General features: G+C 39.8%; 1 protein-coding gene across 2 annotated transcripts; it reads left to right on the top strand.

Moving 5' to 3' along the window:
• Positions 1-31623: 31623 nt before the first annotated feature.
• MBD2 (methyl-CpG binding domain protein 2) lies at positions 31624-95593 on the top strand. 2 transcript variants are annotated; one of them, XM_081252574.1, is made up of 7 exons: positions 31624-32221; positions 45453-45612; positions 59956-60093; positions 85378-85468; positions 86779-86956; positions 91288-91426; positions 95348-95593. In XM_081252574.1, exons 1-6 carry the CDS (start codon positions 31686-31688, stop codon positions 91412-91414), a joined length of 1230 nt encoding a protein of 409 aa, XP_081108700.1. In that variant the 5' UTR covers positions 31624-31685; the 3' UTR covers positions 91415-91426; positions 95348-95593. The 2 variants fall into 2 exon arrangements, with proteins under 2 accessions (XP_081108700.1, XP_081108699.1); XM_081252573.1 differs by having other exon boundaries at positions 31626-32221; positions 95118-95593.
• The last annotated feature ends 6739 nt before the right edge of the window (positions 95594-102332 follow it).

The raw sequence follows: 102332 nt of genomic DNA, 5'->3' as shown, positions 1-102332 counted from the left end.
GTTGTGAAAACTTTGAGAAACCCATTAAAGGACATGCTGATGCATCCATAAAGAAGGAATAACAGGCAGAGCTGGGGCTCTGTGGTTTGGAGACCAGGTCTTCCTCTTTGGGTATTTTACTCTTAGACATCTGGACCAGTTCCTTCAAACTCTCCAGTATGGGATCTAAGACACCAATTTAAAGCTATCCTGCTTTCTTTGCGATTGCTATTTGATAAGTCTAGATAAAGTACTTTTGAATTAAGTGCCTCTTTGGCTATCATCAAGGGTCCAATTACTTGTAGACAACTAAGGTATTTTGTTTCAATTCCTCCACGTTGAAAATGATACAAACCAGGGAAAAACTATGGCAGATTAAAACAGTTCCTTTATAAGAGCCCTAGGGTCACTAACACTCAACAGCTTGACTAAAAGTGAACCAGCATTGAAAAACAGCACACATAAGCCCTCGTTAGTTGAATTTATTTCCCTGTCAATTGTCAAACTGAAGAGTGACTTTAAATTTAGTAGAAGAATAAACAAATGGGGCTTCCCTGGTGGTGCAGTGGTTGAGAGTCCGCCTGCCGATGCAGGGGACACGGGTTCGTGCCCCGGTCCGGGAAGATCCCACATGCCGCGGAGCAGCTGGGCCGGTGAGCCATGGCCGCTGAGCCTGCGCGTCCGGACCCTGTGCTCTGCAACGGGAGAGAGCACAACAGTGAGAGGCCTGCATACCGCTAAAAAAAAAAAAAAAAAAGAATAGACAAATGGAAACTTGCAACCTTAGGGGAGCGAGCCAGGCTGGCTTTGTGAGTGTACAACCTATGAAATAACACAGAGCTCTGCACTTAGAAGGACCCCTCACTTGATTTAATGTTCTCCTGTTGCTGTCTTGAAATTCTTAATAATTTTTGAACAAGGGAGCCCTCATTTCCATGTTGCACTGGACCTCACAAATTATTAGCCAGTGCTGGGAACAGAGGAGGGAAGTGGCATAGAAAGGAACACTTACAAAATACCTGTATGTCAGGCACAGCCCTAAGAGCTTAAAACAGATTATGTCATTCAATATGCCTTAGAGTGTATGTATCATCATTCTTATTTTACCAAAGATGAAACAGGCCAGCAGAGACTAAGACGCTTACTCAAGATTATGAATCTAGTAATGGTAAATCTACTTTCCAGAGTTTTCCATAGGGGAGAATTCATTAAGAATGTTTCTTCCACAAGAAAAGGGAACCCTCCTACACTGTTGGTAGGAATGTAAATTGATACAGCCACTATGGAGAACAATATGGAGGTTCCTTAAAAAACTAAAAATAGAACTACCATACGACCCAGCAATCCCACTACTGGGCATATACCCTGTGAAAACCATAACTCAAAAAGAGTCATGTACCACAATGTTCATTGCAGCACTATTTACAATAGCCAGGACGTGGAAACAACCTAAGTGTCCATCAAAAGATGAATGGATAAAGAAGATGTGGTACATATATACAATGGAATATTACTCAGCTATAAAAAGAAACAAAATTAAATTATTTGTAGTGAGGTGGATGGACCTAGAATCTATCATACAGAGTGAAGTAAGTCAGAAATAGAAAAACAAATACCGTATGCTAACACATATATATATGGAATCTAAAAAAAAAACGGTTCTGAAGAACCTAGGGGCAGGACAGGAATAAAGACAGAGACATAGAGAATGGACTTAAGGACACGGGGAGGGGGAAGGGTAAGCTGGGAGGAAGTGAGAGAGTGGAGTTGACATATATACACTATCAAATGTAAAGTAGATAGCTAGTGGGAAGCAGCCGCATTGCACAGGGAGATCAGCTCGGTGCTTTATGACCACCTAGAGGGGTGGGATGGGGTGGGATAGGGAGGGCAGGAGGGAGACGCAAGACGGAGAGGATATGGGGATATAAGTATACATATAGCTGATTCACTTTGTTATACAGCAATTAAAAGCGATTATACTCCAATAAAGATGTTAAAAAAAAAAAGAATGTTTCTTCCACAGAGGAAACCACTCCCTCTGCCCATTTTCCTTGGTGCTTCCTTGCCCCGTTTGTATTATCTCTCTTCCAACCCTACCCAACTTGCCATCTTCAGGTAGACATTGTAGTTTGCATTTTCTAGAATTTCATATAAAGGGAATCCTACAGTTACTCTTGTATGGCTGCTTCCACTAAGTGCGTAAATATATTTTTAGTGTTATTCATGTATGTGCAAAAACGTGGCATCAAGTAAGAATAAGCAAGGCCCTGTTATGTATTAGAGCTGCGTTGTTTACAGGCAAAGGGGCTTTTTATGTACTGACAATCACTGAGAAAGAGTTGTTTAAAGTGAGAAGTGAAGTTGCAACTAAGTAAATTCAAATTCAGTTTCATATCAATTCATTATCAGTAAAAGAATTTTGAATCATCTGCCTGATTTAAAAAAAAAACACGACAACTTGGATATATTCGGAGGCATAAAAATAAAATTTATTTGTGCAAATATGTGTTGCTTTGTAGTGGGATGAATTAGGGAAAGTGTTTTTTTTTAATCTATAAATCCCATCCCTCAGTTTTAATTAATTGGCTCCAAATCTAGGATAATTAAAGGAAATAAATATTTTGAGCCTGGATCATAATTGCGTATTTAAGTTCCAAATGAGAAGAACAATTGCAAGGCAGAATAAACATTTAATGAAAGGAAATTATGGTTGAAACAATATTCATGGGGGAGCATGGGTTTGCAGTGTGGGTAATGGATAAAGAAACTGGGGGCATTCATGAGCTTCAGAAGTCAAGACATTATGAACTTACATACCTGAAAAGTGACAAACAGGACTTCCCTGGTGGTGCAGTGGTTAAGAATCCACCTGCCAATGCAGGGGACATGGGTTCGAGCCCTGGTCTGGGAAGATCCCACATGCCACGGAGCAACTAAGCCCGTGTGCCACAACTACTGAGCCTGAGCTCTAGAGCCCACAAGCCACAACTACTGAGCCTGTGTGCCACAACTACCGAAGCCCGCATGCCTAGAGCCTGTGCTCCCCAACAAGAGAAGCCACCGCGATGAGAAGCCCGCACACTGCAACTAAGAGTAGCTCCTGCTCACCACAACTAGAGAAAGCCCGCCCGCAGCAACGAAGACCCAACACAGCCAAAAATAAATAAATTAAAAAAAAAAAAAAGTGACAAGCATGACCGGCCATGTCAGGGAAGGCTGGGAAATTTACCAGCGTCTGCTTATCTCCTCCTAGATAAATTGGCCACATATTATTCAGCAGAAGAACTCTAGATGGTGTTCTTCAAGGGCTTTGAGATGAAGAGTGTGAGGGCGTTTATGAGTATCTGTATTTTATGTTGGTGGTGGCTAGGTAAATAGAGGTTGGCCATGGGGTCAAAGGAACAATTTGTATTGGTGAGAACAGAGGGCCTGTTATAGTCTTTCTGTAGTCTTTGATCTAGTACAGTGGTTCTCAATTGCGGACAATGATTTTGTCCCCTAGAAGATATTTGGCAATGTTTTGGAGACACTGTTGGTGTTCACATCTGGGGAGTTGCAGCTCTGATTACTGGCATCTATTGGGTAGAGGCCAGGGATATTGTTGAACATGCTACAATACACAGGACAGCCCTTTACAATAAAGAATTATCAGTCTAAAGTGTCAGTTGGGCCAAGCTTGGGGAGCTCTGGCCTAGTAGTGTTTGTATCATCCTGCTGCCAACTCCCTCCTCAGCTTATGGTCCCCAGCTGTAAACTAATAATGTAGAATTGGTCTTTGGTTATGTGCTTTTAATTATAAATAGGACAGTTTTAGAGAAGGGAAGATATAAGAGAGGGAGACACATATTATTTAGTCGCTTTTCACCATGGGGATTTACATTCGGAGGCTAAAAAGCAAATGAATGCATTGGCTGGAAAAGAGATTTCAGAAAAATATTCACACATTTATGAAGCTTGTGAGTTGCCCCCAGGGTGAAAGGCTAATGAGTCAGAAATAATTTACACGGCTTAGAAGCTGAAACCAGAAAGCACAAGAAAGGCTTCAGGTGGTTGAAAGCTAGAATTATTTTACACAGTTGTACAATGTGCATGTCGTGCAGTATTTACTAAATAATGCTCATCCAAGGATCTCACACCCTTTGCATAAAATTTTCAATTGTCATGAAAAGACCCTCTTCTCTCTCTTTTTTTTTTTTTTTTTTTTTTGCACATTGCACACAAAAGCTGCAGTTTCAAGCTTTCTCAGTGTAACCTAAAAATATTTGCTGCATACCATGTGATTGTGGCTAAGAGAAGGTGTAAGAGGCTGGAGTTTTTCTAACAGTCAGCTTCTCTTTGCTTTGACCTTTCTTTGTGGTTCTGTAGAATTCGATGAAAGGCCTGCATAGTCATTTTAGTAATGACCTTTAAAAAGTTGCTTGTCAAGGTGTGCTCAATAGATATTGCCTTGTCATTTTGGATAGAGAGAGGTAGGGACCAATGTGATCACGATAAAAGTCATTTGGTCCCAGTTTGTAAATAAGGTCTGCAAACTTCCGTCTTTGAGAAAAAGAGAACTACTTGATGCCATATAGAAAGTGCAAGCAGATTGACCTTGATCAGATACACTGTTACATTTATAGACACCTAACTTTAATGAAACAATTTTTTTAATTGCAAAAGTGATTTATGATTATTATGGAGAATTTGGAAAATATAGAAAGGAGGTAAAAAGAAAATGGTAGTCATCCATAATAATCCATAATCTGGTGCTCAGAGATAACAAAGCATTAATAGTCTTTTCATAAAGCACAATTTAAAAAGAAAGCTTTCGTTTTATTTCACAAATAAACTTCTGTTTCTCTTTCTTTACTAAACCACAAAAACCATTGCCTAAATAAATGACATAGGAAAATCTTTGTACACTTATTTATTTTTTTATTTTTTTATTTTTTTTGCGGTAGGCGGGCCTCTCACTGTTGTGGCCTCTCCCCTTGCAGAGCACAGGCTCCGGACGCGCAGGCTCAGCAGCCATGGCTCACGGGCCTAGCCGCTCTGCGGCATGTGGGATCTTCCCAGACCGGGGCACGAACCCGTGTCCCCTGCATCGGCAGGCGGACTCTCAACCACTGCGCCACCAGGGAAGCCCCACTTATTTATTTTTGATGTTACTTGAAGGAAATGAATAACTATGTTTTCAACATCATTTTGGAAATATTAATAATTTCAACTTAATTAATAATATTCTCCATTTTCCTGGTTTGAGTATAATCCATACTCTTTATAAAGGAAAATTATATTTATAGGACTATTTCTTAAAGTTGATTCAAAGACTTCATTAAAGTACCTATTAATCCTAAAAGTACTGCTTGTATCTCTGGTTTAAAAAATTTTTTTCCCCTTTCCCCTCCAAGAGCGTCTGCATCAGAGATGTAACTTGGTCAGAAGGAAGAGGAAAAACTGAGTTTCTAAACAACCGCCTCTCCTGGGTTATTGAAATGGCTGCAGAGCAGACACAGGATGATGTTGAACCTTTGGTCTCATTTGTGAAAACTTGTGCAATTTTTTTTTTTCTGTGCTACACTACATACAAATCACCAAATTACAAATTAACCCTTTGTGATCCTTGGTGTAATGAGCAGTTTCTTTGGGGCTTTTTCTTTCTTTCCAGGAAGTGGGAGGGAAAGGAGCAAGGTATTACCTTGTTCTTCATTTGTATTTTGGTCCCAAAATGTAAATACAATTTTCTATGTTACTTTTTTGTGGTAACTACCAAGATGAATATTTTAATTAGATAAGTTATATGGAAAGGAAGGAAAATTCCACGTCTAAATAAAAAAATTTTTTTTTCTCATCCATTTTTTAAGATATTCTAGTAAGACAGAAAGGTGTAAGGTATAATGTAAAAATCCCTCATAATCTCCACTGCACCGTGACATGACCACTGTCAACAGAGTTAACCACTGTTAACATATATTGATACACTTCATCAGACTTTTTCTTATAATATTTAATATAGAGTAGACATAGTGATAATCACTTCTAATTCACATCAGGGGGATTGTATTATGCAGACTCTTCTGTACCATGCTTTTTCACTTAGTATCTCTTGAACATCATTTCTTTTCCATGCACAAAAATCTACTTTTTTTTTTTTTTTTTTTTTTGCGGTACGTGGGCCTCTCCCGTTGCGGAGCACAGGCTCCGGATGCGCAGGCTCAGCAGCCATGGCTCACGGGCCCACCCGCTCCGTGGCATGTGGGATCTTCCCGGACCAGGGCACGAACCCGTGTCCCCTGCATCGGCAGGCGGACTCTCAACCACTGCGCCACCAGGGAAGCCCTACTGTGTTCTTTTTTAATGGACGTTCTGTTTTACGTATTCCATATTCATGGACACTTCTTTCTGATTTTTTGCTGCAGTGAACATCTTGTAAGTATATCTTTGTGCTCCTCCTCAGGAATTTGATCCCACCCTTCCCTAGGACAAATCTAACCTAAAATTCTGTAAGAATGTTATCTTTATCTTTTAAAAATTAATAAAAACCACTTGAGAGAGCACCGTGATACAGGGGACCTGTCAGTTCTACCTCCAAACATTCTCTGGAACCCCTTCAATTCTCTGCATCCAGGCTGACACAGCGCAGGCCACACACAGACACCTCCAGCTCAGCCTACAGCTCTGGCCTCAGGGCGTCTGCCCTTTACCATCTGTGGGCCCTAGAATGATCTTTAAATAATGTAATATATAATTTAAGTTTCCTGCTGAGAATCTTTGAAAGGCTTCCCACAATCTTTAGAGCAAAATTCAAACCCCTTTCTCACATGGTCCTCAAGACGGCACTGGGGCAGGCTTCATAGAAGTTTATCATTCTTCCTTCTTGTCCCTGCTTCTTCTCATAGCAGTTTATGTTTTTCTCTTGTACTTGGGTCACCCCAGCCCCCTTTCTGTTCTGGGGACATATGTTAGTCTGAAGTCAGCAAGCTGGAGACCCAGGAGAACTGATGATATGGTTCCAGTCTAAACCCCAAGGCCCAAGAACCAGGAGAGCCAATGGTGTAAATTCCAGTTCAAGTCCTCTTCTGAAAACAAGAGAAGACCGATGTCCCAGCTCTAACACAGTCAGGTAGAGAGAGCAAATTCTCCCTTATTCAGCCTTTTGCTTCTGTTCAGGCCTTCAACAGATTGGATAAGGCTCATCCACATCTGCTTTACTCAGTCCACCCATTGGAATGTAAATCCCATGCAGACACATCCTCAAAGGCAGACTCGGAATAGTATTTAACCAAATACCCAGGCACCCTGTGGCCCAATCAAGTTGACACGTGAAATGAAACGTCATAGGACAATATCCTGCCTCCAGACCATTCTGCCATTTGAAAGGTTTTGTAGAATTGGCTTGTTCGCTTTCTCCAGTTCTCAATTCAAATGTCAACACCTCTGACTTTTCCAAACCGCACTCTCTCAGGTGACCTACCTCAGAATTACCACATTCTCTCGCGACATACTGAGTATCATTTATAACACTTATCCCGATGTGTAATTTTTTCATTTGCTGTTTACTTGTTTTTAATCTCTCTCTCCTACTAGGATATATTAGGTTAGGGACCTAGCATGCCTTGTACTTTATTGGTATCTACCCAAAATGTGTGCAATAAATGAATAGCATTATTTCAACATCAATTGGATAATTTAGTAATGTTAGATTTTAGAAGTCCTGTGTAGACAAATCTTCCTTATAGAAGAATTACAAATAATATATAGAGATAAGCCCCCCTCCAGGAGGTGGAATTTATTCTTCTCCCTCTTGCAGGTAGGCTAGACAGTGACTTGCTTCCAAAGAATAGAAGATGGAAAGGGAGGGATAGTAAACTTACAGTGGAGACACCTGGCAGTCACTACTTAACCAAACTATCATGTGGATACCATACATCCCTGATAGGATGGGTTCAGAAAGGCACAGCATCACTTCTGTGGAATTCTTGTCAAAAAATATGTAACCTCAATGTAATCATAAGGAAACCTCAGACAAACCAAAACTGAGGGGTGTTTTACAGAACAGTTAACCAGTTTCTATCAGAAGTGTCAAGGTCACTAAAGACAAGATAAAAGGAAGTGTCACCAGTTGGCAAAGACTAAGAAAACGTGACAACGAAATGCAATGTGGCCCCCTGGATTGGATTCCAGAACAGAAAGAGGATATTAATGGGAAAACTGGGGAAATCTAAATAAAATCTCAAGTTTAAGAAATGTGTCTATGCTGCTTTCTTAGTTTAACCAAAGTACCATGGTAGTGTTAGATGTTAACAATAGCAGAAACTGGCGAGGGTTATGTAAGAACTCTCTTTTTTTTTTGCGGTACGCGGGCCTCTCACTGTTGTGGTTTCTCCCGTTGCGGAGCACAGGCCCCGGACACGCAGGCTCAGTGGCAATGGCCCATGGGCCCAGCCGCTCTGCGGCACGCGGGATCCTCCCGGACCGGGGCACGAACCCGTGTCCCCTGCATCGGCAGGTGGACTCCCAACCACTGCGCCACCAGGGAAGCCCCAGAACTCTCTTGATTATCTTTGCAATGTTTCTGTAAACAAAAATGTATTCTAAAATAAAAAGTTTACTTAAAAAAATAGGTAATCACAAATCAGACTCTAAACAAACCACAATATTTTTTCAAATCTTAGACATAAAAGAACAAAAAACTGAAAACAGAAAGTCCTCCAGACTCATCACACACACACACACACACACACACGCACACACACACACATAACTCTGTGAGGTGATAGATATGTTAATTAACTTTATTGTGGTAATCATTTTACATGTGTGTTTATTAAATTATCACGTTTTACAACCTAAATATATATAGCTTTTACTTGCAATTATACCTCACTAAGGTTGAGGAAAAAAATCTTATATGTTGCTACTGATATTCAAAAGTGCAATGAAAAATCTATCTTATTAGTTAATATATATATAGATCGAAGACTACTATCCTTTGAATTCTGTTTACAAAATTTTTCAACCTCTGAGGTCTCAACCATTATTTTCCATTTCTGTTACCATACTTTAAATTCCCTAAAAGATGCTCTCATGCCCATTTAATGTTTATAACTGAAGGATACTTTTGCATATACTGGCACCAAACAGATAATTACTGCTGTTAAAATGATCACTGCTTAGAAAGTTTCTGCATGAGATGATTCTTACTTATCTATACATTTTACCTCATTTTTCTTTTAAATAAAGTCAGAAAGATTATTTTTAAAATAAATTTATTTATTTTATTTTCATTTATTTTTGGCTGCGTTGGCTCTTTGTTGCTGCGCGCGGTCTTTCTCTAGCTGCAGCCAGCGGCGGTTACTCTTCGTTGCGGTGCACAGGCTTTTCATTGCGGTGGCTTCTCCTGTTGCAGAGAAAGGGCTCTCAGCCGCTCACGGGCTTGGTAGTTGTGGCTTGCGGGCTTAGTTGCTCCAAGGCATGTGGGATCTTCCCAGACCAGGGATCGAACCCATGTCCCCTTCATTGGCAGGCGGATTCTTATCCACTGCACCAGCAGGGAAGCCCCAGAAAGATCATTGAGAAATCAAGCACCTGAAGTCAAAATTGCTGAATCTCCAATCCATCTCAGGGGTTAGACATGGAGAACCATCAACAGATTCTTTCACCAGTGCCTGAAATGGCTCCGACTCTAAAATAGTCACTATTCAAAAGCAAGAAGTTTGTTACTTTTGTTGTCACTCAGGTAGTTATATTCATTCCAGTAAATGGCACCTGGTACATTCACTTGTGTAATGACAAACTGATAAATAATCCTCTGTAGAAAATATCCTGGTTTGGGATTTACACAGGACTTTTTAGCTAAGAAATCGATACCTACTTCAGACATTCTTAAAAATGACTTGATTTACTTTTCTTTATCTTCCTGGAGTCAGATGAAAGTCATGAAAGATAAGAAAAATGAGGAATCGTCACAGTTTGGAGGAGACTAAGAAAATGGAACAAATAAATGAAAGGTAGGAGCCTGGATCAAATTCTGGGACAGAAAAGGGACATTGGAGAAAATGTGGCAAAATTCGAATAAGCTTTGGAGTTTGGTTAAGAGTTTTTTTTTTTTTTTCTTTTTTGCGGTACGCGGGCCTCTCACTGTTGTGGCCTCTCCCATTGGGGAGCACAGGCTCCGGACGCGCAGGCTCAGCGGCCATGGCTCAGGGGCCTAACCGCTCCGCGGCATGTGGGATCTTCCCAGACCGGGTCACGAACCTGTGTCCCCTACATCGGCAGGCAGACTCTCAGCCACTGCGCCACCAGGGAAGCCCTGGTTAAGAGTTTTATACACATGTTTATCTCCTGATTTTTTTTTTCCGCACAAAGTGTAAAGGGTTTTTTTTTTTAATTATGTGTAACATAGACAAAATTAAGTCAATAAGTTTTTAAGGAATTTCACACGTTCTGATTCTTTCCACTGCCAATCACCTTAGTTCCTCCAAACTCTTAATCTTCAAGATAAAATAGCCCTTTCAAAAAAGAAGTTGTCATGTGAGTCAGCCCACAATTCTTTTAGTTGGGCTTCTTTGATCTCCAGTGGAATATGGACACACTTCAAAATTCCCCACCTGTAATCTTTGGGATCCAATTTCCTCGAGCGATTTACTTTAGGACCCTAGATGTTAAATATAGTGAGTACGTTGCTATTTATTCCTTCATCTTTTCTAGTACTGAAAAGCCTTGTTATATCCAATTTTTACTCATGAGCCTAGCCAAAGGAAAAAAAAAAAGTTGCAGGTCTCACTGTCACCACTGCAATAAAATTACAGTGATGGAAGCTAAACCTGTGTTCTCAATGTAGCCACATTAACAATTTATAGACACCATGAACAACAGTGTCCATTTTCAGTAGTATGAGGCTTTTATCTCCTGCTTTTGATAATTAGACTACGGTGATGAAAGTTGTTAACACAGAGAAACTGGCTGAAGGATAGACAATAACTTTCTGAACTATTTTTGTAACTTCTGTGTCTAAAATTATTTCAAAATAAGAGATTTTTGGAAAACTCCTCAGGAAGTTGTTACTTCAAAGAGAGACACAGTATTTCTCAATAGTTCCAATAGAGCCAGTTTTCCCTCCAGCTTTGAAACAGAGAGCATTCTTTCTTCAGTTAGCAGCAGATAAAGTGCAGTTGTTGGCCTGCACTTTAGGAATATTTTGTACAGAAATGTATATGTCAAGATCCTAGAGTTATACTTTGGACAGTGAAGTGTTCATGCTTTGAGAGGCATGAACCAATGGAAGCAAGACCAATGGAGAGAAAGAGTCACATTTATTTATTTATTTATTTATTTATTTTGTGGTACGCGGGCCTCTCACTGTTGTGGCCTCTCCTGTTGTGGAGCACAGGCTCCGGACGTACAGGCTCAGCGGCCATGGCTCATGGGCCTAGCCGCTCCGCGGCATGTGGGATCTTCCCGGACCGGAGCACGAACCCGTGTCCCCTGCACCAGCAGGCGGACTCTCAACCACTGCGCCACCAGGGAAGCCCCACATTTCTCATCTTATATTTACACCAGAATATTTATGCTCATCGAGTGGAATATTGGGCTGAATTGCCTAGACAATTATAAATTGGGGGATTTTTCCCCTCTTTCCATGTTTTCTCTTTCATGTCAAGTGCATGTAGTTGAATTTGAATAAGTAAAATGTAGATATCATGTGACTTCACTGTGATCCAATGGAGGAAGTACATACGCAGGAACTTCGCTAAATGGGTGATGATGGAATTCATTCTCTGAGATTACTATAAAAGTGATAATCAGTAAAAAGAAGTCCTTTCAGCAGTTCAGCAATGATGCCGTTTTATTATTACCATTCATTAATCACCTACCACATGCTTGCACATTCCTCTACCTCTAGTCTAATACATAACCCAGCAAGGAAATGTCCCTATTTTACAGATGAGGAAATGGAGGCTCAGAAAAACTACTTAATTGGCCCAATCTAGGTTTGAAATTCAAGTTGAGTGTCTCCAAATGACTAATATTTATATTGGTTGAACTTCCCTGCAGCAAATTCCACCCTTAGTGAATTGTGTCACAGTGAGATTTCAGTATACAAGTCTTTTTACATATTTGAAATACCCTGTTAATTTTAAAAGGAAATGTGACATTTCATTTGAAAATTGGTCATATATATAATCAGATTTTCTTAAAAATATAGAAATATATAAGAAAATTCAAGGTCTTCCAGTTATTAAGTTATTAGGTTCCATTAATAGCAGAATGTATCAAGCTAATAAATTATATTTAAGTACATTAACTTAACTATACCAAGATGCTAAAGTGCCTTTTAATCACATATAGTATTGCAGTACACTAAGTGTGTTTTTTAAAAGCCAGAAAAGGACTTTCCTTGTGGCACAGTGGTTGAGAGTCCACCTGCCAATGCAGGGGATACGGGTTCGGGCCCCGGTCCAGGAGGATCCCACATGCCGCAGAACGGCTGGGCCCGTGAGCCATGGCCGCTGAGCTTGCGCATCCGGAGCCTGTGCTCCGCAACAGGAGAGGCCACAACAGTGAGAGGCCCGCATACCGCAAAAAAAAAAAAAAAAACCAGAAAAAATATCAGTGATCTAAAAGAAGTAACTCAATGTTTACTTTAAAAAGTCTACTTTGGCCCTTCATTTCCTGTTCAGAGCTATAGTGAAAAACTCATGGGTAATCTCCTTGGTGCAAAGTAAACTTTTCAAAGCAGAGATAAATAACCAACCTTACTTTAATCACATTGAGAGTTTCTACTAAAAAAGTTAATTATGTAGTTTGGACATGGGAAAAATTATTCCGATGAGCTTCTATTCTAGAATACCGATTGTAACTGGATTGGTAGCAAAGATCATTTACCTGGTAAAGAGGGAAAGAAAACTTTGTGGCTGTTGTTGTTTTCACCTTACAATTAAGAGTGACATAATTAGATACTATACTTTAGCACCCTGTTATAAGATACAGGTTTAAACATATCCCTTATGTCATGAAACCGACAAGTTTCATTCCGGTGCCCCAGCAGCCCTTCTCAGTGAAGTTGAAATGCACTAAAGGTTCTGAACAGGTAATGTTCTGCTCAAACTCTCGAATAAAGCTAGAACACCAAAGTTCCTCACTTCAGTTCCAAAACTACAGTATCACCTACGTAATCATTGTTTCCTAAACTTGCCTGGTCACAAGAATCAGCTAAGTACCAGTTTAAAATACCGTTTCCTAGGCACGCCATCTAGCAACTTCAATTTAATAGATTGGGGTGGGGCCTGAGGATCAGAAATTTAGACAAGTGTTACAGGGGACCAGGCATACTTGAGACACAAACTTTTAAAAATAAAATAAAGCATTTGTTGCTCTTACAGGATGCTATTAGAGTACTGGAAAGAATAGGAACTTTGCTATAAGTCAAATTACAGTTTTCTTCATTTATGAATTTTCTAATCTCTCCTTCAATGTCAGCTTTAAAAAAAATAATAATATCTATCCCTCAAATTTAATGTATTAAATATGAAGGATCTAGGCTTTTGCTACACAAACTGTGGTCTGGGGACCAGAAGCTAGTGGTCACTGAGAATTTGTTAAAAATGCAGAATCTCAGGCCCTGCCCCAGACCTGCTGAATCTGAATATATTTGTTAAGAAGATGCCCTGGGTGATTCGTACACACATTAAAGTTGGCCAAGCGCTGACCTTGTCACCAAGTAAGGGTTCAGGAAAGGCTAGATTCTTTCCTTCTCATTATATTTCTTGTACCAATAATTCAACTCAGCTGGGATTCAGTGAGTGTCACCACCATTGCTTACTGTTGGTTTAAGCCCAACAGGTACACTTTCAGCTTCTTACACAGTGGAAAGGCATTCAAAAATAAACAAGTGCATGGGCTGGACATCGGGCTACTGCAAAAAGTAACTGAGGATTTCAGTTTCAGGCCTCTACTCTCACACACTGCTGCACACAAAGCCTACAGCACATTTTCCAGTCTTTTCTAGGGATTATTTCAGAGCATCTCACGTGTGCTTCACTGATAGTTTCTTACACAGCTTTCACCACTATTTAGCAATTGTTGGTAGCAGGAGAAGTCAACTGGTCACTGTTTGAATAAAAATTGAGGGAAGCTTTCATAAAAAGGATTGGGGGGGTTTCCTTTATTTTCCCCTTTTACTTCCAGAGTTTATCCTTGAACTATGAAGAGTCAGAAGAGGAGAATTAGGTACAACTTGTCTTACTGCATCAAAGACATTTTCAGTAATTGCCTGCAGTTAAGGTGTAGAGCACGTGTTAGTACATGACAAATGAAAATGAGGACTATATTTTAAACTTTGGGGGTGCACTCAGGGAACAATGGAAAAGGCTGGCTGCTGCAATGAATATTCTAGCTGAAATGCTTTTATTAAAACAGCAAAAAAAATTTAGTGTAATGGTTAAAAATAAATGAATAGGATAATTCTCAGATTTATAGATATTCTGGCCACACACACACACAAGGCTTCTTCAATGCCTCATGTGTCTTAAAAAGTGTGTTCTCCGACAGAACGTATCGATATCTAGTATTTGTAAGTGTTCTGTCACTGATGTGTTCATTATAAAAATATTTTTTGTACATTCTTGCAGGAAGTAGTAAGGTGGGTTCTCATCTATTATTACTAAATTCTTGGGGAAAGATCTGTATACTGAAAGACTGGAACACCCCATTGGGTATGCCTGGAATACCACCTGGTAGGTCTTTGAATTCACTGCCAATCCTTTGCACTATTGTGGAGGGCAAGCCTATCTCTTCCCCCTCACTTCAATGAGACAGATTCAGCAGTGGAAATGAGACCTGCCTTGAAACTAAGAAAGTAAAGAAGGGAGAACCATCTCTCACTGAACCCATCGGATCATCAAAGAATTCGGTCTTTAAGAAAAGGACCTACATTCACAAAAGGAACCATTCTTCATGTTATGGGTTGAATTGTTTTGCCCCAAAATTCATATGTTGAAGTCCAAACCCCCAGTACCTCAGATGTGGCCTTATTTGGAGAGTAGGTCTTTACAGAAGTGATCAAGTCAAAATGAGGCCACTAGAGTGGACCTTAGTCCAATATGACTGGTGTCCTTATAAGAAGAGGGAATTTGGGCACAGACACTTGTAGAAAAATACTAGGTGAAGAGGCGTAGGAGAAAACAGGCATCCACAAGGCAAGGAGAAAGGCCTAGAACAGATCCTTTCCTCACAGAAGGAACCCTGCTGACACTTTGATTTTGGGCTTCCAAATTTAAGAACTGTGAGACATTACATTTCTGTTGTGTAAGCCACCCACTTTGTGATGCTTTGTTACAGCAACCCTGGCAAACTAATATATTTCATGAGTCATTGGGAAGAGAAAAGAGCAGTGGATTTGTGTCTATCAGGATTAGGGCAACTCAATTGTCTATTATGCGTTTATAGTATCAAAAAAGCAAGTCTACCAATCTGATGATTTTTTTTCCAATGCTAACCTTGGTTTTCTTTTAGGTTAATAGTAACAACTGTGTATACATTACAGTTATATTGCCATAGTTCAGGAACGCTTTCACTTTTATTATTCCATTGTCATTACCAAGTACTTTCTCCTTCGTTAGCTCAGTTGATCTCCAGGGAAACCTTGAGCAAGACAGGAGTTTAGCATATCCCTCTCAAGAATGGGGTCACGTACCAGGACATAAACATCGCTAATACCTCCGTCTATAACCTTTGTCTATCTCCCATATCCTTATGGAACTGGGTGGAGTTTTATTCCACCCACAGGAATAATTGTGTCAGAGAGCAACAGAAGGCAGAAAGTTTTCTGGTTCGATCTACACCCATACATTTTTTTTCTGAACTATTTGGGAGTAGGGTCCATACGTCATTCCCTTTACCCCTTAGTTTTTCAGTGTGCATTTCCTAAATCCTACCACATTTTGGCATATGATTTTGCATTCACAAACATTTTTTTATTGCAATCTAGCCAAGTTTACATCCTTTCCTAGTCTTAGTTCATTCCAACATGATACGTACTTGTGATTTTCGTGTGCCATTGCTTTTCAAATATTTTGAGTCTATGTGTTCTCCTACTTTACCTAGCTAAGTTGTGAGAATTTCCCAGTTCCTTGTGTTTCCTCATGACTTTGTTCCCCTACTGCCTATACCTTATCTCTACATTTCCGGTAAGGAGTGGCCATACTGAATCATAACGTTGCTCCACATTGCAGCCTCAAACTTACCCACCCACAGCTCAGCTGTTATCTTTCAATCCCTCGTAATTACCCCATATTCATATCACAGTAAAGTACTGGTCATTTTGTTACTTTTATTTCTGTTACTTACTTTGAGTTTAGTGTGGTTTAAGTAGCTCAAGGGCGTATCACCAGGAGAAGAAATTCATGCACACAATTAATGATTCCAAACAGTCATGCTTTCTCTTGCATCTTTTTGTGGCCTACACAGGCGTTTGCTGGAGTCAAAAGACCAGAGTTCTTGTTCCAGTTCTGCCATTTATCAGATAGGTAATCTTTGCCAATCACCTACTTTCCCACAATCTTCGTTACCACAGTTAAAATGTTACCCACCTTCTCTATCTGTTCTGCAAAGACCAGCCTTATCGAATTTAATGATTCTTTTGAGGTTGAAATGACATGTACGTGAAAGGGCTTTATGAGAAATGCCAGGGTATTTAAAAACAGTATATATTCAAATATTCTGAATTGGAAAGGATCATAGAGACTAAAATGACTGGGTCATTTTACAGAAGAGGAAATGAACGATCAGAAAGATTAAATAACTTTTCACAGTCATTGAGCCGTTTGGCAGAGCCAGGCTTCTTAATTCCTAAACCAGTGGTTTTTAATCTCAACAAACTATCTTCCTAGACAGAGTCTACCTCTCAGGTTCCTCAAGCTTATGCTTTGAGGTTGTAAAGAACACCATCCCAAGGGCTAAAAAATTGTAAAGTGCTAATTGTGCGGAGTATTAAAAAAAATACAAGTTTAGAAAGAGAGAGACAATTTAAAGAAAATGCACAAGGATTATAGGTGACAGAATTTTATTTGACATTATTTGAAGTATCTGTTAAGAAATCATTCTTGCTCACTGAGGTTCAGGCTTTGTAAAAGCATTAACATATAGGATCTATGTAAAGCTTGAACAGATTAGCCCTCAGTTCAAGGTCAATAAATGTCCAATATGAGCTGTCAATAATCTTCATTTGTCAACTGATTTTATTACAAGCATGCAAACACAGTATAACAGGTTAACAGTGGCATGTTCTGCCTAAAGCTCAATTCAATATTGTTCTAAAAATTGAGACACAATTATTGAAGAGGCTACTAGCGTACTTTTTTTTTTTTTTTTTTTTTTCAGTATGCGGGCCTCTCACTGTTGTGGCCTCTCCCGTTGCGGAGCACAGGCTCCGGACGCTCAGGCCCAGTGGCCATGGCTCACGGGCCCAGCCGCTCCGCGGCACATGGGATCCTCCCAGACTGGGGCACGAACCCGTATCCCCTGCATCGGCAGGCGGACTCTCAACCACTGCGCCACCAGGGAGGCCCTAGCGTACTTTTTAGATAAAACAGGCAACAGATTCATTTGTTTATAGTGCTGAGTGTTGGAAGAATATCCTCCTGGACATTGGGTTGAATCTATTCTGTGTCTGTTCAAACAGAATCCCACTGATAGAATTTTTAATAAGGTACAAAGGGAGACAAAGTTTGAAGCTCACAAATCTGAGAAGATTTTTGAACTGTTTTGATAGCAAGTCTTCACTGTGTACCCTATTTAAATCAAACTTTTTATTCCAGTGAAATATATGAAGAGTTATTCCTAGGTTTCAAGAGAAAAGACTGCAGTCTGCAAAGTTCAGAGCAATTATCTTAGGATGTTAGAGCTGAAAAAGGCCTCCAAAATTTCTGTCAGGGCTCGGGCTTCTAAAATCTCACACATCAGAGTTATTCTACCGTTCTCAGCAAAGGTTTGAGTGCTAAGACCCAAGATTTTACACATATTTTTACAGATAGTACATTTATAATAAGATTGAAAATCACTGAGTTCTCAAATAGCCTCATCCAGATTGTGCCTCTGGCTTACTAATCATGGAAGTTTAAACCTGAGAAGGGTAACGTCAGTTGTAGGTTGATATTGATCTGTTTTTTGAGATCTGAGGGAAATTTCAATAAATAATAGAATTTGAAAGCCCATGATTTTCAACCAGGTCATTTAAGTTTTCTTTTTTTAATTTAATAACTCCCTCCTCTCCCCCAATATAAAAGCAATATGGCAATCCTTTATCAATTATGGAGGTTAAATTCCTAAAAAGTACTGTGGTTGGCAAAACCACTGTGGTTATGATCCTAAACACAAAAAATATACAGTGTGAGGAGAAAAATGCACATCATAAAAATATGATACGTGTTTTTAACTCAGTAAACAAAAGCAGAAGGCATCTGCTTTAGAAAGAAACCAGATTTGTTGGCATTAAATATTTCCTCCAGTAAGTCACCCTTTTCCTGAGTCACCTTTATCCATTATTCAGGAAAAATTGCTGAGGTAGATATACAAGTTAACAGCATGTTATCAGACTTTAACTATTTAATGCTTTCGAATCATCCCTCTCTACCTTAAAATTTACTGTTTTTTTTTTCTTATGCTTTCCTTTGCTTTTTGCAAGTCTCAGCAAATGCTTGGGTAACACCCAGACTTTTTACAAGGTATCTCAATATTCAAGTATTAGGGGAGAGTGGAGGGAGTCTGGTTTTGAAGGCATGTCAGAGAAGGTGGGGCAAAAAACAGAGCTGGCCATGAACCTCTGAACTGGGCCATACTTCCATGAAGGGAACAGAATGGAACCACACATTCACATAAGCCAATGCAAGGTCTTTTTTTGAATCTCAAAGGCCATAGCTCAAATCCCCTCCAGATTCTGCTAACTCAAACACAGCCCCAAGGAGATGGAAGACATTTTGATTCAAAATTTTACTAGCAGTAAATCTAGGTTTGAAGTAAAAAGCTTTTTTCTGAGGCCCCTCCCCTACCTCCCATATTGCCCTACCCACCATGAATTGAAGAAAAACAACCAAATGTGAATAGCCGCGCTGATTTTTCCACCCAGGAACAGGGTAAGAAGCCGGTTCTCAGAGAACAGAGGCCTGTCAGGGCCTGCGGGAAGCTAAACACACCTGCCAACTTACTAATTAGAACCTGGAAGCACAGTGAACCCACAATGCCTCGGGGGAGGCGGTCCAGGAAGGATTCTAAAGGTTGAGCCCACCTGGCTTTAGGATTGTCAGGCTCTCCCCACTAATTAAATAAATAACTGTTCTTGCCTTGGGGAAGACAAAAGAGAGGATGAAGAGAGTAAAAGAGAGAAGGAAAGTAAATACAGCGCCTCTGGGAGAGCACAGCACAAGTCCTCTTCATTATTAAAATGTTCAGAGCAAATCTTTAACAAACCACCCCCAGACACACATCTGCAATAGTGTGAAAAATAGATCGCTGCTCTTAGTTTGGATGGGACTCCATCTTTTTTTTTTTTTTTTTTTTTTTTTTTTTTTGCGGTACGCGGGCCTCTCACTGTTGTGGCCTCTCCCGTTGCGGAGCACAGGCTCCGGACGCGCAGGCTCAGCGACCATGGTTCACGGGCCCAGCCGCTCTGTGGCATGTGGGATCTTCCCAGACCGGGGCATGAACCCGTGTCCCCTGCATCAGTAGGCGGACTCCCAACCACTGCGCCACCAGGGAAGCCCGGGACTCTATCTTTTTTATCTGTATTTTGTTTTATCAGGTAGTACAGATTTCAAAGTCTAAGTATGCACACAGCTCAGCTCAGAGACAGCTATTAAAGATTTAGAGTAAGGAGATATGGCACCGTCTATAGAGTCCAAAGAATCTACCCTGAGCATGGGAGAGAGCAATGAGAGCTTAATTGTTTTTCAATTTGCCTCTCGCGTTTTAAATAGATAATTCTAAGTCTAAGGGTAAAGATGAGTTATTTAAAAAGTATCCCCTAGATTTCTACTGGCAATATCTCATTTACTAACTGATACAGTTAGAGAAAATTTTGTTTAAGTTGACATTCTCTCCCTAGAAGGATAACCATAGAAACAAAACACACACACACAAAAACTTTCTTCCATTCTACATTGATTGCAAGGAGGCTTTCAACAGCCCCTGCACTAATTCTAGTGCTCATGTCTCCAATACTAATATCTACTACAAGGTATGTGAAATAAAGAGGGCACCAAATTGTAACAAGCAGCACATGCCCTGGCAGGAAAGATCTAACTATAGAGATAGGGGACATCTAACATACTAGGTGATCAGATTGAGCAGTCCAGAACAGATTCTTATTATACAGAGAGGAAAGTATAAGTCCCCTCAAGTTTGGTAGAGATCAAAGTGGTTAGCTTATCATTTTCTCAGCCAAAATGTTCAACCTGAGGAAATGGATTATTTGAATGCCAAATCTTTCCCAGACACACTCAAAAACACATTGGACAACCCAGTAAGAAAATGGGCAAAAGATCTGAACACTTTACACAAAAAGATCCTTAACATCATTAGTCATTGGGGAAATGTAACTTAAGACCACTACACACCCATTAGAAAGACTAATCTTCTAAAAACTGTACCAAGTGTGGATGAGGCTGTAGAGCGACTAGAACTCTCATACATTTTTCATGGGAATGCAAAATGGTGCAGTGACTTTGGAAAGCAATGTAGCAGTTTCTTAAAAAGTTAAACATAACACCTACCATATGCCAATTCCATTCCTAGCTATATACCCTAGAAAAATTAAAACATATGTCCACATAAAGACTTGTACATGAAAGTTCATATCAGGTTTATTTGTAATAGTCCAAAATTGGAAACAACCCAAATGTCCATCAATATTGAATGGATATCAGAATGGCCATCATCAAAAAATCTACAAACAATAAATGCTGGAGGGGGTGTGGAGAAAAGGGAACCCTCTTGCATTGTTGGTGGGAATGTAAATTGATACAGCTGCTATGGAGAGCAGTATGGAGGTTCCTTAAAAAACTAAAACTAGAACTACCATACGACCCAGCAATCCCACTACTGGGCATATACCCTGAGAAAACCATAATTCAAAAAGAGTCATGTACCACAATATTCACTGCAGCTCTATTTACAATAGCCAGGAAATGGAAGCAACCTAAGTGTCCATTGACAGATGAATGGATAAAGAAGATGTGGCACATATATACAATGCAATATTACTCATCCATAAAAAGAAATGAAATTGAGTTATTTGTAGTGAGGTGGATGGATCTAGAGTCTGTCATACAGAGTGAAGTAAGTCAGAAATAGAAAAACAAATACTGTATGCTAACACATATATATGGAATCTAGAAAAAAAAGGTTCTGAAAAACCTAGGGGCAGGACAGGAATAAAGACGCAGACATAGAGAATGGACTTGACACAGGGAGGGGGAAGGGTAAGCTGGGACAAAGTGAGAGAGTGGCATGGACATATATACACTACCAAATGTAAAATAGATAGCTAGTGGGAAGCAGCCGCATAGCACAGGGAGATCAGCTCAGTGCTTTGTGACCACCTAGAGGGGTGGGATAGGGAGGATGGGGGGAGATGCAAGAGGGAGGAGATATGGAGATATAAGTATATGTATAGCTGATTCACTTTGTTATAAAGCAGAAACTAACACACCATTGTAAAGCAATTATACTCCAATAAAGATGTTAATATATATATATATATATCCCCTAAAAAATAAAAGAATAAAATAAAATAAAAATTAAAAAAAGAAAAAAGTATTGAATGGATAAACAAATGTGGTATATCCATACACTCAGCAATAAAGAGGAATGGACAGTTGATGGTCACCACAAGGGTGAATGTGAAAATGAGTTAGTTGAGTGAAAGAAGCCAGGCAAAAGGAGAAGACATAGTGGATGATACCATTTAATTTCAGAAAATGTTAATTAATTTGTGATAACAGAACGCAGAGTACTGGTTCTCTGGGGGAGTGGGTGGAGGCAGGGAGGGATTACAAAGAGGCAAAGGAAACTTTTGAAGCTGATGGAAGTGTTCATTATGTTGACTGTGGTGTGCATACGTTAAGATGGATCAAATTGTACTCTCCACATGTGTGTGGTTTGGTACATTTCAATGGTACCTCAATAAGATTCAGGGCGAAACCCCCTGAGAAACCTAACATTTTAGGACATTTAGATTTTGCTCTTTCCTGACCCCAGTCCAGGAGAGGAAGTCTTTGGTCCATAGGAGGCACAGACCAAGGAATCCACTATGTTTGGAAAATTGTATTTTGGATTTTAGGCAGCCTACAGTTAACTAAAACTACAGCTGACAGTTGAAAGAACGGACCTTGTCTGGTAAAATGCGTCTAGTCAGATCTTAATGGTAGGAGACTTACTTATTCAGATTTAAGGCTTACTCAGCGACAGAAGAAAGGCTATTGTATATCTCTGTAGCAGAGAATGAACGGGGTCTTGATCAGGTTCAACAAACCTTAGCTAGAGGAGGTGATGTTAGTAGCCCTGTCATCAGACTGGGTGGATATACAAATGATCAAATTATATAAAAGCTCCATTTGTCCTATTCAAGAAAGAATTGAATTAAATTATTAACTTGATTAAGCTCCTGAATTTCCTAGATTCATTTGCTAGCTGAAGATCCAGTCTTCCCAATACTATCTTGTTCAAACTCTTCTGTGGCTTTCAAATATTTTTAAAGTAATTGACTCCTTAATCAAGCAAAACCTCACACAGAACACCCACCTCAATCACTGCCCCTGCTGTAGATAAAAGCAGAAACTTATGACCATAAGTCATGTTTATTTTGTAAGATTACATTTTAAAATCCTTATCAAGGAGTATAATGTAACTAGAGAATAAAACACAGGCTTGGATGATCGTTGCTGATTTATCTACCTCAGCATCCATTTCTATATCTTGTTGGGATTGCCGAGTTTTCAGAAATTCCAGATTCATACAGATAAGGAATTTCAAGTGGTATTTTGTTATCAGCGCTCCTGGAAAACTCTTCAATTAAACTGTTCCAGAAGCTTAAGAGGATGTTAATAAAAGTTTGCCCCTGAGTGGAATTCCCAATAATACCTAACAACTGATTTCATTCCTTACCAAAAAAAAAAAAAAAAAAGAAAAAAAAAAGAAAAAGGCAGGCAAAAAGCACAAAAGATTTACAATAAGTGTTAAAATCACTTAACAGGAAAGGATCACAACCCCAAGGGCTGTGCATTTACTCTCATTGCACAACTCCATGGTAAGCACACATAAAGCAAACGTACCCGAGCCTCGCCTGATATTTCACAATGGTGCATGCAGGCTGTAACAGTGTCTTTACTTGTACAGTTTTATGTGTTCAGACAGGCAAAAACTTAAATTAAGATTGAGAAAAGAAAAAGCTGAGTCAGAACCGAGTGACAAACTCAGTCGCCAGTGAAGCAGTGCAAGAACCTCAAGCATCTAATCTGGATGGCAAAGGTGAAGAGGTTTTGCAAGGTGTAATAATGGGCCTGATTAGTTTACACTGAGCTGATCAAAAGGGAGATTATCCTTGTAGTCTGACTTAACCAGGTGACCCCTTTCAAAGAGGGTCCTGAGATCAGAAGCAGAAGCCAGAGACCCTTTTGTGAGTCTTGAAGAAATAGGCCACTGTGAGTACTATGGCTACAAGGAATGCATACTGCCAACAAGCACGTGGGCTTGAAAGAAGACTGGGCTTCGGATTGAGACCCTGGCCCCAGTCAACGCCTGGAATATTCTCAAAATCAGAGGACCTGGAAAACCATGCCCAGACTCCTGATCCGTGGAAACTGTGTGATAATAAATATGTGTTGTTTTAAAAGGTGAAATTTGTGGTAATTTGTTATCCTGCAATAGAAAAATGAATACAGATGCTTTATTCCCAGGCAAATAAATACTGTGAGCACTTCAGGGCTGTCATTCAGTGTTAAAAATTCTTTAAGCTCAGAGATATAGCTGAGAGTGATTTCAGATTAGCTCAGAAAACTCAGCTCAGCTAGAGAGAAAACGCTATAAAGAATCACTCAAAATTATATTGTAAGAACCTGAGAAAGATAGTAAGCAACAGGCTAGGCTCTATGCAAACGTAAGTTATTCCAACAACTTGAAATGGCCTCCAAGGTGTTAAAAGTTGATTTATAACATATTCTAGTGTGTTTTACCATAATTAAAACTTTTTTAGCCTATATACTAAAATACATACAAATTACAAAAGTAAAAAATGTAACCTTACAGTCGAGGAGCCTGCTAGACACCACCATCAGGTGATCAAAGTTAACATGACCAGTAATGGGACAAATAGAAATCCTGTGTCTGCTGATAGGATGTAATGAGAACACAGCATCGCTTCTGTGGTGTTCCTGCCAAAGTTGCACATTACCTGCATTTAATCACAAGGAAACATCAGACAAACCCAAACTGAAGGACGTTCTACAAAATAACCAACCTGTAATCTCCAAAAGCTTCAAGGTCATGAAAATCAACGAAAGACTGAAGAATTGTTCCACAATTGAAGGAGACTAAAAAGACATGAAAACCAAATGCACTGTTATGATTCTGGACAAGATTCTTTTGCTATAAAGAATATTGTTAGAGGCTTCCCTGGTGGCGCAGTGGTTGAGAGTCCGCCTGCCGATGCAGAGGACACGGGTTCGTGCCCCGGTCCGGGAGGATCCCACATGCCGTGGAGCGGCTGGGCCCGTGAGCCATGGCCGCTGAGCCTGCACGTCCGGAGCCTGTGCTCCACAACGGGAGAGGCCACAACAGTGAGAGGCCCGCGTACCGCAAAAAAAAAAAAAAAAAAATTTATAAGTTAAATATAAGTAAAATTATCAAATTAACCCAGTTTACTATTGTGGATGATTCCCAAACCCTCCAAAGTCCGTTCCCCCTCCCTGAAGCCAAATTCCTGACTTCAAGTGAACATGGCACCGATTGCCACTAGTCAGATAGTTTGGGTTTTGGCCTATGAACACCACTGTATTCGTCAAGTAACAAGCTTTCCCACCGCTTTTCTCTGATTGAAAGAGAGCAAAACTTTTTATTCGATGTGCCCTGAAGTTATTCGGCTTTCATATGGCACAACCTCATTGTTCACATATTAAGTTGGCATCTGTCCCTCCCTTTGTCATTAGTCAATGTCATTCAAAATAGCACTGTTACCAACTAGATCTTGGGCAGTGAAATAAGGTGGCGTGACTCAGACACCAGGTGTTTATTCTTACGTTAGGGATTTTTTTTTTTTAAACAAAAGATTTTCTTGAAATGGAATTTTCAACTGTAGAAACACTGACTAGGCTCTCCCTCCCCATACTTATTACTCTACTCAGGGCTCAGATGACAGTTGCAATGAAATGATCAAGTTCAAAGACAGCTTGAACTCCAGATACTCTCTGGAGCTGGACTTGTCATTGTGTGAAGCAAGGGGATAAAAATTAGAGCCGAAGTAGTGGGGATCTCTTGGAATGCTTTTCCTTCTATCCGAGTATGAAAGGGAGGCCTTTCTTGGTCTGCTACTGTTAGGGGCAAAGCCTACCATCCATTCTCCTTTGCTTTCTCTCTTCCCTTCTCCCTGACTCTCTCCCTTACCCTTTGCAATCTCTTACCCAGTGATCTTAAGCTTGGGAGCTGCCCAATTTCCAGCAAGATACACACACTTCATTGAAGTAAAGAATGCTTTCTACTTCAGTTATCCAAAAACCCAAAAGTGGTTTAATCCAAACATGGTCTAGTTTCTCAAATAACACAAAGGTCTGGTGATAAAGAGTTTGCAAGATTTGGTTCAGCTGCTCAATAAGGCCATTCAGGCTTCATCCTCTGGCTCCACTGTTCTTAGGATGTCTGCTGTTTATATTTCTGTTCACCGTTGCAAGTGGCTGTCAAGGCTTCAGAAATCATGTCCATGTTTAAGGTAGGGACAAAGGGACAAGGGTGGTGCCCATCAAGTTTTTGTTTTGCTTTAATAGAGAAGTAAAGACTTTCTCAGAACCACTGCCAGTTCTTCCCTGTTCTCATTTAAACTACACTGGGATAGCTAGTACTTAGATTTTTTTCGTCTTTATAATAGAGGCAGGCAAGGGAGATTGGTAGTGGGTATTGAATTAGACCAACCAATGTGTCTGCCACAGATCTTGACAGACAGCTGCTGGATCACTGCTGTTCCCACCTTCCATCTCAGAGGACAGACTTCTAGGCTGTGTAGAAGAATAGGTGACATTAATAATAGATGCTTGGAGATAAGCAATATGAGGATCCAAGATTGTCTGTACAATTGTGATTAACTTGCTGGGGAGTCGAGGTAGTTGAAAGGTTGGGATATAAAATCGGAAAGTATTTCAGAATGGAATCAAAAGGCCAAATCATGGGCTTGCTCTTAGTTTTTTTAAGCTATGCTAAAAAGTACCACAGATTAGGAGTAAGGCAGAAATTAGCAACTCAAAAACAAACAAACAAACAAAAAACACTCTGAGAACTTTGTAAAAGATTCCAAGATAAACAAAAAGACATTGGAATATATGTGTGCATATAATTTCAGACTATTAGGAGGAGTCAAGTTATTCGAAGTCAAAGAGGAGAAACAACTGTACATAAATATACCAATTCCAGAATGGTTGTTTAGAAGTAGACTCTTATTTTGTGATTCTTTTATGATATATATTCCTCAAAATTTTTGAGGAACTGATGAATAGTTACTTTCAATTCATGTAGGCGCGACTACCCTAAAAAAATCTTATAATTGTTTTATAATTAAACATGTTTGTAAAATAAATTTAAGCCTCATTTTTAATTAGGTCAAATTTATTGTTAAGTAACTCTTCGGACATGGAAACCTATTCATATTTTCTGAGATAAGAACAGCTGTTAATACTCTGATTTCACATAATCCATGTGATTTTACACTTCCATTGAGAATAAAATATGCTACTCATTATTTTGAGAGTGCACAGTTTTTACGAAATGCATTAATTTGATTTATTCATCAAGTATCTAATAACCTCTCCCATGTTCCAGGCAAGCCCAGTCATAGGTACTGGGGATGCAATGGTGAACATGAAGAATGGCCTTCTAGGCTGGTAGGGGAAGAAAGACAAATAACAAATTACAATAAAGTACAATAAATGGATGGGGGAAATACCTAAGGATAGTGTGGCATCCAGCACACAACCCAGGGGGGGTGCAGGAGAGGAGGCCTAGGGGAGGTCAGAAAAGGCTCCCTGGGGGAAGTGATGTCTAAGGTGAGACCTAAGGGATAAATAGGAATTAGCCAGAGACAGGTGCTGGGGTGGGGATGGGGGTAGAAGCAAAGGAGCTTTTTCCACTCTGAAGTAGGAACAAGTTCAAGGGTGAGAAAACCAGAGACAATGGGGCAGTTGGAAAGCAGCTAAGTAGACAAAGCTCTAAACTTGGGAGTCAGGAGGATTGGGGTCTAGCCCTAGCTCTGCTACATCTGAGACATGTGAGACATTGGGAAAGCCACTTAACAGCACGAAATCTCCTGGCAAGATGCGTTTTCTGATTTATTCAGTTACTACTCCACTTCTTGTGAACAGCAGCCATTGTCAGCCCTTATTTCTCTGGATCATGTGTCCTAGCATTCTGGTGGGTTTTGTTTTTTTTTTTTTTTTGCTGTACGCGGGCCTCTGGCTGTTGTGGCCTCTCCTGTTGCGGAGCACAGGCTCCGGACGCGCAGGCTCAGCGGCCATGGCTCACGGGCCCAGACACTCTGCGGCATGTGGGATCCTCCCGGACCAGGGCACGAACCCGCGTCCCCCGCATCGGCAGGCGGACTCTCAACCACTGCGCCACCAGGGAAGCCCTGTTTTTATTTTTGACAGATCCTGCCTCAGGTTTATTTGTACAAATAGCACAGGAGGACACCAGTCCCATGCAGCCCAGGGGTCACACCGGTTCTTCTGTCCTCACATTGGCGGAATTCATCAAGACATTCTGGCCTCACAAAGGCCTCTACTCTGGAGCCTTTGTGAGGGCCTGGGCATCTGTGGGAGCCTGAGCCTGAGCTGGAGCCGGAGCTGGAGCCACAGCTGCAGTTGGCTTGGCCTTGGTTTGAGCCTTGGCCTGGGACTTTGGCCGGCAGAGCCTGAGACCCTTGGCGATGTGGGCACGAGCACGTTTCCCGAGCTTGGGGTGAGCAGTGTAGGCAAGTCGCCTGAGGTTTGCGGCTGCCACCCTTTGGGAACTTGGGCTTGAGCATTCTGGTGTTTTGTAGCCAGAATTAAGTTAAAAAAACCCCACTGTTTGGCGTGTTAAGTGGTATCTTAGGACTCTGAAACCTAAATGTGGTTTCCTTTCTACTCCTAGTACTGTGTTTTCTATTTTTTAGGATGTTAAATCAAATAAGCATCTCTCCACCCCTTAATCCTAAACACTTAATACCAGCCACTTACCGATGGCTAATGTAACAACCAGCAGAAAATTTAAAAAATACCAGACACTATCTTCTGAAATAATTTCCCTTGGTACAAAACTTACCTTTCCTTGTTTTCTCTTGCCTTTCAGGTAATTAACTCTTCTCTTTTTAGTTTGAACTATGCAGTGTAAGATTCCTCTGGAGTCATTCCAAGTGGCAGGTAAAAAAAAAAAAAAAAGCAAAAACGGTAGTTGGGCCAACTCAGTGAATCATAAAACCTGCTAACTAGAGCTGGAAAGTGGTTTTCGGCTATGCCCTCACTCTTATTTAATGTCTTGATGAATTCTGACCATACTGCTTGGACTCTGTTAAGAGAGGGAAAGTTATGCCCCTGTTATCACTTGATGCAAATATGCTCGTTAGAAACAAGAAGAATTTCCAGCATTTAAATCCTTCATTTACTTAGTATCTTATCACACTCGAAAATTAAAATGCAGGTTATGTATTTGTTAATTAATATACAGATCTCAAAACCAGCCACTACTTCATGTTCTTTTAAGTTTCATTCCCTGAATTTGTTCTATTTTTCTTAATAAAAATCCAAACTAACACCTATTTTTCTTGAAAACTGCATTTTCTGTAGTGGCTTAAACTCAGCTTTCCCTGGAAATAACAAAGGGAAAATATTTTAAAGAATAGGTAGTCTTCCAGGGGTGACAGTTGGAGTTTCAGCACCTGCTTTTACACCTGGGAGTAAGAGATCAGAGGTGGTTAAATCTCTATTGGTTGTTTAATGGGCCAGATTTCATACATAATTCTCTCTTGTTTTTCACTTTTTCCATTAGGTGAAGCCAGCAAGACCTTTTCCACTGTAAGAGAGAGAAAATTGAAAAGTTTGGTCACAGCTGTCCTGCCTGAGAAAAACAATGTTGCTATTCTTCGAGGAGTGATACAAAATGCATTTTTCCAGAATTAGAAAAGGGTTATTATTTGTCCAGTATTTTAAGGGAAACAAAAGGACCTATCTCTTAGGTATTTAGCATTTATCCTCAATACTTTTAGGTGTCAATCTAATCCCTGTGAGAATTTAATGTTTACTTAATTACACTATTTTCTTCTTTTAGTGGGAGAATAAAATTTTGTTTGTTTGTTTTTGTACTTTGGTTTATGGTATCACAACAGAAAAATTCAAATGTGACCAGAAAAGCTTCTGAAATGCTCTAAATGAGATTTTCTTAACAGAGGGAACATTCCACTATGTCTAGTGGGATTTAGCATATAGAATCTGTTAATAGAAGTCAAAGTAATTACCTTAAAATGATAGTGATTTATTCTTTTAAACATGCTTTTATATCCATTACATCATTTGACCTATAGCCTTGTTAGACACAGCATGGAAAGGTAAAAATTTCCAAAAGTATATCTTTTCCCATCTCTTATCTCAACTACCACTTCTACTGAGATTTTTGCTCACATTTATCCTTTTGTTTTTAATTAGGTGTGAATATCAAAGCCCTTCCTCTTACAGAGGTTTTTTTGTTTGTTTGTTTGTTTTGTTTTTCTTTTTCTTTTCTTTTTTTTTTGCGAACCGTGTGGCCTGTGGGATCTTAGTTCCCGGACCTGGGATTGAACCTGGGCCCTAAGCAGTGGACGCATGGAGTCCTAACCTCTGGACCGTCAGGGAATTCCCTGTTATCCAAACCTTGATCTCATAATTCTCTGACTTTTACTCCTTCACCTGAGCCTTAAACGTAGGTGTTCCTTAAGATTCAGTTCTTGGTTCCTCTTTCTTTTTTTTTATTATTATTTTAAATATTTTAATTAATTAATTGATTATTTTACCATGCATACTCTTCCTTGGCGATCTTATTTACTTTCAGGGTTTCCTTCAATTGTCACTTTCACAAGATGACTTCTAAATGCATGTCTCCAGCACTGACCTCTCTCCTGAGAACTTGACTTTCCAACTCTTTGCTAGACACATTTCTAGACAGATTTCATGGAGGAAGCTATAGCTTAGCGTATCTCAACTCAAGGACATTAAAAGAAGTCTAAGATCAAGCTCAGAGACAGACAAGTTTGTGTGTTTGAGCTGGTGTTTGAATAATCTGTAAAGACAAATCAAATAAATTTAGATTTTCCATTATTGTATATTAATCAATATTTTCTATCCATTAAACTTGGCCCTCAACTTTTAGGTCCTACGTATGCAAAAACTGAAGATAATTGAACACTATTTTCAGTATTCCAAACATTTCATAATATATCATCTTAAATTTCAAAAGGTTAAACAAAGACATAGAAACTGTGCTCCTCCGAAATGGAAATCAGTTTTCTTAATCAATTTGGTATTATTCTTTAAAAATCACTCCTGAACAATGAGTTGGCAGGTCCAGGTGAATTCCATCCAGATTCCTAAAGGCTGGTGACAGTGGGTTAAATTGGTCTTTCAACATAAAGGTGTATTTACCAAGTCAAAGGCCATTGATATTTGTCAAAGGTCATTAGACAAGGAAGTACAACTTAAGAAAAGATCCTGAGAAATTTGGTAAATTCTAGGTGGATTCAGGAATTCTGGTCACTTTATGGGGAATTTAGCGGTAAAACCTGTAGAACAGGAGGGAACTTTCCAAGTTGTCACTTACCTTCCCGTAGCCTTACAAAGTTCTAAGAGAATAATCAATCCAGGGTCCTAAGGCCCGGAAGCCAGACTCTGGAGGATAGTGATACTCCTCTATGGGGACACTTCCACTCAATCCATCAATCTGAGCTCCCTGGCAAGCTAAGATGTCGAGGCAGGAAAGGGGGTATCTTCTATGCCGTTAAATGAATAGTCTCATATGTATATAGTAAACATAAAATATGACATACATTTTGTTTGTTGCTCTTTAATTGGGAAGCAAACGTAGGTAAAATCATACAGTGAGAGAGGTTAACCCAGTTTGAAACAAATAAACCGCAGTCCTGACATTTCTCTACAAGTGACTGTGGGCCCAAATCGCCCGCCTCGTGGGGGTGGGGGCCGGAAGGGCGCGGCCGGGGGCGGAGCGGGTGGGGCTGTGGGGCGTGTCATCGAGGAGGCGGAGACAAGATGGCCGCCCTGACCGCTTGGAGGACCTAAGAGGCGGTGGTTGGGGCCACGCCCCGGGCGGGAGGGCCTCTCTGTGCGCGCCCGCTCTATGATGCTTGCGCGCGTCCCCCGCGCGCCGCGCTGCGGGCGGGGCGGGTCTCCGGGATTCCAAGGGCTCGGTTACGGAAGAAGCGCAGCGCCGGCTGGGGAGGGGGCTGGATGCGCGCGCACCCGGGGGGAGGCCGCTGCTGCCCGGAGCAGGAGGAGGGGGAGAGCGCGGCGGGCGGCAGCGGCGCTGGCGGCGACTCCGCCATAGAGCAGGGGGGCCAGGGCTGCGCGCTCGCCCCGTCCCCGGTGAGCGGCGTGCGCAGGGAAGGCGCTCGGGGCGGCGGCCGTGGCCGGGGGCGGTGGAAGCAGGCGGGCCGGGGCGGCGGCGTCTGTGGCCGTGGCCGGGGCCGGGGCCGTGGCCGGGGACGGGGACGGGGCCGGGGCCGGGGCCGCGGCCGTCCCCAGAGTGGCGGCAGCGGCCTTGGCGGCGACGGCGGCGGCTGCGGCGGCAGCGGTGGCGGCGGCGCCCCCCGGCGGGAGCCGGTCCCTTTCCCGTCGGGGAGCGCGGGACCGGGGCCCAGGGGACCCCGGGCCACGGAGAGCGGGAAGAGGATGGACTGCCCGGCCCTCCCCCCCGGATGGAAGAAGGAGGAAGTGATCCGAAAATCTGGGCTCAGTGCCGGCAAGAGCGATGTCTACTACTTCAGGTACCGCCTTGGGGGCGGGGAGGGGGCGGCAGGGTCAGGCTGGGGTCAAGGGTCGAGAGCTGACCTGGGTAGGGGATGTCAAGAGGAGAGCAGGGGCCAGAGGGGAGTGGCAGAGACAGACCGTCCTGGTAGTAGAAGGTGCCCGAGCCCTTGGGTGAGAGTTGACCCCAGTGCAGTGACAGTCACAGTGTCTGAATGGTGAAAGCCCATAGGAGGGCCTCTTATGGGTAAAGTGTTGGGGAAAATGGTTTGCGGAAAGGGTTACTCTGGCAGGGATGATTATTCCTCTGAAGGGTTAAAAGAAGGTGTAATTCGTCGAAACTGTAAAACCAGTCACTGTTGGCTCCTGTCCCAGATTCATCATCACAAGAGTGTTTAATCATGCACATGTGGAAGAATGAGGTATCTGCAGTAACAAGGTTTCAGTTGCTTTGTGGGATCCACGAAAGTTTCTTATGAAGTAGCCACTTGGAATGCCTGTAGTTTCTTGGTGCTGCAGAATTTACTCCCTTTTGAAACCAAACACTGTAATACGTTGTTAGACTCCTAGACCAAAATTTGTCCTCCGGGGATATTTGGTAATGTCTGGGGACATTTTTGGTTGTCACACCTTGGAAGGGGGTGCTACTGGCATCTAGCGGGTAGAGGCCAGAGATGCTGCTAAACATTCTAACGATACACGGGACAGCCCTCGCAGCAAAGGATTATCTGGCCCCAAGTGTCACAAGTGCTGGATTGAGAAAACTTGGTCTGAATGATAACAGGTTTTCAGCTTGATGGTGAATCCTGTGGTCATGCTGTCCGACCCAGTAAGCTCAGGGAAGTGTCTTTGGCTATTGATACCAATGGAATCTTCTTAACAAATTTACTAACTTTTCTTATACGCAGTCCCATTTCTCAAAGAGAATATAAATATAAACATGTTATACTCAGTGGCTTGGAGGGCCATGTTTGTGCGCTAACTGAATCATTTTCAGGGACGATATATGGGTGTTGGAGTAGTTGTCGTCTGCCATTTAGCCATTGGAGTATTGTAGGAAGGATGTCCTTTTTTCCGTATATTACCCCTAGGTAAAAGTATATATACACACACGCACACACACACACACACACACACACAATACAATGTTTATGAATTGAAAATACTCTTAAATAGATATAAGAGGTTAAAAAAATACGTGTATATGTGTATATGAGTATGTACATATATATACACACAAGAATGCAATCACTACTGGTATAACATGTAAATATGAACATATTCCTGATAGTTGCTCAAATATATGGAAGAGTAGTTTCAGTGAAGTTATTTCACCTATTGAAGTAAAAAAAATAAAATAAAATGAAAGTGGTGTTGCACTAGAACTTATTTTGTCACTTAATCCGAGACGACTCATTTTGAAATCTTAAATGATAATTAGAAAACTTATTTTAAGCATACAAAGGTGATAATCTTGTATTTCCCCATCATTACATATTACATTTATTTCAATAATACTAAGAAAGTTATTGTGGAACAAATGGTTACTCTCAAGTTCACTTGTTTCATTTAGTGCTTTTCACAGTTGTTCATTTTTGCATATTCTTTCGTTAACAGCTTCTGTTTTCTTTTTAAGCAATTAGTATGCATAACCTTTATGTGAACTCTGTATTGATGTCTTTTAGCCAGTTATATGTGACAAGAACATTCTGTGTCTGGGACTGAACTCCTTGAGGAGTAAGTGACTAGTCTATTCTCAGTAGAGCATCTTCAACTTTGAATTTCACTCCCTGTGGCATTTCTCCTGGGATATGGTTTGTTTGGTTTTGGGGTGATGTATTTGTTCGAACTTACTTTTGGTTGCTGCAAAGCTTTTTTGTTGCTGTTCTTCTTGCAGTACCTGGAAAAGTTATTTTAAAAAGGCAGATTGTTGTGGTGCTCATTCTGATGTGTGGTCACCTTTTTTTTTTTTTAATGTGTTGTAAATTTACGATGTTAACTTTTTTATACAAGCTCAATAGATTATTTTATGGTAGAAAAACTGATATAATCAATCTAAAACTTTCTAAACAAATTCATCCTGTGAAGAATCACAAACCAGTATAGTAATAACTACTCTCTAAAATTAGTCTTGGGCTTCCCTGGTGGCCCAGTGGTTAAGAGTCTGCCTGCCAGTGCAGGGGACACAGGGTCAAGCCCTGGTCCAGGAAGATCCCACATGCTGCGGAGCAGCTAAGCCTGTGCGCCACAGCTACTGAGCCTGCCCTCTAGAGCCCATGAGCCACAGGTACTGAGCCCACGTGCCACAACTACTGAAGCCCGCGTGCCTAGAGCCCATGCTCCGCAACAAGAGAAGCCACCGCAATGAGAAGCGCGCGCACTGGGCTTTTAATTTATAAAATTAAAGTCTTTTTAAAAATAAATTTATTTATTTATTTTATTATTGGCTGCACTGGGTCTTCGTTGCTGCACACCAGCTTTCTGTGGTTGCGGCGAGCGGGGGCTACTCTTCATTGCGGTGCACGTGCTTCTCATCGCGGTGGCTTCCCTTGTTGCGGAGCACGGGCTCTAGGCGCTCAGGCTTCAGTAGTTGTGGCATGAGGGCTCAGTAGTTGTGGCTCGCGGGCTCTAGAGTGCAGGCTCAGTATTTGTGGCTCACGGGCTTTCCACGGCGTGTGGAATCTTCCCGGACCAGGGCTCGAACCTTTGTCCCCTGAGTTGGCAGGAAGATTCTTAACCAGTGACCCAGCAGGGAAGTCCCTTAAAGTCTTTTTATGAGACAGTGCAACATGATTTGCTTTTTACTTGTTTATGACAAATGAAAAGACATATTGAACAGAGTTGTGCCACATGTGCTTAGTTCACGGCTGGAGGGAGTGTTGTCTATTGTTTGTTGTCGTACCTACAAAGCTTAGTTACTCTACAAGATTGTAACATCCAGTCTTGATTTCATTCTGAGAGGTTACATTCTGAGACAGGAGGACACAGAGAGTGTGATGTGATACTTGTGATATAGTAGTTACTCTGACTTTGACTTCTGCTTTCAGTGATGAATGCTGGAAGTCACCTACTCATATTCGAGGTGAACACACTATTTTGCAATCCGCACTGTCACTGCTTTGCATATTAGCATCCCCGTATACCTGCCACTCATTAAAAACCAGTAGCTCACAAAATACTAGCCATATCTGTTAATAAGTGGGTTAAGAGTCAGCTCTTCTGTTGGTAATGTGAACACCTGCACACAGTTGTGTGCACACAGATTCTAATAATGCTAACTCCTGATTTAGCTTGCCCATGGGAAGATTAATTTAAACAAATCTGTGCCTGTTAACGCAGGGTGTGTCTTACACTTTTTTTTTTTTTTTTTTTTTTTGTGGTACTCGGGCCTCTCACTGTTGTGGCCTCTCCCGTTGCGGAGCACAGGCTCCGGACGCGCAGGCTCAGCAGCCATGGCTCACGGGCCCAGCCACTCCGTGGCATGTGGGATCTTCCCGGACCGGGGCACGAACCCGTGTCCCCTGCATTGGCAGGCAGACTGTCAACCACTGCGCCACCAGGGAAGCCTTTACACTTATTAATTGGACTTAAATTAAGCTCATTGAGAAAGCCTCAAATTTTGGTAGGATTTTTTTCTTGCTGTTTCCTGAGATTGTCAAGTTCTAATAGGAAGGTATGCCTCTGGTTGCTAGTTAGGCAATATAATTATGCCTTCTGTCAGGGTTACTGATAGTACTCTGACAGTTTATATATGATCATCCAAAGTTTGTTTTTTAAAAGGGTGTGGTTTGATCAAGCGTTGGATCCATTGGTATAGTTTCTGAAAAAGTTCATTGCCATCATATGAGCCCATTATTTGAACAATACTTTTCTTACTGGTCTACTTGACTCCTGTCATTTCTAGTTTTTGGTTCTTGGCACTTGCAGATTGATATTTTTGAAATATTGTTTTCCTCTGCAGAGGAACCTTTAGTAGCTGTCTTATGCCTTTTTAAAAATCAAGTCTATGCTTAACCTTGGTGTGAGCTCTGTATCGATGTCTTGTTGGGTTCTAGACTTCTGGCTATAACTGAGTTAAAGGCCTGGGAGTCATGGTAAACTGCTACAGCTGCTGCCATAAAATATCATCTGGTTGAGTACTGGAAACATAATAGTAACCATTTTTGACTCTTTTATCAAATTATGATGCATTCATACCTGGTCACTTCTCTGAAAAGATAAAATGGAGCCAGAGAACAATTAAAATAATCATTAAGCAGCAGATGCATGATGAGAGACTGAAGAGATTGCACTTTCATCTGGAAAGAAGAGGACTCAGAGGCAATATAATTGAGGACTTTAAAACATGAGTGAGATGATAAAAGTAGGAGTCTCTAGGGAAAGCAGCAGGGCACAGGGGGTTAAGGTCTGGAATTGGTATTCTACCTGTGCACTTACCAATGGTGCAGCCTCGAGCATGTCATTTACACTTCCCACTGCTGTGGTTTCTCTGTTTGTAAAGTGGGTATGATTGTACCTGTACCTCATAGTGCTATAAGGATTCATTTCTAGAACACCAAAATAAATATGTAGATCCCTTAAAGCTTTGGATATGTTTAAGGACTAACTAAGGAAAACAGTTCATTAAATAACTCAAGTTGTATGGACTGAACATATAAATAGGTTTAAAAAAGTCTGTAGGCATATCTCATTTGTTATGAAAGGCTGGTATGGTCTTTGAGGGCATGAATTCTGAATCATTGAGGATGTCAAAGTTCAACTAGGCTCTTTCCCTCTCTTTTTTTTTTTTTTGGGGGGTTTAAAAATAATAGACTCTCCCTTGTAGTCTTGTTGGAAAAAACTAGCTCAGTGGACCAAGGGTCACAGTTCTTTTTTTTTTTAATAATTTTTATTGGAGTATAGTTGCAAGGGTCACAGTTCTTAATTGAAGTCTTGTTGACGTTCAGGAAACTGTCTTTCTCCATAATCTTTTCTTTCTGGTCATCCCTGTGTAGTTAACGTGGTGTCTCCTGTGTTACCCTGTTGTTCGTCCCCCTAGGACCTGGGGCTTTCTCCCCTAGCTGTCTTCCTCCAGCCAGACACAATGCTGAACACACAGATACTAAATTAAGTGTTTGACGTATGGCACGTACAATTTTGTAAAACAGGGCTTAACTGACCTCTTAGCCTTTGCTTTATATTACCTGTGATGTTGTGCTGTACAGTTACCTCCATTTTATAGGTGGGGAGTTAGGACAGGGAAGTTAAGCAATAGGCTTGAGGTTGTACTGCCAGTAGGTGCAGAGTTAGAATCCTGATGCAGGTGGTCTAACCCCACAGCTCTTAGCTACCCTGCTCTGCTGCTGCCCCACATAGAGATCTCTAGTTCTATTCTGAAATTGCAACATCTCTTGCCTAATCTACTTTAGGAAGCTTGGTGTACCACTAAAATAATGTAATTATTTACTATTACGCTTGCATCCTGAAGTTGACAAGGGGTACATTTTAAATCCTATTTCGCAGTGAAGCTATTGTACCAAAAGATGATCTTCCAGTTCTATGTAATATTGAAGGGGGAAAAAAAATGGAAGAATTGTAGTAAATTAACATAATTAAAGCAGTTTTTTTCTGGGTAACAGACGTGACCATTTTGTTCAGAAATATTTCTCTTTCTCTTTTTCTCGTTTATCCTAGGGTTGCCCCTCTTATTTATCAGATATTCAGATAGGCAACACATTCGCCGAGGAGCAAGCTATATAGATCTTCTTCATTTTAAAAGCTTTCACTTAAATTAGAAGAAATCACATTGTAACTTGCAAGCTAAATGCGGCTTATGAGATAGTTTTATATGGTTCCTGGGAAAAGCTTTATATGTTTCTTTCAGAGTTGAGATATAGTTGAAATGTATCCTACAGACCAATTAAAAAAATCCCTTTAGTTGGAGAAAGGAACAAAATACAATATTCATTAAATTCTTATTGCATATTTGAAAGTTTAACTTGCTTTTAGTCTCTTTTCTTGGTAAGGCCTGATTGAAGCCTGAATCCAGAAATAAAAGACAGGTTGTGGTGGAAACTGTGCTCTGCTCATTCTTTTCTCAACTGTACCATCATATCTTTCTGTGATGGACTAGAGGGATTTCTGTTAGGTTGCACCATTGCCATCTGTCCTACATCCGATTTTTAGAGTTTGACATGCAAAGTCTCACCTGCCAGAACACGCATAATACCTGTGTAGTAGAGGAACTACGTAGCTCAAAAGGAACCGATACACGTACATTCTAAAAATAATCTCCAACAGAAACTGATGTATGATTTTTTTCAAATTGCTTTTAAAATTTCATTTGTGAGATATAGTCACAATTTAAGTTTTCGTAATTTAACTTTAATTAGCGGAACAGAAGCAGATGATTTGTGAAGTTGATTTTTTTTTTTTGCTTTGTTTTTGTTTTACACTTTATAGTGGGACTAATAGAGATTCATAATGTTTAGCTTGTATTTGAGATTTCTGAGCCCAGCATGATGAATCAGAAATAAGTCATCAAGGGCTTCCCTGGTGGCGCAGTGGTTGAGAGTCTGCCTACCGATGCAGGGGACACACAGGTTCGTGCCCTGCTCCGGGAGGATCCCACATGCCGTGGGGCGGCTAGGCCCGTGAGCCATGGCCACTGAACCTGCGCGTCCGGAGCCTGTGCTCCACAACGGGAGAGGCCACAACGGTGAGAGGCCCGCGTACTGAAAAAAAAAAAAAAAAAAAAAAAAGTCATCGACTCTTATTTCATGGATTTACTGTTTGACTTGATAGGTATTACTTGCAGCTCTTGTCTGTTGATCTTTTATTGTTGTTTGCCATTTCCACTAAGAAATAACTAGGCAAATTGAAAAATGAAGTTTTACTTAATTTTGTCAGAACTTCTAAAAACTAAAACTTCTCAAGGAAGTAGAAGTATGAAATAGGGTGAAATTTGAATAATATATGTGGATCTTATGATTTTGCCTTATCTTATTAGAGTATAACTTCAAACTCATTTGTTTGGGAACTTGACTACATAGGCAGTGTGTAAATGCAAATGATAGTAAATGTGATTTAAAATTAGATCTTAAAAATTGAACACTTAGCATCTGTCAGGAACAATTATTAGTGATTTACAAATGTGAGGAAGAAGAACATCATCCTCTTGGTGATTTTTGACTACTGTGTCTTGGTGTTCTTTTCCTCTTCTGTTTATACTGAAAGAATACATAGATTAAAGCAAAAATGAATGCCCTTAGAATTCTTTTTAAAATTCTTTTTAACATGTGTGCAGTGATGTATTCATTTCTTTAAAAAGGCCTTTTCCAGAGACCCCTAGCCTTTTTTTAAGAAATATAGTTTGTTTTTTGGGTGTTCTTATCTATCTATGTGTATATTTTTTTATTATGGGAAAGTTCAAACATATGCAAAAACAAAAGTAGTTAGAAAAGTGTAATGAATTCCTCCTGTACTTGTCTACCAGTTTTAACAATTATCGACTCCTGGCCAGTCTCGTTTCATCAATATGCAGTCCCCTTCCCACCTCTCCCATTACATTTTGAAATAATTTCCAGACATGCTTAATTTCTGACATTTCCAGTGTTCAGTCATAGCAGTGTTCAGTCTCCAATTCAACCAAAATAACCAGTGTTTTTGCTTTTTTCAGAAGGTGAGTGCTTGTGGCAGTGGGATGAGATTAGGTAGAATTCTATGTTCATTTATTTTTTAGTGGATCACCCTGAATTTTTAACCATATGCGTAACCATGATATAGAGATAATAGAATTTGCTACCAATAATATACTCTTTGCATATAATTTTTGTTAAATAAATGCTAGTTTATGGAATAAGGATGATTGGTACAGAATTTGAAATCTACTAAAGGTCTTTCATGCCATTTAAAATTATGTGGTGATTCCTTAAACATTTAAGTCGAGGGAAAAGGTGGAATGCTGTCCTATCTTATCAGTAGCCAATTTTGTAAATACACTTTTTTTCTTGTTGATACTTTAAAAATAATTCTCCACCCCAGCCCCCACCCCAGCTGCTAAGGAAATTCTTTCATGCTCCAATTTACTTGCCCAAACTCTTCATATTTTAAAAAAACTAGTTTTTGGTTTTCATGGGGAAATAGCTTGCATACTTTAATGTTTATATTTTCAGAATTTTATTATAGAACATTTCAAACATATATACAAAAGTAGAATTATATAAAGAACTACCAAGTATCCAGTTCAACAGTTGACAGCCTTATTTCATCCATACCCACATCTACTACCCTGACTCAGCCTTCATTATTTTGAAGCACATTTGACGTCCTATCATTTCATTCATTAATAACTATACTTCAGTATGCTATTTGTGAAGATAAGATTTGAACTTGTAGAAGTTTTACAGCCATACAGAACTCAGTATTTCAAACTAGACTACAAGAGATGCCAACAGGCGGTTCATGATTATTTACGTAATTCCTATTACTTTGTTCTGTTAAGGCTTTATGGAAGAGGTATTAGATGGATTAGTGTTTCTGGGCTCTTGGGGATTGGGGGTGGAGACACGCATGCTGGACCAAGTGAAATACATGGTTTGCATAGGGCTGAAGAGGGAAATCATTCAGCCTATTGATTCAGAATAGACTTGAATAAACCAATATGGCAGAAGTCACTGGGTAAGAGGAGTGGAAAATAGAGTTGAAAGGTTAAGAGAAGACTAGATGACAGAGAATCTCAAATGCAGGGCTAAAATGTTTGGCTCCCTTTTGCTAATGGGTTGAAGTCCGTTGAGGGCATTTAAACTGGCACTTTGGTAATAGTGGTGTTTGAGGAAGAGCAGTCTGGCTAGTTTAGGATGCAAAGAGGCTAGCAAATAGAAAATCAGCCTATTGTGGTGATTGAGACTTGAGGTGATAAAGACTTGATTTAGGCAGTGGCAATGGAAATGGAAAGGAAGGATGGATTCAAAGGTGATTATGAAGGAACTGGATTTCATAATTGATCAGAGATGGGAGATAGTAAGATAGATAAGAGTAGATAAATTCTGCCTGGAACAAACTATAGAGGAGGGCTGAGGATGTTCATTTTAGGAAAGGCCTACATTTAAAGTTTGGGAGGAAAGGAGTTAAGGGGGACTGGGAGCTGACATTTAGATGGATTTTCCTGTGTGTATGTCATGTAGTTTTGAAAAAATTGGTATATATTTCTTCGAATTAATTGGTTTGGCAGTTTTCTGATTGTACTAAGGTACAAAAAGATAATGTTAATTTCAGACTTTTAGTCTCAGCTAAAATTTGATTTCTGGAGACAATTGCTATTTAAAGTTAGAGAAATCTTTCTTTCAATACTTAACACTCTTGTAAGTAACAAGTGAACTTTAACACTTAGAGGGATAGAAAAAATAGAAAGTTGATGTTTCTTTATTCTCAAACTTTTCCAATGCTGTAGCTTCTAGAATTTTTATTATTCCCCACAAAGCACTTCCTGATGTAGTTGGAGAGCCATGCGCCTTAGAACTTGCTCTTGAGCCATAGACCTATCCATCTGCCGTCCACGACGCTCCTTCCTGCCGAATAGGCCAGTCCATCTGCTTCCACTCTGGTTGCCGCCACCCCCACAGTTCATCCTGTTAGAAACTGGTTTGAAGGTATACTTGTGTTTGCTCAGACCTCTGGTCTCTTCATAATGGTTTGACTGGACATCATGATTGTCCATTTTACCAAAGTAACATGAAAAAATACGTTTGCTCTACTACTCATTTTCAGAGTGCAGTTTCACATGCAAGCAGCGGTCTTCAGAGAGTTAATTTTCATATCATAGACTGGCAGGGCATATTACAGTTGTCTTGCTCCGGTAATGCCGTTTACAGATGAGTTTGTAGAGTGACATAATGGGAATACTACTAAGTTAAGGTGACCGTTATTTAAGTCTTTCTGGTATCTCAATAAAGTTTTTTTAGATTTGAAAGTCAGATGCCAAATAAAATTTCTTTCCTTTTGATAATCTATAGTTAGAAACCTCTAAGGTAGAGTTAGGTTTAAAAAGTGCTTTAAATCAACTATACTTCAATTAAAAAAAAAGTTGCTTTAAACAGCTTAATCAAAATGAAGGCAAGCAAAGACATAGTTCAAGTGATGAAATGTTCTAATATGAACCAGAAAAATGTAACTCATGCTTTTGATTTTCATTTAATAGTTACTTTTCTTCAGGATATTTAGTGGGGAGGACAAGTTAAAGGTGAGATCACAGGTTAGCTCAGGATAGGCAGATCTAGGGGGCAGTTGGTAGGGAAATTTTTTGTGGTTGAAAGTGAAATATTAGTATTTCATTACCAGGATTAGAAGTAATCGCTTTGGGCAGAGAAAACTGAAAGTGACTAATATCCTTCACTAGTCTACTAGAGTTAAAAAAAAATAATAATTTCCCTGAGTTACAATTTGATGCTTTGAGAATAAAAGCTTAGTCACATTAAGTCCTGGTGTGCCTGAGACTGTTACCTAACAGCAGCCATCTTAGAGGGCAGACAGATGATAACTTAGTCACTTTAGTGACATACAGTCATTTTGTTTATCTAGCACTGACTTCCTCGGCCCCTTCCAGAGTCATTTTGCCGTTGTGCAATAGTCCCTATGGACAGAATTTCTGCTTAACTATTCCCATGGGCCTTGCCTTTCTAATATGCTTGCGTTCATCTCCTGCAGAGGAAGGTCCCTGGTCTTAAAATCCCCTGGGGCAGCCAGGTTGACTTTCCTTAAAGCACCAAACACAAGCTGTAGCAGTTATGGAGAAGAAAATGGCTTGTAGCACGTTCTGAAGGCAACAGTGTGTATGACCAGTACTTGTAGCTGTGCATTACAGTTGCTTGTATCTGTATATCAAGTAGTTTATCAGAATCTTATTTACCAGTAACTGGAATATCTGGTTATAAGGACTATATGCCTATTTTAGCTTAATTAAAATTATTCGTAATTATATAAGTGATATAATAACAGGGTACTCTTTACCAATTTTTCATTAACTTGGGTTTTTTAGTAATACTTCACTTCTTATGTAGTATAAGATTAACCATGAAAATATTTTCCAGTTCAGTTTTTAAATTCCAGACAATGTAAGTTTTATATAAGCATAGACTTTTCTGTTCCATTGTGTCTGCAAATGAAAACCATGTTCTTAACTATTCAACTGAGAGGTTTTTTTTTTTGCTCTCAGAAGTTACTTTGTTCAGTATTAGCCTATATACGTTATGTTTGAGGGTCTTAATAAGGGAATCGTAATTTTTGGTTGTTTACTAATCAAGGGAATGTTTAGAATTGTAATGAAGTAGAATTGAGGGATAGTCAAATTATTTCTAAGTGGGCTTTCAGAATCACAGACAACTTCATAGATGCAGTGACATTTCAGCTGGGCTTGGAGGATTTAATAGTTTTATGATAGACAGGATATTGCTTATGCTCAACCTTCCACCTGGAAGACATGGCTGGAAGTCAAAGGTACATGGCATATTTTGGTGACGTTGAGCTTAGAATATGAGGTGTGTTAAAGGCTGGTAGGAAAAAGTCAGGGAAAAAAAAAAAAACCTGAACAGATGGAAGGTTTTTGATGTTCTGTTAAGGATGCAAAACTATTTTGTCAGCACTGGGGAGTCTCTGAACATTTAGAACTTGGTATTGGATGTGTGGGCTGAGGGATGGAGCACTGAACATTGTGTTTGGCCTTCTAGCTTGAAGATTAGTTGCTAAATACACAATGATGCTACAATAGAGGGCAACACAAGAAGATCAGGTTTGGGGGTGGAAGTTTGCAGTGAGCAGAAATGATTCAAGTTTTAAACAGTATTGAGGGTTATGTGCTATTTTATTTTGTGATACTGAGCATATTTGGAAATCTGGGTTAGAATGGGAGTTGAGGTTTATTTATACATAATTCTATATCCTTTCCTCTGCTGTGTTCTGGTTGTTGTTGGTTCTTTCTATCCTGTTACATTCTGGTCTTAACTGGTTGTTATCTTCATCTGTAGGCTGAATTCTATACCTTGAATTGTGTTTCAGGAATAGCTACGTCATGTGATTGTGGAAAAAGAATGTTGATACGATCTTCAGTTGTGTTGAAGTCTGTGGTGGCAGAATACCATGGAGTTTGTGACAGACTGGGGTGTGTTGATTTGGACTTGACCCAGAGAGAAGTTTCGCTGTTCCAGGGAAATGTAAAATGCTTGGCTTTCCAGCCTTTTCTCTTTTGTCTTCCTGTTGAATTATTTTTCTTTTATTGTAGTCAGTTGGTGCAAGGTTAAGTTCTCAATATGACATGTTGGCTTCTTTGAGAGGTGTTTGAGAATTCTCACAATTCTCTTCTGGTGACATATCCCACTGCAGTTTATTCTGGCACATTTGGTTCAGAAAATTTTTTAGATGAGACTTTGGGGTATTCTTCCTATAAAATTGTTCTTACATTTCAGTGCAATATGGGAAAAACTTTTTTAGGAAAGACTAGTTTAGTTTAGCCCTCTATATAATTCCGGGACTTCTGTCATTTTCCAGCTTTGACAGTTTTTCTTATAGGAGGTAAGTTAGTCTTGATATCCTTCTCTCAGATAAGAGTTAGGCTAACAAAAGTCATGTCAGCATCATACAAACACTTTTGCAAATGTTTGCCTTAGTTTTCTCCTTTCAGTAACGTTAGGGAGCATTTACATATTGTCAGAAATTCAATAATTTATTTTTTCTGTTGTGAACGTTATGAGTTCAAATCGGTAGCGCAAAGATTATATGGGTTCCAAGTGTTGTGTAAATGTGTTGTTAACAAGATTTGTTGACTTCAGAACAATTTATTTTGAAGTTCTTTGTGATTACTGTTGGCATTGTGTATATGTAATACAGAAAAAAAAATTTCAAGAATCAATTTGGAAAATTTGAAAGATTGAAGACGTTTGCAGTGTGCACATTGTGTTGTGCATGCTGTTTGGGTTGGGATTCTGTTAATGGTTGCTGGGTGAGTGACCAGTGGGGTAATCGGTATTCACATCTGTTATGTGCTCCAGGGGTGTACCTAGTGGAGTATTATATTAGGTGGCACATTATCTCTTTTTACAGGAGATAAAAAGTTATAATTAAGTTCCTTTAAAACTTCTAATATTTCTTTGAAAAAAAATATGTAAAATCGTGATGAGATAATAATTGGGAGCAGAAAAGAAGGCATGAAGAAAAGGTTTATGTAGTGATCTAGGGTAAATATTGTTGTCTTTTGTACAATTAATGTTATCTTTCTTCTAGTCCAAGTGGTAAGAAGTTCAGAAGCAAACCTCAGTTGGCAAGGTACCTGGGAAATACTGTTGACCTCAGCAGTTTTGACTTCAGAACTGGAAAGATGATGCCTAGTAAATTACAGAAGAACAAACAGAGACTGCGGAATGATCCTCTCAATCAAAATAAGGTTGGTTAATTTACTTATAGCAAATGAGTGCTATTCCACAGGCTCTCCCCAAAGTATCTTACATTGTACTATGTCACTGGAATTTTGGTTGTCTGAATGTCCCAGTTTTTTTTTCTCCTCCCCCTCCAAAGCATTTTGACTTATATATCTGATTAATTTTCTGGTAGTTGGCTTACAGAGAGATAGCCTAAGTAAAATTGTGCACAGTTGAAAACAACATTTCAGTATCTGTCTAGGCCAACATACATCACACTTTTGGCCCATTGGGACTATTTACAAAAGATTTCTTTGTTGATGTTAATTGTCTCCTTTATTCCCCCCCTTAAAATAGTTCCTGTTGCCCAAAAAGAGGCAAAATTTTATTGTGGTGCAAGTATCCTTACCTACCACATCGTTTACACTTACCTGTTAATTTTCAGGATTAGGATTTGAGAAAGAGCAGTTTTTATTTTGACTTTTTGATGATGTTGAGGATAGTGACCTTTAGGAATAATATTCTCATTCTAATACTGTGATTGGAGATTGTTCCATTAGCTCTTACTTTAACTGAGTTGCTTAGTTGATGGTTTATTGTACAGGAATTTAAATGAGTAGCATTTGAATTCTGATGCTAATTTAATTGTATTAAAGCACCCAGTATCTTTACAGAGAAAGCTCCCCACCTCCTCGTGGCCCCGAAACAACGAATCTTAGATAACCTTTTTTTTTTCCCCCGGTTTTTTTCTCTCTAAATTTCAGAGAAACGCATGTATGTGTGTTGCCACCACCGTTGTGTCACACTGACCATGCAAATGGTGGAGGGAAAAGGAAGGGCTCTTCTTTCTAGGTATTTGGCCGATGTAGCCCTGCGTGCCCCTTGGGAGTGCCGCGTTCATTTGAGGAACCGGGCCGGGCACGGTTTGATGTGCTGGCTCTGCCACTTACCAGCTCATGCAGCCATGGGCCACTTTATTAACCTCTGATGGCCTCCGATTTCTCATGTGTAAAATTTAGGTAATAAAATCTTTCCTTTAGTTGTTGTGAGGAGTAAACAGGAATTTATGTGAAATCACCTAGCAAGTTCCTTTCCTGTTCCCGTTGTAGCTTCCTAAGCAGCGAGCTACCTCAGTGAACAGTGTTGTCTGGTGGCCAGTGTAGGAAACTTTTCTGACCCAAGCTCTCTTCCTCCTCACCTTTTACTTTTCTTGGAGAATATGGGGTCTCTGCTTCATATCCCTCTTTTTTTTTTTTTCAGAATTTAGCTTAACAGTTGTCTTTTTTTTTTTTTTTAAACAATAGTTTGATTTCCAAAAAAATGGTGTGGAGGTGAGAATGCACTGTTTCCTCACATACTGCGTTAGTTACCTGGCATGGTTTCCAAAGGGGCATCGGCAAGTACCATGTTTAGAGGCAGAGCGGGAAGGGAAGGCTGGAATTGCCTCCGTATCGCTTAACTATGGTGTTACCGTGGGTTGATGGTTCTGAAGGTGTTAAGGACGATACGAGGTAGTGGTAGGAGTCAGGGGCGCTCAGGTTGGGACCTTGAGTGTGTAGAGGCGAAGCTGGGTGATTTCAGCTTAAGAAAGTCTTTATTCTGGGCTTATTCTGCTGCTTAAATGTACGGAGGAAAATTACGATTTATTTTTCTGAAACTGCCTTTTTAAAACTCTGAACAGTGCTGGCTGTCTTTTGAAGGGGCTTAAATATTTATGAAATGAATGGAATGCTTTCAAGCTACTCTGTTGTTACCAGAATCACAGTTAAGCTGCGCTAAGTGTAATATGAAGATATACTTCCTGGTAGTTATGATTCACTAAAAACCTAAAACTAATTCGTCTCTTTAGTTTGTATGCACCTTTCCGCTCTAGCTGCGCTGGACCGCTCGTCATCCTGCACCGTGGCATGTGCTTTCAAGATTCTGCTTGCTCATGTGCTGTTTCCTCTGCTTGGAATGTGCTTCCCCCTTCCCCTCCATCTGGTGAACTGCTCCTCATCCAAGGCCCAGCTCCATTGTCTCCGTCTCTGTGAAGCGCGCTCTGCATCCTCCAGGCAGAACCAGTCCTTCCTTCCATAATGCCTCCCTGGTGCTTGGCCATTGTATTTGTGATTGTTTGTCGGTTTCAGCTAGAGTGTGAGCTCCCTGAGGGCAGGGTCCATGTCTTTTGTTTTGTTTTGGTATATTTAGTCCAAAGCCTAGCATACGGTAGGTACTTAATAAATGTTTGCTGAATGTTTGTGTATTATTCACCTCATTCCAGAAGTTTACAGTGGTCATAAATGTTTACTGAATAAATTAATATACCATACATATTTTGGAAATGCCTTTTATTATCATTGTTTTCTAAAGCTCTCTGTCTGAATTTGGGGGGGCCTGATTTATTTTTGTATCTGATTTTATTTTAGTTGAGTAGACAGAAGATGGAGTTTCTCCTTTTTTTTTTTAAGTACACTCTCTTTTGGAGTAACACCAACATTAAATATCTCTATAAAGCAGAAAACATGTTTGTGGGTAATTAATAATAACTATATTAAGTATTTTTTATAATAATACAGTATAAAGAAAATGAGAGATTTAAAGTGATAAACAGGAATCTGAGGTAGTGTTTAGCTATGTAGTTGTGAACCTGGCTGAAGTGCTTTATTAATTGTATTATTATTTCTTAGTATTCACTGGTTTGTCTTATTTTTTAGATTCCACATGTAAATGATAACATAGTGTTTGTCTTTCTCTGTCTGACTTATTTCACTTAGCGTAATACCCTCCAGGTCCATCCATATTGTTGCAAGTGGCAAAATTTCATTCTTTTTTTTATGGCTGAGTAGTATTCAGGGGTGTGTGTGTGTGTGTGTGTATATCTATCTATATGTATATCTTTATATATCACATCTTCTTTATCCATTCATCTGTTGATGGGTGCTTAGATTGCTTCCATATCTTGGCTACTGTAAATAATGCTGCTTGTGAACATTGGGGTGCCTGTATCTTTTCAAATTAGTGCTTTCGTTTTCTTTGGCTGTATACCTAGGAGTGAAATTTTTTTAAAGACTCGTATCTTTAAAGAATTAGAAATGTAATGAACAAAATAAACTTTGAAACAGGCTGAATTGTAGTTTATATTGACTGATTATAAATTGTGATTTTAATGTATCTTTTATATCAAAGGGGAATTTACTGGGTGAATATCTTCAGGTGTGTTTGGAAAAATATCTTTTGAAGATCTTTGCAAAATGGTTTTAAATTCTTTTAGGATTAGTGGGTACAATGGAGTGGAAATTATCTTTCGATTGATACTTACTAAGGTTTTTGCAGTACCTATTCCCATTTGTCTCAAACTCAGTCTTAACCTTACCCTGAAAATCTGTTCCATTCTTGATTACATTGTACCTTATTGATTTTCTTGCCACTGCCTTGATTATTTCCAGCCGCTACTTCCATCTCTTCAAATATCGAGTATGTTACTAAAGATATTCCATTAGATTAATGGAAAAAGACTAGAGAAAGATTTGGAAGTCATCAACCTAGAGCTGATATTTGAAGTCATGAGCAGCTTTCTCAAAGCTTACTCAGAGAGAGAAGTTGTAGAGCAGCACTATCAATAGCAGTTTCTGTGACGATGGAGATGTTTTAGCCACCAGCCACATTTGGCTGCTGAGTACTTGAAATGTGGCTAGTGTGATTGAATAACTGAACTTTTAGTTTTATTTAAAGTTTAAGTAGCCATATGTGCCTAGTGGCTACCATATTGGACTGCACAGTTCTAGAGCTATGCCTCTCAATACAACTTTTGCTTCGAAAGCTGAATATTGTCTAGGTATTTATGCAGGCTTTGCTTTTTCAAAGAGGAGATGTTTCAGTGTTTTATAGATATGATCCTCAACATTTTATGAAGGAAATTCATTTCTTAAAAAGATACATTTCTTTAAAAATTAGAGAACAGTCTTAAGATTGGGTAAAGAAGAGTACGGTGTTTCTCAGTGCAGGATATGTTTAAGGAACTTGAGTAGCTTGGTTTTCTTGCTAGAAATTTATTTTAATGTTTCAGATGTGTAAATATTAAACTGAATTCCTTGTGTTTCCAGCTCTTAACAACACTGAAATGTTTATGAATTAAATCTACAAAACTAATAAAATTCAAGTTCCCTAACATTAATGTGGCATATATTTTACAGCTTGCTCACAATATGAATATGGTATGGAACAAATTAATATTTTAGCCTGACTTGTCAATTCTGCTAATACCTTGGAAAGACTCAGTTCTTTCATCACATTTCACAAATTTGAAACATTTGGAAATAAAGAGCATTATGTTCTCTTGAAGGAATTAATTGTATAAGTCTGCCATTATTTTCTCATGAATTACCTTGGTTTATGGTAGTATGCTATTGTGATTATAAACACAGCATTGGATTCTGTATGGTTGTGTCCTAAGTACTTAATCAAACCATCTAGCAGGTGTTTGCTTTAATTATCTTCAACAAAATAATAACAGATTCTTGTAGAGAGCTAATATATCTTGGGAGCAGTATTTGTGCAAGTTGAGAAACTTAAGTGAGCTGGTGGTAATGGTGGAAGTCAGATTGGGTATTGGATAGGTGAATATCCAGTAGGTGTGATTTGGGAAAAGGGAAGACTGGAAGTAGGGAGAGCAGTTTGAGTTGTTTTAGTCCAGAAAAATAATGATGGCTTGAATTAATGCTGTATTAGGAGGTATGAAAATGTGTGAGACTCAGTCAACAGAAATTAGTAGATATGAGTACCTGATGATTGTAGAGAGAGGGAATTGTTGGTGCTAGCTACAATTCTGGCTTGAGTCACTTGGGGGTGACTTGGGGGTCAGTAGGAAGTAGGACAAGAAGAGCAGGTTTGGGGAGGGGGTTACTTTGAGTTGGTGTAACAACCAAGAGATCACCTGTCTCATCTCTATAACTTATCTGTTGACATCCTATTGACCTTACACTTTGGCCCAAGGTTTTAATCTCCATACCAGTCTCCTTTATCTAGACCACTGCTAAATTTTAGGTTATCTTACTATACAGATGAGAAGTTGTTATGGCCAGTAAGTTATAGTGAGATGATTGAAGTTTTCAGATCCATCATGAAGAACATTTTTCCTAAACCGTGGCTCTCTAGGAGCAATATGGCATGCTTTCTGCCAATGTACATAGTTTGTTTTGATGTCTTAATCTCATGTTGGCAGTCTGCTGAGTTATAAGTTTTTGTTTTGTTTTGTTTTTTTGCGGTACACGGGCTTCTCACTGGTGTGGCCCTCTCCCGTTGCGGAGCACAGGCTCCGACGCGCATGAGCAGCGGCCATGGCTCACGGGCCCAGCCGCTCTGCGGCATGTGGGATCTTCCCGGACCGGGGCACGAACCCGTGTCCCCTGCGTCGGCAGGCGGATTCGCAACCACTGCGCCACCAGGGAAGCCCTGAGTTATAAGTTTTTTGTACTCTTTATTTCCCATTATTTCATGGTGTAACATCTCTATAATTGACAGTGACTTTGCCAAAAACACCATCTGAGGATTTATTTTCCCATGGGATGTTTGTGTAGGACTGGCTGTGTATCTACAAGCATAACTTCATGTTAAATACTAATAAATGAACAAGTCTGGGGATTATTTTACATTGGTAATCTTGAGGTATATAATACAGATGACTATGCTTAATAATTTTGACATGGATATTGTAGACCATGTTGAGTTAGTAATTTCCACTTAACGTAGCATGGGTACGTTTCAGGCTGACAGAGTATTCAGGAGTAAGGGCTGCATAACAAGACCTTACATGTAACAGACACCTTATGCATCATTTATTCGACAAAAAGTTTTTAGCACATTCTGTGTGCTCAGACATTATTCCAGATTCTGGAAATATAGTAGAGGAAGATGATGTGTTTGTGGAGCTTATTATTCTAGTGGTATGACAAACTAATACACAATTTAAGTATTAAATGCTACACAGTAAATTAAGTAAGAATGGTTGAGATTGACTAGGTGGCTATTTTAGGCTGAGTGATCAGGAAAGCTTTTTGGAGGGTGTGATTTTTGGCCAAGATCTGAATGAGAAGGAGCCAGCTTTTTAAAAACCAGAGGGAATAGCCAGTGCAAAATCCTTAAGGCTGGTTACATTTAGCATATAAGGGGAGAAAGTAGGCCATGGTGGCTGGAGGTTAGTGAGTGGGAGGGGGTACTTGGTGAGGTCAAGGAAGAAGACAAACCTAATGACAGGACTTGGGAAGCCACCATAAGGAGTGGTATGGAATGCTTATTTGTGGCCTTTATGTAGGGAGCGATATGCTCTCTGGCTGCTGTGTGGAGAATATACTGTAGAGGTGCAGAAGTGAGAGCTGGGGGCCAGTTATAGCAGGAGGCTATTTACCCAGGCTGGGATGATGATGCCTTGGACAGTGGTCGTTTAATGAATAAAGAAAGAGTAAGATGTAGCAAGAGACACTAGAGGGGCTTCCCTGGTGGCGCAGTGGTTGAGAGTCTGCCTGCCGATGCAGGAGACACGGGTTCGCGCCCCGGTCTGGGAAGATCCCACATGCCGCGGAGCGGCTGGGCCCGTGAGCCATGGCCGCTGAGCCTGCGCGTCCGGAGCCTGTGCTCTGCAACGGGAGAGGCCACGGCAGTGGGAGGCCCGTGTACCGCAAAAAAAAAAAAAAAAAAGAAAAAAAAAGACACTAGAACTACAGTTGACCTTTGAACAACACATTTGAACTGCATGCATCCACTTATATGCAGATTTTTTTCCATAGTAAATACTGCAGTACTACACGATCAGCAGTTGGTTGAATCCATGGATGCAGGACCACGGATCCAGAGGGCTGACTATAAGTTATATGCCGATTTTCATTTGTGCGGAGGGTTGACGCCTAAACTCCCGCGTCGTTCAAAGGTCAACTGTATTTAGTATTCCAGAGAACTTCTGATTTTCTCATATGCAGAAATATCCTTAATAAATAAATAAAGGATATTTATTTATCTTTAGCTGATGAATGAAGATAACAAGTTATTAACAACTAACAACACTGTTCCATTTTTTGGCTGATTTGAGGTAGGTGTTTAGGTATGGATTGTATAAAGATTGCTAGGAAGCAAAAAGTGAACAGAAGAACTTTATCCATGTTAGCAATAGACTTGCTGATGAGAGTATACTGTTCAGTATGAGAGCAGGTTTAGCATGTTATAAGTTAGTACCTCAAAGGTATCAAAGTACAATAGAGCTTTTGGGAGGGTCTGGCTTGGCCTTTGTGCTAATAATGAAGGTGGATTTGGGGACATAGGTGCCCATGGTATGGTTTTGTCAAGATTTATTTTGGATGCCTGGTTTTCTGTCAACAATTGAGTGAATTTCGCCAAGTTTTATAGGTCTTGAAGAGTTAGCTGACTTTGTAGACTGTAGGTCAACGAGAGAATGAAGCCCTACAGAAAACTACTTGGGTGACTGTTTCCATAATTCTAGGGATGTGTACTCAGCTAGTGCCAACATAGATGTAAAGGAGATAATGAATTCCATGCAGTTGATGCCTTAGTTTGAGTAGAGCTGTTCTGGTTGAAACTCATTAATCTTTTGCCATCTGTCCTTTAATGAACCCATATTAACTAAAGCTCCAAGAAGTTATTTTTTCAAACAAAACTCTTCAAAACTTGATTTCAATGATGAATTTCAAACCTCCACTTCTTCAGTTAACTACAAGTATATGTCCTTTTTTAATGAGCTCAAAGTATAGTACACCCATTTCATTATTTTTTTAATATTCCATTGATCTCCTTAAAAAGGTAATATCTTATTCCTCATTTAGGATATTACATGAAGTGGATTTTCGGTACAAAATCATAGATCCCAGGTATATTTTTCTTTACTTTTTGCAGAAACCTGTGAAGCTTGCACAACCTTCTGAATCTACTAAAACCCCACTGAGTTGTATACTTTAAAATGGTGAATTTTATGGTGTGTGAATTATATAAAAAACTGAAGGGTTGTAAAGCACTTTGCATTGTTGGCTTTTGATTTTTGTGGAAACGCATTAGCTGTTGGCTACTGTGCATATTCTGGAGAAAATCCGAAATTACGTTTTGAGGATAATCTTGTTTCGACCTGAAGATACCACTCAGGCTCCTCTCTGTGTGAAGCAGCAGATGGCTTTCCTTATGAGAAAGCTTAATAGGTCAAGTTTCTAAATTTTAGTAGCATGTTCAATAACATGTTAGTGCTGATAATAAAAATAGCTCCTATTTCTTCAGAATTCATGTGCCAACATAACTATAAACTCTACACCTATTTTGTTAATTGTCGTCTTATCCCTACCCTGAGAATGTAAGCTCTGAGGGATTTTGGTGTTTTGTGAGTGATACTGTACCCAGCATACGGTCAGTACCTGGCAGATAGTAGGCACTCAGTGTTCGTTCAGTGACTGAATGAAAGCTGCATGAGCTTTCGTTATCATACATGAATTATCTTGTTTGATCTTTATAAGAATCTTATGAATAGTTATTGTATTTACCCTCATTTACAGATGAGGAAAGTGACCTTAGAAAAATAAAGTCTTTGCTTCTCAAACTGGGGCATGAATATCTCTTGGGGATATGCAGAGCCACAGAATTAAAATGATACTTAAATGATCAGTTTTCTTTTTTTTCCTTTTGTGTTTGTTGTTGTTTTTTTAAATTGAAGTATAATTGCTGTACAATATTATATAAGTTACAGGTGTATAATATATGATTCACAGTTTTTGAAGGTTACTACATTTATAGCCATTATAAAATATTGGCTGTATTCGCCATGTTGTACAGTATATCCTTGTAGCTTATTTTATACCTAATAGTTTGTACCTCTTAGTCCCCTACCCCTATATTGCCCCTCCCCCCTTCCCTCTCCCCACTGGTAACCACTAGTTTGTTCTCTGTATCTGTGAGTCTGCTTCTTTCTTGTTATGTTCACTAGTTTGTTGTATTTTTTAGATTCCACATACAAGTGATATCATACAGTATTTGTCTTTCTCTGTCTGACTTATTTCAGATAGCATAATGCCCTCCAAGTCCATCCATGTTGCTGCAAATGGCAAAATTTCATTCTTTTATGGCTGAGTAGTATTCCATTGGAGGTGTCCAGTTTTGTTGAAGCATTTTGGGTAGGAGAGCAACATTTTTACATTAAAACAAACATGGCTAATTTCTAAAATAAAATGCAAAATGTGCATGCATTTTAAAGATAAAATGAATCCCCTAGGCGCTTTTTATAGACTATGTACAGTTCTGAACTATCATACAGTTTCAAAGCTAGGCTGAGGAAAGTGGTATTTAGAATATATAGTTTAAGTTCCTGCTGTTCAAACTATGCTATGTGGAGGCTTAACATGGTATACACAGCATGGGTGGTTTTAAAGGAATTATTTCTGTATCCTTAGGTTCTGAGAATGTACCTGAGATAGAGGTACAGGTTCTTTTTTCCCCAGTTCCTCTTCCATAGTCAACTCTCTCCCATTTTATAGAAGAGTAATACTCTTCTCGCTTGTGTGCAATTTTACCATGGTATAAAATGTTTGACCTCCAATAAAGGGACAATTTGAGAATATTGGTGTTGATACTGAGAAAATGAATGACTTGGTAATTGTCAAGTCTTCTACTAGTACAGTTCTTTGCCCGCAATAAAATTTACAGAGGACTTAATGTAGATGTCAATTATTGAAATTTTTGATGGTTCGCTATGTGATATTTTGACATATAACTCAAAAGAAGTCCAAAAAATTGACAGACTAAAACTATTCATTTATGCGAACAAGGTTTCTTAGTATTATATCTATCAAAAAATGAAGAATAGGAATAGAATCGATATTAAATCTTATTCTATTCTAGCAATTAGGACTACTCATCTAAGGCTATGGAGTTAAATTTTAAATAAAAAATTTTCATGTATAGTTTTTATCTCTTATGTTTAATAATTATTAAAATGTATAATTTACTGTTTTTGGTCAGTTATATACTAATACTTGTAATAAACCAGAAAAAAAATTTTTTTTATCACTAAGAACTTTAAGGTCACAGAAAGTTAAAAAAATAACTTTATGGGGCCTCCCTGGTGGCGCAGTGGTTGAGAGTCCGCCTGCCGATGCAGGGGATACGGGTTCGTGCCCCGGTCCGGGAGGATCCCATATGCCGCGGAGCGGCTGTGCCCGTGAGCCACAGCCGCTGAGCCTGCGCATCCGGAGCCTGTGCTCCGCAACGGGAGAGGCCACAGCAGTGAGAGGCCCGCGTACCGCAAAAAAAAAAAAAAAAAAAAAAAAAATAACTTTATGATGTATAAATGATTAATTAAAGGTTTTCAAGTTTAAAATAAGAAATAACTCTGGGAATGGAATTGTTCAAAGGGAAAAAGGAGTATAATAAATGTATTGAAGATTTTGTTTATGTGTACATGGCTGATGGTGGGTATATTTAGATTCTGTTAGCTACATTTAACATGATGTAACAGTTTATTATTAAAGTGTCAGTATTTAAAATACCTTAGTAAGCTCATCCTCCCCAACTCTTTTTTTTAATTTAATTTATTTTTTTTATACAGCAGGTTCTTATTAGTCATCTGTTTTATACATATTAGTGTATACATGTCAATCCCAATCTCCCAATTCATTCCCCACCCCCGCTCCCCAACTCTTTACATTAAAATGTGAAATACTTCAAAATGTAGGTGGGGTATATATATTTGCAAAAAATTTTTAAGGGTAGGAATGAAACAGTATTTGAAAACGACCGGTTTATGAAACATGCTCTGCATCACCTCTTTAGTTATCCTCTTTTCTAGCCTTAATCACATTAGATCACTGAAAGTTTACACAGTAATCCGACCACACTGGTTTAGTTCTTTTCAGATTCATCTTCACTGAGTTGTCCTTTAAATATGTTCTTGGCTTTTATGGAAGGTCATTGGAAAAAGAAAAAGCATTTGAAATCTGCTAAATATTTGTTCTGATGTTAAGTGTATTTAATTTTTTTTCTAGGTTTAATACCAGGACAGCTTTTGTTTTCCTCATTAATTGGTATGCTTCCTCCTTTCTGAGTGTGATATCTATGTAATTTAATATTTCTTTTTTCATCCACACCCCTAGAAAGTTCAGATCCACATTTGATGCTCAGCTCTAGTATCAATCACTGTTAACCGTTTCAAAAGGAAATTTGTTTTCTCCTTGATTTTTAAAAATTAATTTATTGCATATTTGTCCTTTGTGAGTTTTAAGAGCCATCTCAGATATTTATTGGAAAGGGATGAAGTAAAAGTTTAAAAATTTTTTTAAAAGATTTATTTTTGTATTCATCCCAGGGGGATAGAATAAACCCTCAACAATTATTTGAGTTATTTGAATACTTCCAGCTTAATATACACATTATTATAAAATACATTAAATTTTGATTTGAGCGCTAGCCTGTATACTGAGAAGATTTATCAAAGGTTGGAAACTTTATTAGAATGTGTGTGTTTGTCAGTTTAGTTTTATGATATAAGGAACTTCTATTTTACTTTTTCTTGTATTGAAAGGGAGGATTTCAAATACATGAATAGCTTTAACTTGTCCCATAAAAAAAGTGTTTGCTTTGTAACAAGTTCATGGCAGATTGGTAGTTATTTAGAAAAACTCAGACAACAACTGGGCGTGAATTAACAGTGACTCTTGGACAGTCCTCATGGGAGAATGGTAATAAAATTTACTGTTTTTGTGACAGTTTCTGGGAAAACCAGTTCGCCCAGCTTCTCAGATTATTCTACACGATACTGCTGTAGAATACAAAATTAATTAGTAAAAAATTATTTCTGTCTTCAGAGCTTTCAGACCAGTTTAAAAGAGAAAAAATAATAAAAACCAAAATAAGATCAACAGAAGAGCAAGGCAGCACACTCTTGAATAATCTCATTCCATGCCACTGGGAAATGAATTGTCTCATTGTCAGACAATGGAAGTTAATGGTATATTTTGAATACTTTTAGCCATAAATAAATTTTTATTAATTGTACCACAAACATAAGTTAATGAAAAAAATATCAATCTAACCATTGTAGCACAGGTCGTTTTACATGTTCCATGCTTCCTTCCAATCTGTGTGCATTCAGGATTTTATTGTTTTGAATAGTTTAGGCTAGTCTGTGCTTCCTCCAGTCATTCTTTGTAACAATGAGAAACTTACAGGCTCGACTGTGTTTGCTCATACAAACAGTTGTTATATACTTCTTTGTCTACTGATGCCATCTTCGTTATAATACCAGCAGAGTTTATTGTTCTTTATTAAAGAACAAAAACATTAAAAACCAAACAAGATATTGTTTAGTGGAAGATACTAATTATAACTAATTAGTGACAGGATAAGTTCTTCATAAGCATTTATGTGTTAAGCTTCTTTAGGATTGAATATTGACTATGTTATAGGTTGGATGGCTTCACTTAGGGCCTCAGAATGCTCTAGATGTCATAAATCAGAGGGATCCAAGCCTGCGCATCACAGAATTACCAGGAGAGCTTTAAAAAATACACATTTCTGGGCCTTACACTTTTCAGAGATGGCATCCTAAGTGGTTATTTTGCAGCCTGTTGGTCAAGTTTCCACACCTCTAAGTTTTTTGGAAAACCATAAAGATAAGAAAGTGAAATGCCTGAGAAATAATATTAGAGTTATTAAAGATGAATATGTCTCTTAAAGGTAAGCACATACATGGGGAGAAAATTGAGTGCAAGAAATGACAAGCATGCCCAGTAGGTACAAAAGATATGTGTGTGTGTGTGTGTGTGTGTGTGTTTGGGGCTGGGGGTAGAGGCATATTTAATAGTCCAAATAATACTGTAATTGTAATAATGATCAGATTAATTTATTGTGATCCTTACCTTTCTAGTCATCCTGATATTCTTTAAGCAGAGATCACAAACTCAGTACCTGTAGGGCTCAGACAGCTTTGCAAATGTGAATTGAAGACTTTTGCAAAAGAACAAACCTTGACACCTCTAGTGGCAGCCATTACTAATCAATAATGGCCTGCTTGGCCACATCAGTCCAGTATTTCTAGATCTTTGAGTTTTTAAGAGAAGCTAGAATTCTGCCTTTTATGTGTATTTTATTTGTAGATGTTGGCTTAATTTACTAAGGAAACTAAAAACTGAACAAAACACATCTATGGGTTAGACCTGGTCTCCCTGCCACCAACTTGCAGTCTTTGTTTTAGAGCAGTAGTTGTCCAAGTGTGGTCCCTGGACCAGCATCAGCATCACCTGGACCTTAATAGAAATGCAGTTTCCCAGGTCCTACCTCAGACCTCCTGAATCAGAATTTCTGGGAGTGAGGCCCAATAATCTGCTTTAATCAGCCCTCTGGGTGACTCTGATGCATGCCCAAGGTTGAGAACTGCTGTTCTGGAGTCTCAAAGTTGATATAATTTTTATTTGGAGATAGTTATAAAAGTTCATTGAATATCTTGTAGATGATTTATCAAGTATACTTCTATACTAAAATTATCTGATGTGTATTGCTTTCAGGTGTATTTGAGCCTTTATGGTTTTTGCCAGACTCAGAATACACAGTGATTAAATCACATTTTGTTCTTTTTCTTCCCCTTTTTCCTCGCCTCTGACCCCACCTGATGTTAGAGTATTTCAAATGAGCTTAATAGCAATTCTGTGCCACATTTGCTTTTCATTATAACATAACTTAATTTTTTTACTGGTTGATTAAAAATATATAAGTATATTGCCTGCCCTTCTGAAACTTCAATTTTAAGTTTTTTTTAAAAAGCATTAAATGTGCTATAAAATATTAAAGATAAAGAATATTTCCTTATTTTATTACATTTTTCTAAATTGAGCTCTTTGGAATTACAACTTTCATTTCTAATTATCTTTTTTTTTAATATAAAAGGGAAGGTTAACCTTTGTGGTTTTATGTAAGCCTGGCCCCCTGACAGCTCATGAGGTTATTTATATTTTAATGGCCAAGTGCGCTATTAGTTTTCTCCATTCTCAGAATGTAGAAAATGACTGCTTTTTGATTATTGTCCTGAAAACCCTCCTTCCTTTTGTGTAACCTAACCTTAAACATATTTGTTCACCTAAAAGTTCCTAGTATCTTGCTAATCAAATTAATTATGAATTTTAATATAGAGAATTTTCTTACATTTAAAAATACAGAAAGCTTTTTATTATGAGAAAACTTTGCATAAGTCTTACATAATAAAGTGATTAAAGTGTACTCCAGAGTATTTAAAATGCTGAGATTGAGAAGTTTGGAATAATCCACGTTAAAGTAATACATATTGAATTAATAAAAATTCATCTAATTGTATTTATATATAATATTTATTAATTAAAACGCACTTATATCCACAGGGTAAGCCAGACTTGAATACAACATTGCCAATTAGACAAACAGCATCAATTTTCAAACAACCGGTAACCAAAGTCACAAATCATCCTAGTAATAAAGTGAAATCAGATCCACAACGAATGAATGAACAGCCACGTCAGGTAAGGATCTAACTGGTTCTCCAATCTTATTTTTCAGAAAATTCTGGTATCTTTACCAGATATAGTTCAAGTAAACTCTGGTTAAAATGGAATATATTTGGAAAGAAAATTGTTTTATATCCTAGGCTGTTACATGAATGCTGGAGAATAACTCTGATAAGACAACATTTAGGTAAAATGTTTTAAGAAAAAAATTAAGTTAATTAAAAAATCTAAAATTAATTATATGGACTCCACTTTTATGCTTTTGTGTGGTAATGTACGTCAGACTTGGTTCTGCTCTTCTTAGTTTTTTAAAGATTATCTTTCCAGGGATAATATTTCCTAAGGGGATGAAGCATGCAGTTTGTGTTGCTTAGTTTAAAAATATTTTCTATTATTTGGAAACTACTTTTTGTTCTGGTTTCTTATGACAAGAAAGCAGTCCCTCCCCTTTGGAAAAACAGAAGTAAATAAACTTTGTCAATATGGTATATTGTCCGGTGACTTCCATTTTTGTATAAATTGCATTTATTTTTCTCTTCCTTTATTGTTTCAAGCTGTATTCCACCAGAATCTTTTCTTAGAAAAAAAAGTATTATCTGAAAGGCCTCCCTGCTGCTTAATAATGCCACTTAGCCAGGGGAGGGAGACTTGACAAAACGCTTAAACTTTCCAAGTAGTCTTGCTCACTCACTCCCTAATTGTGGTCAAAAAGTTTAGGTACTTTGTGAAATTTTAGTAGCAATTGGGGTGAGGGAGCGGAGGGAGAAACATCGGTGCATTTTTTCTCTCCTTTCTCTGCCTCCTCCCACTTAAGGATTAGAAACACTGATTTACCTACGGCCAGTATCTTTTGCTCTCGTATTCCCCTTTTAGATGTCTCACTCCACCTTTTCATTTGAATTTTGTTTTTCGCTAGTCCCTCAAGTGTCTCATCTCCAGACTTCAAAAAGGATTGGGCCAAAACTTTCAGACAGTTGCTCTAGAAGAAACTACATAAAGTAATTCAGTTCCCACATCCTCTGTAGTGTTTTTTCCTCTTCAGGTGAGCCAGGAAAACAGAAGATATTTGGAGCCACATTGGATCAGCATCTTGCTATAGATGTCTCAAGATTTGAAGTTCTAAACTTGCTTTACTGTTGGTCCCCAAGAGATTCAACAGGGGCCATGTAAGTGTATCACATCCAATATAAAAGATGCGTACCTGCATGTGCCTTTAGGCTCTTGTCACCACTTAGGTTTTCTTTGGGCCATTCAGCTTTCTGTGCCAGGCTTTTCCCTTCTGTTTTACTACTGCACCCAGTGATAGCCACCAAACCACCAGCAGTTTTAGTATATTCGTTCCAACAGGGAAGGAATTCTGCCATTCTGAACTTTGCCCACCTTGACAGAGCCATTCCCTGATTGTGTTCTTTCTTAGATACTGTCTAAAGTCTTGAACATCTTGTCCTTTGGCTTTTTGGTGATGTTAAAATCGTTTCCTTGTAAAGATTTTTATTAATCGAAAAATTTGCAAGTATATAATTGGGTAAGAAAGTTTGCTTCAAAAAGCCCAAAAGATAAAGAAAGTGGAATAACTAATAATATTAGTTCCATATTGAAAATCTGAGTTGTCTCATTGAGAACAGATGGTATTTAGTAAATTTTATCCTCATCTTTTCCTTGTCAAATCATTCTCAATATAGTCCGTGAACAAATACTTTGGTTAAAGACAAACCGAGTAGCCAATTATGGTCATTTTAACAGGAATTTAATTGTTTTCTGCACTTAAGTTCAGTCACAGATTTTAAAAACAGTAGTAATTATATTTACTGGGTGTTTATCTGGTTGTAGAGATATTGGCAACCTAGAGTTTTAAAGCTGAAGTAACCAGATTAGTTGCTTCTTATTCTTCGGCATGTTGAGTCGTTGTAAGTTTTCCTTCTTTAATTAACGTTTATGAGATTGTTCTCAAGTGCAAAGAATATGTCAAGAAAGCTAAATCATCTCCCGCCCCCACCAAAAAAAAAACCCCACTTATGTCATTTTAACCCAGATCTTTTGAGGGTTTTTACCTTCCTTCTAGCTTTCAGAGACAGGAAGTGTTAAAATTATTTTGGAGGTTACTTCTCCAAATGTTTACACTGTTTTTCACATTATCCTCTTGTCACCTGACAATTGGTGCTGGACGTTTTTGATGACACTAAGACATTAGTGTCTCTCCCCCTTCGTTATCCTGAACGTAAGAATTGAGAGAATACTTGACCACTGTCTCACTAACAGGATTTCAAAATACAGGACTGTGCATTGAGTAAACGCAGGAAAATAGTAAAGAGACAACTTCGGTATTAATGTGTTTTGAAATCATGATCTGTCATCCTGACCATTCCAGTTTAGATTCAGGTTTTTGGTTTTTTTTTGCGGTACGCGGGCCTCTCACTGTTGTGGCCTCTCCCGTTGCGGAGCACAGGCTCCGGACGCGCAGGCTCAGCGGCCATGGCTCACGGGCCCAGCCGCTCCGCGGCATGTGGGATCTTCCCAGACCGGGGCACGAACCCGTGTCCCCTGCATCTGGAGGCGGACTCTCAACCACTGCGCCACCAGGGAAGCCCCTAGATTCAGGTTTTTAAGTAAAGGAAAGATGTTGATTTAATTATATTTTGACATACATATGGCAGATGACTGCTAGTGAGCTATTATTGTTGAGGAGATAGTTGGCATAAAATACATAGGCAAAAATGATTATTCCAATTTTGCTACCTTTTGCATAGCTTCATTGAACTAGATTAGTAATATAAATTGCCAAATACTTCATTTGGAGAAGTTATTTTGATCACAGAGTAAATAAATTAGACAATGAGGTTTCTATTGTTTTGAGGTTCCTGCAGATAGGTTTTTATCTTAACTGTATCACATTCTTTTAATAAGATATTCAAGCTAGTGGTATTGTAATTCCTTTCGGAGTGTTGAATTTTGAGACCTAGAACTAGGATTTGATTTTTAGATCTTTTACCTTGAATTGGTTTGAAGTGATTAGTTTAGATGTGAAGCAATCATAGAAATTCATAATTCTGTTTTTATATAACAAACATCATATGCCTAGTTCTGTCTAATATGGCAGTCTAATTTGAGTTCTATAAAATGTATAAATTATGAAATTCTAATGTACTGACTCCTTGAAAATGCCTTAGTTTTAAAAGGGCAAATTAGGGTATGTAAACAAAAGTGCATTAAACAGAATTCAGCAGTGATTTTTGCCTACAATTAAAATTATAAGGTAGAGATGGCATTTGTAAAATCTGGTTATGATAGGGTAAGTAGCCAGCCAGTTTTATATATACTATTGGCATATTTAACATGTACTGTCTTGTCATTAGATTAAAAAGAAATCTTGACTGGGGTGGAGGGAATTCTACCAGTTATAAGACTCTTATCCCAAACAGTAAGATCTTTGAAATATCCTTATTTGGCCAGATATGTAAAACATGCCCCCAATTCTTTTTAATCTAATTGAATAGTGATTTTGCTGTTAAGGGTGTCTTTCCTAGCTTCCTTCTTTCAATACATGAAGAACTCACGTGTCTGCTTCTTTCTTATTTCTTTAATGCTGTCATCTTTGACACTTTATGGTCTCTTGCTTTTTCTCTTTTTTTATCCTCAAATCAAAGAAACTTCATCTTTTGAGCCATTCCTTTTTCCTTTTAATTAAAGCCTATAGGCTTTAGGTGTTTCTGATAGTCTTTGAATATTAATTACATTTCTTACAGAATATTCTTTTTTTACCCAAAAGTAAACATTTAAATCACCGAAGAAGTGGATTTAAATCTTCCATTTGATCCTAGATTTTTTTCCGTTTATTTTGTTAGCTAATTCTTTGTTCAAAGGGTATGAAACTTTCCTTTACTCCCTTCCAGAAATGTCTTTTTTTTAAATGATGTTTTTCCAGCTTTATTGAGGTGTAATTGACATATAACATCGTTAAGTTTAAGGTGTACAGCGTGACAATTTCATACATGTATACATTGCAAAATGATTACCAGAAAAAAGTTAGTTAATACATCTATTACCTTACATAATTACCTTTTTTTGTTGTTGTTGTGGTGGTGATTGTGAGAACATTTAAGATCTCTCTTAACAACTTTCAGGTGTATAATACAGTACTGTTAACTGTAGTCACCATGCTGTACATTAGATCCCCAGAACTTATTCATCTTATAACTGGAAGTTCGTACGTTTTGATCAACATCTCCCCATTTTCCCCACCTTCAGCCCCTGGCAATCACCATTCTACTCTGTGTTTCTATGAGTTTAGTTTTTTGAGATTCCACATATAAGCAAGATCACACAGTGTTTGCTTTCTCTGTTTGACTTATTTCACTTAGCATAATGACCTCAAGTTTCATCTATGTTATCACAGATGGCAGGATTTCTTTCTTTTTTATGGATGATAATATTCCATTGTGTGTGTGTATATACATGTATATATATATATATGTATACACACACACACACATTATCCATTCATCCATCAGTGGACACTTAGTTTGTTTCCATAACTTGGTTATTGTGAATAAAGTTGCAGTGAATATGGGGGTGCAGGTATCTCTTTGAGATGTTGATTTCATTTCCTTTGGATATATAGCCAGAAGTGAGATTGCTGGATCATATGGTAGTTCTATTTCTAATTTCTTGAGGAACCTTCAGATGTTTTCCATCATGGCTGTACTGATTTACATTCTTACCAGTAGTGAATGAGGGTTCCCTTTTCTCTACATCCTTGCCAGCACTTACATCTCATCTTTTTGATAATATCCGAGAGTGACTATTTTTACATGTTAGAAGAAACTTTCTAGGTGAAAGATAAATTTAAAAAATGTGCACTTTAAAGACATTGTGTGTGAAAAGTTTATAAAATATTTTAGTATTCAGTTGTTATAACCCTGAAAATTGCTGTTCATTCCAGGCATTTTAACATTTACTTCTTCCTAACCCCTGACTGTTATTTCTAGTTTAGTCTTTAGTAAAAATGCTTTTATGATTAAGAAATAGATATGCTAAAGCACAGAGTTCCATGGAGGATATTATATTCCTTGTCTCTAGACAGATAAATTGGCTGCCTGGGCAGAAGAAATAGATGATATGTTGTCCAGTATTATTTAAAAGCATTATTCTGGGTGATGTTGGAAAGATGCCATATATATATACATACTTTTTTTTTTTTTTTTTGCGGTACGCGGGCCTCTCACTGTTGTGGCCTCTCCCGTTGCGGAGCACAGACTCCGGACGCGCAGGCTCAGCGGCCATGGCTCACGGGCCCAGCCACTCCGCGGCATGTGGGATCTTCCCGGACCGGGGCACGAACCCGTGTCCCCTGCATCGGCAGGCAGACTCTCCACCACTGCGCCACCAGGGAACCCCAGAAGTAGCTTTTTTATTACCCCTCTGGACTGAACTTGACCATATCTTGTGACCTAAAGCTAATACCAATATCTGTGCTTCCCAGATACATTCCCTCTTACCTTCTCAGACAGCTCACTCAATGGATTATGTCAGCTACCTTTCATCTTCAACTTCTTTCTAAACTGGCTTCTTCCCCAAAGCATTTAAATATATTCACATCTTCCCTATCTTAAAAATTTGTTTATTTCACTCTGTGTCTCCTTTAGAATTCATTTTCTTTCTTTTCCCTTTACAACCAAACTTCTTGGAGTTGTGTGTATTTACTATCTACTTTACCTCTTAGTTTTTATATCTCTGAAATACTACTTTTGTTCTCACTATGCCACTTGAACTGTTCTCATCAAGATTATTGATGATCCTAATTAAATTGGTTGAGCAAACTTCAGTCCTTACATTACTTGACCTGTTTTAGTATTAGGCACTCTTGACTACTCCTGCCTTCTGAAATACTGTCTTTTATTCTGTGACACTGTACTCTCTTGGTTTTCCTCCTTCTTTGTTTTTTCTCAGTCCCCATCCTATGTTCTTTCTTTGTCTATCTTTCAAAATGGTGGGGTTTCCTAGGGAATACTGTGCATTCTTCTCTGTATGTAAACCCTCCATGGATGATTTCACTCATTGTCATGGCTTCAGTTATCATCTATATGTTAATGATTTCCAAATTTACATCTTTATCCTGAGCTTCAGTTGTTTGTATCACTCAATCTACTAACATTGTTTGCTTAGAAGTCTCACCAGTATCTCTAATTCATCTTCCCAAACTTCACCATCATCCTTTCAAACCAGCTCTTTCTCCTATATGCTTTATCTCACTGTATGTACCACTGCCCACTTGGCCGCCTAAGCCAGAAACGTGAGCATCATCCTTGACTCTTCCCATCTCTTACCCCCAAATCTAATTAGCCAGCAAGTCCTGTTGACTCTACCTCCTAAATATTCACTTGCTCCATCTCTCTACCAAGTAACTATCATTTCATCTCTCTGCTTCTTGTCTTATTTTCTTCAGTTCTTTCTTCATATTGCATCCTGAAGATCTGTTTGACATAATGGTCTAATAGTGTTATTCTGCTGAAAACGTTTTGATGATTCATGTTAGTTTTTAGGTAAAAAAAAAACTAAACATGACTTTTAAAGTCAAAACACCTAACGTAACTTACAAATCCTTCATGATTTGGCTTTTGTGTATCTCTCTGGCCTCACATTCTTCCCTTGTTCTACAACGGAATCATGTGAAACTGCAGATTTTTGAATGTGCTATTCATCTCCCCCTCTGCACCCTGCCCTTGCATTCCCTGATCATATTTCATGCTGCTTTCTTTCCCACTTTAATTAGCTATTTCCTACTCATCCCTCAAGCCTGAATTTAGATATCACTTCATCTGTTCAAGAAACCTGATTCATGAAGTCTAGGTTTAGAGACCCTCCTTAGTGCTTCTCCTTTCTCGTTTTCTGATCATAACTGTATTAGTTGTTCATTGCTTTATCCATAGTGTCTCCATTACATCAGTGCTTAACACACATTTGTCGAATGAATGAATGAGTGAATTTTTTTAATTCAAAAATCATGAATTGAGCCCTCAACTTGTGCCAGGCACTTTTCTAAGTTGTGGGAATACTGCAGTGAGCAAAACCAAGACCCTGCTCTCATGGAACTTACTTTCTAGAGTGATAGGGAGAGAGACAGATAAATACATATATAATGTGTCATGGTATGGTAAATGCAATGAAAACAAAAAACAGAGGAGTGAGAGAATATATGGTCTTTGAAAGAAGAGAAGCATGGGGAGGACATTCTAGACAGAGGTTTAAATTTATTTATTTTATTTTTGGCTGTGTTGGGTCTTCGTTGCTGCACACGGGCGTTCTCTAGTTGTGGCGAGCGGGGGCTACTCTTGGTTGTGGTGCCCGGGCTTCTCATTGTGGTAGCTTCTCTTGTTGCGGAGCACGGGCTCTAGGAGCGCGGGCTTCAGTAGTTGTGGCACGTGGGCTCTAGAGCGCAGGCTCAGTAGTTGTGCACGGGCTTAGTTGCTCCGTGGCATGTGGGATCTTCCTGAACCAGGGCTCGAACCCATGTCCCCTGCATTGGCAGGCGGATTCTTTTTTTTTTTTTTTTAATTTATTTTATTTATTGATTTTTGGCTGTGTTGGGTCTCCGTTGCTGCGTGCAGGCTTTCTCTAGTTGTGGTGAGCGGGGGCTACTCTTCGTTGTGGTGCGTGGGCTTCTCATTGCAGTGGCTTCTCTTGTTGCAGAGCACGGGCTCTAGGCGCACAGGCTTCAATAGCTGCAGTACGTGAGCTCAGTAGTTGTGGCTCGAGGGCTCTAGAGCACAAGCTCAGTAGTTGTGGCTCATGGGCTTAGTTGCTCTGTGGCATGTGGGATCTTCCCAGACCAGGACTCGAACCCATGTCCCCTGCATTGGCAAATGGATTTTTTTTTTTTTTTTTTTTTGCGGTACGTGGGCCTCTCACCGCTGCGGCCCCTCCCGCTGCGGAGCACAGGCTCCGGACGCGCAGGCCCAGCGGCCATGGCTCACGGGCCCAGCCGCTCCGCGGCATGCGGGATCCTCCCGGACCGGGGCACGAACCCGCGTCCCCCGCATCGGCAGGCGGACTCTGAACCACCGCGCCACCAGGGAAGCCCCGGCAAATGGATTCTTAACTACTGCGCCACCAGGGAAGTCCCTAGACAGAGGTTTTAATCTGGCTCTTGTATGTAATATGATAACTGACTTAAGGCCAGGAGACTGTTGAAGAAAGTATAGGAAGCTGGGGCATAGATGATAAGATTGGTTTCATGCTGGTCATAAAATAATTGACAAAATTTGTCTATGAATCAGCTGTGCCTATGAGGAGAGTTCTAAAATTTAACATAACTGGGAAAACAATGTCATTGACTGGAATGTGGAAATGTTTTTTAAATAATAAAATATGAATATAAGTATTAGAAAATGTATACTCTTAAAGCAGTTGTGGGAAGTAAAAGATCCAGGTAAAGGATGATTGGTTGGAGCCCTATAGAGAAAACCGGTTTGGTGACTTGTCAGTTTTATGGGGGTAAGAGTTGCAGCTGAAAGATTATGTGAATTTTTTTAAAAAAAATTAATGAATCCATAGGTTTTTCATTCATAGTGACCTTTAATCATCATATATTTCTCTAGATCACTTAAAAATATTTCTCCGATATGGGTAGATCCATGGCATTTTTTGAGATTTTTGTATTTCTCTAAGAAACGTAGGAATATAGATGAAAAAAAATATCAATGCTTAAAAACTTGTGTTTCATAACAGTAGTTTCCTACTTTTTGTGTCTTTTAGTTCCATTTCCAGAAGCATTTAATCTCAATTCTGGTCACTTCCCTTTATAATTACCTCTATATTTCTGAATAATAAACTTATAATCCTATTTCTTTATTTATTAATTTTAGACATTACTTCTTGACTTCCCCCAATGGTACATGAGTATATAGTCCTCTCTCTGCTTCATGCTCCCAACATAGTTTTTTTTTTTTTTTTTTTTTTTGCGGTATGTGGGCCTCTCACTGTTGTGGCCTCTCCCGTTGCGGAGCACAGGCTCCGGACGCGCAGGCTCAACGGCCATGGCTCACGGGCCCAGCCGCTCCGCGGCATGTGGGATCTTCCCGGACCGGGGCACGAACCCGTGTCCCCTGCATCGGCAGGCGGACTCTCAACCACTGCGCCACCAGGGAAGCCCCCAACATAGTTATATTACATTTTTAGTTAAATAGGTTAACTAGTCAGTGTTTACATTATTATGACTGAAAGTTATTCATGGTTCTGGCAAGTAATGTCTTTTATCATCAGCATCAGAATTCTTTATTGTTGTCAGTCTTAAGAATTGTATGCTACGTTTTCTTTATAACAGAGTTCATCTTTCCTCATGCTTGTTTCTGCCACATGCCCATCACTAATACTTTCCTTATGCTGAAATCATGGCGTTCCTTCTTGTGTCTTTCCTGGAACCACCTCTCCTCTTCAGTCTGAATGCATTCTCTGGTCTTGCTGTGTAGCTGTAGCTCTGAGGATTTTCTTTACTGTGCTTCTGTGTGGGGAGTTTGTTTTCCGGAACTCTGTCCTCCTCTGTCTCAGTAGATGCCTTCAGTTTGTAACAAATCCTCTAGTAGTTTTCTAATAAAATAAAATGGGAGGTAAAGTTGAGAACCTGCACATTGGAAATAAACTTTATTCCAGCTGGACACAACCAAGTTTGTCTGGGTATGAAATCTTAGATTGAGAATCGTTTCCCCTGAAGTTTTGAAGGCATTGCTTCATTGTTCTCTAGCTTTAGAGTTGCCAGAGAGAAGTTCAGTGCCATGCTCAATCTCTGTTCCTCTTTTATGGTCTTTTTTTTTTCTCTCTTAAAAAGTTTAGTATATTTATGATTTTTAAAAATTCACTGATATGTGCCTGTAGGCCTTTCTTCATTCACCAGGCACTTAGTAGGTGATAGACGTGACTACTATCCTTTGCGTGGGAAATTTTCCTGTGTCATTTTTTCCCATTTTCTCCTGAATCCCCTAACTTTCCATTCTCTCTTTGTATGAGTTGTGTATTAGCCATCTATTTCTACTTTTTCTACTATTTCTACTTTTGTATTTTCCGTCTTATTGTTGTTGTTGTTTTACTTTCTGGGATATTTTCTTGATTTTACTTTTAGTCCTTTTTTTGATTTTTTTTATTTTGGTGATCATATTTTTAATTTCCAGCAGCTGTTTCTTGGCTTTTGTATATAAAATTTTGCTGTTCTTGTTTTATGGATACAACCTCTACTCTTTCCTCTCTGAATCTATTAATTATAGGGAAAATTTTTATTTGTATGATATTTGTTTTTTCTCTGTTCCCTGCATTGACTATTCTGTTGCTGTTATTTTAGTTTCTGTCTTTCTTGTTGGCTATTATGGATATTCTTCAGTGAATATTGTAGTATGTGTTTTTGGTTTTGAGCTTATAGAGGAGTAGAAGTGCTGGGTCATAGAGTATGCATATGTTCAGCTTTGTTAGATGCTACCATATAGTTTTCCAAAGTGATTATGCAAAGTTACCCTTCTACCACCAGTGTGCAGTTGCTTCACATTCTTGTCAGCACTTGGTATTATCAGTCTTTAAAATTTTGAACATTCTGGTATGTGTTTAGGTGTATTTGTTACAGTTTTACCTTGCATTTCCTTGGTATTTAATGATACTGTGCACTGTTTGTATGTCTGTTGGCTGCATAGATATCCTTTCTTTTGAAGTGCCTACTCTTTTATGCATTGTTCTGTTATGTTGTTTATCTTTTTTCCATTGACTTGTGGGAGTTCTTTGTATATTCTCAGTATCAGTACTTTGTCAGATATATCTATCACACGTACCTTCTTCCAGTTTGTGACTTACCTTTTCCACTTCCTTAATGGAGTTTCTTGGTAAATGTAAGTTCATAATTTTAAGAGAGTTGGGAGGTGGGATAGAGACTGGAAGAGTGTGGGGTGGGGGCTTCTGGGGTGCTAGTGATATTCTGTTTCTTGATCTGCATGGTAGTTACATGAGTGTTTACTTTATGAAACTCCAGTGAGCTGTATACTTATGTATTTTTTTACACTTTTCTGTATGTAATACTTCAATGATGATTTACGAAAAGTAAAGGATATACTTTATCAGTCTCTTCCTTTTATTTCTGTGACGTGTTTAAGAAATTTTTGCTTACCCCAAGGTTATCAATATATACCCCATGTCATCTTCTGAAAGCTTTGTTTTACTTTTGAATTTGGGTCTGTGATCCATCTGGAATTGACTTTTGTGTATGATGTGAGGTAGACTTATTTTTTTCCCGTATGGATATCCAATTGATCCAACACCATTTACTGAAAGACCATTCTTTTTCCATTGCTTTGTGTTGTCACCTCTGTCATAAATGAAATGTGTAAGTGTGAAAGTCTTGTGAAAGTCTGTTTTTGGTCTGTTCTGCTCCTTTGCCCTATTTGTACATGTGAATCTGTTTCTACACTCTGTTTTATTTCATTGGTCTGTTTGTTGTTTCTCAATACTGCACTTTTTTAATTACTGTAGTTTTATAAAAAGTCTTGATATCTGGTAGTGTAAGTTTTCCAGCTTTCTTATTCTTCATTTAAGATTATCTTGGTTAGTCTTGGCTGTTGGCGTTTCCACATACATTTTATTTTATTTGTTTATTCATTTATTTAAAGTTTTTTTTTTTGATGTGGACCATTTTTAAAGTCTTTATTGAATTTGTTACAATATTGCTTCTGTTTTATGTTCTGGTTTTTTTGGGCCACGAGGCATGTGGGATCTTAGCTCCTTGACCAGGGATCAAACCCGTACCCCCTGCATTGGAAGGTGAAGTCTTAACCGCTGGACCACCAGGGAAGTCCCCCACATACACTTTAGACTCAGCTTGTCTAGTCTTCTTCAAAACCTGCCAGGATTTAAATCTATAGATCAATTTGGGGGAGAATTAATATTTTTACAATATTAAGTCTTACAATTCACTAACCTTGTATATCCCACCATTAAGATTTTATAGTTTTCAGTCTAGACATCTTACATCTTTAATTGATTTCTAGATATCTGATGTTTTTTAATGCTATTCTGATTACATTTAATTTTTTCTAGTTATCTGTTGCTAATATGAAGAAATAAGCTGAATTTTGTATATTGACTATGTATTCAGTTATCTTCCTAAATTCATTTATTAGCTAGTGAGTCTCTCCAACTTTGCACGTGAACAAACATATCATCTGCAAACGAGAGTTGTTTTCTTCCTTGCCAATCCTTAAACCTTTGATTTTTTTTTTTCCTTGTCTTATTTCACTGGCTTGGAATGCTAATATGCTCCTGAATAAAAGTGATAGCAGACATCCTTGTCTGTTATTGTAATACCAGGGAACGTTTTTAATCATTCTCCATTAAATATGATGCTTGCTGTAGGTTTTTTGGTAAATACCCTTTGCCAAATTAAGGAAATTCACTATATTCCTAGTTTACTAAGAATATTTTTCATGAGTGGATATTGAATTTTATCAAATTATTTTCCCTACCTAGTTAAATGATATAATGATCTCTTTTCTGTCAATAGGGTGAATTACAGTGATTGGTTGATGTGGTAAATTGCAAGACTTGATTTTTTTAGATGGAAAAACCTTTAAACATACCTTGAATTCCTGTATTAAGCTCAGTGTGGTCATGTTGTGTTATCATTGTTTAGATTTGGTGTTATTTTGTTTAGGATTTTTTGCATTTATAGTCACAAGAGAGATTGATGTGCATTTTTCTTTTCTCATAATTTTCTTCTCCAGCTTTAGTATCAAGGTTTTGCTGGCCTTGTAAAATAAGCTGGGAGGTGATATCTCTTTTAATATTCCCTGGAAGAATTTGTGGAAGATTGGTACTTTTCTTTAAATGTTTGGAAGACTGAATTGTGAAGTCATCTCAGCCTAATTTGTTGTTGTTGTTGTTTTTAAGTGGAAGGCCTTGAAACTGCAGATTCAGTTTATTTAATGAGTACATGGATGAATATTCATAGTTCCTATACCAACTTCGAGAACATGTTTTTCTAGGAATTTGTGCATTTCATAATTTTCAAGTTAATGATATAAGGATGTTCATAATATCTTCTAGTAATATTTTTAATGTTTGTAGTATCTGTGATACCCTCTTTTCTCTGTTGGTAGTATCTAGGTGAAAGGTGGAATGAAGTATTGGGGAGAGCTTTCTTAACAAGTTTTGAACTCAGTCTATACATGCACATTTCCCCATGGAAAACCAAACTCCTATTTTTATCATCAAATTTATTAAGATAATATTTATTTTATGGAAGTTAGTTAATTATAATGGGTGTCTTATTTGACACTTACTGCCTTGAAGTAATTTTCTAGTAATATTGGAGGCTTTGTTTTCTCATTGTCTATATTTGCTTTCCATTTCTTTACTCTTTATTGTCAGCGTTTTGAGTCCCTTTATTTTTAGAAATTGTTTTTTTCCATAAAACATACAGTTGATATATTTTTTTCCTATCTGACCTGAGGGTCTTTTTTTCTTTTATAGCTGAGTTGACCATTATATTTATTGAGTTTATAGATATGTTTGGTCTTGATTCTATCATTCTATTTATATACTGTTTTTAATATTTTATTGTCATTTTCTGGTATTAATATTTTTGTTCTGAGGTCTGGGTTTTCCACTTAAATTCATACTTCTGATAATTTTGAGGATTTGTAACCTGATTTTAGTTCTAATCATTGCTCGTGTCATGTTTTAAATAGTACGTATGTACTTCTATTTCTTGATTTATTGATATTAAAAAGGAAATATTATCTATTAACGTCCCACTATAAAAATGAGGAATTACTTTATACTATTGAAATTAGTTTCAGGGAAGCTCTTCTGATAAACAACTAGTGATAGCTCTCTATCAGAGATTAAAGTTCTTGCACTTGAGTGGGTTTTGAAATCATTAATTCATTTATTAAACAGAGTATATTATTGCTTCTATTACAGGTGCTGTACAAACACACAAATCAGTCATGCATCCTCTCCTTATAAAACTTTCAATCTAATAAGGAAAACAAACACTGAACAAATAATTTCAACTGTGTGGAAATGTGACATACAAGAAATAAAGGAACATAGCTACATCCTTATATGGACTTACATATTAATAAGAAAATTGTTACAACTTTTCCTGTGGGAGTAGCACATGAAAAACTTACAGGCCTCATGAGCAAGTATTCTTATTCCATGGTTATCTTAGGGTAACAGTACCTTTTCAGGTACTTGGCAAGTATTACCTACCCACTTTGTGTAAGTGAAGTGGCGTCATGACAGCGTTCAGACGAGCAGCTGCAGCGGACGGTTCCTGCACCTCCGTCCTCCTCAGCTCCGCTGCCTCTCGCTTCATCCTTCTCTCCTCTCCAGCCCACATTGTTATCTTTTGCCTTCACAAGCGATCTCACTGTAGTTTGCACAGCCACATGAGTCAAGCTTTTCCTTGATTTACATAATAATTTTCTTGTCATTATCTAGCCCTTTCTTCCTAGCCCACTCCCCAAAATGAAAGGGTAGCTCATGTTTTGTCTTTTGATGTCTGCAGGCCATGGTATTTAAGTTAAGTTGTTTTTGCTGACCAAAACTAGCAACTCAGATATCATATGGGGTTGATTTGAAATAGAGCAGTTTATAAACTGGACAGCAAATTCCTTCTGGGCAGGAAACATTGTTCTTCTGTGTAGCCCTAACCCAGTGTCTTGCATATTTAGCTTTTCATGAATCACTGAATATAAAGTGTACATTTTTGGGGTTTTGGTTTAGTCTGCAAATACATGACAAGCTCCTTTGTTCTTTGATTAGATTTAGCAAAAGCCTTAGAGAAGTGAATAAGATACTCATCGAATTTACGAAATCCTAACATTGGAAAATATTCTAAACAATACAATAAAATTTTTATGTTTTCAAAGAACTTCCTTGTTTTTTATCAGTGTTTATCTTCTGAGGTAGATAAGGCAGTTATTAGTATTTCTATTTTACTTGTGAAGATACATCCAAAGGCGATTAAGTGACTTCCCTAAGACAGCACATCTATTTAATGGTTGAGTCAGGACCAAAGCATTAAACTTCTAAACCAGTGGTTTTCCTGTTACCCTGTATTCCCTCTACTTAGCCACAAATTCATCCCATGAAATTTGAGTGTCTTGCATCATGCTCTTGACAGAGATGAAGACTGTGCAAGTTAAAATTCATAAAATGGTTAAATTTTAAAGGTAACTTTTGCTTCTTCTACTTTACAAAGTATTAACACTTCTGTGCTCAAATTCTTTAAAAGGTATATTACATCTTTTTTTAATGTTGATAGTTATTTTGTTTTGTTCTGTTTTGTTTTAAATATTTATTTATTTATTTGGTTGTGCCTGATCTTAGTTGTGTCAGGCAGATTCCTTAGTTGCAGCTCAAGAGCTCCTTAGGTGTGGCTCGCTGGCTCCTTAGTTGCGGCACACGGGTGGGCTCCTTAGTTGTGGAATGCAAACTCTTAGTTGTGGCATGTGAACTCTTAGTTGCGGCATGCATGTGGGATCTAGTTCCCTTACCAGGGATTGAACCTGGGCCCCCTGCATTGGGAGTGCGAAGTCTTAACCACTGTGCCACCAGGGAAGTCCCGGTATATTTCATCTCATACATTTTAAATATTTGTTTTTATTAGAAAAATTGCTTGTAGTCTTATTTCTTTGATAATTACTGTTAGAAGTCTTTTGTTTTGTTAGAAGTCTTTTGTCAATTTGTTGCCTAACAGTAATAGAAAATACAGAAACATACAGAGAAGCATCGTAAAAGGCAGACTTGCATAAGTCTTCTGACAGCAGGCAGTGGCAACAGTGAAGTAGGGCAAAGGAGGCTTGAATCAGGAATTGGATTTGGTAATTAGAAGGTTACTGTGACCTTGGGCAGGTCAGTGTTAATATAATAGTAGGAGTAGGGTCGAGGTTAGAAGGAAAGAATGAATGGAAGGTGAGGAAATAAGAAAGTTTCTCTCCTGGTGGAAGGAGGAAGACAGATGGTTTGAGGGAGATGTAGTTAAATAAGGACACTTTTTATGTTAGCCATGTTCCAGTGTATCTGTCACTTCAGGGGAATAAGCCCAAGGAGAAGAAGGGGTAAAATGGAAAGTGTGAGAGGAGGATTTTTTAAATTGCTGGGCGGGATCAGAAGGAGGCAGAAGATACGACCCAGCATCATTGTAGAGAAGCTCTCAGAAAGACGGCAGGATACTGACTCCTCTGAGACAGGAGAATAGCAAAGGAAGGGCGAAATGGTCCAGGGGCGATCCGTGGGGCAGGGAGGATAACTGAAGAAATTTGGGGCCTTTAGGCTTCAGTTGCTGGTGTTTCTAGTCAGCTGTGGAGTCAATTATTACAGGCTTCTTGGCTTAGGAGCTAATATTCAGCTTGTGGTATTTAAAATGAGCAGTAAGAAATAGAAGTTTGGATATATAGCAGTTTTAGATGAATTTAGTTTCATTATTGAAATCTCAGTGTGTTCTATATAGTCAGTTTGATTTTTCCTAATGGAGATTATAATTTCAAAAGGGAAGGGAAGATGTAATTTAAGACAAGATATGAAAATTATATGAAGGTCTAAGTTTTTAAGTTTTTGTATGGCTCAGTTTGGTGGGATGCTTTTTCCCTGGACTTCTAATTTAATATTGGCCAGGCCCTACTGATAGCTACATACTAAGAATTTGTGGAAGTTAAAATGTTCAAGATCAACCCATGGTTCTGTTTTGTTACCATACCTATATTTGAACACCTAAAGTCATTCTGAATGGCGCTGTGTTTTTCTCAGTAGTCAGTGACATCTTTGCACATACATATGTCTCTGATCCTATGGTAATAATAGAGAACTCCCTCTAAAATCTGTACACACAGATGCTTTTCAACTTACAGGTTGGGATATAAAATGTCGTGTTTCAGTCATCTGGAACTCCACATCTTCCAACAGAAATATGGTTCTAGTGTCCTAGACCAGCCCATAAAAGACGATTAAATCTAAAGTGTGTCTGAATTACTAAAAATAATTACTGTTTATAACCATGTTTCTATCAGGAAGTGTGTTCAATTTCAACTCTTAAGAAGTGTTTCTCCCACTTCTGCTTTATCTTTCTCACCCTCTGGCTGTCTGGCAGTGACGAAAGAGGCACCCAGCTCCAGGCCACTTAGTGTGGTTCTGGTAAGGCCTGGGAATGGAGAGCTGGGATAGAGACTCTTTGAAAGTCGAGAAAGGGGCTGGCGTGGTGATGCATATGCCAGGGGAGGGTCTCCCTTCTGTCTCAGCTGTGAGATCTGGGCCCCTGCCACTGTAAACCTCCTGTCTCCTCTCCCTGCCACTGTAAACCTCCTGTCTCCTCTCCCCTTTCTCTTCCTCTGGACCCCTGGTTCTTAGCCAGACCTGATTTTGTCCTCCCGCCCCAACCCCAAATACCTGGGGACATTTGGCAGTGTCCAGAGACATTTTGGCTGTTAACAACTGGGGTGGTGCTACTTGTATCTAGTGGGTGTAGACCAAGGATGTCGCTAAACATTGAGAACCAAGAATTATCCAACTTGACACGTCAGTAATGTCAAGATTGAGAAACTCAGCTCTAGGCTCCTGCTACTGGTTTGAGTTTTTTGCCTTCTTGCTTCACTGAGGAACAGAAAGGTCGTTTGTTTCCAGATTCTTTTCTACCTTCTGTTCTTGAAACAAGCTCATAGCCCTTTGAGGTTTCTCTAAGGGCTCTCCTATCATCACAAGATGGAAATAGATGGAGTAAAAATAACAAGAAAATTGCAGTTTCAGGAAATCTTAATGAAAAGCTTCCATGTTATCCACTCACTGTACTTTAAATAGAACAAAATTCTCATCCCTCTTGAGGCTTCCGTCCTTCTTCCACATTATGATCTCCTCATTCCCTGGGCTTCCCTCCTTCCTACCGTACAGCTCAGTCGCAGAGGCTTTGGCAGGGGGTCCTCTCTCCAGTCCTCCAAATGAGGAGTGACAAGAGGGAAGAGAAATCCTTGGGCTGTTTTGACGCGGAGTGAGGGGAAGCTTCCTTCGTTATTGCATAGATCCGGCCAGAACAATTTTCTGTTGCCCTGCTACTTTGAAGGCATTCACAGAATGAGATCATACCACAGCGCTTCCCTAAGTACTGCTACACGGCACGGGGGTCTCCTGTCTCTGCTGGTCTCTCCTCCTGTGCACCCGGCACGGTAGTTACCATCCCTCTGGCTTCCTGGGCATGTGACCTGAGCACTTCCTTACTAGGGCCCGTGCCTGGTCAAGTGCTGTGCTGTCATCATGAAATAATCTTAAGAACGTTCGGAACAAGAGCCTCACATTTTCATTTCGTACTGGGCCTCGCAAACTGTGTAGCTTACCAGAGTTCTCCCAGCCAACCTTGGGCCCAGGAGGGGTGCAGACTGGCTTGGATGAGAAAAGGAAGTGGAAGGGTTTTAAGATACTTAGAGTAGCAAGAAGGCCCCCCGCTGAAAATCTGGGCGGGACTGGCAGACTGGAATGCATGTCTCAGTCTTCCTTTGTAAATATGCACCTTTCGGAGCTGACTCTTTTTGCTGTGTTTATATTTGTTAATTTTAATAAGATGACCAGTTACTTACTAGGTACTATTGTGTGATGAACAGTGTGCTAGACGCCGTGGGTAAAATTAAGTAGTAAACTGATATTTGCTCTCTATGGGTTATCTTCAGGTGTTTATAAAACCTCCTCATGTAGTGTCCATAACCATTTGAGATTGTTTTTATTGTCCCATTCCATAGGGTAGGAAGCTGAAACGGGCTATGTTACTTGTCTAAGTTTATAAAGCTAGTAAATGACAAAGAATGGATTTGAACCTAGATTGGTCTGACTCTGAAGGCCAGTCCCGTTCAATCAGCTACTCAGAAGTTCAATCTTCCTACTGTCCAGTTGACTCTCAAGTTAAGGTCATGAGTATACATAGGAGGTCAATTTCTTTTAATCAGTGAATTGTTTTAAAACACTACACAGTGCTTTTCAAATGAAATATAATGGTGGATGAAAATGTGTATTTGATCTAGATGCTTTTCCTTGTGTTAATGAGAAATAGGTATTCGCATAAGTAACCTAAAATAGTACTCTTACAGAAAAAACTCAAAAGTCTTCCATTCTATAAGCTTCGTAAATCACTCCATCTCTCCTGTTTTATGAAACATCCATTGGAGCTAACACTCCATTGTTAGCGTGACTTTCCTGAAAGAGTTTTCTTGGAGTACGGGTTTCTGTCTTTAATTTTTATCCACCAAATAAAAAATGTCTTGTTCAATGTCATCGATATTTGCGATTAATTCTAAGAAAGCTAATTTGTAGAGAATATATTTTATACCAATTCTTTGGTTTTTATCATGTGAGCTACCCCACATTATGGTTTGGTATCATCTTTTTTTTTTAATATTTATTTATTTTGGGGACTTCCCTGGTGGCACAGTGGTTAAGAATCTGTCCTCCAATGCAGGAGACACGGGTTCGAGCCCTGGTCTGGGAAGATCCCACATGCTGTGAAGCAACTGAGCCCGTGCGCCACAACTACTGAGCTTGTGCTCTAGAACTCGTGAGCCACAACTACTGAAGCCTGCATGCCACAACTACTGAGCCTGCGTGCCTAGAGCCCATGCTCCTCAACAAGAGAAGCCACTGCAATGAGAAGCCTGTGCACCACATTGAAGTGTAGCCCCCGCTCGCTGCAACTAGAGAAAGCCTGCGTGCAGCAACAAAGACCCAATGCAGCCAAAAATAAATAAATAAATAGATAAATATTTTTAAAAATATTTATCTATTTATTTACTTATTTGGAAGCACTGGGTCTTTGTTGCGGCAGGCAGGCTCCTTAGTTGCGGCTCATCAGCTCCTTAGTTGTGGCATGTGAACTCTTAGTTGTGGCATGCATGTGGGATCTAGTTCCCTGACCAGGGATCGAACCCGGGCCCCCTGCATTGGGAGCGCAGAGTCTTAGTCACTGCACTACTAGGGATGTCCCTTGATATCATCTTGAAACCCTGTGCCAGCTTTAGCCAAAATACATTACACGGCCAGGCCTCTTAATTCTACATGAGGAGGAGGCAGGCGTCGGCACCAGTCACCTACAGTGGGCAATTTACACAGCATTACTTAGTTGGTAAATGGATTAAGAGCAACTTGACAGTTTTCTTAGCAGTTACTGATCTTTCATCTGCCTTTGATTTCATGACTACAAGGGTCTCAGGCCTGTTACTGTTAACACAGAGCCATGCATTTAAGTGTTCTTCCAGAGCTTTTACTGTTAAGATCAGGACTGTTTAATCACACTGACCTGAGTTTTAATTCCAGCTGCACCACTGACTAGTTGTGCCCCTTTGGTGAGTTACTGTAGGTGGGACCAATGATGTCTTCAAAATGCTGTAGGAAAGACCGAATTACTGTATGTAAAGCCCTGAGCACAGTGCCAGGCTGAAGGAAAGGGTCCAGTGGGTAAGTGGGAGTTGTCATCCTCCTTCTCCTCTTATTCCACCAAGAGAATATGCCTGGGCATAAACAGAACTTTGGGCAAGCCCTTTTTCTGTTTACACCTAAATAATTTGGTATACTCTTAAATATACTTTGACACACGTCCTCCTGCAGTGAAAAATAGAAAGGCACATATCTTCCTCCTGTTCTCTGTGAGGAGAGGATAGCATGATGTGTTTTTTATCTTCTAGTAGAATCAGGAATAACTCGGGGGTCTCGGTGATCAGTGTACACAGCCCTGTGTGTGTACTGCCGTTCTCTCAGCACAGACCAGACCAGCCTTTTTCAAACTGAGATCCCCGGCCTGTATCAGAATCACCTAAGAAACTGGTTAAAAAAATAAAATAAAAGCCAGCTCTCTAACCCCAGACCTACTGAACAGAATCTCTGGGGCTGAGGTCTTAGAACATGCATGTAAAATAAGCCACCGTGGTTATTCTTGTGTATAAAAAACATTTAGAAATACTGGCCCATACTCTCCGTCTCACTCCCCTGCCTTTGCTTAAGCTATTTCCTTGGCTTGGAGTAGTCTTTCCTCTTCTATTCGAATGCTGCCTCTTCCTAAAAGCCCTTCCAGATTCTCCCAAATTGAAGTTAATTTTGTATCTTCATTATTGCAATTATTACAGTCTACCTCATAGAGTTTTGCTAGTTTTTCACCAAACAGTAAGCAGCTAGAGGGCAGTGATTGCCTGATTGCCAGTTATCCTAATAACTATCCCTGGTGCCCAGCAAAGTGCTTTGTGTATAATGGGCACTAAAAGAGTATCTGTAATTTGGATTGGTTCTCTACTGCTTTTTTCCAATAAAACCTTCTGTTCTGACTTCCTCCGAAGAGCACAGATCCCTTCAGAGTACATATTATTAAGCTCAGGGTGATGGAGGACAGTCCTAATAAACATGATCAGCCTTGCATCCCAGCACATCAGAATTGGGATGTGTGTTTGTGTATGATATGAGGAATTGTTTGACATCCCCGTTTCTTCCTCATCCTCATCTTTGGATATCATTTGTAAGGCACGTTGAAAGAGTCTGCCGAAGTCCCAGTTATAACACATCATCATGCTTGTCCTCTGGGATGCTAAGATAGATAAAGTACTTGCAGCTGTGCTTCCAATGATGTCATAGAGGTATTTCCTGCATTCATGTGTGGAGCAAAGGTGTAGAGATGAACTCCACTTTCTAGTAAGATGGTTTCTCCAAAGCTGCACTGTCCCTGTCAGTGATATTTTAGGCACTCTTTATGGTTTTGGACAACTTTTAATCCCATCCTGTGCTTCTCTGTCAACTGGCTTGTTGGATAGGGCATTGCCCAGATCGTTGGCAATATAAAGCGATGCACACATGGGAGCTCTCCAGTTCTCTTATATACTGGAGGTGACAAAGAAAACATGATATTAGAGGAGGGTCTGATTAGTGGGGGTTAGAAAGGGATAGAATAGCTGAGAGGGAGAGCACATTAGGGAGTTTCTCCAAATATTCGATCCTTAAAAGCGTTACATTGATTATTTGACCTCACCCAAGGCAGCAGGGTTAAGCCGTGAAAACTATTGGATTTGGCAGGTGAAATCAGATTTTCATTGGGTGGATTAGGATTTATGAAAGCAATAGTGTTCATGAAAGTAGGGTGGAGAAGACAGCTGTCCTAGTGGGGGACTCCTTACACATTTAGGGAGATTCATCTTTTCGATATTTCTGTCTTTAGATTTCTAATGGAAATTCAATAAAAAGAACTCCAGATTACCACAGTTAATCACCTAGTAAACACGTGGAATACATAAATGAGTAGATCAGAAATTTTAATTTCAGGCAGAGGAAGACCTCTCCCTTTCACTGCACCCCTCCAAAGCATTCAGGGCTATAAAGTAACCAGAGATAACGAGAAAGGTCACTGAACTTGGTGAGAGGAGCTGACTAAGTTTTACAGTAAATTTAATGGAAATTCATGGAATAGGGGGTGGGGTAATAAAGTTGAACTGGGCCTGGGAGAATGGAGATAGTGCATGTTGATCATTCCTTGAGCAATTGGCTTGGGGAAAAAAATGGTAATTGTATCAGTGGGATAAAGTTTATGTTTATAAAAAAAAAAACAGAGCGTACAATTCCAGCACCCCAAGGAATTCCCTTGCGCTAACCCCTTGCAGTGAGACCCTCCCTCCACCCCTAATCCCTGGCAACCGTCCCTATAGTTTTTTCTTTTTTAGGATGTCATATAAATTCAATCATACAATATGTAAAAGACTGGACTCCTTCACTTAGCATAATGCCTGCTCAGTGTAAATTTTAAACATATTTTAAAGTACAAAGAATCCCCCCTCTCCAAAACAAAACAAGTAGGAACCTGAGAAGATGGGTGTAGAGAAAGTGAGTTAGGGACATATTGAAATGTAAACAGACATCTAGCTCATGAAGATGGTTCCAGTCCTCATGGAACCTAGGCAAGCTTGTTAGCTTTGAACGCATGGTGGACAGGATGGAGAGGAGGGCAGTGGTACCCTTGACCAGTTAAATATTTTCTTTTCTCAAACTAGCCTCCTTTCCTGCTCTGAACTTTCCCACTACCTCCCCACTTCTCGGGGGTGGGGGGTAGGGGCAGGGAGAAATACACACATACACACTTATACATTCATAAATACATGTATCTCCATTTTCATGGCATAAGCATTTCATTTATAAAGAGCTCATCAATCTTTCAGTTTCAACTTCACATTTAGTTGAGGGCTATCAGATGACGCATAGTGGTACCAGGATTTGCAATCTAGAGCTGTACACTTGTTTCTCAATCCAAGATTTATTTTGAAAAATTTTTCTTTCTCAATTTTTTTCCTTCAAATTAATAGGAATTTAAACATTAAAAATTATAGAGGGTAAACAATTTAAGTTATTTTGCTACCTAGAATTGGAATTTTTAGATGTAATTTGTTAGTAATCATCTCTGTACAAGGTTTTCAAACTTGGTTTTTTGCAGTGTTATTTTTACAAATTATATATATATATATATATATATATATAATTTTATTATAAAAGCACTTACTAATCTCATATTCACTGACTCCCTCTGTATGCTTTTTCATTAGGAATTAACTGCACTTTGGTTTTTCTTGTTTTTTTCCTATAGTTGTGATATTCAAAGCATAGATGATTGTTATTTCCCCAAAGAGGAAAAGCAGGCAGGCTTTCTTGGGACATTTATCACATTCATTAATTATTACCTTCACCTAACTATTTTTCCCATGATGGTTGATATATTCATGTCCTCATATGTGTTGACCACATATTCTGCTGCTGATGTAATTTGTGTGGAGATACAAGGAGCTGTTAACCTTATACCAGAGGTCTTCAAAGGACAGTGAAGCAGGTTACTCTTGGTGCTAGCATTGTGGTTATTATGTAATTTAACATATTATTGTTCTGCCATAAATAGAATTATTTTACTGTATCTTTTCATTTGTCTGGAAGGCGATTATTTGATACTTTTCATATATCCTGAAGTTAGAATATAAGCCTGAAAAGCCCTCAGAGTGGTCAAAATTTGTTAAAAGTAAATGTAATGAACCTTATTCCTACTCTGACAGGTGTTTACATATATTGCTTTACTTAATCTCCACAGTAATCTTATGTGATAGTCATTGCTGCCACATTTTACAGAAGAGGAAATTGAAACTCTGGAGGTTATAGAACTCGTCCAGGGTCATACATCTATAGCTGGGCTCTCAACTTGGGTTTGTGTGTCCCTCAAGATCCTGATTCTGAGTCCATTTACTCCCACATTCAGTCATTCACACAAATATTTTTTCAGTATTTACCACGTGACAGGCCCTGGGTATCCAGGGTTAAAGACAGATATATCGAATCCTGAGGAATTCCTTTATCTGTTTTTTGGGCTGTAGTAAATATGAAACAGACTAGAAAAGAGATGAGGCTTAAGGACAAAGACACTATCTTATCTACTGTTGCATCCACAGGACAAGCACAGCACATAGTAGGAGCTCAATAAACACATGTCGAATGGATGAATGATATTAGTGAGAAGTAATAGCCAAGTAGGAGAGAGAACTAAGTGTAGGAAGGGTATAAAATCAAACAGAACTGTCCTGGACCATTTAGTGTTTGAATAAGCAATTGCGTACCTCACTAGCCCCAGAGGGTGTGAAGAGACTTCAGTGTGCTCACTGGTGTCAGAAGGGTGACCTGGGGCCCCCGAGTGGCTAAGGCAACCCAGGCTCTGTGCAACAGGAAGAGAGTCACTTATGAACATTACATCCTGTTTAAAAAGCAATGAAGTATGTAAGACATTTTAGGAAAGTTTCCATTAAAAAATGGCCCTTCTCCCCTTAAAGTATGCTAAAGGGCTAAACTTCAGTGTCTTGGAAAAATCACATAGGTGGAGGAGTTATTTCCCAAACAATATTGGATTAAGAGGTATTACATAATATAGTTTTTCTCTTTCCTGGTAAATTATAACATTAAATTTTCATGCCAAATGAATCTTTAAAAAATTCAAGTTATACTCTTTGGAAGATACCTTATAAAGGACTATATATAGTACATAGCACATAACAATCTATTGTATGTAACAAGTGAATAGGTTGCATAGAATAACAAAAGTTTTTGAGTAATATAACATGAAAGAATTATGATGTGTTGAAGTCACGTTTGGAATATCATTTAGCTTTTTGTAAGGAAAAAGTGGGGAAATTAGGAAACTACTGAAATGATTTCAATTTCATTATTCAACAGCATCGATGCGCTACTTTCTTGTCCCAAGAATGTATCTATTAACAGTGATGTTTTGCCTTACAGCTTTTCTGGGAGAAGAGGCTACAAGGACTTAGTGCATCAGATGTAACTGAACAAATTATAAAAACCATGGAACTACCTAAAGGTCTTCAAGGTATTATCCAAGTTCAGTTGAGCAGTACCTACTATGTGCCAGGCTCTGTGTTAGGTGCAGTGGAGTCAGACATGATTGAGACAAGTCTTTGCTTTGGGGACTGTATGCCTTGCTGGATGAGGTACCTCTTGGGTTTTAGTAAACCCAGAGGAAATGTACCTGAAAAGCTTGTACGTTGCAGGGATGCGTCAGGGCAGTGTCTTACTTAAGATTTTTTTCTGCGTGTACTTTTTGGCTTTAGATTAGTTAGGTTCGTCATGTAAATTAACCCATGTTCTGCTTTTAGAACCAAATGCAGCTGAATGACAGAATGTCCCAAGCTTCCTGCTCAAAGCAGCATCTGGCCCCAGCGCATGCTCTTTCTCTCCTCCTCTTATCAGAAGAGCAGCCAACAGCTCTCCTTCTGCTTCTCCCTCCCCAAACTGCTGCTGCAAGTAGCAGTGGGAGCAGATGCCCGTTGGTCCAGTGACAGGAGGGAGTGGGATCTGGGGTGGAGAGCTCAGCTGCTGGTGTGCTTGTCATATCATATGTTAATTCCAACTTCTAGAGAAGCATTATTTTTCAAGTATTAGAACTTTGGCTTCTAAAACTTGATACACTGTGGATTGCTCAAAAATCCTCATAGTTCATGGTTAGAATATTGTCTCATCCCTCTATGCTCTTGGAAATTATTGCTTTAACTGGTTTAACAAGTTTAGGACTTTAAGCAATGCACTTAAATGTAGCCATGGTTCCAGTCTCCTACATGTAGTCAAGGTGTGCAATTATTACTTCTGTTAATTTGGATATTTTGTTAGGTATTTGAGAAAGCTGTTAAAGGTACAGGTACAGCATACTTGCATTGGCTTTTCCTTTGAAATCCCTACACAAAAAAGATAAGTTTTGAGATATGGCTAGAAATGAATGTTAAACAGCTACAGGGGAAACTATTCCAGGATCCTAGGGACACATTAATAGGGATACTGGAGTGTAATATGACCTTAGAAGGGACTTAGATCATTAAAATAATTGAACTTGCTTGTGGAAACGTAGCCAACTTTTAAAAAGTTTAATACTTTGGAAAATGTATTTTTAAGTTATGTTAAAGTTTTATTGTAATACTCACATATTTTGTTACTGTTTCTTTAATGTTAATTCTTTGGTGTATAATAACTAAATAGATATGCTATTATCCTTTGCTGCTTTGGCTTGTGTCAGTTTTAAATAGCTGATCCCAAATGAATATAAAGATATCCGTTGTTTTAGGTTACATAAGGTTTGCTCAGCACATCTAGAAATTTCCTTTAACTCATATATGTTTCTAATTGCAGGAGTTGGTCCAGGTAGTAATGATGAGACCCTTTTATCTGCTGTTGCCAGTGCTTTGCACACAAGCTCTGCACCGATCACAGGGCAAGTCTCCGCTGCTGTGGAAAAGAACCCCGCTGTTTGGCTTAACACATCTCAACCCCTCTGCAAGGCTTTCATTGTCACAGATGAAGACATTAGGTAAGGCAGCTTAACATGACTTCAAAAGCTTGTCTTTTACACTTGTTACATTTTATACTGCCTATTAGGTTCCGTGGCACATCTAGTAAGTGATGAATCAATCAGAAAGTTATACTTTTTTTTTTTTACAGAGCTTTTGTGAAACTAATGAAAGGTGATAGAGAACATTTAAAACAAATACATGGGCCTCCCTGGTGGCGCAGTGGTTGAGAGTCCGCCTGCCGATGCAGGGGATACGGGTTCGTGCCCCGGTCCGGGAGGATCCCATATGCCGCGGAGCGGCTGGGCCCGTGGGCCATGGCCGCTGGGCCTGCGCGTCCGGAGCCTGTGCTCCGCAGCGGGAGAGGCCACAACAGTGAGAGGCCCGCATACCGAAAAAACAAAAAAAACAAAAAAAAAAAAACAAATACATGCTTGAAAAAGGTAGCAGTGCTGTGTATAAGGCATATCATCACGATGATGTCCAAAGGACAGATCAGTTGTACTCTCTCCACATCATTTTTGCAATGTCTTATGAAATCTGGGGTTCTGCCTTTCTGCTCTAAGAACCCCTTCATTCAGTTATGCCTTTTCTGATTGCTGACTGCATTGGTTTGTCTGCAGTAGCAGATCACTGCTGTGCTACTTTAAGTTCAGTTGTGTTTTCAAAATTCAGTTTACTTATCTTGATTATATTTACCTCACTTAAGCTCAATTTAGAGATTTATTTATCTCTACTTCAACCTGTTTCAAGTAAAGATTTAAGGTGGCTCCAAAGAGACACACACACACGCACAGACACACACACACAGACACACACAGTGAAGCCAGATAAGAAGCAAATGAGAAGAAAGACAAAAGCAAAGCGTAAAGCAATAAAACAGAGCCAGGAATGAGGAGCGGACACAAGGTGCATCTTTTAACATCTTTTACTCTTTCTAAGGCTGGGCCACAAATTAGGTTTTTAGCAGCAAATTTTGAAAGGAAGACATATAGCTCAGATTGATAATGCCCAAGGAGTATAAGCAAACCATTGCTTAGGAGAAACAAAACTATTCCAGATATTTAAGACCACAAAGAAATTCTTATATGGGATTTATGAACTTCAGTATTATTACTCTAGAATGATTGTATAGTATACTGTATTTTCTTTAAATATAGGGCAGTGTGTACACTTCACTATTTCTATCCTCTGAATATAAACCAGAAAGCTTTACTGGAGAATTATTCCTAGACCAAACCGGAAGAAGACGCTTTGGAATTAAAAAATATGTATTATATTTGTATTTTTTTTCTAAATCCATGAAAGTTGGCATGAGAATGTTTTTAAATGCCTGAGTCTAGCTAGGTTTATAATTGGAAAGCCTTTTCTGGGTTTTAAAGTAGTTTCTTTTGCAAAGATGTAGAATGGTTCAAAGTTGCATTCAGATGCCTTTATTACATAGAATTTACAGTCAGTGTTATTTTTTAAGAAAAACAAAATGTAAAATCAAGGAAGGGAATCAACTTGCTCTTTGGGCAGTTCTTACCTTTGAGGAAGGAAATTACTCAGGAGACAAATTCCTGTCTGTCTTGGAATGAGTACCCAGTTAATCAGCAGGGATTCCGCTAGGTCATTATGGGGGTTGACTGAGGTTCTCTGAGTGATGTCATGGGAATGCTGACGGCTTCAACACCAGATCTTTTGACAGTGGAGGAAGCTGTCTCAAAGCCAGATGTGCATGCTTTCCTTTTAGGGGAAACTTGTCTAACAAGTTGTCCATTTGATTTCATTGTCATCACAGAAATTATTAAGCAAACATTTCTTGTTGAATTAGTACAGGTTCAAAACACATGACTGCAAATGGAATTGTTAGCCTTTCTCCAATTGGGTAGCCAATAATCTGTTTGTATTAAACCTTCAACTAAGAATCTCAACATTAAGCATATATATTTTCATCAGTCTTGATACTGTTTTCACCCACGGGTATATTTGTTTTCTAATACTGAGTAACAAGTTCTCACAAACCTCACAGCTTAAAACAATACCTATATATAGCTCTCAGTTCAGTAGGTCAGAAGTCCGGGACAGGCATGACTGGATTCCCTTCCTGGGGTCTTACAAAGCTGAAATCAAAGTGTCGGTAGAACTGCAGGCCTTCTGGAGCTTGGGCTCCTCCTTAAGTTTGTTGCAGAATTCATTTCTTTGTACTTGTAAGAATGAGGCCCCTGTTCTCTTGTTGGCTGTGGGATGAGGCCATTCGCAGCAGTTAAAGGCTGCCAGCATTTCCTTGCTCCATGGCTCCCTTCTCCTGCTTCTTTCTGGAAGGGCCCAGCCCCTTTTAAAGCCTCTTCTTATTAGATCAGGCCCTCTATGATAATCCCTTTTGATTAACTCAAGGCCAGTTATTAGTAACCTAATCATAGAAGGATAGCTCAGTCATATTCATAAGTTCTGCCTGCCCTCAGGGGAGAGAATTTTACTAGGCATCGAAGCAGGGGCAGGTGGGGACATCTTCGGGACTGTGTTAGAATTCTGCCTACCACATCCAGCAGATGCTTTAATTTCAGTTTTCATAAATGTGGGAAGCAGTGCTCAAGACAAAAGAGAAACAGTGGGCAATGTCAGGAGTTTCAGATATACTTCTCTAGCCAAAAGCACCATTCCTTCCATTTTCTTTGTCTTCCTGATGGGGTGACTTTAGGGCAGTTGGCAGACTCTCATACTCTGTTACTAGGCATGAGAGACTGCCATGAGACTGATACGCCATTTATCATAAAGCCGGAGTCACTGAGCCAGTGGCAGGGCTAACTGTATAAGAAAGAAACATTGCGTTCTTCATGACTGCTCCACTGCATGAAAATCGGTTGAACTTCAGTTTCTGTTAATATGATCGAGGCTACAGAGCTCGATTAATTCAGTGACAGATCCCCTCTTTTTTGAAAATTCATTTAAAATGTATAAGTCCAAACCTTTTATCTCTATGCTGTTTTTAGAGTTTAGTAAAGATGACGTCTAAAGTTTCTGTGTTTACACAGTATGTGTTAATTTTACTGCCTTGGACATGGTCTCATGAGATAGAGAGACGTGGGGACTAGACTGCAGTAAACACGACTTTACAACTGGTTGAGTGCCCAAGGGGTGAATACTCAGGGCATCTTAGTGGAGTCTTCTGGAACATTGCTCCTCTACCCTTCTGCTTTCCCAGGTTTGGGGCATTGTTACAATTTGTCTTCCTCACCTAATGATGGAGAAAATCACTTCTTTCAGTAGAGCCATCAGTATTCCTTGTTGTATCTCTTATTTGTCCCAGGGCTGCTCCGTCTCCCATTGTGTATCCATCCTAACCACCTTTCCTTTGGTCTCAGGAGGTGACTCGTCCTGTTCTCTAATCAAGGCTCATCGTCCCAGCTGGACCTTTGCCTCTCTCCCTTTCTTGCTTTTTTCTAAGTCTTTTACTTAGCCAGTCTTGTCCCTTCCTGTGTCTTCAACCATTGCCTCTCCACTGGGTTCTGGAGGCGAATTTCTATTTACCATCTTCATTTGCTAGAACTGTTTTAGGAATCCCTCTCTTGCCCTGTCAAGGAGCTAGTCTCCGTTTTTTCCTGCTTTTTTAAGATGAATTGTATACCAATAGCCTTTCTTCCTGTGCTTTGTTTTTCACCTAATGGTTCTGAACTTTTTTATGACTCGGTGTTATTAACTCTCACTTTTGAGGTTCCTTTAGAGGCCCCAAGACACAGGGAAACTTGTGGCATATTCTTAACCTACTCAGCTCATCTCAGTTCAGGAGTCTTTTCATTCTCTGTCCTTGGTGTACAGGATCACGTGGCCTTGGTTCCTTCCTGACGGCCTGCTCCCAGCAGGCCGGGGAACCCGGGGAGAACTCCAACTACCTTTCCCCTGACGCAGCAGAGAGCGGCAGCGAGATCCCAGCCCATCATGCCTCCACCTCCTCCGTCTTTCTCAGTGCTTCACTGAGCAAGTCTCTTCTCCTTCTTTATTTTCTGTATTCCTTCCCTACTTTTAAATTATTTCTAATTATCCTTTATAGGAATAACCCTGAATCTTCACATATTTGAAGTTTGTGAAGTTGTAGAAAAGGTCACTGAAATAAATCTACTCCTGCCGGAGTTCTCTGTGAGATGAGGGCTATCTGCCTGTCTGAATGTCCCTCTTTTTGACAGAGCTCATTCCCCATGTGACTTGGTTTTGTGAGGGTAGAAGCAACTTTTGCAAAGTCTAAGGAGAAGGAAATGTATGTTTCTCAGGAATTTTCATGACTTTGAAGTAAAGCTAAACCATTTCGGCAGCTTCATTGTTCCAGTACTGGCCAAATTATTTAGTATCTTTTTACTCTGTTTTTAAAAAGGAAACAGGAAGAGCGAGTACAACAAGTGCGTAAGAAATTGGAAGAAGCACTGATGGCAGACATCTTGTCACGGGCTGCTGATACGGAGGAGATGGACATTGAAATGGACAGTGGAGATGAAGCCTAAGATTAGCATCAGGTAAAGCAACACCAGAGAGACGTGGAACTTAAGGTCTTTTATTTCCTTGCTTTTGCCCTTGTAGCCTGATTCAGCAGTGCCTACAAAGCCTTCTCCTCTGCAAATCTTGTGCATGTGCTGTTGTTTGGCCCCCTCTATATTTAAGGACCATATAAGCATGCATCCTTTTGTTCTCATTACGTGAAGATGTTCACACCCCTGCAGCCACTTGCAAGGGATCTGGTCTCCAAGGTGTCACTAGAGAAAAGCAGAAGCAGGAGGAAAGGACTATGCCAGGGAGGGAGAAGCAGCTGCAGGAGATGAAGGTGCCATCACCTCTACCACAGTAGCTCTCTGGTGTCTGTTGTCCCCTCTGTAAAATTATGGTCACAAAGTAGGCAAAGATCCCTCCTTTTTTCCCTCCGTTTCTGTTCTCTCTAGCACAGACTTGGAGCAGGGAGAATGAAAGGACGTTTTAAAGTATGATAATTTACCTTAAAAAATACAAATCATGACCCTGTCCTGAACTCACGTAGGAGTCTCACAGTCTCTGTTCCACCGGGTACATATTCTCTTCAGATGATCACACTCCAGCCTCCGAGGGTTTATGTGGCAGCTTGCTTCCCAACTTCTCTCCGGCTTCGTTTTGGGGGCCGTGTCTTTCTGCCACCCCCAAGCCAATTATTTATTTGCATCCTCTGAAGGCAAAACTGAGCGGTGGGTGGTGGTGTTGGGAGGGAAGGAGAAAGGGAGGGGCCGAGAAGAGCGAGCGGAGCGAGTGGGAGTCTAACCGCGTGGCGCCCTTCGAGCCCATCTCCGCCCCTCACACCTCGTCCTCATAGTCGGTCCTGCATTCAGTGCTGGGTCCTGGGGACGCCCCCGCGCTCACAGAGCTTACCATACAGTTGTATGAAACAAATGCTCACATAGCTGTATGATCACCAACTGTGATCAGTGCGATAAAGGAGAAATGAAGGTGCTGGGAGAGCCGCCGGCAGGGGAGCTAATGCGATGTGAGGGCCGACGAGACTCTGGGGATGTGGCATTAACGGTGAGCCTGAAAGGCAGGTAGGAGTGAGCAGGAGAAGTTAGGGGGAAACGTGTTCTCCTCCAAAGAAATAGCAGAGACAGCTCAGTTCCTTTAAGGACCGAAGGAAAGGTCACTATGGTTGGAACGTAGGAAGTCGGGGGAGGGTCGGAAAGTGTGGAGATGAATCAAACCATGGTGAGCCTTGTGGATGCTTGTTAAGGATTTTGAGCTTTTTCGTTAAAACCACTGGGAATCCACTGAAGGCTGCGTAAAGTGATTAGATGTGCTTATTTATAAGATCCCTACGGCTGCTGCATGAAAAAGGATGTCCTTTCTAAGGAAAGCTTAGAAGCGGGGAGACCAGTTAGGAGGCCGCCGTAGTCCCGCAAGAGGTGATGGTGGCTTCACGAGGGTCTCGGCAGCGGATGTGGAGAAAAAGAGGAAAAGGCCAATTTGAGATGTACTTGGAGGTAGAATCGACTTGACTGGGTGACTGACTGTTAGTGAGGGTGAGAGAGTGGGGTGAATGACTCCAGGTGTTTTACTGGAGCCACTGGGTGGATGGGGAGGGGTCCTGTTCAGAGGGTCCTACTGAGGGTGTTGCATGCAGGGGGATGAATTCATTGTTAACACGATCTTTCCTTCCCGTCAGTGCTTTGTCTTAATTCAGGGAGTGGCCCATGCCACAGTGACACAGATCAGGTGATAATCACAGTGTCTTCCATTTACATAGTCAGGGACAGCAGCAACATTTCGGTCACACAGTTTCCTGACCACGCAGAACCTTTTAAATCGAGTTCAGTGCTATTTTAAGTGGTTTTGTTTTGTTTTCCATATTGAGGACAGGAAGATGCCGTGTTGACACTGAATCTTGTTTTCCACTCCGATCAGGATGTGTTTTATGGACTTTGGTGAGCATACTTAATGTGTGTAAAGTCTCTCAGAGGCAAGTCTGCAGCGTGTTTCTTTTCTCCAGAGACTTCAGTGCAGTGTGGGAATCTGGACCATTGCGCCTGCACCACATCAGAACTGACTCTGGGAAAGCCCTCTTCTTCTCCAGAGCTTTTTGTTGTTTTTCAGACTTTTTCCCTGAAAACAATTTAGAATAATCAGGGGTCATGTAGTTGAGGTTTTACGAGACCCTCACTTACTTTGCAGATTACTTTGCAGGTTGACGTCAGGGCAGCACCCTAATCTATGTAAGTGAGCCTGTGGTTAATGCACGAACAAACTAAAGTTGAGGGATTAAAGTTTTAATATGTACTTAAAGAGTAGCCATCACTTTGGCATGGTGCTAGGGAGAGATCTGCATTACGTGTATCATATTCTAAACTTGAGAATGGTATTATTAGACCAGGCCATTAGACTTGTAGGTTGTGGAAGATTTAGATGTACTTCTTAATTATCAAAATTAAATTTACCTAAATCACTAATTTAGCCCCACGTACACCTGAAGTGTTTAATAAACCAGAGCACTGCCACAAGACTTAATTAGGTGTTCATAATAACCTGTGGGATAGGTAGGACTTGGCTTGACTAAAGATGGGACATGGCCAAGTTCACATGGCTGCTAAGAGATGGAACCTGTAACATGCGGTTCTGTTTAGGTCTGTTCACCGCATTATGACATGGATGCTCTTTCTGATGGTCCTTATTAGCAAAACGGACCTTAATTTGTATGTATATGTATATATATTTGGCAGGCGCAGAGTTTAGGAAGCTGTCAGCGGAGGTGTAACTCCAAGTTTCGTGCAGTCGCAAGGAGAGATTTCAGCTCTTCTTCCTTAGTCACACGGCCCCTGGGGCTCAGTTGTGGTTTCAGCCCACCTCTGCATGTGTCCCTTCCGCCAGAATCTGCTCCAGAGATTGCCGGAACACATGAGCCCGTCGGGGAGGACGGAGCTGAGGCTGTTATTGGTCGGGGCGAGCAGGCGTGTGTGTGTGTGTGCGTGCATGCATGTGCGCGTGTGTGTGTGCGCCCGTGTGTGTGTCTGTGTGTACACACACACCATCAATAGCAGGTTGAGGTTTGCTATGTTACTGAAGATTTTACACTCAAGAGGAGTGCCCAGGTTATCAAACATTTTAGGAGTGACTGCAAGAAGAAGATAACTATAAGAACAAAAGTGTTAAAGCATTTAGCTACAAATGAGCTAGAGTATCAAATACATATGTAGTTGAATTGGCAGTTGCACAGTACCATTTCACCCAAGTTAAGCAGTAATAAAACTTCAGTACATTTCTATCATCCGTAAAGTCTGAGAAGTAAAATAAATTATTGTGAAATAAAATAAATCATTGTTAGAAATTTTCCTAAATTTTCTCAAGGTATGTTTGGATTTGGCTACGTCTATTATGTTTTCTTCATTTGTATGCCCTGTGATTTCTCTTTTTATGCTGAGTTAATTAATGATAGAAAATATTTTCATAAGCATACAAAGGGGTACATATGATTTATTTGAAAATGAAGTGAGTATTAAGGGTTATTTTCCAAATAAAACACTTGAAACAATGAAGGGAAATGTTGAGTACTTTTTATGTACAAAGTGCTGTAACTAAATGCTATCAGGCTCTAAAAATCCTATTCTAAGTGAAATTTGGCCTCTAACTGCTTTTCCAGGTTTTGCTGACCTCACCTGAGAAATCACTGAATCACTTAAGTTTGTTTGTTTTTTCTTACAGGTAACTTTTGACCGACTTTCCCCAAGAGAAAATTCCTAGAATTGAACAAAAACGTTTCCACTGGGTTTTGCCTGTAAGAAAAAAATGCACCCAAGCACATAGAGCTTTTTAATAGCACTAACCAATGCCTTTTTAGATGTATTTTTGATGTATATATCTATTATTCAAAAATGATGTTTATTTTGAGTCCCAGGACTTAAAATTAGCCTTTTGTAATATCTGTCAAGCAGGACCCTGAAGATGAAGCTGAGCTTTTCATGCCAGGTGCAATCTACTGGAAATGTAGCACTTAACGTGAAATATTCGTCTCCCCCCGCAATTTTAATATGAACGGATCAGGAGTACCAAATAAATTTCCCAATGAAAGCTTATTGTGACTTCACTGTATATAAACAGATTTTTATACTTTATTGAAAGAGGACACCTGTACATTCTTCCATCATGACTGTAAAGACAAATAAATGATTCTATTCACAGACTGATTGGAATTCTTTCTGTTAAGGAGCACACAATACATAGCCCCTCCTTAGGATTCCTGGTTCACATTCGACTGTGATCCCTGGGACTTAGGTTTGAAATGGAGGTAGTAGCCAATAGTTCATCCATTTGCGGTATGCCTCTGGATATCATGAGAATTGCGCTGCTTTCACCAGAATTATAAGTTGTTGTGTAGCATGGGTAATTTTTTTTCCCTTGCCTGTAACGAGTACTTTGGTTAGTTCTATAAAAATAAGGCATTTTCTTCCCTTGGGCATGAGTTAGGTACACAGGTGTGCTTCAGATGTTACTGGAAGTCCATGTCTGTTTTTCTAGAACATTTTACATTTTCCAGTGTCTACTGGCTTACAGAGTTAACAGGTGCAGGTCAGACCCTTTGCCACAAAGAGAGGCATTTTTCTGGGCAGAGTTGCTTAATGAACCAGATTGTAATACTTTGCTAATTACTACCCGGCCTCCAAAGTATTAACATCTTTTTTTCTGTGGAAACTCACAAGCGTTAACTTCATTACCAGTTAAATTCCTTGATATCTAATTACTAAAACTGGCATAGCATTGAGAAATGAGTTTTAAACATCAAAACATACTTAAGGTAATCTGATGCCAAAGAAAGGAGGGCGTGGTTATAAGCAAACTTAAGTACATTTTGAGAAATAGAGCAAACATGTTTTCTTTCTGTACGAAGGGTTTATGCACTTCTTAACTCTGAGTTCTTTCAAAATCAGACGCAGAATGATGTGATCAAGGATGTGACCAAACCCCTCTAAATGTCACTTGTACATTTTTTTATCACTACCTCCAGCACCTTTCCGGTTTCCGAGGAGGGGAAAGAAAAGAAAACGGTGAAAGCGATATGACTGGCTAGTTTTGAGCTGCTGTCTCTGGACCTTATGCAAAACTACATAGATATCACCTTCTTGGAGTTCCTGATTTACATGCAACTTTGATCTCTGGGCTTTAGGCCACCTATTTCCACAGAGTAATCCTGCTGGCAAATAAGCAGAGATACTTGCAGACTCTGGGAAGACAAGTGGCAGAGGGTGCCCGCTCTGGGCCCTCCCGACTGTCCCGGTTGGGGTGGCAGTGGGAAGTTACAATAATACTGATTTCTTTTTAAGAGCTATTATGACTAGTTAGAATGAATGTCCAAAGGCTTTGCTTAGACTCCTCAAAGTTCACGAGTCTTTACTTGACTTTGGTGATCATATGTTCTTTTCACAAAGCAATCCAACCAAGATGTACATGCCTTTATAAACAAATTTTGTAAAAGGAAAGACACACACGTACAAAACTTTGATTTTTGTCCTTATATACATGGCTCAGGTAGAGAACAAGGTTTGAAAGCCGTTACATGGTGTCTAGCTGGGAACTATCCCATAAGTCCAGGTGTTCCCAGTATACCCGCCGGACATGTCCGAAAGTAAATGCATCATCTTATCCCCCAAACCTACCACCATCTTGCATTCCCTAACTCGTGTAAAAGCAAATCATCTGATCCAGTTGCCCAAGGCAGAAGCGCAGGTGTGACCCCAAATGCCACTCTTCCCCTTGCCTCCAATAGCCCATCAATCCTGTCAGAATTGTTAAGCACGTTTCTCACACCTTCATCTACATCTCTTCTCCGTTCCTGCAACCACTGCCTCCTTTCCTCTCCTCTGCTCTTTCAGCGGCTTCCTTTTATTTTTCACCTGTCCCCTTTCCCTTCTTCCCTCTCCATCCCTCCTTTTTCTCTTCCATGTAGTCATCAGAATGGTCCTGGAAGCAAATGTGACCTTATCATTTCCCTGCTCGAAATTCCTCACTTCTCTGTGTATGCAGTTTAGAATCATGCTTAAAAAGGAGCACTTTGAAATGGAGAGAACCTGTGTCTGAACCCTGGTTTTGCCATTTGTGTGACTTGTCAGGTTACTCAATGTCTTTGAGCCTGTTCCTCCTCAGTGAAATAGGAATAATAATACCTACCTCATAGAGTCGTTGTGAGGACGAAAGGAGATACTGTTTGTCAAGTGTTAGCACAGTGCCTGGCGCATAATGAGGGCTCCTGTTGGAGTGGGCGCTCTCGCTATTATCTCTGCAGGTGTCATTTTATGTCACTTCCAAGAGGCATTCGCTGATAACCCTAACTACCCTCCACTTTATAAGTACCCGCAATACTTCATTTTCTGCCTTGGCACTCTGTTTATTTCCTTTGTAGAAATCTTCTAAATCTGTATTTTATCTGTTGACTTTTTGTCTGTCTATCTACTAGAATGTAAGCTCCATGAGGGCAAGGATGTGTCTGTCTTTTTCCCTGTTATCACCCCAGCGCTTAGCCTAGTGCTTGGCACACAGTGAGCACTCAATAAGTGCGTGTTGAATAAATGGACAAACGATCAAAAGCCTCTTCACGATCTGATGCCTGCCTACTTGTCTAGCTTATCCTGCCACTGTCCCCACTGCACCTTCGGCTCAAGAAAAACCACATCACCTGCTCCTTTGAAGTGCCCCTTGGGCCTCTGTGTCTTTGCACCTGTCGTTCCCTTTGCCTGCCTGTCTACACGGCCAATTCTTGAGCACTGGTCAAGTCACAGCTCCATCCTCTGAAGCTGTCCCTGGTTTCTCCAGGCAGATGTTCTTTTCCCCCTCTTCCAAATTCCCACTGCACTTTGTCAATACCTCCACGGAAGCACTTTACTGTATTGTATTGTAAATTTGTTTGGATGTCTGTTTCTACTTTTAGACTGTAAGCACAGTGAAAGCAGAGATTGCATCTTTTCATCCTCATGTCCCCAGAGCCTAGCGCTGTGCCTGGCATGTAATGGTTTGTCAATAAATACTTGTTGAATGAATTAGTGAACAGAGCGTCTTGCAGTTGGAAAAATCTTGCAAGACCTATGTATTATTACAGAAAGGGATGCCCCTGGCGGCTTCCGGGGTAGTTTTTTTGTGCTAGAGAGGAGATCTAGAAAGCATTATGTAATCTCTTTGAATAGAAGATGACTTGTTTGAATTTCTAAAATAAGTTGAACAATATAGATCTTCATAAATGATTGCAAAAGATATCAAAAAGCTTTGTGATCCCTCAAATGCTACGAAGTCCAAAATAAATATTTGCACTATTAGTATTTCCATAGTAAATGCTATGCGAAAATGTACAGCAATAAATTTTGAAGCTTTAAAATTGTTTGTGTAAGTTATCTTCAATGACTTAATCTATGGAGAACATCTAGGACCTGTGTTTCCCAGACATAGGAGCTTCAGACTGGCGTTAGGGCCCCTAAGCTTTCAAGCTTATCCAGTGATACTGCTTTCATCTGTTACTGAGACAAAGTGCTCAGTCATGCTGCTGGCATGTTTAGTGAACAGAAAGGTCTGGAAGGGTTCTCCACAGAATCAGGTGGCGGCCACACTTGACCTCGTGAGGCCATAGCCTCCGAACCTCCACTAAGACTGTCATAGCTCCCTTGTCCTGCCCGCCTTCACTGCCGGGATGCATATATGACCCCTATACGAAATCTACTTCAGTGGCTATCAAATCCACAGGTGGAGCCATCACATCAGTCAAAATAGCATTAGCTATGGGATTGCGAATCACAGCAGTGGCTTATCAAGCCTGCATGTCTCAAAGGGTCGGGGGTGGGCTTTAAAATATCCAGTTGCATACTGATTTTTCCAGAAGGGCACATGTAAGTTACTCTGTCAAATATTTGGCTTTTGTTTTTATGACAGGAGGACCCAGGTTGTTATTTCCTCTCATTTATATCGCATTTTATGATTTATAGAGCACGTTTACCTCCATGAATGTCATGTTTGAATTTCAAGCTACATATAAGCCATGTCATATACACATGATATTACCCCCATTTAAGAGTTGAGGAATCTAAGAAGCAGACAGGTTAAATGACTTACTTACTCAAGCCGTAAGATACAGAGAGGGGCATTTGAATGGAGAGGTCTTCTGTTTCTAGAACGCCATGCAACCTTCCAACACTCTTCTCCACTCACATCTGAAGCTGCCTTTCTCTCTGTGACAGAGAACAAAACAGTTTGGTTTATCAAGTACAGCGTGACTGTAGCCTGAAAGCTTACACAGGGCAGAGTGACTCTTTATGCGAAACTTGGTTCTTTTCAGTCTGAATAGTCAAAGCTTGTCCATTGAATTCTTCTGCTGAGAAATCTTTACTAAGATTAATCTTTTATAACAGGTGGGAAGAGGTGCAGCTTCTCAGTCGCAGAATGTTGGGAGTTATTTTTATCTGAGGGGGTTAGCATTTTCTTTCTGCTATAGTACTCTCTATTTTTTGCGTCATGAGCTTGATGCTGTGAGAAGTCTGGCATCAAGATGCAACTGGACCGCTGGGCCTGGGGAAGGGGCTGCAAAGTGGGGCACGTGCATCTAGGGCTGTGTAAAAGCATTCAATGGGGGTGGGAATGTTACCGAACCAAACTTGGGTCTACCCACCCGAATGCAGTAAAGCCAATCTACTGACACTGGGTCTTGGTGAGGCAAAGTGCAATGTTTATTGCAGGGTGCTAGACAAGGAGTCTAGGGCAGCTAGTGCTCAAAACAGGTAACAGGGCAGTGTCACAAGGGTTGACATTATCAATCCTTAGGTGCCAGTAGCTATGGGGGCTACATGCTCATGATCATCAAGTAGTTAATTTCTTCCATTTGGTGGTGGTTTTAGCATCTGAAAAACTCAGGAAATCTGCATCAGATACTATTTTCTAAATACTTCAGAGAGGAGCTGCAGCTGAGGATATGGAGGAGGGGTCTGTCCCAGGAAGACCCCAAAGGGTCCTGTTCAGTTACAGGAAAATATCTGACCTTTTAATATTTGTTTTCATCTCATCTGTTTGAGATTTTAATTTGTGAGTATTTAATTAAAGATATAATACATTAGGAAAGTAGTACATGTATATGATTTATAAGTAAATATTCATAAATTGGGGACATATACTTTTGTTTTTGAAAGGGCTTATTATTATTAAAAGGGTTTGTTATTAAACTCTTAATTTGAGGGAGGAGAAGATGGCAGAAGAGTAGGACGCGGAGATCAACTTCCTTCCCACAGATGCATCAGAAATTCATCTACACGTGGAACAGCTCCTACAGAACACCTACTGAACGCTGGCAGAAGACCTCAGACCTCCCAAAAGGCAAGAAACTCCCACGTACCTGGGTAGGGCAAAAGAAAAAACAATAAACAGAGACAAAAGAATAGGGACGGGACCTACACCAGAGGGAGGGAGCCGTGAAGGAGGAAAGGTTTCCACACACTAGGAAGCCCCTTCGCGGGTGGAGACTGCAGGTGGCGGACGGGGGAGCTCCGGGCGCGCGGAGGCGAAAACAGCTACAAGGGTGCGCAGAGCAAAGCGGAGGGATTCCTGCGCAGAGCGATTCCTGTGCAGAGCGATTCCTGCGCAGAGCAAAGCGGAGGGATTTCCGCACAGAGGGTCGGTGCCGACCGGCACTCACCAGCGCGAGAGGCTTGTCTGCTCACCCGCCGGGGTGGGCGGGGCTGGGAGCTGAGGTTCGGGCTTCGGTCGGAGCGCAGAGAGAGGACTGGGGTTGGCGGCTTGAACACAGCCTGAAGGGGCTAGTGCGCCAGAGGTAGCCGGGAGGGAGTCCGGGAACAAGTCTGGAACTGCCGAAGAGGTAAGAGACTTTTTCTTCCCTCTTTGTTTCCTGGTGCGCGAGGAGAGGGGATTAAGAGCGCTGCTTAAAGGAGCTCCAGAGACGGGCACGAGCCGCGGCTAACAGCGCGGACCCCAGAGACGGGCATGAGACGCTAAGGCTGCTGCTGCCGCCGTCAAGAAGCCTGTGTGCGAGCACAGGTCACTATCCACACCTTCCCACTGGGAGCCTGTGCAGCCCGCCACTGCCAGGGTCCCGGGATCCAGGGACAACTTCCCCGGGAGAACGCACAGCGCGCCTCAGCCTGGTGCAATGTCACTCCGGCCTCTGCCGCCGCAGGCTCGCCCCGCTTCCGTACCCCTCCCTCCCCCTGGCCTGAGTGAGCCAGAGCCCCCTGAATCACCTGCTCCTTTAACCCCGTCCTGTCTGAGCGAAGGACAAACGCCCTCCGGTGACCTACACGCAGAGGTGGGGCCAAATCCAAAGCTGAGCCCCAGGAGCTCTGCGAACAAAGAAGAGAAAGGGAAATTTCTCCCAGCAGCGTCAGGAGCAGCGGATTAAATCTCCACAGTCAACCTGATGTGCCCTGCATCTGTGGAACACCTGAATAGACAACGAATCATCCGGAACGGAGGAGGTGGACTTTGGGAGCAAGATAGATTATTTTTTCCCCTTTTCCTCTTTTTGTGAGTGTGTATGTGTATGCTTCTGTGTGAGATTTTGTCTGTATAGTTTGTCCTAGGGTTCTGTCTGTCCGTCTTTTTTGTTTTTTACTTAATTTTTTTTTTTTTTTTTTTTTGTGCGATACGCGGGCCTCACACTGTTGTGGCCCCTCCCGTTGCGGAGCACAGGCTCCGGACACGCAGGCTCAGCGGCCATGGCTCACGGGCCCAGCCGTTCCGCGACATGTGGGATCTTCCCAGACCGGGGCACGAACCTGTGTCCCCTGCATCAGCAGGCGGACTCTCAACCACCGCGCCACCAGGGAAGCCCTAAAATTTTTTTCTTAATAATTATTTTTTATTTTAATAACTTTATTTTATTTTATCCTCTTCTTTCTTTTCTTTCTTTCTTTCTTTCTTTTCTTTTTTCTTCCTTTT

This window comes from Mesoplodon bidens, assembly GCF_964165515.1.
Source record: "Mesoplodon bidens genome assembly, chromosome: 13".
Classification (NCBI taxonomy): domain Eukaryota; kingdom Metazoa; phylum Chordata; class Mammalia; order Artiodactyla; family Ziphiidae; genus Mesoplodon; species Mesoplodon bidens.
This window is presented reverse-complemented; position numbering and strand designations above follow the sequence as displayed.

Coding starts and splice junctions, on each gene's coding strand:
- MBD2 (XM_081252574.1), top strand. CDS start 31,686: ATGCGCGCGCACCCGGGGGGAGGCCGCTGCTGCCCGGAGCAGGAGGAG. Junction 32,222..45,452: donor AGCGATGTCTACTACTTCAG/GTACCGCCTTGG, acceptor TCTTTCTTCTAG/TCCAAGTGGTAAGAAGTTCA. Junction 86,957..91,287: donor GTCACAGATGAAGACATTAG/GTAAGGCAGCTT, acceptor GTTTTTAAAAAG/GAAACAGGAAGAGCGAGTAC.